This window comes from Saccostrea echinata, unplaced genomic scaffold, assembly GCF_033153115.1.
Source record: "Saccostrea echinata isolate AGI-Se365-2 ecotype Australia unplaced genomic scaffold, CSIRO_AGI_Sech_v1 ptg000033l, whole genome shotgun sequence".
Taxonomy (NCBI): domain Eukaryota; kingdom Metazoa; phylum Mollusca; class Bivalvia; order Ostreida; family Ostreidae; genus Saccostrea; species Saccostrea echinata.
In genome coordinates this window covers 2,082,935-2,227,113 of record NW_026889782.1, presented here as the reverse complement: position 1 = coordinate 2,227,113, position 144,179 = coordinate 2,082,935, and the positions used below count along the sequence as shown (strand labels likewise).

The 144,179-nt window shown below is 33.6% G+C and overlaps 1 protein-coding gene and 2 pseudogenes across 1 annotated transcript; all 3 read left to right on the top strand.

The window, feature by feature from the left end:
• The first annotated feature begins 9,966 nt into the window (after nt 1–9,966).
• LOC133199261 (uncharacterized) lies at nt 9,967–14,826 on the top strand (annotated as a pseudogene).
• Nucleotides 14,827–64,556: 49,730 nt separating this feature from the next.
• Nucleotides 64,557–114,554, top strand: LOC133199260 (uncharacterized). Its single transcript, XM_061335096.1, is given in 47 exon segments — nt 64,557–64,614; nt 65,939–66,142; nt 72,956–73,221; nt 75,292–75,378; nt 75,706–76,110; nt 76,368–76,453; nt 77,614–77,677; nt 77,770–77,955; nt 78,842–79,086; nt 79,462–79,717; nt 79,786–79,995; nt 80,379–80,547; nt 80,867–81,057; nt 81,178–81,417; nt 82,860–82,974; nt 83,070–83,180; nt 83,290–83,400; nt 83,593–83,703; nt 83,932–84,042; nt 85,173–85,283; nt 86,989–87,099; nt 93,949–94,059; nt 94,190–94,300; nt 94,553–94,663; nt 96,608–96,718; nt 96,838–96,948; nt 97,214–97,324; nt 98,861–98,971; nt 100,495–100,605; nt 102,236–102,346; nt 104,126–104,236; nt 104,492–104,602; nt 105,101–105,664; nt 105,739–106,019; nt 106,651–107,037; nt 107,154–107,239; nt 107,455–107,518; nt 107,677–107,862; nt 110,613–110,839; nt 111,043–111,283; nt 111,380–111,541; nt 111,646–111,814; nt 112,290–112,480; nt 112,659–112,898; nt 113,049–113,163; nt 113,663–113,798; nt 114,066–114,554. Coding segments are annotated over 47 exon segments (7,887 nt in total). The 3' UTR covers nt 114,235–114,554.
• Nucleotides 114,555–131,270: 16,716 nt separating this feature from the next.
• LOC133199259 (uncharacterized) lies at nt 131,271–133,382 on the top strand (annotated as a pseudogene).
• The last annotated feature ends 10,797 nt before the right edge of the window (nt 133,383–144,179 follow it).

Genomic DNA, 144,179 nt, shown 5'->3' with positions numbered 1-144,179 from the left:
GGAGACGCCACCACTTTCCGGTGGAGGGCTGAAAATTTTTACTATACTCGGCACTTAGGGCCATTGAGCAGTGAGGGATCTTTTTCGTGCCAACACCTACTGCGACACGGGACCTCGGTATATACGGTCTCATCTGAAGGACCGTTTTCCACGTCCCATTGTGGGATTCGAACCCGCGACGCAAGGATCTACACTCTAGAGCAAACGTTCTAACCACTGCGCTACTCGGGCAACATCTTCTGGCCGTAAAGAGAGGTAAGTTTTGAAAGTCTCATACTCCTCTCTCGTCGACTAAATTGGGACTATGTACAGGGTATGCTTTAATGATAAATCAGTGTCTGACCCCTTGATCAAATTTCAACTCCGGCCATAATCGTAGGATTTCAACATGAAACTATCAATATTGGTTGACTTTGACACATTTCTTCAAATAACATGTACAGGTTTGAGTGAATACAAGTGTAGTGTGGGACATATCTTTTTCATTACATACTCCAGCAGATTAACTTTTTAATTCTGAGTTGTAGAAATAAAAATGCACTGCAACTGAAATTCGATATCCATTGTCCAGTCGTTGAACACCTAAGAAGGGCCGATCCAAACTGCTTAAAGGCTCCAAGACATTTTGGTTTCATTTCTCTCCTACTTCCAGTGGCATCCCATCGATCTACACTGTCTAAATCAGCGCTTTGTATTGCGGGGACTCCACAATCTGATAGAAAAATATATTCTATCTTTACAGTAACCTGTAAGCAGCTACAATACTAACTGTAAGACGCAGATCAAAACCATCCTACAATATAATCATGAATTACACTAACTTAAACTTGGTACGATTTAGGTCAAGAAAAGTTGGGACACGGACGTTGATGACGAATGAGTTTGGAACAAATAGAAATCCCTGGGTATCAATAAACTTTGCGGAAAAAGGACTATGCATTGCAGTTGTTTTTGTTCTTCTTTATTCATAGATGCTGCATATCATAACTGTTTATAATTAGCTCAACATTGATTAGCTTCTATCATCCTTGTAATATTTATTTTAATTTAAAAATGGGTCGTTGTTGATCAAGGTCCCTCCCCTAGTCTAGGAATAGAGTTTTGAAAGAATTTCAAAGAAATTTTATTTTATAAACCATGGAAAACCCGTTCGTTCAAATCAGATTTTCTTGGTGTAGTTTACAAGTTCTATGGAAGTCGGTACTAAACTTTACAAAATAAAGTGTGAAAAGAACTTCACGGATATTAGTATTTGTAATCATGGCAAATTAAAATCGAAAAAGAGATTTCTGTATCTTATTGTGGTCTGCTTGTGTATTAGGCAGTATTAAAAAAAATATGTATATTGAGACCAGTTTTCATTTTTAAGAATTTCACGCATGTCTTTAATTTACATAACCATGACATATTTGAATAGAAAAATAGAGTTATGTATATTAAAGTGATTTGCATGTGTACAAAGTTTTATTGAAATCAGACCAAAAGTGTACATTGGATAGCACTGCGAATAAATTTCAGGGGCGTAGCTTTCATTGTGGCAATGAGGAAACTGCCTCATTAAATTTTTCATCATCACCATCACTCCCTCCCATTATACTCAATACAGTGCAGAAAATATTTATATTTTATTTAAAACTTATTGCAATTTACTTCATTCTGTAATAAAAATCATCACCTGGTCAGTCTCTTCACGATGACAGACAGTTTCAAATATCCTCCATAGATTAGCTGATTCCAAACATCACCGAATCGGGCAATTAAAGTTAAAAAACAATTAGTTAAATAATATGTTTATTCTCTTTTAAACCTGTTTGAAGTTTCACAGTATGTAGCATCATATGCACACTGAAGTCTTCGATAATGAAACGGTAAAATTGACTAAATTACCGTGCAAGGCAAATATATGATGTTTATATTCTAAAACCCCTCAGGCCTAATCTGTTTTCCGTTGGTGGGCTTCGCCCCCTGACCCCCTCCCTTTCCACCTAAGGTGGCCCGGGGCCCCCTGATGCCATGTTTTTGCCTCACTAGAATTTAAAGGCAAGCTACGCCCCTGAATTTATCAGAAAGTGTTATTTAGTATATTTCAAAATCAAAAACCTAACAAAAGACTTAGGTATCTTAAAGTTCGAACTTTTAATTTTGAAGAACTCACAGATATTTGCATTTTTAATAAAGAAAAAATCTTAAGCATCACCGATTTGAAAGAAAGGAAAACAGGTTTAAAGCTGTAGGAGGATTAGCATTTTGTGCAGTCGGGAGAGCTTAACATCGCATTTGCTCTTATCTTTAATCGATAGAGTATATGAAATTCTTTATGAACATGGAACTTTTTACATCTAAATGGAATGGCGCTTAACTCTAATAAGATACTTTTGAACTTCCGTTTTCAATACTTACTTTGTCTATTAGCATAAATATTTTTAAAAAATCAATTTTGACGTTAAAGGGAAAACTCGTAAAGTTTAATCTTCAGTCAATGACACACCTGAGAGCTGGCATACGTATTTTCCCAAAGGAAGAGAAGTACACTTGTGGCTTATACTGCAGCTAGATTTTGAACAACCTCCTACAAGCTCCTGGCGAAAGAAAAAAAAAGAAATAAACACATACCGGATGTATCAACATTAAATATTGAAAAAGCAATTTTAAAGGCATACTTAATATAACATCAAATGACGAAGGTTGTCGCGTTAAATATCAAATACTGCTTTATTAAAATCCTTTCAATTTTAGTACCAAAATAATTTTGTTTTTGAAGATGGTTTGTTGCAACCACTATTGAAATAACGACCACTATTGGAATGGTTATTTTGATAGCGGTTGAGAATGCATTTCAAATCCAAAATCAGTTTGCAATCATTATTGAAATAATGTTCACTACTGAAATACTTATTTTAAAAGTGGTTGAGAATGCATTTTAAAACCAAACCCAGGTTGTAACAACTATTGAAATAACGTTCAATATTCAGTCATTATGTTATTTCATTAGTCGCTAAAAATGCATTTTGAAGCAAAACACCAGGCGCTGAGGTTATAAAACTTTTACCGTACTCATACTCCAACTCAAACTCCAAACTCCGAATATGAACTCCGCTGAGTACATTTCTAAATTCGAGATTATAAAACACTTGGAGTACGTTCTCCTCTGAGTCAAACTCAACGGATTTGGAGTACGAACTTAAACTCTGAAAATGGAAATCTTCAGCTTTTAGAGGTAAGAAATATGTAAACATGAATATTAAAATGCGGGGCCACGCACGTGCTAGTACCCGGTATATGCCTTATAAGGGCAATTTATGTACGTCTACAAATGTAAATAAACGCCTGCTTCATTCTGTCATTCCAAAAATGGATAACAACGTGCAATCGGCTCCGGAGAATCCAGAAAAACGAAAATGGACAGAAAATGAGGAGACTGTGCTCATCCAGTGCGATGTGGAGAGGGAGGGCGATTTATATGGGGAGATAAAGGGGGTGGGTACGAAGAAAAAATCTGTTGCACGGAGAGAGGGATGGGGAGAGATCAGCGATATCTTGAACTCGTAAGTATTAAGTTGTCTAATTATATTGAAAAAGTACGTTATACTTGTCATTAGTTTTATTTACACCTGCTGGTTTTGAGTGTCACGAGGTAGTTGTTTATTAACAGTTTTCACAGACGTCCGCTTTTGAGTAAATATTCGATGTGTATGTTTTAAAGGGCATTCACTGTTCTTGTAATATCTAAATTGATTTTCAACATTGAAATTTATTGTTTTTGCACGTTTGGATATATTATTATATGTTAAATCAAACCACAGCTAGACAATATATAAAAAGGGGGGGGGGTACGTCTAACAGTAATGATTGATCAGAAAATTAAAAAGTTTATAATATCTGTGGTGTTTTGTTTAATATTAGGCAATTTAGCACAACCAAAAGAGAAGCTGATGAGGTCAAGAAAAAATATTTCAATTTGAAGCAGAGAGGTATTAAATCAACAACTCATCTTTATTTTCTACATGTATACCTTCATGGCTTATTAATACTAATAATTTATCATTATAGTATAAAGAACTTAGAAAGATTCAATTAAAGCTGCCATAAATTTTATTATATTTCCACTAAAAAAATATATACCTAATCAAAATGATGTCCACTGCTTTTTTAATCCTCACAAGTAACAATAAAATTATTGAAAATAAAAAAAACCCCACATATTAAATGCTCGGTTTTTTGTTCTATACCCAAAGAGAAGATTAACTTTATTAAACGATCTGCTAGAAAGACAGGTGGTGGGACAGCACCTCCCTCCTTGACCTCTGCAGAAGAAGCACTGGCCAATTCACTTGATGGGAGGCCAGTAGTTGAAGGCATTGAAGGAGGGATAGATACAGGTGGTACTTAAATGCATGAATCTATAACATTATCAAATACAAACTTGTCAGAATATCAGTTTAGTATAACTGGTAGTTTCATGATATCATTAACACTTTTCAGCCAATGAAGATAGCAGTATTGCTCCATGCAGCTCATTAGCGGATGCACCTACATGTAGTTCAATACATGTACCAGAAGTCTCTGAAAAAACCATTAAGAAGAGTAAGTGCCTCCAATCTTGGTGCACTAAAGTAAATTATATATATATATATATATATATATATATATATATATATATATATATAATATACCATGTGCAGATCTAGAAGGGTACCGCCCCCCCCCCCCCCCCCCCCAGAATTTGCAGAGTTATAAAAATGTATATATATATGATATATATATATATATATATATATATATATATATATATATATATATATATATATATATATACTACAGCAACTTAAAGTGACCATGGACCCCCCTAGAAAACGCAGACCCCTGTTAAATTGTAATGAAAGGTCATATATGTATGAAGCGTAAGAAATGAGCGATAACCCCTCACCCAACCCCCATGAAATAGGTTTTTCACCTTTGGGAAAGGGGTTTAGGTTCTTATTTATTTATTTTTTGGGGGGCTTGTCAAGAAATTTCTAGGTTGGTTGTTTTTTTGTTTGTTTTGTTTTTTTGTTTTTTTTTGTTATTTTTTTCGGGGGGGGGGGGGGAGGGCTGGAGTGGACCCCCCTTGGGAAAAATTCCTGGATCCACGTCTGATCTACCTGTACTTTTTGGTAAACTAGTTCACATTGTTTCATCTTCATATTTATATTTATCATCATGCATATTCATAAAAGTTATAACAGAAATGGTTGTTGTGCATGTACATTCGGGGCAACTTATCTAAATATGCTATAAGCACCTTTATATTATGTATTCTGCAAAAATACTGATGTTTTTGTAATTGCAGGAACAAGGCCAGCATCTTCAGAAAGGGACAAATTAATGACTGAAAACCTGAAATTAGACAATCAAAGACTGGAGGTAGAGGTTATGAAGCTGAGAAAAGAAACTGAAAAAAATTTCAGAGGAGATTGCCTACTTTAATATCAAGAAAATATATTATCAGTTAAAACTGCAAGCACAGTTTCAGATTCCTATTACTGAGCCTGAAATGCAGAATATTGACAGATCTTTTGCCCTCTCTCCTTCTCCCTCTTGCTCTCCCCCTCTCTAGTCTTTAAAGGAATTACAACATAAAGGCATAAATTAAATTATGCAACAAGAATTCATTATACATGTACTAAGAATATTGATATAGATGACTCTGAAGAGTCTATAGAAGTATTAAAGCAGTAGTTGTTTAATGTTTATATTGTACAAATAATTTTATTGGCACACACACAATAACAATAATTGAATAGCATTAAATATTATCTATGATCTTTGTCTACAATGTATAGGAGATTTTACAATGAAAATTAGCATGTCATAATTCACTTTGATTTGATAATCACCTAAAGTAATGAATTTCTGCATTTACAAAAAGTCTATAATGAATTTTACATTTAAGTGATTTTCTACAGGTATAAATCATTTATATTCAGCAAACACTAAGGGGTGAAATTTTACCTACTCGTTTTGCAAGTTTATTTGAAACTTAATGTTATTCTACTAAGATAGGATCTCAGATTGTAATGTAAATTTTAAACATTAAGTATCATAAGTCAACTACAAGCCAGCTGTGAGACTTTTCTGTTTTTGGATAATAACTGTAATTTTATCAAAAGTCTGTCTGATAGATACAGATGGTTTACCAAGTGCAAAAAGATATTGCAGTGTATATGTATACATGTATATGTATTTGATTAGTATTACAATGATTTTTATAAACTGACTTATTTCCAGAAAAAGCAACAGTGGTGATAACATAAATGAGATCCTTAATATATTTAATTCTTTATTGATCACCAATTTATAGTTTTCTTGTTTTTTTTTTCTAAATGAAATGGATATGTTTACAAGTATACTAATTTTCTTAAAGTTATGATTTGTATGCTTGTAGATATAAAAAATAACCTGAAACATAGTTTATTATAACATTTGTTCAATTTTAGCTATTGGTGATCCAGAGAGAGATTATAAATGTATAACATCATACATATCATATTTTCCTAAAAATATATGGTGAAAAAATTATGACACTTAGGATATTAAATGCAACTCAAAGTTAACAGAACATGAGAAATGGATTCATAAATAATTAAAAACAGGTTTAAAGAAGAGAGGTATTCATGTCTGCGATAAAAGAAGATAGGTGAACAAGGCGGTCGAAATGCCTATAGTGCGACAAACTTGAAGTGAAAAATGAAATCTCAATTATATCAAAATTTTCTTTGATATTTCATCTAACATTAAAGTATACTTTATGTAAAATCTACACAATTTACAAAAATCTCACTAAGTCTAAAATTATTTGCCTATTAATAGCATACACACACTAAAAAGGACAAAAAGGATTATTTTCTCATACTTTAACAAAGTTTTTCCATATGAGTGGGTCTTCGCTCTATTTTTTTAAAAGTTAACCCTAAAAGTTTGTATAAAAATATACAATTTTTGGCTTACAAAAACATGAATCAAAAACCCACTATACCTTGAAAGTATACTTTTTATGAAAAAAAAATTTGAATCTTCTTGAGAAATACTTGAAGTCCATTAAGTCAAGGGTCATATCACAAACATGATTTAAATGCCACCATTCATCAGGAGGTGTGTAGCATAGTGGTAAGCGTGTTGGTCTCAAAGCAATATGATACTCTGATTTTTCTTGCTAGGGTTCGAATCCCATGAATACCATATTATTTTTTAATAAGAGATTAAATTTTTTCCATATTTTTTTCTCTAAGAAAAGTTTTGTTTATATCATAATTTCATAAATTCCAACAGTGAGAACTTTACTTTAAATACTTAATGCACAAATTGAATCTGATTTTTTAAATATCTGAAGCTATAGGCATTCTGCACGCCTTATTCTCCCATCTCCTTATAATCTTTATTCAACTCAAGTTCTCTAGCTCACCTGGGTCAATCAATTGATTTTTTCTGATCATATTTTAATTTCCATTTACTTGTTATGATATCATTTTTGTAAATTGTTCACATTTTTGTCTTCTTCTCCAATTAAACCACAGAGCCAATATCAACCAAACTTGCCACAAAGTATCTATGAGTATATAAAGGGAATTCTAGTTTGTTTACTTAAAGTTCTGAAAATTTGATGGCATAATTTAAAAATCTTGGCCAGAAAAGTCAAAACACAGGCAAATATTTTCTTATATAAATTACATTAAATTTATATTTGTTGAAATGAAGGCTTTTCAAGGGAAGCATGGAACTGCAGTAAAAATCTTTGTTTTACATAGATACATGTAAATAGAGGAAACACACAGTGAATGGAAATTAAAGGGATAAAAGCTAGCTATGATGAAGTTAACTCATGTGAGCACTGTGGACCAGGCGAGGGCCTCTTGTCTATCAAATTGCCAATTTAAGGCTTAGAATTAAATTAGGAAACATGCATTGCCAAGCATTGACTAAATATCATATCCAATTACATGTCATGAAAGATGCTAACTAACCCTCCCTCCCCCCTTAGATGCAGTTGGCAAAATATACTACTATACATGGTGTATCAAATGTACAAATCAGTAAGAAGAATAAAAAAAAATATTTACAATATGCTGTCTCATGACCATCCCATCGTTTCGTCCTTGGAAGCGAAGACCATCGTCATTGACTGAATTAAGATTTCCATCTTCATTTGGCATCACATCACCTCTCTGGATCCCAATGTTGTGCAGGACAACGCAGGCTAAAATATACATGGCTGCCTGTGGGGGCTCTGTTGCCATTTCATGGTGTAAACACTGAAAACGATGCTTAAAAACTCCAAAGGTCTGTTCAATCAATACTCTGGTTCTGCACAACCATGAAAAATGAAGTGAAAAATGCTGCTCTGAATTTGTTAATTGATTCAGAATTGGGGTCATTAAGAAACTCCTGCATGGGTATCCTGATTCTCCCAAGAGTAACCCATCATGCTGTCTGAAAAAGAATAAATCAATTAAGTATTAAAAAAAAATAAATTATTTACTTGGATTTGAAAATTTTTGGTTATTTTCTTAAACAAAATGAAGATCTTAAAAATTTGGAGACCTGGAAACAGATTGGGCTGATAAGCAATGGTGCTTTTGATCCCTTTTCACACTTGATATGGTTCTCCTAATATTTCTTAATGAGAAAGTACTGTTAGGGGTAGATGTCTAGATCTTGAGAAAAAGGCACATTAATTTATATATATTAAAAAGTAAAAAAAGAAGCTTACCATTTTCAAACTGTGCACACAGCACAGGCTGTCGGAACACCCTACTGCCATGAACAGATCCAGGCCAACTTGCAACACAACTTGTTACTTTAAAAGTAGGGTCACAGCACATCTGTATACATATCAAAAAGTGTAAGGAAATTTCACAAATGACACAAACTTTATTGATTAGTAATTAGTTTCTGAAATGTGTATAAAAACAATATATCCAAGTCAAAAATGAGATGATTTCAGATGTACCAAGATGTTATTTTGGTCACTATGTATGCATTCTATTTTTTTTTTATATATACCATTCTTTTAACATGTTTCTAAAGAATAATAATATATAATTCTCATATTTTTCAATTTTACACTCATTAACTAAGGTTATCATTCTTCTGTTTACTCATATAAAATCTTGCTTATAATCTTACAAGATAATGATTTTCCAATGGAATAATCACATCAGATGATAAAACTATTCATACTTTTACCTGAACATTCAAAGAATGATAGTCCTTTCTGTTGACATAATCTGCTTTATTTAGTTTCGGCCTCCTAATTCTGATTTGAGTCCCATCCAAACATCCAAGAACATTTGGAAAACCTAAATTTCATTAGAATAAAGAATACATGTGTGACAGGTCTCTCTAAATAAATATTAATGCAATTATTTTATCAAAATAATAAGTATATAATTGTATAAAATATTAATCATACATTTCAATGATAGTTGAAGTTTGATAAATTATTTTCTTTCTCTCATATTTTTATTGAATATCATTAAAGTATTGAAAAATATGACTGTTTTTTCATTCAAAAGTGAGTACACAGTCCAGGATTGTTTTTTCTACAATAGACAAATATAACTTTCATTTAAGTATTTATATATTTATCTTTTTTTTTTTATTTATAAACATAGTAATGAATTAAAAAAGAATAAAGTGGTATTGAAGGTCTAATTTAGGGTTTCATTCACTTAGGACTAAAAATAACACTAAGACTCAAACTAATGAGAGTCAAAACGACAAGGTACAAAATTCCTGACGTCATTTTCAACAACTTTCGTTTTCTTACCTGCAATGGGAGAGAAAGCACGCTTTACAGATATGGCATCATTTCCAGTAGGGAATCTTACAAATCTCCGACACAGATTTGAAAGATGGGCAGCAATGTGGCGAATACATCTACCGGCCGTACTTCAAGATTTATTCAAAGAGTCCCCGATGAGCTGATGAATGGTACCAGTGGCCAAAAACCGCAGACATAGCAGCAGCTGCAACAGAGGTGGTAAGGGGTTGTTGCGTACTGTGGGTCTAGCAAGATCCGGCAGAAGTCCAAGAATAAACATGATGGTCTGAGGACGAAAACGATATCTCTCAAATACTTCGTCTTCTTCTAAATCTTCCAAAGGATTGGAACGGTCCCTGAATAACCTCGAACGCCTGTGTTGTTGTGCATTACGGTAATGCCAAACTAATCTCCTGTGAGCTGCCATTTTTGTTTACTACAGACGACACTTGCGATTGACTCTGAGAACGGTTTGGAGCATACTTGAAAAATCTTGAGTTTGTACTCCGTTGGAGTTTGAGTATGAGTGTAATAAATTTTTATAACCTCAACTTTGGAGTACGAGTATGAATTTGGAGTACGGAGTTTGAGTACGAATTTGAACTCCAAAAAGTTTTATAACCTCGGGGCCAGGTTGCAACCACTATAAGATACCGTTCACAATTGAAATGATTATTTTAATTGCGAATGTTATTTCAGTAGTAGTTGCAATGTAGTATTGCTTCTGAAATGCATTCACACCCACGATTGAGACAATTCTCCTTTTAATAATGGTTGTTATTTTCAAACTGGATGCAATGTAGAATTGTCTAGATACTTTCCCAACCACTTTTGAATAGTAATTTCAATAGTATTCCCTGTTTCAATAGTGTTTGCAATGAGGTGTAGTTTTTGAAATGAATTCTCAACCACTATTGAATAGCTATTTCAATAGTACTCAATATTGCAATGGGGATTAAAATGTGATATTGTTTTTGAAATGTTATCTCTACCACTATTGAAAAATTACATTTTATTTCAATAGTGGTCATCATTTTAATTGTGGTTATAATGTGCTGTTGATTTTGAAGTGCACTTTCAACCACTGTTTAAAAAATTATTATTATAATAGTGGTTGTTGTTTCAATAGTGGTTGGAAGAATGGTTACAGAACAGGAAAATAGTTTAAAACCTTTTTTTTAGAGTGCAAAACATACCATTAACAAACATAGGACGTCTAAACACAAAGTAAAAAATGTATAAAACATGATTTAGCCAAGACGTGGTATGGGAAGGGGGTGGTGGGTGGTACTAGTAACTTAAATTATTCCCTCTCGGTTACGTTTTAGGAGACGCATCATGACGTCTTTGTTGTGAGGAATAACAGATTTAAACGTAATATTTCACACTTCTTCGAAAGTATCATTCTATGAAGACGACTCCTATTAATGTTGGGGTTATTTATTTTGTCTGTCTGTATGTTTGTGTGTTAAACTGAAACAGTAGTGCAAATTTTCATCCAAATTTTATAGAGAAAGAAATTGGCAATAAGAGGGAGACATCTGTAATTTTTTTTGTTGTCTGCCTGTCCCTATATACTTTTTTGGAACACTTTAAGCCAGATTGCTGGTTTCAACATAACGCTTACAATTTCTGTCTAAATACTTTACACAGAGAGAAATGCGTTATATGCTATTCTTTCACTCCCGAGGTGAGCTGTAACTCAGAAAATGATGGATGAGCTTAACTTGGTTACAGATAATAAAATGAAGTGAGCCATTATAATGTAATTTAAGAGAATATAAATTTATATACGGAAAAATTTGTACAGACGTAAAAATATTGCAAACGTGTAAAGTTGACATTACCTTGTCCCAGTTGTTTATGTCGCTATAAATCCACCCTGGACTCTGAAGAAATTTATTCTCTGTCGTTGTTCTGTTTTCGTAATTGATTTCACAATAATTGGCACCTTTGAAATAACTAACCATAAAGCTGTATCTATCAAACGAATTAATCATTTTTCTGTCCATTCTGTAGCAATAGTGTAAGCCGATGTATCCGTTTTGTAAAATTTGAACAACATGACGCACGCAAAAATTGAACAGAAAGAGTCTTCCCACATTTCTTCTTAACATATTTTTTTCCGAATAAAAAATTCCATCGTGCGTTTTCTTAGAAAATATCAACGTTGCAAGTATACTGTGCGTGGCTTTATAGTTAATTTTTAGTAAATTTCACACCGTCGTATATTTTTTGCAAAGATATGACATCAATTAGCACATTAATATTTTAATCGTTTTATAATGATAAAAAACATTTAAAATATAATTTGTTGAAATACTGTGTTGGTCTCCGGAGATCAATTAAAATTGATCAGTAGTTGTAATGAAGAACTGTCAATTGTTCAATGCACATTAGCTGTTTACCATTTCCCAATTGTATAATCAAACAGTACAATTCATTTATAGAGCAAAGATTATTTTTTCCTAAATTTCTGTGTTTAAAGAGGTTGAAGATATCAAACATGTATAAATCTCTAAAACCATCAGAAACAATGCAGATTTGGAGCAGAGCAAACACGGTCCACAAGCACTTGGGAGCTGGACCCCTCTTTCCAATTTTTTTTTATTTTGGATCGACACGCCTTCAAATGATACATACATCTACAAAAACAAAGGAGTTGATAGAGATGGGATAAGAAAACTTCCGAATTATCATATGGTGGACTCCCCTTTCAAAAATTCCTTGATCTGCCTATGTGTATATATATGTGTAATATATATAACATATTAACTTTTATCATCTTTAAAATACACGGTGTTAATACCCGGTACATTTTATAAAACAACTTTGATATGAAATTGTGAAAAAAAATCTATCAATGCTTTACATTTTGCAGAGAAGCCAGAGACAAATACAAGGGATGTCCCTACAAAAGGAGAGGCTGAACTAATTGCATGAACCCTTAATGTCAGTTTAAGACAAATTCTACAGAAGTGTTAAAATTAGGTGTTCATCCTAGGAGTGAAGGATATCGATTTTATGATGTTCACCCCTCATCCACGTTGAGGTACATCTAGATTGGAAAGGGAATATTATTATTTTGAACTCTTTCTCACTTTCTCTACTGAAATAAGGGTCACTTTTATCCATATGCTGAAAATATTTCACGAAATGCCAGGAATGAAGACCAACAAAGCAAAAACGAGGCCATGGCAGCACAGACATCTGCTGAAAATACAAGAGATGAGGTGGAATGCATCAGTCTCATGGTAATCTTAGTTATATTAAGTGTCCAAACGTTTACTATCTAGTTCAATTTTACGTTTAAGATACAGTTAATATGTCCACATATGAAATGAGAACAAGGCAAAAGAGAGCAATCACAGCTTGTCCAGAAATTATGTGATCTTTTTTATGGAACAGCAACATGGTACTGGAGAAGCTTCAGGTAGTTTCAATTCAAGTGTGACATGGTGTTCATGTGGGTGGGAGATAAGATTTATGAGGACATGAACATCTGCTGCAGGCAATCTCATGCATTACCTCAAAGCCTGAATTTCGCAATCTGTGCTTGAGGCAAGGTGTGCTGGAAAAGCTATTGGAGCTTCCAAACCAACCAGGACCCTAGTTTTTAGCTCTACTGGTCAGAGACCAGAAGAGCTTATGCGATAGCTCTACTGGTCAGAGACCAGAAGAGCTTATGCGATAGTAAGGTGTCCGTCGTCCATCTGTCTGTCCGTCTGTCTGTAAACAATTTTTCAAAACGCTACTCCTCCTACAGTTTTGGTCCGATTTCAATATAACTTGGCACAGAAGTAGACTACACTAAGATACATAATTTAGTGCATCGGTTTTTGATTCCGATGGACGGTGTTGCCATGGTTACTAAAAATAGAAATTTCTGTGAAATTCCTTTAAAACGCTTCTCCTCCTACAGTTTTGGTCCAATTTCAATATAACTTGGCACACAAGTAGACTACACTAAGATACATAATTTAGTGCATCGGTTTTTGATTTCGATGGACGGTATTGCCATGGTTACTAAAAATAGAAATTTCTGTGAAATTCCTTTAAAATGCTACTCCTCCTACAGTTTTGGTCTGATTTCAATATAACTTGGCACACATGTAGACTACACTAAGATACATAATTTAGTGCATCGGTTTTTGATTTCGATGGACGATGTTGCCATGGTTACTAAAAATAGAAATTTCTGTGAAATTCATTTAAAACGCTACTCCTCCTACAGTTTTGGTCTGATTTCAATATAACTTGGTACACATGTAGACTACACTAAAATACATAATTTAGTGCATTGGTTTTTGATTTCGATGGACGGTGTTGCCATGGTTTTTAAAAATAGAAATTTCTGTGAAATTCCTTTAAAACGCTACTCATCCTACAGTTTTGATCTGATTTCAATATAACTGCACACAAGTAGACTGCACTATCATACATAATTTAGTGCATTGGTTTTGGATTTTGATGAACAGTGTTGCCATTGTTACTATAAATAGAAATTTCTGTGAAATTACTTTAAAACACTACTCCTGCTACAGTTTTAGTCTGATGGTTACTTAAAATAGAAATTTTTGTGAAATTCCCATAAAACGTTACTCCTCCTACAATTTTGGTCTGATTTCAATCTAATTTGGCACACAGTTAGAATACACTACGATACATAATATGCATTTCTGTTTTTTTATTTTGGTGAATGGTGTTGTCATGGTTACTAAAAATAGAAATTTCCGTGAAATACTTTCAAAACGCTACTCCTCCTACAGTTTTCGTTTGATTTCAATTTAACTTGGCACAGAAGTAGACTACATTAAGATACATAATTCTATTTATTGTTGCATGTTGCAAAGTTTCAAATCCAAGTGCTACTTTTCTTTTGTTATACGTACAGACCAGTAGAGCTACAGTCTCATCAGAGACTTCTGGTTCCAAGTTCATATTTAGAAATCAAGCATACAGAAATTTCATATTGTGGCAACATGCTTGGTGATGGAAGACGCATTCCAGTACCAGTTTGTGGTTAGCATATAGTGCGCCTTAGGTTCCTACAGACAAAGGACAGTACACTGGGTAAAATTCTGCGTGACTGAGAAAGAACTACGTATTTGCAATTGTTTAAGCATGGTATTGGTTTTACTCATATGATAAATCGTTGAAACGATTAATTTTTGCTGAATTATGTTATTTCTCATGTGTCATTGATATCCAAGGTGTCATTTCAGAAATCAAGCTACAAGAGTTTTTTTTCATATAAATTACCAACCAAAATTCAGCATGTATTACCTTACTTTTTCCTGCTTTTCATACATGCTAAGAGAGTCTTAGGCCGAGAAGACCTTAAACTTGTGCCTTTGTCAATGTTTGTATAGGTGTACAAAGGTTTACCGTATATCTCTCTTAAGCACACAGACATCAGTTCTAAATATAAGAAAAGGAAATAGACTGTATATATGTTGAAGTGATGTATAGAAACATAATAGCTGGACTGCTATAGGAAGAAAAATAATATACTAAAACAACTGATGTGGAAAAAATAGCATTTAAAATCTATGTCAGCATTTAATCCTAATTTATTTTGTTACTCCATAAAAAATTTAATAATGAAAAGATCCTTCCTGGAATATTTTTGAAATCTTTTGGACACTTCTTCTCGTAGGTGTGTCTTGACACCTGTGCTTGAGCATAAGGTTCACCATTCTCTCCGACACGCACTGCCCTTCGTACCTGGTTGTTGTAGTCTTTGCTGATGAATCTTTCTGCAGCCACTTTGCACCTTCTGGATGTTGAAATCCTTATGGATTATGTTATATTAAGTATATTACAGTACTTCTTCTTTGGTTGAAATTCCAAATTTTTCACCAAAAAAATGCATCAAAAACTGTTTTTATGTCAGTGCCATTGAAATTAAAATGGAATTCAACATAAATCAATCAAGTGACTTTGACTTTTACCTGTATCAATTAAACTTGACAGATGATCGAAATATGATAACGGTTAAGGTACAAGCAATACCTGTACTGAGTCAAAAAGCAGATAAATATTGATTTATCTTCCTAACAAACCTTGTTTCAAAGGTGCATAAATTATTTTTTTGACTTTCTGTTGAAATATTATTGATTCCTTTTAAAACGAAATATCCTCAAATTCTATAATCAATCTTCTTTATAATTATCGCCCGCGTGGCGCTGTTGTTAGAGCGTCTGCTCTAGAGTCGCGAAGTAAGGAGTTGATCCTTACGTCGCGGGTTCGAATCCCACTGTGGGACGTGGAGACCGGTCCTTCGGATGAGACCGTATAAACCGAGGTCCCGTGTCGCCGTAGGTGCTGGTACGAAAGATCTCTCACTGCTCAATGGCCGTAAGTGCTGAGTATAGGACAAAATTTGCAGCTCTCCACCGCCAAGTGGTGGCGTCTCCATATCAGTGAAAAATTCTCGAGAGGGACGTTAAACAACAAACAATCAATCTTTATAATTATATTTTCAAGAGATAATTAATAGGGCTAACATATTTTACATTACTTTCCTCCGGGCCAAATATTTTTGTTGTTGACATCGAACAATATTGCCATCTATCTCTTCAAATGTTCATTTGTGTTCCCTTGTGAAGTACTGCAACACCACCAAAAATGATTCATCATAGGTCTGGTTCAAGGAAGGGGTGCTTTGAAAGTTGAACGCATTGCGAGATCCCCTAAGGTAGATGCCAGTCTTTTGGATTTGTGCCATACATCTAAACTATGTTGCAGATGTTGACAGGGCTAAGATATGGAAAATAAATGGTTGTTTTCAATAAAAATAATTCAATTGAAATGTTAACTGTGGTAACAAATGTAATACGGTATAACAAAACTCGTTTGAAAAAACAAAACAAAACATATTAACATGACCTGAGCAAGCTGAAAATGGTTGAGAATAATACAATTATATTTGGGAATTTACCAGTAAGAAAGAAATAACAAGTGCATGAATTTATTACGGTAAATTGAATACTTATTAAAAACAGAAATAACTGTTTTACTGGCATCAGATATGACTTCCCATACCACAATTGGTGAGTGCAAAATAAGGAAATTGAGGCATCCTTCTCTGAAAAGTTTTTTTCCAGTCTTTGGCTTCTCTTCTCAACCACCCTTGAGTCTCTTACCTCTATATTAATGATAATTTTCTTATCAACATCCTTAAAGACAGCAGAAGACCCGTTTGCACAGAAACCTAGGGGGAAAAAAGAAATCAATATGAATCTCTCTCTTCCCTCTCCTTTAACAGAACACAATATCTTTTTAAGGATGAATTCTTCTCATATTTCTTATAATGGCAGAATCTTGATTTTCTGAATACTCAATATTCAGACTGTTAACACTATTTTAACATCCAAAAACTTTGGTGTCATCGGCCTTGATTTTCAGTCAAGGTCATTTGAAACTCAGTCCTAAAAACAGTACTTTTACACAGAGAACTTTTGAAATTTATGCATATGAATAAATTTTGCTGACTGAAAAAATATCTTTCACCACAAAATTAAAGTTGTTACTTATTTTTGATGACTAATTCATATGAAATGAGCTGGTGAAAAGATAACATGAAATCCTTTATATTCAATAAATACATTTAATCCGAATTTCCTCGATATATTTTCAAAATTCTCAGTTTTCATGAATTCACATGAAATTTCATCTCAATTTTTACAATTGACCATATAATGTCAAATATTTAGATTTTTGTTTGATGAATATTCAAAGGTTAAAGATTAATTTACAAGTTAAAAAAGATATAGTAATCAGGCAAATTATCGAAAAAAAATTAGCCCGAATTTGCTCTATACTTTCTGAAATCTTCAATTTACAGAGTGTTTTTAATGTCTATAAGAAAGATTTTTAATCATCAGAAATATATCAATTTGGTGTAATTGTGACATAAATACATTCATTTCTACCAGTTATACATTCTATTTTTATGGTATTTTACACTAATGATATACAAAATATTCATTTCGAATTTTCTCCGTCATTTTATTCTTATGAATGTTATGTTTGACAACTTTATAAAATACATCAATTTTCTAGTGGCAATTACAGAATAATTATCACATACATTTTTCACATGCACAGGACTAGTTCAAAGCAACTTAACCTTCAATATAACCAGGAATAAATAATAAACCTTCCAAAAAGTTATGAGAAAAATCATATATAAAATTTTCATAGACTAGAAAAGATTTCAATACATTATTTATGACATAAACATGAAATCAATATACATGTATAGTGAACATGCCATTCAATGCTTAATATATGAATATCAGAGGGACTAATATACATGCCTATACATGTATATGTAGTTATATACATATAGGTCCCTGGTATTATGTTATTATTGGATATTTTACATTTGTAAACTGAGTTTAGAAAACAAGCAAATTCAAAGAATTGTGGTCCCCCGCTTTCGATGTCTTAGTGGATGAGATGCAATTATTTATGGCATATTGTAACTGTCTTGTTTGTTTGTTCTGTCTTATCTGTGCATCATACAAAAAGACATAAATTATTGAATTAATAACAGTTATGGCAAAGACTATAGCTTCTCAAAACTACATCAAACTTCAAGATCAAGGTCACGAGGTCAAATATCATAATAAAATCCAAAAGATCTTCTCACAAGCGATGCACATGTAAAAAAAAAATATATATCAGAAACCAGAGTATACAATCAGAAAGGTCTTGAAACAGGTAATGAACATGTCAAATGTAAATACCATATCTTCTCTCAATCAAATGTTATTAGCAATGATAAACTTTTTAAAAATTAGGTCAAACTTTAAGGTCAAGGTCATGGGATTAAAAATCATAGTACATTTGGAAATGCTTGTCACAGGTAATGCACTTGTCAAATATGAATGCCCTATCTTTGCTCCTTCAAAAGTCAGCAAACCGATGAAATGTTTGAAAATTAGATCAAACTGGAAGGTCAAGGTCACGGGGTCAAATATCATAGCATATTCAGAAACATTTTGACACAGGTAATGCACTTGTCAAATATGAACACCCTATCATATGTCATTCAAAAGTAATCATCAAATATAAAATTTTTGAAATTTAGGTCAAACATGAAGGTCAAGGTAAAGGGGTCAAAAATTATAGCATGCTCGTAAACACTTTGTCACTACTAATGCACATGTCAAATATGAAAGCCCTAACCATTCTAAATCAAAAGTTATAAGCAAAGATAAAAATTTTGAAAAGTAGGTCAAACTTCAAGGTAATGGTCATGGGGTCAAAAGTCATAGTACATTTGGAAAGGTATTCTTACAGGTAATGTTCATATTTAATATGAAAGCCCCATCTTTTCTCATTTAAATTTAATGACCAGTTTAAAGAAATGTTAATTTTTTTTAAAGTAGGTTAAACTTCAAGGTCAAGGTCACGGGGTCAAAAATCATAGTATAATTTCGAAAGGTCTTGTCACAGGTAATGAACAGGCATAATATGAAAGTCCTATCTTTTCTCATTCAAAAGTTATGACCAATTTAAGGTAATGTTAATTTTTTTGAAAAGTAGGTCAAACTTCAAGGCCAAGGCCATGGGGTCTAAATTCACAGTATATTTGGAAAGATCTTGTTACAGGTAATGTACATGTGAAATACAAAAACCCAATCTCTTCTCACTCAAAAGTTATGGCCAAGGTTAAAGTTTTTGTGACAGACAGACCGACAGATGAATGAGATTTAATGTCCCCTCCCTTTCCCTAAAGCGAGGGACAATAAATACCTACACACATTTATAAGTATATAGTTTGTTCAGCACCAATAAATATAACTCCTCAATGTGATTATATATTGCGTAAAATTTGCTGGAGTTTTAAGATAACAAAAAAGCCATCTATGACAATCATCTTTGCCTGAAAATGACATCCTTGAACTTTGAAACATTAATATGCATGCAGCTATCAAACTTAATTCCACATTTAGATGCAAAATACTTATTCAAGGATAAAATTTCTTTTTGAGCATTTGTAGCACAAACATTTAAGACCGCGGAACATTAACTGGCAAAATTGGAAATATGCAGCTTACGTCATTTCTATCTGTTACAATCAAAACATTTAATGATAGACAATGGAATAGGTGGGTACAATTTGGCACGGACGTCCGAGAAAACATTGGATTGAAATTCTAGTTTGAAAATCATTTTCAATCCACCTCAGCTACGCTAGAAGGCAATGCGTTACTGATTGACCCAGAATACAAATAATTTCAATTTCGGACTATTTTGAAGCTTGAATATATAAATCAGATTTTCTGACCAGTGCTTTTAAAGAAATATAAAGGAACATATATTTGATTTCTGTTAGGTATGTGCATACATGTGTTGGGGGGGGGGGGGTGTATGGAGGGGGCTGAACGATTTTGGAAATAAAAAAGTTTTTTTTTTCTAAGTTTGGACAACCCCTCCCAAGTTTTTGATTGTCAAACATTTTTCAGTGAAGACAAAACTAAAAAAAAAATACCTCTTGTCACCCTAGAGAAAAACATATTTTGTCATGTGAAGGCATGATCTGACTGGACAATTTTTTACCCCCCTCCCCCCCCCCTTCTAGAATCGAATCTGAAAAAATAATCTCTGTCTTCTATGACTTACGTGTCCTTAAAATTATAGGCTAAAACTCATATAAACAATGATAAATATGAATTTCAAACAACATGTATTTGGGAATTAAAATTATTTGTCTTTTGGATCATACAATCACACTCTGCGCTTGAAAACAGCTCAGGTGGATTGAAAATGAATTTCAAACTAGAATTTCAATCCAATGTTTTCTCGGACGTCCGTGCCGAATTGTACCCGCCCATTTCATTGTCTATCATTACATGTTTTGACTGTAACAAATGGAAAAGACGTACGCTGTGTTAAGGCTGTCCGAAGGCTTAATATGTATTAGATATATACTATTTTAAGTTGAGCTATGTTTTGATTTCAATTTGTAATCTATGTATACATACACAGTTAAGTTGTAAAGAGAGTTGAATAAGGTATTATAAAAAAGCATTTTTGTGATGTCACATGACTGTGTTGATCACGTAACGGACACTTATAAATTTTCTTAAATGTAGCACAAAAATCGCATTGGCACAAGTGAAAAATAAAATTATTGTGAACGGCTTGTTACATAAATTAATTAAACATATTCTTGGGTATATAAAAAGTGCTGGGGGCAAGTATGAATTTTATTTATTTAGAAAATATTTCACGAGAAATTCAACTTACCCATATACAAGGGGTCATTTTCCACTCTTCATCGCAATTTATACAAAATGGGATAAATTGCATACAATCCCCCAGCAAAATTCAGTTACAGGACATATTTCTCTAGTAGATTCACCCAGAATATCTTTAATTAATCCTTATTATTCACTTGTGCCAGTCTTATATATATAAGATTTATGAATTCTAAGTCTGTCTACGGGCGTGTATGGGGGAGCATTTCACATTCTTTTTTTGGAATTATTTGAATACGTACATGTTAGGCAAGAAAAAGTAATAACGATATTATACTGCAAATATTCACCATCATAACAGCCTTAAAACAATGATCTAGAAACATGAATTAAACATCAACGTAGAAAATTCTACATGTGATGTGAAAGGAATGTAAAAGTTATGACACTGTCCCCGTCATTTTTGCAGTGACATGACGTCATACGCCATTATGACGTCATATGTAGATAGTTCAGAGAAGTTACCACGGCTGGTACACTGTGACATTCTTCGGAAAGCCTTATCCTAGCTGCGTAAGCTGTACATTTCCAATTTTGCCAGTTAATGTTCCGCGGTCTTATTGATCAGTGTCAATAACTTGTATTGAAATTGAATTAAAAATTACCTCTTGAGGGTTTCTACTGCAAGTACATGTATATGTAGTTCATTTGTAAAAATCTAAATTTTAACCCAGCCACTACCAGCAATTTTGTTCGGCATGCTCTTGCTTAAAATCACCCTTTAACTAAATGTTCTAAAGCAGGCACATTTTTATGCATTCCAGAACTGTATTTTAAGATTTTAACTGTATTTGAAAATGTAAAGCAACTCAATACATAGAGCTAGGTATATATCATTTACAAGTTGTTGTAATTCCAGTACATGTAAATCTTCACATTGTAATCTAATGAAAGATAATGCTTGAAAAATTCACTCTGGGAGTAAGATTTCAAATCTGAATCAAAGATTTTGTAAAGTAATCACATTCTACAAATCGTGCACTGTATCGAGTATTTGGGAATCAAATATTTAAACATTATATTATTATAAATAAAACTATTTTTGACTGAAAGTTTCTGAAAAAAATCAAGAATGGAATCATGCAACAAGCAGCAGTGACTTTGATAACATGCATTGACTTCCACATTTCTACAAAAACATTTCTTTGATCAGATAAATATTTACTTCCTGCTTCTGACATGATATATTCTGAGAAAATCTCTTTTCCACAGACAGCCATCATTCATTTGATGTGAGAATTTCTTGCTGAACATGTGTCCACCTGGTGAAAATCCAAATTTTTTGTTGACCTTTAATTTAAAGAAAAGTAATATATTTTACATAGCAGCACAGATGCTGCATTACATGATAGTTAGATAAAGTTGTGTCCATATTTCTTATACATGTACATGTACCTCAATAGTCCATCTGCCAGCACTCCTTGCTCAATCATCCTGCATTCTGACCTCCAGTCTTTTTTCTAGTCTAGGGTAAAGTAGGGTTGTTTTTCTGCTAAGAATTAAACATGAACATCCTTTAGACTATTTTTTTAAATTAATGGAAATTGATTATAAGATTAAACAACTTATCTCATCTGTATTTCATTTACTGATTTATTTTAATAGATTCTACCACATGTATAATCTCTTATATTATAGTGTATTGGATATAAATAAATAGACATTTTTTATCCTAACAGTACAGAAAAGTAAAAAAAAAACAATAATATAAATAGTTTTTTAACAATAATGTTTCATTTTGCTCTATTTATTAGACAACTGTGTGTTTCAATATTATTGATATTTCCACATACAATATCAAGTTATTTTTCCGTTTGATTTGTACCCAAGCGGATCACCTTACTTTTATAATAACTTGATGATTGTTGTCTCTTGAACAAAGTAGGCTTGTTACAAATATAAAATTTGTTGTAATTATATACAAAAAATGCTATTTTTGTGAATTATTATTCATAAACCTGACGAACACACGAAATGTATCCTCTTCAAATGTTGACAAGTCGCGGGAATAAGCAGACGAAATATTGATAACAGATCTATAATTTCCGTGCGAATTCCCATAAATCAATACAAACCAGCATGTAATTGAATTCAATTCCAAAATTATAAAAATCTTCAGACATATATAACTAACTTACATGCTCACTGCACACGACATGACATCAGACGAGGCAACGTGGATCTGCAATCTTGCACGTTTGTGACCTTCAAGTTCAAGCTTCCCTTTTGGCTGATCGGAATGCCCCGGGCATAAATAACTATGATTTAATTTGTCATAACTGTCCCTGGGCTTTTGCAATGCTTCGATACTGTTCACAGTTTGTAGAATTTACAAAACAACCCTCTCGGGGTTTTGTACGGAAAATGATCTGTACATGTTGACATTCCGTCATTCGCTACCGAACTGCGAATATTAACTGCGATTGTCGCAAATCAAAGAAAATATTACGAAAAATTTATTAATTTCAAAAGAAATAGATTCAACATTACTTAAACTGACAAATTAACTAATAGTTTTTCCTTCAGTATAACTAAATATGAATTTAGCATTTTACGACTTGCATAATTTATGGAGACCCATTGACGACGTAAAATGCTGACAAGAATCCATCCTTAATAATTCTACTTGCACAAAGTGCGAGTTGAATATATTGTTGCATGATGTTTGAACAATTATAATATATTGCAATCGTTTTTGAAAGTAAATGTTTTCATCTCATTTTAAGATGAATCTAGTGCACAAACAGAAAAATTATAAACTTGTAACAAACAAGATCACAAGAGAGCCATTATAAGTATGTTATATTATTCATCTTTTCAAACAGGGTAATTTTTTTTTATCTTGGAATAATAATATGTCTCCGAATTTATCTAACTGTTGGTTTTTGATGTAGAACACACGGTAGAAGCAGATTTGCTGTTGAAATTTGCCGTAAACTCTTATCTATTGGAGATTGTAATATCAGGTTGGACTCTGTCTTTTCTTGTATATAAAATGTGTTTGTGTACGTGTTTTATATTATTCATAACTTTATTCTTCTTTGATCTTATTTTGTACTGGGAAATATGTGTCTACTTTTATGTGTTTGTTGAAATTGTTCTACGTTTTGTAGTCATGCCAGGCGCATGCGTCCGATCCGAGTCTTCCGTTGCATGACTAGCAATTTTTTCTACTACAGATTTCATAAAGAAATAACTTACGGAGAACGAAAATGTATACAAATACATATTCACTAGGACCACTGAAAACACTTACTAATATTTTTACAGCTGGAACATCGTTTAAATCCAACGAATAGCTTGAAAAACCCGACCATGTTAACACCTCCATGTTCTTAGTGCAGCAGTTTCAAAATACGACGTCACGCATACTCTGTTTTCCCGAACTTTTTAAAGCAAAATGGCGATTAGCATTGTAAGTAATATTACTACAGCCCGGAGGACCGGGCTGCTCTATACATAAAAGTTAAAGTTTTGGTGTGTGGGAGAAATTATTCAGAATTAAAGGTAAACTAAACATTAAAGAGATTATACATCAGAATGTTCTTTCCCATTATACAGTCCCTGAAACGTTCTACTTTCCAATTTTTCCATTCGCTCACCGTTCGTTCAGCGTGCGTTCACCGTTCGTTCAGCGTGCGTTCACCGTTCGCTCTCCGTTCACAGTTTTGCGTTCAGCGTTCACCGTGCGCTCGCGTTCACCGTTCGCTCTTCGTTCGTTCATTTTGCGTTCACCTTGCGTTCAGCGTTCACTCATCGTTCAGTCTTCAGTGTCAATCGGAACTCCGAAGTGAAAGGACTTATTTTTTTTAAGTAAGGATTTACAGGTTCTGAATTTAATAAATAACATAGTGTGTTTAAAGAATCATTATTTCATGAAAAAAATATATTTATTTTTATTATTTTAACTTCGCTGTTAGGTTACTTATAAAATTTATCTGGAAAATAAATGTTGTTATAAGTACATGTATGTACCTATGTAGAACGATGCTGAAAAATTAAATTTAAATACGGGGCAAAATACTCATACTTCAAGCACTGGAACATTTTGTTGTTATGTTAAAGACGACAAATCGTTAATGGATAGATAATAATCGAAGTCAATTTACCAACTGCAGCAAAAATACGAAAATATTTATTTCTATCACATTTTTTTTCAAATAATACAGAAATACATGTTAGAACTTGTTCTGAGAATGATAAACAGTACTGCGGATATCCAGTTAATTAAATATCTTTAGAACGAATTAAATTGACAGTGTGGTATAAAAAAAATATTTGTTTAAAATGTAATACATAAAAGAATTTTTTTCTACTTTACATATATAGAGTCTTTAATTAGAGATAGAGAAATGCCTTATTAACATGATTATCATTTATATAATCAAGGTGATTCTCCAGTAACGATATTTTTCACCGTAACTTTATATGTTTGTCATTCGATATTATTAAGAGCCCCCCCCCCCCCCTCTTTCCCCTAAATCGGTTACTTAGTTAATATTTCCAGTATATTTTAATTAACATTTAAAAAGAAGTTATTGTGTTTTGCAGCACAAAAATTTCAGTCTCAAAACAAACATGCATCTAAACAAAGTCATTAAACAATAGTAGTTCAAAATATACATGTGTGATATTTTAAATTGGCATGGAGTGTGTTACAAATTCAAGCGGCTTAATTATTCCAAGTATTTATTCCCAATGTATTTTATTTATTTTTTTTATTTATTTTTAGAAGTGTTGGAATCAGATCTAGAAATGATAAGAAAAAATGTTGAAACTTCTTGGAAATACTAACACTTTGCCTTCGGTGTGACGAGACTTTCACACCTGCACAGTGTCGAATGATTTTGATTGACAGGTCAAGCACGTGGACTTCGTGTGAACTTGAAGCAGGAAAATAGAAACCGATTATGACTGTAAAACAAATGGATTTGTTGATTAAAAAAATGGTAACTTTCACTGCCTGATATATTTAAAAAAATAAAAAAAAAAATAGAATTTTTGTTTGATATAGGTACAAACATTTGAGGAAGGGAGGGGGGCTAAAACCGAATCTCTCTCTCTCTCTCTCATTTGTTTAATAAAAACTATGACAGCATATTAATTAAATATCAAGTTGTGAAAATTTAATATATAAAAAATAATAGGATTGCCTCTTTGTATCATCTTGTCCGACTATAATCACGGCCGGGAAATGTCTACAGATACATGTAGAAGTCTGCTCAATAAATCATCATAAGAAATAAAACTGACACATATAAATATATCACTGCATTAAAATCTTAAAATACGAATGTATTTCTGCAACACGTCAACATACCTTTGTAAAATATTTTTTTTTCTCATTATTTTACACAGAATCGCCTTGTATGGTTGTTACAACCGTTGTAATTCATTCTATAAGTCCGTAGTTTTCTCTTCTAAAATCCACATTATTTGTAATGGTTTTATATATCAAATAAGAATAAACATATTTATTTTTACAACTAAATTTATTTCATCTGTTATACTACAGCGTTCGGCAACAATTATAATGTTTTACAGCGATAAAAACCGTGTTATTAAAAAGTTGAATTTAAACATCGAACATATGTGCAGAAAATATTGTAAGAAACTTAAATTAATAATTTTACTTAATGTGCATGTATCGTCTTTCTTAAGACAATTTTCATTGATTTGTTTATTTATTTATTATTTTTTTAGCACCAGGCATTAGAATACAATAGAATAGTTTCAATGCAATGAAAAGATCAGAAGCATTCCGAATAAATCGTTCATCTTGCGTTCACCGTTCGTTCACCGTTCACTTTGCGCTCGCGTTTGCGGTCCGTTCGCGTTCTGCGTTCGCTCACCGTTCACCGTTCACACATCGTTCACCAAGTTGCGTTCAGCATTCACACATCGTTCTCTCACCGTTCGCTCTGCGTTCGTTCAGCGTTCGTTCACCGTTCGCTCACCGTTCAAGTGGGAATGTAGAACGTTTCAGGGACTGTATATTACGAGATACACAATATATATACTTTTATGAAGAATATCTTTTAAAAATATATATGTTTTTCAAATGTAATATACAAAGTTGCTTATCATTTACTATCGACAAAACGACAGGTCCCCTTTTTTAGAACATTATATTTTACTTATCGCAAAAAATCGTACCTTACAGTTTGTGTTCTATATAAATTGAGTCAAATATATTTTTTGATGATAGGTGATGCATGTGTCTGAATCTAATTTATATTTTATGCAGCCAATGGTTATTTGAGGAAATGATAAAGTCAAAAACGGTATCGTTTTTGTTCGATTTTCATCCGAATAGAAGCTTTCCATAAATTAATCTTCTCGACTATAGTCTCGATCATTCGCACGCATGCCTTTATCACACAGATCGAAGCGGTTTGATGATCAAGACTTATTTCCATTGTTATCGGAAGAATTTGGCGGCAAATTACACAGTTAACTCATGAATGATTTTGAGGTCTAAAGGTCAAGAGTCTGTCTATACATGTATAAAGTACTAATAGTAATGTCTGAGTTATAAATACAGGACTTTGAAAGCAATTGCATTCGGTCTGGGAGATCAATTTACTTTTTTAAGGGGTGTTGCCAGATTAAACTCTAGGACTATAAATAGAAAAAGACCATTCATTTGTTTTATTTTCACAAAAAATGATGCCGTTGGTACCTTGCCTCAAGGCTTAATTTAAGAATATAGGAATTACAGACACGTCTTAATAAAACAAAATCAAGATATGTGACTTCATTTATTTCCCGGGCGACAATTGATGGCAACATCAACGTTTTCTTGTTGTTTTTGAAAGATATAGTCTCATAACTGCAACGGTGTGTGCAAACAAATTAAGTAACGCGCGTAATGATAATTTGTTTGCACACACCGTTGCGGTTATGAGACTATATCTTTCCAAAAAAAATCCCCAATGATTCAATGCTTATATTTATATTTTTGATACCTTGGCTTGACTGCAAATGTGATTCAAATTTCAAAATCCAGTGTATTATCCTTCGGGTAAGTTACAATTAATAGAAGAGCCATTGCAACAGCTTCTGATCAATGTGAGCGTGGGTTTTGATTTTCGCTTCCACGCCGTTCAACGTTTGTGACGTCAAAGTAAAACTCACAAGTTAATCTTTTGACCCCCCGTTCGTGTTATGGTGTTTGAATGCCACAGCTTTTCTCTCAATTTATATATGCAAAATATATACATGTGGAATGTAAATATAAGGTATTATAGTCGTCTTAGTAATATTTACATTTGTAATTGTTTTCTTTTTTGTATGTTGTTTAACGTCCGAGAATTTTTCACTCATATGGACACGCCACCACTTGCCGGTGGAGAGCTGCAAATTTTGTCCTATACTCGGCACTTACGGCCATTGAGCAGTGAGGGATCTTTTTCGTGCCAGCACGTACTGCGACACGGGACCTCGGTTTATACGGTCTCATCCGAAGGACCGGTCTCCACGTCCCACAGTGGGATTCGAACCCGCTACGTAAGGATCAACTCCTTACTTCGCGACTCTAGAGCAGACGCTCTAACCACTGCGCCACGCAATTGTTTTCTTTTATACAACACTATTAAAAGCAACGCGTATCTATATCCGTTTAGACACGGGTTTCTCGCGTCATAAACATTCGACGTAATTTCTCAGTGACGTCATAAAGAGTCTACGCGCAATCAATAGATCAAACTCGTACCGTTGAGTTTGAAAAAATAAAACATTTCACGCGTTAAAGGTTATAATCAGACTAATATATAATATGAATAAGTCACAAATGTAAATATAAGTAATAAGGTATCATTTTAAAACAAATACGGGTTGGTACGAGATCAAATTTACCATAAAGCCCTTCGGGCTTTATGGATTTTGATCTCGTGACCAACCCGTATTTATATCCCGATAGATGTTTAAAAATGATACCTTATTTCTTAAAAAGACACGTGCATCACGTTTTTTGCAAAATGTTCTCCTTTTTTTCTCGGTAAGCAAATATATAAGGAACTGAAAGTGAAAAGTGTTTTGTACAGAAAACAGGCTATGAAAATTGAAAATTCTTGATCCGCACACTTGTTCACCCTCAGCTACGAGGTACATATTGATTGTACAAATTTCCTGTTTTCAATCTATTGTGACGTATCACTCGGAGCCAGCTATGTATCAGTATGGTGATTAATGGCGGGTGGAATGTCGATGTTCTTTGTACAAGAACTGAAAAATTAGATTATTAAATCGGTCATTGAAATCATGTACGTTTTTGTGTTTCTGCCGATATCCCAGCATGTTTAAATAGTAATTTAATTTCTTTTTAATTCAGACAACCTCTACCTCTGGAAGATTTAAGAGCAACCTATTTTCAAGAGAGGGTTCACAAAAAAAGAGGATGTTAGCTTTGTACTGAAATTTTCAATATAACATATTATTGTCTGCCTTTTTTGCAATATTTTTATCCTTCATGATAGAGTATACAATAATAAAAATCCAAGAATGTTTTCATTCTTTTTCTGTAAATGTGTATTTGTTCGCTGTTTCCTCCCGATTTCATATGCACGCTTATTGATTACTCGCTCAATCACTGATCGTTAGTATATTATGGTATGTGCAGACGTGATGAATAAATAAATAAATAAATGAATAATCATCTTAGTTGTTTTAGTACTTATTTGTTTAAATATGAATAAGTAAATAAATGAATAATCATCTTAGTTGTTTTAGTACTTATTCGTTTAAATATGTATATTTTTTCAACTTGTATATTCCGTATATGTAGAAATACCGGTGCCAAAGTGATGTTTGATTGTGTGTTGTTTTACGTGCCGTTCGAGAGTTTTTCACTCATAGAGAGACGTCACCATATACAGATGAAGGGCTTCAACGAAGAAGGTACGGTTTTACCTTTATTGTGCCCTAAAAATTTGATGTTTTCAAAAAGTATTGAAACTGGCCTATATATTAGTTGAGTATATGACTGTGCTAAATCAGGAAAGAAAATGGCATGAAAGAGTACCATTCTGGAAATATGACGTCATTAATTTGATGCATTTCTCTATTTTAAACAGAAAAAAGCCTCAAAATGACCAATTTAAAGCGTAATTTTCCTTAAGAAAATAGTGTCCACAGCCGTCGCCCACTTTAATTTTTGGATATGTTGTGTAAAATTCTTTGAAAAATCACATATTTCAAAATCTTTGTGGGCGATGCCTGTGGACAATATTATCTGAAAGAAAATTCCATTGAAAATTGGTGTCTTCTGCAACTTTTTAAGAAAATACGGGAAAATGCACAAGTTTATGATGTCACAATTAGCATTTAAAAGGTCATGTGAGAATAATGATTTGAATGATCTTTCTGCATGGAATTTCAATGTTTCAGAAAGCATGTGTTTTAATTTTTTACATCACTTTCATTTTTAAGAAAAACACAGGGCAAGATTTGTATTGAAACTGTACCTTGTTCTTTAGACCTTTACTCTGCATCAGGTCCATTGAGCAGTGAGGGTTCTTTACAGTGCCAACGCCTACCGTGACACGGGGCCTCGGTTTTTAAGGTCTCATCCGAATGACCCGCAACTTTCACCCCCCCCCCCCCCCAAAGTGCCGAGCGCTTGGCGAAGGAACAGTTGTTAATTATTTTTTATCGACTCAGGTCAGTCGCAGCCGTGATTCGAACACACGACCTTCCGATTACGGAGCTAGTGCTCTACCGACTGATCTACCGTGACACTGTAAACTGATGTTTGAAGAAACCTGAGAAACACTTAAATTTTGTTAGCAACACAAGGGACCTTCAAAACCACCAAGGAACGAGTGTTACCCCATGAAGCTCCAGAGAGAGAGAGAATTTATTGTGAACAAAACTGCGTGTCTCATGTATACGCAATATATTTATGCATTATCTGACACTCCTTTTTTTAAAGCAATTATGATTATTTAGGTATTCGGCATGATGTGTTAAAAAAAATCTGTTGTTGTCTTTATAAATTACTGTTGCATGAACCCCGTACACGGGGACTTGTTTGCATGATTGTTTTCAGAGATCGAACCATTCAGCAAATACAATTTATCATTGAGTCAAATGCTGACTGACGTTTTTCATACTAATTGTTAGGCCATTATTTACACACTGAATTGTCGACGGATTTTTCTGTTATTGCCCGATCATGACAAGGAGCACGCGGCGGGTGTGACCGGTCGGCAGGGGATGTTCACTCCTCCATGGCACCTGATCCCACCTCTGGTGTTTTGGAGGTCCGTGTTTGCTCTGCTCCTATCTTATAATGTTTAATGGACTTTTGAGCTTGAGTACTGTTTGTTATCTCCATATATTTCATTGTATTCATTAAATGTATTGTAAAAAAAATGAAGACTTTTAAAACCCATTATACAATGTATATTAAAAAACAAAATTTGAAACAAGCATCTGTGCGTGTCTTTTGCTTACATTATAATTTCCCACATAGGAGGGTTGTTCGGAAAAGTCGTGGACTACCGTCACAACTTTTTTACTTAACGCCATATTATATCCAAATTTGCAAGAAATATTTCAACACTAAATTCAAATGATATGTTTTAAAAAAAATTTAAAATATCGTGGTTTGTTTCAAACTTATTTAGACTTAAAAATGCGAAAACCGGATCACGGAGCAGGTTAAAATTTTGTAATTTACAAACAAAACACAAATTAATGTCTGAAGGCGTTTTGTCTGTAAATGTCAGGAAAACGGAAAAATTCTACACGTTCAAATTAAAAATTCTTTCATCGTTTCCGATTCCAACTTATGACTTAATATTTTGCTTCGATGAAAAGAAGATAGGTAGTCCTCATTGAAAAAAGATTACGTCGTAGAACGTCACGGCAGCAATTAACCATACAATTTTGTGTTCTCCAGACAAAAAAACCTCTGAAAATGCCCGAGGAAGTAGGAAATATGTCAAAAGCGAGCCATGCATGATAAGTTACGAATTCGGCATTCTCCACTATGGTTATGAACAAGTAAACAAATGACAAGATAATTCTTGTGGAATGAGTCATTAAAATAATGAGTGGATGAATGATAGTAAGAATAATGTGTAATGGAATTTATATTTATTTGTGGAATCGTTATTATAAATAAATGACAGGCTCTTGAAAAAAAAATGTCGTATAGTTTACACCTCGTTTCGAATTTTCTCCATGTGACAAGGGAAATTCATCACATAATGTAAATACACCATTTATGGTTCAATAACTACGTTATTATACAGCTAAATGTGCTTACCTCTGGTAATTTGGATAAATAATGAGTGATAAATTGGGTAAAACCATAGCAATAATACTTCGGTTTTCATATTAAGCGGTAAAAGCTGTAAAGTACTTTCGGAACACCTCGGATGAGTACAGTAAACTAACTGCACCCGAAGTGTTCTGGTGATTTGAAGTTATGGCGCCAAATCGTCATACATGGGACGTCAAATTGTGTTTACGTGGTATAAATACGAGCTCCGCGGACTCTGATAGACAGACGTCTGCAGTCTCACTTACAGAAAGGTTCTGCCTGAGGCTATTAAACTGAACAATAACGCTTGCAGAGCACGGTTCTGAAGAATTTAGATGGGTAATTATCATTAACCTAATCTAATACTAGATTTGTTAGCAACCTTTGATTGCTTTATTATTGTATTGATACCCCTCTTAATGCTGCCTATAGGTCCTCAGTCCATGAGTCTACAGGTGTGAGTCCTTGCGAAATGGTGTTTGGTCGCTTCATAACCTTGCCTGTTGATTTAGTGTTGGGCAGACCCGAACCTGAAACAAATCAGAACATCACTGAAATTGCTTTTAATTTAAATAAAAAAAAATAGACAAGATTCACAATTTTGTAAGAAATAACATCAACTTAAGTTCTAGTAAAATGCTAAGAGAATATAATACAAAACTACATCAAAACATTTATTCTGAAGGGGATCCAGTATGGGTGTTTTACCCCAACCCTAAACCAGGCCTATCAAGAAAACTTTTTAAGAACTGGGCTGCCCATATGTAGTCACGAAAAGAATAAATGATGTTTTATACAAAGTTAAAAAATCTCCTAAGCACAAGGGAGATATCTTGCACCACAATAGGTTGAAATTGTATGTTGGTGAGAATAAACCAACATGGTTTCAAAATTAGCTGCTGAATTTTATGAATATTTGACAATATTATTTTTGCTTGATATTTTTGTTTTCTTTGATGAATATTCCTGCGAAAATAGATAGATTATTTATGTTGTGTTTTTATACGAAGTTGATGATCTGTAAATATTTGATCTATACATATATATATATATATATATATATATTTATTTACTCTGTGCATTCTATGCAAGAAACAGTCATATTGTAAATTTTATACATTGTAGGTGCAAAGGTTCAAATGCACACTTTGCGACGGTAGGGAGTTTACCCACCAGCAGCAGTCAGAGCAGCACCTAACGGCAACCCATTCTGGTTTCAGCTTTCAGTGTTCCGTCTGTAAATACATGCTTTCCAACCGGAACCAAAAGCATAACTGTGAGGGATATGTGGTGTTGTCCGTGAAAAAGTCAACAATGACTAATAACGAGGACGACAAGAGAGAATTTGCAGAATTTCAGAAAAATAGGTTTAGGTTCATTGAACCTTTTATGAAAAAAAATAAACAACTCCCAACATGTACAAAGGATACGCAGGAAAAAGGACAATCAGGGTAAGTCATCAGGAACCCTTTCAAAAACAGAAACAACAAAAACTAATGATGGAGGTTTAAAGGAATCAAATCATGTGATTAACAAACCTGTGTTGACGAAGGCCACGGAAACACCAGTTCCATCAGCCAAATCGCCAGTTTCACCAGCCGAAACAACATTTCCATCAGCTGAAACACCAGCTCCACCAATAGAAAGGCCCGCTAATCGGAGGCTGTTCGACGATTCTTCATCGTCCTCTAGTGGCACTACGTCCAAGAAATCTTCGGCAGACTCCTTACAGAGTCCTGATATCTCCGTGCGTGCCGTGAAACCCAAAGTCACTAGTAGGAAGACCGATACAGCCGTTGAATACCAGGTGGCCAATGTCACAGCGCCAGTGTATCATCCTACAGACAAGAAGGAGATAATGTTAAAAGGACTCGAAATACAACAAAAAGAACGTATAATTTTAAACGTGAGGGGCAGAAGATTCGAAAGTAGCAGACAAACGTTGCAGGCTGACCCCAGTTCTCTCTTGTCAGCCATGGTGGTCAAAGACATGTGTTCTCAAAGCAATAAAATCAAAACTTATTTCTTGGACAGAAACCCTCGGTATTTCGATTTCGTATTGGACTACTTGAGATCATCAAATTACAATCCACTGACAAGGGCATCCCAAGACAAATTCATGTTAAGGCAACTTATTATGGGCTCACCGGACTTGTTCATGCGGTTGAGGAAAGGGCAAAGATGTTCCCCTTCAGCCTGGCTTATGGGACGACTGACAGTAATTCTCTTATTCTGCAATGAACACATGCTTCTCGAGTATAATTACGTGTGCATACATTGTTGTTATGATGCTTATTACTGTTAATATGTTCATTTAAATGTACATACGTTCAATATTTATAACATTGGCTATTTTTAATAGCCGTGTGAATTGTTTGCATAAATTCACAAAAGATGAGGAAATTTTTGATGGCTTGAAAATGTTTGTATGTAACTAAAGTTATACATTTTAATAGTATGGGATCCTTGCATCTTATTGAATTGATATTCATGTCATTGTAAAAACTGTACATATTGATTTTATTACAATGATTGATTGATATTTATTCATAAATGTAATTGTTGAACTTACCTACTTCTTTTTGTACTTTTGAAAGTTCTCCAAAATAGAAGGATCCTATAAAGTATACGGATAAGCAATCAAAACGATTGAGTTATTATTACGTGTTGTTCGTTTATAGAACGTTTGACCGACGCAAATTTGAATTGAAGTTGTTGATTTCATAAAAATACTGCGAAACAATTCAGAAATAGCTCTACTTATAGTCATATTAAATGGAAAATAAACTGATTATTCAATTTTTTTCTAACTGAAGGTTGCATTTCGTCCAGTTTTTGCAAATATTTTGGATGAACAGAACTTTGTGAGAACTCAGTGGCGCTTCTTTTCTCAGCACGAGGATTAGACGTCACACCATTTGATAAGTCGTACGAAGAAATTTCACGAATTCTACTTTCGTTTTAAAAATACGACAAATATGTCGTGTTTATTGAATTTTGAGCATTGAACTAAATTGAATGTTATGTGTTTTTACGTATTTGTTTTTGTTTAATACAGTTTGAAATTTACTTTTGATCAAGAGAACTTACAGTTGAACTTTGATATCCCGAAGGTGGTATTTCGAGATAACCAGACAATCGAGATATCGAGGTTTTGGTTTATTAAACATTTTATTTGATAGTTAAGTGGTATATGTGTATAGACATTCGAATGTTAAATAGAGAAGGGGGGGGGGTGTTACGAATTCGGCATTCTCCTCTATTGTTATGAACAAGTAAACAAATGACAAGTTATTTCTTGTGGAACGAGTCATTAAAATAATGAGTGGATGAATGATAGTAAGAATAATGTGTAATGAAATTTATATTTATTTGTGTAATCGTTATTATAAATAAATGACAGGATCTTGATAAAAAAAAAAATGTCGTATAGTGTACACCTCGTTTTGAATTTCCTCCATGTAACAAGGGAAATTCATCACACAATGGAAATACACCATTTATGGTTCAATAACTACGTTATTATACAGCTAAATGTGCTTACCTCTGGTAATTTGGATAAATAACGAAACCAGTGACAGATAATTTGGGTAAAACCTTACAATAATACTTCAGTTTTCATATTAAGCGGTAAAAGCTGTAAAGTACTTTCGGAACACCGCGGAAGAGTACAGTAAACTAACTGCACCCAAAGTGTTTCAGCGATTTGAAGTCATGGGCCAAATCGTCATACCTGGGACGTCATAGAGGGTTTAAGTGGTATAAATACGACCTCTGCGGGCTCTGACAGACAGAAGTCTGCAGTCTCACTTACAGAAAGGTTCTGCCTGAGGCTATTAAACTGAATAATGACGCTTGCAGAGCACGGCTCTGAAGAACTTCGATGGGTAATTATCATGAACCTAATCTTATACTAAATTTGTTAGCAACTTTTGATTGCTTTATTTATTATTGTTTCTGCATTTTATAAGTTTCTCTCAGACACAAGTAGTGATCTGAGCTCACCGTTGTTGGTAATTATTTACTCAGGCACAAGAAGTGACCTGAGATTGATATTATAACTCCTGACATTATAATTAACAAATGCATGATGCATTGTATTGAATTTTACTGAGAAATTAGCATAACCTTTTGTCCCTATACAAATAGTCGTTTGCTATAACCTCTGGTATTTCATATTTATACTCACTAGTGAAGAAATCACTGATTCAATCTTTTAACTAAGACCTGAAGGTATTAGGTCTATTTGTGTGTACTAAAGGGTTTGTTTAAGGGTGGTTTAAATTAACATTTGGTAGAAAGGGTGGTTGGTTTAATTTTATATCAGGTGCAGACTGCAGACCCAAAGAAGAGTTTTGCGTATATTTATTTGAATAAAATCTAATAAAATAATAAAAACAATTTATATCCTGTTGTCTTTCGTTCAACATTCAGATTAAGGAGCCCCACAATGTTACGCCGCTAAACATAGACAGCTGTAAGTCGTAACACCTGTGTGTACATGGTAAAAGCGGTATTTGAATGATAGACTACTCAACTTAGACGATGGTGATCTGTGAGAAAACGGATTATCTTTAAGAAAATCTTATCAAAAACATTGAAAAGATAGTTACGTCATGATAAGAGTTTGGCGCTTCACAGATGCTGATCTTGTGAAAGCACACTTATGCAGTAAAAAAAAACATTGACAAAGAAAATGATGCTACTGGAACAATTGTTAGCAAAATAAATTTCAAGTGATAGAGAAACGTTTTTAATGAGTGCACTGGTATTGGGCAATACTGTGTGAAATGCATAGGGATAGTATTTTTGAGAACCTCATGTCGGTATGTTTTTAACGTTACAGTGTTGTTGAGTTTGCTCAGTGGGTACAAGACGTGTTAATTTTAAAATTAAATAACATGAATTCTATTAAATCACATGGAATGAAACTTCACACCTAAACGAAATTAATATTTTTACATATGATATTGTGCTCATTTTAAATTTCTTGAAGATAGTATAACGAAGATTGGCATAGTCCACGAACTTTCCGAACAACACTCGTATAACTACAGACACTTATCGTAATATATTTTCTCATACAAGTATATGTATATAGCATTTTAAATAAGGATTTCGTAATTTTATGACTCATTTAAAGGATAGAGGGTTCAAAGTACACAAGAAAATATTCAACCTAATGTTTTCCCAGACGTCTGCACTGAATGGTGCACGCCCATTTCATTGTCGAAAAATTTAATATGTCCACTCTTACCAGTTACCGTGATCTTTATAATAATATTGTAAGCTCCCCACGGATGGCCATCATGGAATGGGGGCTATATATTATACTTGTACTATATTTTTCAAGGACACTCCTTAATTCTTGATTCATGTTTCTCAGTAAGGACAAGGCTTGGTATCAGTTTAAGTACTGATTTATTAATTGATCTTACAACAGGAAATGACATGGTAAACAAAAATATATATTGGATACATATAGATATTAAATAATATTTGTTTTGGTCATCGGCGTCAACCGTACCGTCAAGGGTAAAAGGGTAGAAAAGTTGATTTGGAATTTAAAAGCTCAAAATATCAAATATCAGGTGTCCAGTGTGTTGGGAGATAATTGGCAGTCTTTCCTCACTAAGAATTTAGTATTTGGCGAGGCGCTTATATTATGAAGTAGTCATGTGACACAAATTGACGAATGAAAAAGCTGTACGGTGAGACTCGACAAATCACAACATTGTACGGCTCCGTACAAACAGATCTGTCAAACAAGGCTGCCGCACAATGTGGAATATAGCTACAAAACGGATTTAACATGCACAATAACGATAATATGGTATGAATCTGAAGGATGTTTTCATCAACTGTAAGTAAGCATTTCGTGATTGATTGATGGTGTGTTGTTTTAAGTCCCATTCGAAAATGTTTCACTCATAGAGAGACGTCACCATATACCGGTGAAGGGCTTCAAATTTGGACCTTTACTCGGCAATTAGGGTCATTGTGCAGTGAGGGTTCTTTATCGTGCCAACGCCTGCCGTGACACGGGGCCTCGGTTTTTAAGGTCTCATCCGAAGGACCTGCAACTTTTACTTCAAAGTGCCGAGCGCCTGGCGAAGGAACAGTTGCTTCTTATTTTTTGTCGACTTATGTCAGTCGCGGCCGAGATACGAACTCACAGCCTTCCGATCACGGAGCGAGCGCTCTACCGACTGAGCTACCGTGCTAAAATAAATACAAATAAGATGGCGGCGGGATGTAAACACCTTCCATGACTCCTGCAATCGTGTGCAATCATGGCAAATGTTTGATTCAAATATATATACTTATAAATTAATAAATTTTGCAAATAAACTCCCAAACGGGTGCACCAGAGTTCTTTATTACTCCTCTAAGAATACATTAGATACAATATGATGTCCGTAAACTATATTTAGATTTCACCCGCATAGTAGGTATCGTACATTAAATTAAAAGTCTACTTTCATTTTCGATAAACAGCCATGAAATAGCAAAAAAGTGAGTAGGGTGGCGGTTCCGGTTGGCGGATCTAAGTTACTGGCACTTTTTTATGAAACTTGACAACAAGCAATCTTTTATTTATTCATAAAACGTAATCACTGAATTATTCAATCAAAACTTGATTTCAATGATATGAAAGAGATGAGTTATGATAACCGATTAAAAAGGTAAATGTGCAAATTATATTTGTAATTCACCGATCTTAATATTGACGGAAGCTTCTAGAACATCATATAGCATCGAGCCCGATGTTAAAAAGAAAAACGAGGCGATTATAGCAGCCTGAATATTAAAAAAAGCTTTTGTGTGAATGGCCATTGAAATAATGATAAATTATTGGTAACACTATAAGTTGTGAATATATTTATATATCGAAAGACTTTAGGTTTTCCTGATAAATTTATCGATAAAATTTGTATATTCCTCACTGAGAGCATCGTGGCAGCGAACCCGAAGTACAATTTGTACTTGGTAATAAACTTGCTTACATGAAAAGAGGAAATTAATAAGGTATTGTTCAAATACAATTAAAGCTGTAAAATTTTGTGCTTTAATCAATACATTTCAGGTTTTTTTTTTTATTAATACAGTCTTTTGTATCAAATACTCGGGCCTATTCATAGGGCATTAAAAGCTAAGTTTTACAAAAAAAAAGTATCAGTAAAATGTGCAAAATCCTTGAGGAAATGAAATAGAGCATCTGAAGTACAATATCCATAACGTCTCACAATAAACGTCAATTAATGAAATACTTATTTTTTCAAGTATTTACAAGGGGTGGGGGGGGGGGGGAGACGTACGTCTACTTCATCCGGGATTTTGAACAAAGTATTTCTTCCTGCTCTAAGCCTGTAGGCTGTCAGTAGAAACTACAATACATATTGTTGGAATTTTTCTGTCGGTTGTGTATAAATTAGTAATTAAGAAAAATACAGTAACATGGAAAGATTTTAAAGGTATGTACTTCAATTCATACAATGGAGGATTTCCTGTATAAATGAATGCAACAAGTATGTCAAATAGACGATACCACGTTCATTAAATATTCAAATGAATTAAAGATAGTAGTGTAATTTATGCGTAAGAAAGTCCACCCTGATGATAATCCTAATAAATGATAACACATTTTAATCATATAAAAAATATATTAATTAATTAAAATCTACTCCATGGTCATTAGTATTATATAGCATATTTTTCTTAATTAAAGATATAAACTTTTATTGATAAGAGACATTTAAGCAAATGTTACTCGGAACTACTCTGAGAATTTGTGTAATAAAAATTATTCATACTTTAAAAAGCAGTTAAAGATTCAGGATTGAATTGATTTTGGTCAACGCTAAAGGGATTATTCTGATCCTTTTTTTTATTTTACATCTGTTGCGGTCTAATTGTGTCTCGCACTTTACAAAACATAGATTTTTCAGATTTCCCCCTTTAAATTTTAGATTCACTTTGGAGGCTGCAAAAAGAAAGACGTGTTTTATGCTCAAATTTTCATTTCACTGATCAAATCTTCAAGAGTCTAGAGAGAACATCCTCAATTTGGGGTTTTTTAAGGCACTAAAACCATTTTCAGTAACACACAGAAAAAAAAAAAGTGGAAAACAACAAGACAAGAATCAACTGACCATGCCCACTACCAGCAGTATAGATATGCCTGCTGATACAATCACTGACCTATGAAGTAGATTTAATTATAGAAAAAAAAACAGGTAAAGCATAAATTATAGCAGACTTTAAACAAGAGGTCCATGGACCACAACGCTTACCTGAATTACGCTGTTCATCTTGTTCTTTAGAAGAAGACTTTTAAATATGTCTTTCTTTATTCCCTTTATATACTTTGATCTCCATATTACAGCCGATACAGGCTACTCGGTTATGATTTAACTGGAACAATATTGTCTTTCTTTATTATGACTATAACTAGAATTACCTCCCTATTGATTTTAAACAATCCTGTTAAGATGCATTTTGTGCAATTTATTCACAATTTGAACCCAACCCCATCCTCACCTCAGGGTCCAATTTCCAATATATACAATGTTTTTAGATGACTTTAAAACTCCGATCCCATGCTATAACGCTATCCTGATCAGAGAGTCCATGACTTGAAGAAACTTCGGTGGGTAGTCTGACAGATGGATGAAGACAGGATTTTATTATAAATGCTCACTTGAGTTTCAGCACAGGCAAGCTAAAGTGATCAATCACTCATGTTAATGTGTATTGCTTTCTTCTAGGGGATTTGAAAGTGAGCATAGAGAGGTAAATTTTGATAAATCGTGAATACCATGATATCTGCATGTTTAAGATGTATTTTTAAGAAATTAAAATGATTCAAAAACCCTTTGTTTGATTCACAATCAAATGCCATGAAAAACAGTGTAAGAGGCCCCTGGATGAATTACCACCAAAATAACTGTGCTCCTAGACCCGGATATGATAATAATTTTAGGATGATGGAGAAAATGAAGACGTTAATAACACTGTAATCGAATGTAAAATGACCAATCGGATAACCGCAACAAGTTGCGACCAGTTAATTGTATATAAATAGACACTGATACATGATACGATCTTGATTTCATTTTCTCGGGCAAGAGGTAATAAGTACGGTGATTTTATATATTTTTTATATAAAATAAAGAAAACCATGAAATTTGACCGAGATATCAGGAAAAAATGTCAGAAGCACACTCTGTTTTGTGATTACGCACGCTTTGATCACATATTCACTAAAATGTTTACTTCATTGAATAATTTATTATTTAACCATATTAATGAAATATTACAACGCAGTGCCATTCATGGGATGAATTTGTGTCCAGTCTTGTTGACATATTACCAATATAATGTGTTCAAAACTCATTTTATTTATTTGAATCTCCTTCTTCGATACTAGAGGAGATTATCCCTTCTCCACACAGCTCACACATTATTCTCTTGAACAAATCTACAGTGTATGAGGGTTTTCTCTCCAACTATAAAATACATATTATATCTGGAATTTGACAGCCCATTTGGCGATGGTTTTACATGTGGTGCCAATACAATTCAAAAGGAAAACCAGTGTAATTTTAGTAAGTATTTTCATTCAAAATGGTATTTCAATTTTTAAATTTGATTCTAAAAAATCACTATCCTGTATAAAATAATCATTAAGTCACAAACATTAAACAGTATAAAAGACAAACCAATGAAATGCAGATGCACAAGAACAAAATATCAGCAAATCCTCACCTGCAACTGGCACAACTACAAATTACATGTAGACATCTCAAAGAAAGGTAAACTGTATGAAAAAAGCATTCCTACTTTCTTGACCCAAACAATTCATTAAAAATAATTCAAATGAAAAAGTGTCAGGAAATCATGAAAAATGACAAAATTAGATACACTGTAACTAGTTTTACATATATAAAGCTGTTGCACGCAGAAGAAATTTGGCAGAACTCGAAGAGGAAAATAACGAGAGGTTTCGTCTTGAAATTGACCAGCTAAAATCAAATAAATAAATCATGGCACGTCGAAAGGAAATTTTAATTCTCAGGATATGAAAAGTTCTGTTGTGAGCGGACCATTCGCATGACACAAGCGAAACTCTTCAGATAAATACTTGACGAATTTTCCAGTAAATATCAGACCTGTTTACTCTTAGGATTTCGCTGTATTTTGTACGCATTTTGAGTCCTAAATATGTCTCACGTTTTACGTTAATGAAAATACGGAAATCCGAAATCCGTTCGTTTGGATTTTAGCAGATAGTTTTCGTTATGATCTGTCTCAGTTTGAAGCTTTTTAATCAATAAAAAAGAAAGATTTCAAACACTTAAGTGATGTCGGGTTGCCAAAACGCGGTGGTTTCTCTAGTAATATATGAAAAATCGATGGAAAGTAAAATCTTACTGGTACATGCCAAATCACTGAAAAATCTAATAAAAAATACTGAGAGACAACAATATGGGAAAACAGGTCTGAAATATGCAAAGATTTATTGTTTTTCAATGCATGATATAAAATATACAGCTTAATTATAAGATATGCTTCACGGAGCATGTCGATTTTTTGATTTTTTTGTTAATTTTGTACTCACTTTTTTTTCTAATTGAGTACATTATAAGAGCATAAAAATGGACGATATTTCATATGACGTCACAATAACATATACATGTAAAAGACATTGTGTGAAAATTTCAATTCGGAGAATTTTTGACCCTTTTATCACTGAATATGGATGACCAACGCTTGAAAATTAAGTCAATACGTTACTACACCTCTTGGAGCACCCAGCCGCTATTAAATTTTGTGGGCAGACGAGAAAATCTTCGATGGAGACCATGCTGCTGGAGATGGTCCACATGTGGACAATGGTATACAAATCGCATCTGAGGTTTAAAGATGGAAGGACTGGTATTTTGTTGAATGAGCAGGAAGACCACAAGAAGTGGATAATAATATAAAAGTTAGGGAAATAAATAATGATAGGAGAATCACGGTGTGTGTCATTGCTGAGGAATTCGACTTTAGTGTTCCAAAAAAAGATCATATAATTTCAAAAAATCTTAACTTTCAAAAATTTTGTGCAGGTTGGGTGCCCAGATTGCTCTTTCAGGATGAAAAACAATGGCGGGTTTTTACGACGATGGAAAAGGGAAGGTGACAGGTTTCTGAATAAGATAAGCATCACAGATGAGACTTTGTTATATCATTTCGATCCGGAAACAAAAATCTGGAAGAAAAATGTGGAAGAGGAAAAGGTCACCAGCACCTAAGAGAGCAGAGGTGACAAGATCAGCCGGAAAACACGTGTTCATCATGTTTATAAAATATGAGATAACAAACAGTATTCCAGCTCAAAGTCCATTAAAACAATACAAATCGGGAGCAGAGCAAACATGGACCTCCGAAAACATCAGAAGTAAGACAAGGTGCCATAAAGGAGTAAGCATCCCCTGCCAATCGGTCATACCCGCCGTGTGGTCCTTGTCATGATCGGTAAATAACGGAAAAATCCAACAATTCAGTGTGTAAATAATGGCCTAACATAAGTATGAAAAACGTCAGTCAGCATATGTCATACTGATAGATTGAGTCTGATGACAAGGTCATTGTATCGACCATAGGACTTAAGAAATTATGATTTTAAACGAGACTGTTGGTATGCTTTTCTCATCAATTTGTTTGTCAATAATTTCCCGTTCGAATCCCACTGTGGGACGTGGAGACGGGTCCTTCGGATGAGACCGTATAAACCGAGGTCCCCTGTCGCAGTAGGTGCTGGCACGAAAAAGATCCCTCACTGCTCAATGGCCATAAGTGCCGAGTACAGGACAAAATTTGCAGCTCTCCACCGGCAAGTGGTGGCGTCTCCATATGAGTGAAAAATTCTCGAGAGGGACGTTACACAACATACAAACAATAACTTCCCTCGTTTTAGAAATTCTAATGACATTAACCCATGCCATATCCAGCTGACAGACTGTCAATGTTGACAATTACTCAATGGTAAATAGGTAGATAAATTTACAGTGAAAAAAATAAATATAATATTGTGCGAAGTTTATGAAATACTACTAAAACTTAATTTACAAATTAATTTTTTGAAATGCTTGACTGTGAGCAATTTTAAATTCTTATGAGGGATTTCATGAAATTGGTTTTAAATTACATAACACAATTTCATTGAAGGTTGTTCGCCGTGCCTTGGTCCAGACGTTAAGAAGAAGCGTCCAGAGGTTGCTGCTAATTTAATTTCAGTAAAATTTCACCAGGACAATAACCCCGCACATACGTCACAGTCAACCATGCTGGACATCGATTTACTAGACTTTGAGCCCAGGGACAGCCCGGATCTTGGCTTCATGGAGTTCGCTTTATAAGTCTTCCTTCAAAATGCACTGTAATTTCCCATAAGTCACCGAGTCCATTAACTTTTCTAACAACCCTCGTCATTCTGAGTGTTAATGGTAATGACATTTACAAACTTACAATGTTCTTATCGTTATTATAATTCATGAATAGCGGAAGGTTTCATCCACTCAGATCATTTCATGTTGTAGGGGATCAAGGGAAATAAAAACATTTCCTACAGGTAATGTACATATTTTATAGGTAAATTTAATGAACTTGTATTATACGAGATGAAAGTGAGAAGAATATAATTGAGGGTTTATATCACTCGAATACGAAATGGTAATAAAGCTTTTGACATAATAGGCCTCTGACCAATAGTTTTCATTTCTACTTAGATTTGGCAAATATTATTATAAATATATTTTTTCCCTGTATAGACTGATTGGGTAAATTCTGCATCAATTGTATTCATTTAACATAATATATAGTAATTGTGAATTATATAACAAAATAACTAAAGAGAAATATGATTCTGCAATTCCATCTCTCTTCCTACAACCATCATTGTTTCCAGGTGGGATCTGAACTATGGGTACATGTAACAATTATCATTTACCGTGACGTCAGATCTGTTAATATCAATATTATGCAATATAACGCATGCAGTTTTATTTTGTGTTCTGGAGTTCAATTCACACTGAAACCTTTTTTTAAGTATCCCGTATGTCTGCTCAATTAAAAGTTTACTGTGGCACAATGATCTATTAAAATTTTCTTGTTCAAGTTGCACGAGAACATTGTATGGATCCGGAGTCATCAAGTAGCGCGTACATGGGTATCCCGAGAATCAATCCGACGTGTACATCTTTTTATTACATTTTCAACAGTGAAATACTGTAATTTATTTATTGAATAAAAGTGGTATTCTGACACAGTGTGAAATGATATAAAAATGGTATTCTCACAGTGTGAGAGAATATCAGATGTGCTGCAAAACTCTCGATTTTCCTTCCCATCACAGAGAGTAAAAAAACCAGAAGTCTCTGACGAGACTGTAGCTCTACTGGTTTGTACTTATAACAATGGAATATAAAAGTAGCACTTGGACTTGAAACTTTGGAAAAGCAATACATAGAACAATTATCCTTGGTGTAGTCTCTTTTTGTTTTATTGAGATTTTTGTATTATTAAGATTTATTGCAATCAGACTAAAACTGTAGGAGGAGTAGCCTTTTAACAGAATTTTTACAAAAATTTCGATTTTAGTCACCATGGCAACATCAATCAACAAAATCAAAAAATAATAGACAATGTTGTATCTTAGTGTAGTGTACGTATGTGCCAAGTTATACTGAATTCGGATCAAAACTGTAGGAGGGGTAGCATTTTGAAAGTATTTCAAGGAAATTTCTATTTTTAGTAACAATGACAACACCGTTCATCGTTCAAACCGATATATAGAATTATGTATCTTAGTGTAGTCTACTTGTGTGCCAAGTTGTACTGATATCAAATCAAAACTGTAGAAGGAGTAGGGTTTTGAAAGTATTTCAAGAAAACCGATATACAGAATTATGTATCTTAGTGAAGTCTACTTGTGTGCTCTACTTGTGTGCTAAGTTATACTGAAATCAGACCAAAACTGTAGGAAGAGTAGCGTTTTGAAAGTACTTCACAGAAATCTCTATTTTTAGTAACCATGGCAACACCGTTCATCAAAAACCGATACACAGAATTATGTATCTTAGCATAGTCTACTTGTGTGCCAAGTTATATTGAAATCAGATTAAAACTGTAGGAGGAGTAGCGTTTTGAAAAATTGTTTACAGACGGACAGACAGACAGAGAGACAGACGGACGGACACCTTACTATCGCATAAGCTCAACTGGACTCTGACCAGTAGAGCTGAAAACTCCCTGGCATGTTATAAAATAGAAAGTAAATGAGCCATCCTGATGGAGACCAAATATGTTGTTAAAAAGTCCATGTCAACAACGGTTTTCAATCTCGCAATCACTTAGATATGACGTCTCAACTGCTCAAAGATGACGTCACTGCCTATGACACTGTGTTACGAAAAGACAGAGCCAAAGGGAAAATCAAGGAAAATGTAATAAACAGAAAATTCAATGTTTTGAAGACTATAACTCACCTGAAGGCACGGATAATTAGGAAATTCAAGGCCCGAATTTCCCTGCCGGCTGCAGTCCTGGAGATGTGTAGGCTGTCTCCAATCTGCAAACGGGCGTATGAAAAGGATTTTTGAATCTTTATTCTCAGTACTTAAGCCTTCATATTCTTGATGAAACTAGCTAAGTATGATGAAGTAGCTAAGTACTTCGGTACTATCTTGAAAATACGGATATATATTTAATTGTTGTGGTAAAATTCAGGAATTTATTTCAAAATTAAGGATTATCGCCCTCATGCATAGCTCTGATCCTTCGACATATTTGGCTCCAGTCTTTGACACCCCCTTTCGTAACCTTTCTTAAGACATGAGCATCACTGAAGAGACATAATTTGTCGAAATGCGCATCTGGTGCAGCAAAATTGGTACCGTATATGATTTACACTAACGGGTATTATGTAACATTTATTGTACTGCGAACGTTGAGTAGAGATGTATCAAATTAGAGAAACATATGAAATCATTAATGTGTCAGTGACTGTACCTACATTATTAGGTCACCTGAGTCACTCAGGTGACCTATTGCTATCTGTTTTCGTCCGTCATCGTCCGTCGGTCGTAAACTTTTGAACATTTTCAGCTTCTTCTCTTGAACCACTGATCCAATTTCAACCAATTTTGGCATATAGCACCAATGGGTGAAGGGGTACAAAAATTGTGAATTTCATGGTCCCTGCCCCCCAGGGGCCTGAGGGATGGGGCTAAAACAATCAAAATTAGTGCTATCTTTAAAAATCTTCTTCTTTACTCCTGGATATCAAGCAGTCAAACTGTTGGTATGATTGTAATAAGCATTGAGCCCTCTACCAAAATTGTGAAATTCATGGCCCCAGGGTCAGGGGTTCTGGTGCTAGGGCGGGGCTATATAGATCATATAGTGAAAGTGCATTATTTCTTTGAAAATCTTCTCTACTCCTGGGTATTATTGAAACAAATTAAATACATAGTTATGATAAGCAAGAGTGACTCTACCAAAATTGTGAAATTCATAGCCCCAGGGTCAGGGGTTCTGATGCTAGGATGGGGCTATATAGATCCTATAGTGAAGGTGAATTATTTCTTTGAAAATCTTCTTCTCTGCCCCTGGGTATTATTTAAACCAGTTAAATACATAGTTATGATAAGCAAGAGTTACATTACCAAAATTGTGAAATTCATAGCCCCAGGGTCAGGGGTTCTGGTGCTAGGGCGGGGCTATATGGATCATATAGTGAAAGTGCATTATTTCTTTGAAAATCTTCTTCTCTACTCCTGGGTATTATTGAACCAAATCAAATACATAGTTATGATAAGCAAGAGTGACTCTACCAAAATTGTGAAATTCATAGCCCCAGGGTCAAGGGTTCTGGTGCTAGGGTGGAACTATAAAGATCATATAGTGAAAGTGCATTATTTCTTTGAAAATCTTCTTCTCTACTCCTGGGTATTATTTAACCAAATTAAATACATAGTTATGATAAGCAAGGATGCCTCTTTCCAAAATTGTGAAATTCATGGCCCAAGGATCAGGGGTTAGGGTGGGGCTATATAGATCCTATAGTGAAGGTGAATTATTTCTTTGAAAATCTTCTTCTCTGCCCCTGGGTATTATTTAAACAAATTAAGTACATTGTTATGATAAGCAAGGCTGCCTCTTCCAAAATTGTGAATTTCATGGCCCCAGGGTCAAGGGTTCTGGTGAAAAGGGGGGGGGGGGCTCTCTTGTTTATATAGTGAAAAAACAAAATTTCTTTGAAAATATTCTTTTCTGCTCCTGGTTAAAAAGCAAAGAAGCTAAGTGCATAGTTATAATGAGCAAGAGTGCTTCTTCCAGAGTAGTGAATTGCATGACCCCTGGGTCAAATGTGCTGGTGTAAGGGTGGGGCTCTTGATAATATAGTGAAAATGCATTAATTCTATTAAATAATCCTGTCTACTCTTAGTGTTAAGCAGAGAAACAAAGTGATTACTTATGATGAGCAAACTTCTGGTCCCAGGATGAGAGGATCTGGTGTTTCTCGCTGGGGAGGGGGGGGGCTCTATTGATAATATAGTGAATCTGCAATGAAAATGCCTTATTTCTTTAAAAATCTTCTCTGCACCTGGGCATATCAGAGGCAAAAAGAGTAAAAGTTTTAATAAGGAAGGGTATTTTCACCAGATTTTTGAACATCTGGACCATTTGGTCAAGTGTTCTGGTCCTGGCCAGTGTTCTATTAATTTGTATTCTACTGAGTTATTCCCGTTTGCCATTTACTTTTGATAATTAATCACAGTAAATAATGTACTTGAAAGGTTTATAGAATAAGAGAATTATGCAAGAATTTTTATTGTATAATACAAAAAGTACTTTCTTAGTTTTAATGATTAGGTATACTTGTAAGTAAAAGATAAATAAAAATGAGACAAAAATAACTTGCCTTTTTAATTGTTCATCAAAGACAAAGAGAATCCAATGTAAGAGATTTCAACAAGGAATTAAAATAGTACAGAAGCACTGATAGTTTGCTAATATACTGTCTGGTGATAGTGATAAATGGGGAACAGATTAGAATCTAATTTATGAACTGTTAATGAATACTACACTAATTATTTTGTTGATCCTGATCACCCTATTTTTCTTGCTTTTGGGCAACATATCTTCACCTTTCAGTTCATTTTATACTCTATGGATCCTCTAAATTGTTGTATTATACTCAGGTGACCGTTAAGGCGCTTGGGCCTCTTGTATAAATGAAATTTCAGTTTTGTTTTAAAAATATGTAACATTGGAATGCACTGAGTATAGAAAGAGTTATCGCACTTGCATTATCCTTGGAAATTTTTGGCGTTGTCAAATTAGGAGAGACAGATACGAGTGATTCTCGAAAATGAAAACATTCTGTAAATGCCCTATAGAAATCTTGCGCGGGAAAAATCTTGTCTCGATTGTTCAGATAGCGTCGCTTTTCAGAATTTTTCAGAACGCCGTAAAAAATACATGTGTATTGGATAGCTTCAAATTATTTTAAGCTGCCTCCACCCCTGCACCTTTGCCTTTTTCGAAGTAGTTTAATTTTATCTGTATTTTCTTTTCTTTTGAATTTATTTCGGTAATTTTTCAGTCTCAGACCACAAGAAGAATGTGTTTATATATTATGTAATCATTTACGCCACATATATTGTAATCAGTGTTTACTTATCAATCATATTCATAATTCGGCTTCATTTTGTTGTAATTTTTTGCGGCAGATAATAGTAGCAAAATGATAATTTTTATTGATTTTATTACCAATTATTATATAATTACAATTATTTTCAATAATTAAAGTCACATTAGTGGCAAAGTGCAACATACCTCTTTGTTTTGTTGTTTATTAAAATGGAGAGTAAATGTGTTTTCTTGAAGTGCTGTGATATTTCAATAACAGCGATTTGGGTTCGTAACTGTAAACAAAATGTTAGGGAATGTGAACCTCAATAAATTATTTTATTAAACACAGAATGAATCTACACCATTCAGTCAACTGAATGGTCTGGAAACGTCACTGAATGGCAGAGCTCTGCCATTCAGTGACCTTTCAGGAGACTTTCAGTCATCTTTCAGTTAACTGAACTGAGTTCAATCCTGTGAATTGATTGGTTGTGTGTTGTTTTACGTTCCATTCGAGAATTTTTCAGTCATATATAGACGTCACCATAAACTGGTGAAGGGCTTCAAATTTAGACCTTTACTCGGCACTCAAGGCCATCGAGTAGTGAGGGCGATCTTTATCGTGCCAATGCCTGACGGGACACGGGCCTCGGTTTTTGATCAGGAATTTGCATTGGCAATTGTTCATACATGTAAATACTTTGAATATATACCTGGTAATCTGAGATTCCGTGTCGCTCCTTCATGTTATTTTAAATTCTGAATTGATGTTACACAATGAAGGTGAATATTATCTAATCTCACAAAGAACAACTTTTAATCCCTCCTTAGGAGGTTTAAATGGAAACAATGTAATATGATAAAGAAAGCTAAAAAGAAAATTATTACCATCGAGATAAGGCGAAAGAAATAAATCCATCCTTTTGACAGTGCATTATCAAAACCGAAGTAAATGTATGTTATTCTAACAATATTGCTTCCTAATACAAATATATCTTATTCATTGTGAAATTAGTTTCTCGTTTAAAAAGAGTTTCACGATAATTTTTGTTTTAATAATATTTGTATTTACTTCTGTTGTGACTGAACTAGACAAAATATTTTTCAAGAAATAAATTTATTGTAATCAAATCTTCTTATTCATTAAAAAAAGTTATGATTACATTATATTCTTAAAGCTAAATGAATATCTATGGTTATTTTGACATTATTAAAATATATAGTGATATTTTCGTTAAAGCGATATTGATGAGAACTCGAAGCATTGTGCTATTGAAAAGTTGTGAGTTTGACTTTTGGAAATATCGAAAATCGAGTTCAGTATTTCAACTTTTCATAATGGTACCGGTTCTGATGTCTTCCTTGCATGTCAGTTATCAAAAGTGTGGGGAAAAAACGCCTGGAAAACTTCAGATATTTCTATACCTGAACATAATAAGGTACCCAAGATGCCGGCTGTAAAAACAAACAAGTAAACATGCATTTTCTTTCTCGATTCCTCGGTCATTTAAAAGTAACAAATTTTGAGTCATAAATACCCATACTTGTCGTCAAATCGGGGAACAAAAAATAAAAATTTCATGGTCAAAGCCCCCCCCCCCCCCCCCGGGGACCGGTCTCCACGTCCCGCAGTGGGAGTCGAACCCATGACGTTTCGATCAACTGCTTACTCCGCGACTCGAGTGCTAACACTATAACAGCTGCGCCACACGGCGATTTCATTCCTCGTAAAGTAAAATGATGTATCTAAGATCAGGCATCCAAGACTATCTTCTCGATTTTGCTCTCTGTGTAACTTGTGAGAGAAGTAACTGGTAAAACTCTAATTAATTAAATTAATAAAAAAAAATAACAAAATTATTGCGTACACGCCACCTTAAGATAGTAACGTTGTATAATATTTTTTTTAATGCCTCAGTGCTTGGCAGTGTGATAATTATAATATTGTCTGAAATTTAGGAATGAAATATATGGAGATAACGAACAGTATTCAAGCTCAAAAGTCCACTAAACAATACAAAATAGGAGCAGAGCAAACACGGACCTCCAAAACATCAGAGGTGGGATCAGGTGCCATGGAGGAGTGAGCACCCCCTGTTGACCGGTCATACCCGCCGTGTGCTCGGTGTCATGATCGGGAAATATCGGAAAAATCCGTCGACAATTTAGTGTGTAAATAACGGAAGTAACCCTTGTAAGAAAGAAGCACGTATCCACTATTAAATAATAATGATGACTTTATTGATTTTCATATTCATATATTTTTTATACAGGATAAATAAGCCATTGTTAGGTAATACAATGTCATACTCGTTTGCTTACCTCGATAGCTTGATTGTGTTTACGTTCAATTATGGAAAACAGCTAAAATATGTAACATCGATTCAAAAAACATACAGAAAAATTTAAGACCGGTGTAAAGACGCTTGTTTTTAGAGATGAACAAAAATGTAATGTGAAAAAATTAAATTCCCATATCAGGGAGCTCAAAAACAATCGTTCCTAAAGGACATTTCGAAAACCTTTATTGCTCAATTTATACATTCCCCCGAGTCTTCAGTAGAGGTTGTATTAAATTACTGAAGCAGGTAACAATAGATAAATGCATGAATGAATCTTTATGCTAATTCATTTAAATTAAAACTCATCTTGAATTCGGTGTGGGGTCCTAAATGTTTAACAAATTGTGGATTAATGTTGCGTAATAAAATGTAGCAAAATCTGATATCATACTCAATATAACCTCACCCCTGTGGAATGTAAACTGTTGCAACGTAGTATGTTAAGGAAAAAAAATTAAAAATACAGATAACTGAGGAGCAAAAACAAACTTTTTACAGTATTAACGGTAAGAGTTCAGGTCAAAACTGATTTATATGATACATACCTCATTCTGTAAATATTTTTTGTCGAAGTTCGCTGCATTTATTAAGTGGTAGGGGTCCCGCACATATAGTAATCGTCAAATTGCACCTGACCATTGAAGTGAAAGAAAAATGTGAAAGTCGAGAATTAGTTGTAAACCACATATTTGACTTCTTACTCTTTTCTTGGGGGGGGGGGGGTCGGAATAAAATTCCTTGATTTAAACGTTTACCTTTCTTACTTTTCCCTGTTACTTTGAAGGAAAAACAATGCAGGGATATAATTCTGTAAATTCAAACTTTTCCTGTACTATTAATATTACCTGCGTGAGTCAAGTCCACAAAACACACATGTATTTTTTCAATGTAAAAAGTTTAAGAAATCATAACTTTAACTGACTAACAAATTTAAAACTGACGTAATTTGATATTGTTAACTTTGGAGACAAGTAAACGTAATTTAAACAAGGAAGTTAGTTTGTTTTCGAAGAAAGAACTTCAACGTGTACAGTGTTATTACGTATAAAATCCTAGGCAAACTTTTTACCGGTAGCAGTTATGATTCATTACTTCGGTAAGACATTTCTACATTTTATTACGCTATGAACTCTAGTTCAGTGGGCATTTTTAAATCTGTGTATCTTACTGAGTATTTTAACAGAGTCAATAATTAAATAAACTAGATTTCCTTTTCAATTCATTGAATGTGCCAATTTATGAGTGTATTGTTACAAATGATTCCATATGTATATATCTGTCATGTGATTGTATTCTTGTATCTTATTTTTTTTTATTTAGATGTTAATTTTATATGCCCATATATGATTGTAAATATGTGTTGATGCAGGACCACAATGAAAACTAGCTTTATGCTAATTGTGTAATCCTGGATAAATAAAGGTTATTATTATTATTATTCATTGTTATTAAGAATTAGAAAATATTATTGGCTTCCATTTCCGTTAAGGATTTTTTTAATCTCTTTTTATCATTATATAATGTTAGATTTTATGAAGTTGAATTAAAAAAATCATTTACAATATCTAGTGTAGAGAGAGTGTCATCCTGATCTGCTTTTGGTTAATATACTCAAAGATCCGAAGATGTATCAACTGACAACTTCTAATGATTGTATGCCATTTATTAATTGAAATATTTAGATATTGTCCTAAAACTCAAAAGTAGGTCACCAACTGACAAAGTTTGATAATTCTAAGCCAACTAGTATTTGAAAATATACAACTATTGCCAAGAAACTCTAAGAGTACATGTACGTCACGGTGGCCTCCTTATAAAATGACACACTCCGAGGACTCACGTTGCATCAAATGAGAAGGTTTGGTGATTATAAGCCAATTAGTATCTGAAATATTTAAATAAAGCCATAAAATTTCAAAAGTAGGTCACTTTGACCTATGCTTTGTATCAAATACTGCGAGTACTTAGAAGCATCAAATGACCAGGTTTGATGATCCTAGGCTTCACAGTTTCCAGATATGCGTCTAAAACAAGTTGCAAATGATATATACCTTCAAAATTCAAAAGAGTAGGTCACTGTGCCCTAATTTTTGATAAATATGTTTCAAGGCCTCAATACTCATCAACGTACAAGGTTTGATGATTCTAAACCTCTCAGTATCGGAAATAATGACCTTAAATATTTTGAAAGTGATTAGACATAAAATTCAGAAAGTAAGTCACGATGACCTACTTTTTGGTTGATACACTTCAAGGCTTCATGGTGCATTAATTGACAAGTTTCAAGGCTTCATGCTGCATCAATTGACAAGTTTTGTTAAACAAAGGCTTCAAAGCGTCCAAGATATGCATCGAAATCATCAATACCTGCAAAATTTTTTGAGAGAGCATAACATGGGGTCCTTCATGTATGATGCATCAACTGACAAGATTTGATGATTCTAGTCCTTATCGTGGGCAAAATATCAAAGTTAAAAAAAACAAAACATAATTTTAGGTAAACTTTGAAGTGACATTGAAAAAAACAACTGCCTTGTATTGTTTTTGATTTCAATATCTCCTTTAATGTATCATATTCTGTCCATGTGTCAAGGCTTTATTTAGATTTTTTCTACATGTATAAAGGCAAGAGTAATAGGTTTAAAAATTCTTTAATTTAACAGACTGTATTTATTCCAGAACTGTCGTAACACGATAAACTGTAGAGAGAGGAATGTGTTTGAAACAAGGAAGTAAAGCACGAACATCTGCTGCGTGAACAGTGTTTATTCTTTAACCTTGTCCTGTGTAGTCATTAGGATTCATCATTTATTTGGGTATTTCTATTATTTCTATTTATTAATTAAGGATTAAACATTGCACTAACATTTAGTTTTTATTATTTTTAATACAATTTTTTTCTTCATTTTTAGAGTCTGTATTATAACTTTATGATTGTTTTTTTTTTTTTTTTTTTTTTTTTTTTGCACAAAAGTCTATACGGATGATTAAGTAAATAAAAATACGCAGTCTTAGAGAGGAATAATCATAACCCTATTGACATTGATTTATTTTAGCGAATTTTTAAGAAATTGAACAGTTTTTTATATAGTCATATAGAACTGATGCTCTCATGGATAATCACAACAAAAACAATCCGTTGGAAGTACTTCCAATGTAAACTGGAAGTACCCAAAAAACGAAGCCTTTTTAGCGTCTATATCTTTCCAACTTAAGAAGGCGCGGAAGCTCGACAGGTCTAGAAAATAGGCTCACAAGCATCTCGCAAAATCTGACAAGTTTATTTTCATATCTTTACACCTTTAAATTTTTTGTTAGAACATATATCTGCATTGCAGAATGATAAGAGCTTTCATTCGATGTCAAGAAAAAGGGGCTGACTTTTCAAATAGGGGCTCAGAGGGACCAAAAGTCTTTCGTCTTTAACGATCGATGTTTTGTTATAAATTACTTAAGCAAAAATGTTCATCTTAACTATTTGCAACTATATATATTTTGAAATTTTGATCATATATTACGTAAAAGGGGACTAAATGCTAAATCTCTGACGTTTTATATCTCAAATAGGGGGAAACAATATTGAACAAAAGATGTTGAGAAAAATGCAACACAATATGCAACATTTCAGTTTGTCCAAAACGGTCCCATTAAGAACTTAAAAGGCTGGCCCCTGAATAATTCTATTCAGTATATCTCGAAAACGAAAAGAAATATCTGAATCTTTGTTGAACAAAAAGTCTTCAAATTACAAGACCTTTCATTTTATATCACGAAAAAGGGACTGACCCCTCAAAAAAGGCCTCAGAGGGGCCAAAAGTCTTTCATCTTTCACTCTTTAACGATCAATATTTTGTTATAAAGTCAACTGAAGTCTACTTGTTTATCTTTACGATTTGCAACTATATATTTTAAAATTCGGGTTCGATTCTCTTTCGCCGCGCCGCGTCAAGCCTAAGACGTAAACATAAGTATTACTGTTCCTTAGCCAAGCACACGGCATTAGAAGTGAAAGTCACGGTCTTTCTGATGAGACCTTAACAACACATGCTCTTGAGTATCGAATCAACTAGGAGGCAAAAACCCAGATGCAGGTGATAAGGATATATTGCTACATAAGTAAGGGAAAGTTGATTATTGAAGAATTGAAATCACCACGTTTATCATAAAGCTTTATTATTAGGTTACCATTATTAAAGTCTTTTTCTAGTAAAATATCCAGTAGATGTGTCAGAATCTGTGGTATCTTTTATTTCAATCCAAACAATTCTGATTACGAATCTGAATCTTTTGTTTTCCACTCTGCTGTTTGAGTCCAATGTCATAAGAGATAAAATTCTTCTGAAGGCATTGTAAACGACTTAAACAGAAATTTGATATCAAGCATAACTGTAACAATTTGTTTATATCAGACAATAGAGAAGAGGTTCTTTTGGGGAAAAAATGTGACTTCCCTTGCAAACGCTGAAAGAGGAGAGTCTTATTGAGCAATAAAAGTTTAAAAATAATATCTACCCTCTCCAAACAGCAGTTAGATGAAATCGAGCATTCTTTAGAAGCAATTTTCCTCCCCTGAAGGAAATGATGTTTTTTTTTAAAATGTAAAAAATGTAAATGAGACACTTGGTATTTAAAGTTATAAAGAAAATCCATTGATTAATTTTTATCAAAATCTCTACTTTATTGTATATAAGGTTGTTTTCATCATGCTTCCATACAAAGAATAACCATTACCTCGATGTCTCTCAATATGTTGAACACTATGATGATTAAAGCGTAAAAAAGAAACCTGACTTGTTAAATATATAAAATCTTTTGAATTATTTTTATCCGTAATATTTTAGATTCATGTTCTTATTGAATAAAGAAGCCATTGTTACTTTAACATTATTTAAAATCACCATTTCAGTAATTTTTTTTTAAATTAAAAACAGCTTTTAAGGTAGGAACACAATGACATACCAATGTAGACTATCATTGGTGGAAAAAAAATGTTAGGGTTTTAAATAGACAAGGAAGAGAACAGAGGTCATTTGCATTAAGTCGAGATTATTAGAAGGTTCTGAACGATAAACATTACGATTGATTGTTACTGAAAATATTATGTTTCTAAACAATAAAGAACGGTCTCATTTTTGACTACCCCTCCCCTTTTTTCTTCCTGACTACAGTCATCTGATACAAAAGTCTTAAAAGGGAAAACAAATAAATGTTTTCGATGAAGCTGAAAATTTGATTGTACTTCTATTCTACAGTAATAAACTGCTGAAATATTGATAACCGCGCTCTTAAACAAATCAACAAAATGTAATAACCAGTTATTCAAATTTGTTCAGAAAATCACAGGTTTCAATTTGCTACGAATTGATATTTATTTCATTAAGGGACCAAATAATAATCTTGACAATGTGTATGAACTTAATGCTTGTTAGCATGTTTAAACAGTGATTAAAGAAACTGAATAAGGAAATCTGATTTGTCGTATACAACAAAACCTCTGAAGCAGCATTTATTATTAACACTTAAAAGATATTACTTTGTTTATTTTTCTTTTTTAAATAAGAAAAATGAGTACGAACGTAAATCACATTCTACCGTCAAGAATTTTAACGTTCCACATATTTTGGATAATCACTTCAAAATCATGTTATATCTTTCTGTCGTCTTTTTCAGCCTTATTGTAAAAGACCTTTTTTTTCTCTTCTTTTTTATTTTGCTAGTCATACAGGGTAACGCTACTGTGACGAATCTTACTGCAAAAATATGTCGACTTTTTAAATGAACCAGGAAGTGAAAATGTATTCAAATTTATTTATTGCGTTGGATTTATATTTTCTTAACAAATGTTTGTCATGTAGATAATGCACTATATATTTTTCCGAATGCACTATTACCAGATATGTTCCCTTATTGACTGTCTTCGTAATAGTCCTATTTTTTCAATTTAAAATCATTGACATGGTTGTCCTGCTTCATGTCTGTATTGTCCTTTAACCATTTACACCAGTGCAGGAATGTCAGTTTTATTTGCTTTAAGTGGAAACACGATATTTTTTATAGTGTTACGGTATTTAGTTTCAATTTTCAACATTGATGTAATCTTTAATATAGAAATAATTAATTACATTTAAATTGCCTGGCAGTTTCATAATAATTGGTGAGTTGATATAGTATGATACTGATATGAAGGGAAAGAGTACAGATCGAAAAATAGTAAATATTTATGGACTCTTTGGGTGGTTAATATGGTTTAATATTCAACAGGACATTATTTATATTTACCGAGGCGAAACCAGGTCAATAATTCTATATGAACTATATGAAAAGTACAAAATTGTTTTATTAAATATAGTCACAAATTAGACATTAAAGGCTTCCTTCGTCATGCAACGACAAAATTTTCATCAGCTAACTTCAGATGTCGGAAGTTTCAAATGACCAGATTACAAGCTATATAACTTGAAGCTGTGTTTTTCTTTTCTAGTATACAAGACAACTTTCTTGTCAGTGTGTCTAGATAGTAATTCCCCGAAAAGTTTGTGAATTTTTTTTTTTGCTCAATTTCACCATTCTCTCCAACAATTGCAGCCATTGCTTACAACTTTATTTGAGGTGTCGTTTGTGATGTCAAGTTGCCACTGCACGCGCACTCAATCCGGTGAATACGTTAATCCTTTATGAATCAGATGTGTTTGGGACTATAAATAGACTATATGGTAATTCATTTTATATAAAGTTATTGTCACTTGAAACAAAATATATTTAGAAAGTTATAAGAAGAAGACTTTATTCTTCAATGTTGATACTACAAAGGGGGAGGGATTCCAGATTTTCTTCTTTCTTAGCAGATAAGTCATCTAATTCAGATAAGGTATCTGAATGCTTTGTCTCTTTTGTTGTTTAAACCTTCTGTGCTGATGAAAGATAAAGTTGCTTTTTCAGTTTAGTGCTACTTTTAATACATAAGATTTGAATGCTAGTAGCAAAGGTTGACTCCAGCTTGAAAATCATTACGCTAGCACCTTGTTTATATCAGATTATAATAAAAATGGACTTTTGGAATAAATTAAAGACTATTTAGATTAAAGTTTCTCCTATTCCGAAAAAGATTACGATGTTAATGTCACTGATGAAATGATGGTTAAGAAAATTTAAATAAAACACTAGATGAAATCCCGCGGGGAATTGAATTTATACCACTACCGACAGAAAATATATTGTAGTTTCTACTGACAGCCTACAGGGTTATAGCAGGAAGAAATACTTTGTTCAAAATCCCGCATGTGCGTTTCCACCCCCCCCCACCCCTTTTGTAAAAACTTGAAAAAATAACAATTTCATTAATTGATCTTTATTGTGAAACCTGTTATTCTATGTTATGGATATATTGTATGCTCTTATTTCATTTCCGTTAAGGATAAATTAAAAGCGGCGAATATGCACATTTTACTGATAAATTGATTTGGGGGGGGGGGGTTTAAAAATTCACAGGTACTCGTGTCTTGGTTTATAAATATGTATGTACCTTATTGATATGTAAAAAATGTACTTTACCTTTTATTTTTACGTATCAATAAGGTTCATACATATATATAAACCAAGACGCAAGTATCTGTGTAAAAATTAGCTTTTAACGCCCTATGAATAGGCCGAGTATATGATACAAAAGACTGTATTACAAAAAAAAAACAAACAAAAACAAAAACAAAAAAACCCTGAAATGTATTGATTAAAGCACAAAATTTTACACCTTTAATTGTATTTGAACAATGTCTTATTCATTAATTTTCTCTTTTCATGTAAGCAGTGAGGAATATATACACATTTTAACGATAAAGTTATTAGGAAAACCTACTACATATATGTAAAAGTTTTCGATATATAAATATATTCAAAACTTATAGTGTTATCAATGATTTACCATTATTTCAATGACCATTCACACATTAGGTTTTCTTGTGTTCCAACAGCTATAATTGTCTCGTTTTCCTTTTTAACATCGGGCTCGATGCTATATGATGTTCTAGAAGCTTCCGTCAATATCAAGATCGGTGAATGACAAAAATAATTTGCACATTTCCCTTTTAATCGTTTATCATAACTTATTTCTTTTATGTCATTTAAATCAAGTTTTGATTGAATAATTCAGTGATGACGTTTTATGAAATAAATAAACGATTGATTGTTGTCAGTTTCATAAAAAAATGCCAGAAACTTAGATCCGCCAACCGGAAACGCCACCATACTCACGTTTTTGCTATTTCATGGCTGTTTATAGAAAATAAAAGTAGACTTTTAATTCAACGTACGATACTTACAATGCGAGTGAAATCTAAATATAGTTTACGGACATCATATTAGATCTAGTGTATTCTTAGAGGAGTAAGTAAAAACTCCGGTGCATCCGTTTCGGAGTTTATTTGCAAAATTTATTAATTTATAAGTATAGATTGTAAGGGGGACGTCGGAATTTTTTCCTTAAAAATTTTAAGCCATATTAAATACAATCTGAACTTTTGTATTCTTTTCTGTTTTACAGTTGATTCATTTCTATCTCCTACTGGCAGATGAAACTTCTCTATAAAAAAAGTGCATATCAAATCAGAAAGACGTGGCTTTCTAAGTAAAATGTAATATATAATAGCAAGCACTGTGAGGAAAGTTAATAATTAAATATTCACTCCAACAAAAAGGCGGTGGTAAAAAAATCTATTTAAGAAGTACCAACTCCTCCCCCAACACACACACACAAACACACACATATACATTCACGTTGGTCATCTGATAAGAAACGTTACAACATAATGGAGAGCAAAATTAATGGATACATTCGTTGACGTTAAACATTTCGACTGTATTTCCATTTTACAGTGATGAACTTCTGAACTGCTAAATTGACTGATGAGCTCTTTAAAAATCCTAACAAATTAAAACAGTTCAAATTCTTTAAAAAATCATTAGTTTTATTTAACTAAAAACTATTATTTATTTCATGAAAGAACCAACAACTTATTTATTCAATTTTAGTAATTATGTGTATAACCTTCATGCTTGCTAGTAAGTTTATACAGTGTTTAGTAAAAAAAATTAAAAAGGAAATCTGATTTGTCAAATACAACAAAACATCTAAAGCATCATTAATCATTTACATTGGAGAGAGAAAAAATACTTAGATATACATCAATTTAAGATAAATGAGCATTAATACGTTACACAAATTCCATCTTCAACTATATAACTTCCCCTGGTACATTTCTGAAATTCACTTCATTATCATTAAATATCACATATTTCTATCGTTCTTTTGAGTTTTATTTCAAAAAGACTTTTTGCCTAGTCATACAGATCTAAGCTATTGTGAACTGTCAGCTTTTTGAAAAGACCAGGAAGCACAAAAGTATAATTCATGCCATTGGTTTAAATATTTTGGCAACTAAGGACAGATGTTGCATACAAAAAAGGATGCCTGGTTTGGTGTATATATTTTTGGACCAATTTTGCTTGTTAATGATGGAAATAACAAATTTCAAAAATATCAGGAAATTGTAAACTTTTTATGATGTTAAAGGCTATTATTGTGAAATTTTGAATGAAAAATTAAACTAATTCATTTTACTTATATAAACATGACTACAGTTGTTCTTTTCATGGTTTTTGAAAAAAAGTTTGTATCATCCATCCTTAAATGTTATGAAAATATTGTTTGAAATTTTCTGAATGTACTTTTATATGTAGATATATTTCTATGTAGTGTGCTTTCTTCATAATCCTATTGTTCCAATTGAACATGTAATTGACGCATGGCTTTATTGTTCTTTAGTCATTCACGAAGTCCAGAAATGTCCGTGTATGTGTTCTTAAGTCGAGACCTGGACATTTGTTTTAGCTTATGATCATCAATTTCAATTATCAAAATTTATTATACCTCCGCTTGAAAATTTGGGGGTATATATAGTGATAGAGGGGTTTGTCCGTCTGTAAAACGCCCGTCTCTTGCATGTCAGGGTAGCTAATGGAACTGTATCTTATTTACATACTACTGGACGAAAAAAGTGCTGATAATCCTAAAATTTACTGATTAAGGCAGATAATAAATGATAAATTTCTTTTGTTGCTGATAAATACTCATATTTACTGAAATTTTTTTTTTTACTGTAGTAGCTGGTCTTTTTGTTGTTGCGAATAAATGCTGATAATTACTATTCCTTTTACTGTTTGTTCTGATTTGTACTGTGGAGAAAGCTGTTAATGTTGAGCATTTCTTAGATTTATTGCTATTGTTTTTAGGACAATAAGGGTGAAATAATGATCGAAGGAAAAGTTAATCTTTTGAAATGCAATGTTTTCAGATTTTTTTTTAAATTTCAATGACAAAAAAGTTACCAAACTGAACACAATTTTTATTTTAAGAAAATTCCATGACCTACATATTGTATCATTTATCATCGGTTGATTAGTGACTAATATATAAATGAAAACGTTTTGTCGATCTATCAAAATTTCAATCGTATTTAAACACATATCTCCCTTTTTTTATCTCTGAAATTCTTATTTTTAGTTCAGTCATAGGAAACTTACATACTTTACGTAAAATTTGAAAATAGAAGTACATATTTTTATTATTTGCATTAATTTTGCTACTTGGAACTTGTGCCTATCTGGAACAAAAATATTTTACATGTAGTTCTTAAATCTTAAGAACAATAGAGCTGTCCCTCCCCCAACCCACTTTTTCATACTTGAAATCAAATATTCGAATAATTTGAATTAACATGGTTTAAATATTTAAAAAAAAAAAAGCAACCAACAAAAACAGCAGAAAAAAAAGACTTGTATCAACTATGAAGCATTTTTTATAGTATACATAGGCAGGTATTTTTCCGTTTTTGACGTTGGCCTGAACATGCACAGGTTCATGAGGTTAAGTAAGACAAGAAGACATTTGTAACTTGAGCACGTGAAATATGGAGATAACGAACAGTATTCGAGCTCAAAAGTCCATTCAAACAAGACAGAATCAGGGAGAGAGCAAACACGGACCTCCAAAGCATCAGAGGTGCATGGAATCAGGTGCCATCGAGGAGTGAGCATCCCCTGCCGATCGGTCAAACCTGCCGTGTGCTCCTTGTAATGAGTGGGAAAAATGAAAATATCCGTAGACAATTCATTTTGTAAAAAATGGCCTAATAATTAGTATGAAATGCGTCAGTCAGCATTTGACTTAAGGATAGATTATATTTGCTGACAAGGTCATTGTATCGACCATGGAACTTGCGAAATGATGACTTTAAACGAGATTGCTGATATTCTTGTTTCATCAACTTGTTTGTCAATATCATTTCTTATTTCAAAAATTGTTGAAATACTTCAGTTTTGGTAGTTTTATAATGTTTAAATGAAAATATAGTTGTAGTTGACCAGATCTCATTCCCCTCCCCGCCCCAGTCAAAGAAAGTCGACTTTTGTCGAAGGGCACACCTGCCGTCTTGCATAACTGCCATCTCGCTCATTTGAAATGTGTGCAATATGAAGGTGAACATCGTTTGTTTCCTTTACCACCTGTAGAAGCTGCTACTTTCGTTTTTGTGCACTGATGAGTCAGTGTACCTGTACTTCTTACAACATGCATTTCAGCAATGACTTCAGACAGATAGTATTTGCTCACAATATCTATAGTGCCATTATAAACATTATACCTATATTGGTCTATCACAAAACCTTTGTCTAAATGTTAAATGACAACAGTTTTTGAAATCTTGGTGTATTAATTGCGCATGTGGGTTCACCGATGAAAACTGTTATTATTATAGCGATTTAAACTACTCAATATGTAAATAAATCAACATCTTTTTTTGCAACATTTAATTGGAAGGGTTTAATGTAAGTGCATTATGTGTAAATATATTTTTATTCACTTATGTATATAAAACTTTTTTCTTCTATAACAGAAAAAGGTTAATTTTTAACGATCAGAAATATCGTCCATACCCCTATTATTGTTTTCGGACATTCATTTGATCAAAAAGACAGAAATAAGTATGCGTATTTTCTTTTCATATGTATTTACTGAATACAGATATAATGCTCCCTACTCTAAAAAAAAAATACACATTCTATTACATTTATGCAAAAGAGTTCTTGAAATACTTTTATAATTAAATATCAACATCTTTCACTTTTTTATAGCAATGAATCTGAGAATTCTTCAATTTACTCTAGTGCTGGTAAATGGAATCCTTACAAAAGGTACGTTTATGAAATTCTGTATGTGTATAAATGAAGAAAAAATGAATGTAGAACCTAATATAGTTAAAGATATCAAACGTTAAATTATTTCTTAATGGAACATTAAATATATTTTCTATTAATCAAATAAAAAAAACAGATTAGGTCTTTTACAGCCGCTTTGTCGATCCTGAATAAAAGTAGATAAAATGTCATTTCTAAAATACATCATCAGCGCTAGTAACTGGCGTTCAATTCTCAATGTGATAACGACTGAGAACTGCATAATCATGTTAATATACAATTAATTAATTATATTATGAGGTTAACATGCTGAAATAAGGACCCGAGACCTGGCCCACGAGGTGACCTGACCTGATCGAGGCCGCGTAGCGGCCGAGGTCAGGTCAGGTCAGCGAGTGGGCCAGGTCGAGGGTCCTTATTTCACCATGTTGAACTCATAAGGGGTAATCAATTGTTTTATTATACCAATATAAGTTAAGACAATTTTTGTAGGCTTAATTACTAAAATAATCAATTGTGTATTAGACCTACGAACTGTTATTATCAGTGATCCATCGAGATCGGGATTCGCTAGTGAAGTTGTTTACTTTTCGCCTGGTCTTGTAAGTTTTTGCACCGCCGATTTATTAAAACACACTGTGATTGTCAGTAACATGTATTTCTATAAATTCACAAATACCATTTCCGAGTACAATGACAATCTGATGCAGATTTTTACTGTACAAAAGAGCCAAGTCTGCATTCGTTGATTTTGACATTGTAATGAAAGTTTCAATGAAAACGATAAATTTTATGACGCATCTAAAGGACAATCGTATTCCGTATCATAAAAAGACTATACATAGTTTTATAACGGCATTTTTTGTAATGAACAGTTATTACTGTATGCTTTAATTTTTGAATTTGAAAGGAATTTAGATTCACAGGTGATTTTTAGCGGTCATTTTTTATAATGACCGGGTCATTATACCCCAAGGTCATTATTGCTGTAAATGGTACTTTTTGGAGTCATTATTGAATTTAAAAGCTTTCTAACAAGCCAATCAAATTTGAGTATTCTTCATAGAGGTATAATAATAGTTTATATTAAACTTAGATATTTAGAAAACGTGCTATTTATTAGGTTTCTTTACGTATTGAATAGCTATTAAGACAACAAAATAAAAAAAATAATGCTGTTTTTCATTTATTAAAAATCCAATTTTCTTTAATTAAGACGCACACGAAGTATTTTCTGAATACAAATGGCTGTTATATTACCAATTGATCCGAAGATACATATATTGTAATTAACGTATATTTTCTTCTTCTTTTATAATAGTTATTGCTCAAGACCCTTGCTCTGCATCAGTGTATACAGAACTGGGAGATTTAGCGAAAAGAAACCCAACTTACGTCCAGGATTCTGTCCCAGTATGTGACAGATACATTGATCGGAAGTGGTATAGGGCACGCTTCCACCAGATGCCAACATCCGCGCCTTCATTAGGGATGTGTGGGACAACGTATCCCTACTGGATGGATGGTAAATATACTAGTGAAAGATCTACACTTTCAACGTTTTTTTTATTAATTGATCAAAAATTGTTATTTTAGATATCCACTCCCCTGAATGTGGATACTGTATAAATATAGATAGACGCGATTTTAGCAAGAGTTATTTCCCGTTGGTCGCCATTTGGAGGTCAGCAAGCCCAGTTTCCTTTTCCTTTTTTTCTTTTGTTACCAATTATAACTTTTCCTACTGGGACATGAGGTATAGATAACAGTTTTTCTTACGAATATTTGTTAACAAAAGCTAAGCTTCCTTTAATTCATAATTTTAGTATTATAAAGATGTTTGCTAATGTATTTCTGTCATACATGTTGATTGCTCAAAGAGGAAAATTCAATAGTCTGACCTCCAAGATGCCGGCCAAGGGAAATAACTCAAAGGCAAAATACGTCATACGAAAATTATCTATTTCATAAAGAATATCTCCTTGCAGTGCTAGATAATGTTTTAAGTAAAAAGATTACTCTTCTACTTGTCACACAACTCTCTGGTGAAATTTTATACGTTTTTAGACACCCAGACCCGCTAAGATGGCCAACTAACCATTACATTAAAAGTTTAATATCTTGACCTTAGCCTGTCTTTTAACACTTTTGTATAAGTTCAAATTAAATTTCAAAAATTTTAATGAAACACATTTTTTGACTTCTTTTCTGGAATGCCTGAAAAAATGCTAGTAATTTTGGTTCACAGCATCTATGGTCTTTGTGAAAAGAAATTTCAGCAAATCAAATATAATTGTTCAGAAGGAGCTTTGCTTAGGCTTCCCTATGTCTTTTGAACCATCACATTTTCCCCGGCCTTATTCTGAAAACGTGAATGATATGTTGTCGATGTAAATGGAAGCTCTCATATCGATTTTATCCTTTATTTCATTTTATTGTATGTTAAAAAATAGAAATATTTGAAATGACTTTTTATACCCCCGCTCCGAAGGAGAGGGGGTATACTGTTTTACCCTTGTGTGTATGTCTGCCTGTGTGTCCGTGTGTCTGTCCGTAACAAATTTTCGTAGCAGTTTTCTCAGCAACTACTCATCACAGATGATTGAAATTTTAGCACACTCTGATTAGTTATGCCATATGGTGGGGTTCACTTTTGTTCAAATCCGATGTCAGCTTCCTGTTTTTCCGTGCATCTGTCCGTACCAAATTTTCGTCACAGTTTTCCTAGCAACTACTCAGCGCAGAGGCTTGAAATTTCAGCACAATCTTTGCTTAGGCATGCCAAATGATTTATTTCTGTATGAATTTGATGTCAACATGAGAGTGTATATTCACATCAGAGCGGGGGTATTTACTTGTTATTATTCTTTTCAAATATATTCTTTTGAAAGACATTTTCTTCCTTTTGAACGATTTAAAATCTTTCAAATGCCGAAAAAGTTGAACCTTTATACTGGTGAGAAAAATAAAGTTATTGTGATTTGAAGACGTTAAAATAAATGTTGACATTCAACTAACGATGGAAAGTCCGAGTTCAAGCTTGGCAGTACTATATCATCTTTCCTTTATAAATCCTCACTCTTTTTTCTTGCATTGTGGAGTTGCACATAGCATTTGTCGGGCTAACTCTTCGTATTTTTTGCTTCATCATACGCCTAGAATATATAAGCAAAATATATGAAATATGAAGATAAGGAATAGTAATCAGCATCAAAAGTCCATTGCAACAATACAAATTGGGAGCAGAGCAAGACCAAACCTCTAAAATCATCAGAGGTTAGATTATAATTAGGTGCCATAAAGAAGTAGTAAAAAAGGTAGTAAGCATCATTTCAACTGCATATAGCATGATATCACGGCTGTCAAAAAAATATAATAAAATAATACTCCATCGTTCTACAAATTGTTAATAAGAATAACTGATATTTGAAAAGATCAGATCGGCACCCTTTAGAGAGAGATTACAGTTTTTCAGGTAGTGTAACCTGGGTAAAAATGAAATATACATCGATCTATGTTTTCTAATAATAACAAGCCTTTAGACATCTCTAGTACTTGGCAGCTACCAGACAAATATTTTATGATTGTGATAAGCGCTGAACGCTACAGCAATGCCTATCTCTAAGGTAGAGGTACAGTGGCACCCTTTACAGTAGAGATTAAGGGGAGGGACCCAGTTTAAAAAGCAGATTTTGTATTTTTTTTACCACTTTATTTAACCCTCCTGGAATTGGGTTTTCTATGCCACAACGGACGAATTTGAAATTGCATTGAATTTCTTTTCACACGAACTTCTAATAGACAAACTGGATGATAATTTGGAGCCTTGAAAATTTCCTAAAAAGAAAGAAGCATTTGTGTAAATTGTATAATTTAATTTAAAGATATCCTTTATTTTATCTTTTAATCAGGTTTTTAGCTCACCTGAGCCGAAGGCTCAAGTGAGCTTTTCTGATCACTTTTTGTCCGGCGTTCGTCTGTCCGTCTGTCTGTCTGTCTGTCTGTAAACTTTTAACATTTTCGACTTCTTCTCAAGAACCACTGGGCCAATTTCAACCAAACTTGCCACAAAGTATCCTTGGGTGAAGGGGATTCAAGTTTGTTAAAATGAGGGGCCACGCCCTTTCGCAAGGGGAGATAATAGAGAACTAGTAAAAAATTAATAGCATCTTTTAAAAATCTTCTTCTCAAGAACCACAGGGCCAGGAAAGATGAAACTCATGTGGAAGCATCCTCAGGCAGTGTAGATTCAAGTTTGATCAAATCATGACCCCCGGGGGTAGGGCGGGGCCACAATGGAGGATCAAAGTTTTACATAGAAATATATAGGAAAAACCTTTAAAAATCTTCTTCCCAAGGACAGCAAAGCCATAATGAGTCATATTTATATGGAAGCATCCTCAGGTAGTGTAGATTCAAATTTGTTCAAATGATGATCCCCAGGGTTAGGGCAGGGCCACAATGGAGGATCAAAGTTTTACATAGAAATATATAGAAAAAACCTTCAAAAATCTTCTTCTCAAGAACAGCAAAGCCATGATGAGTCATATTTATATGGAAGCATCCTCAGGTAGTGTAGATTCAAATTTGTTCAAATCATGACCCCCGGGGGTAGGGCGGGGCCACAATGGAGGATCAAAGTTTTACATAGAAATATATAGGAAAAACCTTCAAAAATCTTCTTCTCGAGAACAGCAAAGCCATGATGAGTCATATTTATATGGAAGCATCCTCAGGTAGTGTAGATTCAAATTTGTTCAAATCATGACCCCCGGGGGTAGGGCAGGGCCACAATGGAGGATCAAAGTTTTACATAGAAATATATTGGAAAAATCTAAAAGAATCTTCTTCTCAACAACAGCAAAGCCATGATGAGTCATATTTATATGGAAGCATCCTCAGGTAGTGTAGATTCAAGTTTGTTCAAATCATGACCCCTGGGGGTAGGGCGAGGCCATGATTGACTATCAAAGTTTTACATAGAAATATTTAGGAAAAATTTTAAAAATCTTCTTCTCAGGAACAGCAAAGCCCTGATTGATCATATTTATGTGGAAGCATCCTCAAGTATGTAGATTTTATTTTGTTCAAATCATGACCCCTGGGGGTAGGGTGGGGCCACAATGGAGGATCAAAGTCTTAAATAGAAATATATAGGATATTATCTTCTACTGAAGAATTGCAAAGCCATGATTAGTCATTTTGATATGGAAGCATCGTCAGGTAGTGTAGATTCAATTTTGTTAAAATGGTGACCCTTGGGGATAGGGTCAGACCACAATGGGGGATAGACAATTTTAGATAGGAAAATATCTTCTTCTCAAGAACTGAAAATCATGTTTAGTCATTTTGATATGCAAGCATCCTCAGGTAGTGTAAATTCAATTTTGATCAAATGATGACCCCCTGGGGTAGGATGGGGCCCAATGGGGGATCGAAAGTTTTACTTAAGAAGAATTAGAAAAATATTTCTTCTCAAGAACAGAAAAGCTATGTTTAGTCATATTGATATGGAAGCATCCTCAGGTGGTGTACATGTAGATTCAAATTTGTTCAAATGATGACCCCTGGGATAGGGAGGAGCCACAATGGGGGATCAAATTTTTACAAAGGAATATATGGGAAATTTTTTTGAGCATCTCCTCAAGTACAACAAAGCCATTTGTTATATTGACATGGAAGCAACATCAGGAAGTTTAAAATTCAAGCCCCCCCCCCCCCGGTTGGTAATCTTTTCAATACTGAACTCATTTGTGCTTTTGCCTAGCCAATGTGCTCAGGTGAGCGATGTGGCCCATGGGCCTCTTGTTCTTTATTCAAATGATGAAAATGGCGGGTGGGCAGGTGGCTGCCGAAAGGATACATCATTTGTCCTGAAATTTCAACCTACAGCTTTCAATATAAGAACATTTTCATATTGCAGATCTCTTGCACATATATCAGAGATGTACATACTGCTTGGATTTTGAGTTTTGATAATTTGTGAGAAAAATACCAGTTGGTAAACTTGTTCTTTTTTTGGGAGAATATTTCATATAGGTTACCCTATATTTCCGGATAACTCGTCATATAGTTTTCAAGATAGGGAGTTCTTGTTTTGCAGATCAGTTGTTCATGTTTTAAAAATTTGCATATTGCATAAAATTTGATTTTTAATTATTTTTTGAGAAAAATACCAGCTGTGGAACTTTTTTTTTCAAAATATTGCATATAGGGTACCCCATTTCTCAAGATGAGTCCTCTTACAGTTTTCAAGATAGGAAGTTCTTATTTTGCAGTTTAATTGGACATACATGTATTTTAGAGATGTCCACTTTAATTGAATTTTGATTTTTGTTTATGTAGGAGAAAAAGCCAGCTGTTGAATTTAGTCTCTTTTTTGTGGCAAAATATACCATACAGGGTACCTAATTTGTCCGGATAACTCCTCCTTCAGTTTTCAAGATAGGATATTTTGTCTAATTTTTCAGATCAATTGTACATATATCAAAGATGTTCATTTTTGATAAATTATGAGAAAAATATCTGCTGTTAAACTTAGTCTTTTTTTTTTTTTGCAAATTAGTGCAAAATATTCCCGATAGCCCCAGCTACAGTTTTCAATATAAGAAGATTATATTTTGCAGATATCAGTTTTACATGTATCAGAGGTGTGCATACATGTACTTCTAGGATGTTGATTTTTGATCATTTATGGGGGAATGCCATTTGTTGAACTAAGTCGTTTCTTTGCAAAATTTCCTAATAGGATATATTGATTTTGCTGGAATGTCACCTCCTACAGTTTTTGGAATAGACAGTTTTTATAAGAATAGACAAAGTTCACATATACAAACGTTATTTCTTTTCTAGAGACATTTTAGGGTCAACTGACATAAGGTGCTGTTTTCCCTCTATAACATTACCAACTTTACGGTGAAGTAATCTTTATGTGTATGTTCAGTATGTTTCTTTGGTAACCCATACTTTGCCTATAAATGTTTGGAATAAAATTGTAACGTTTAAATATTTCAATTTTTTTGCACGTAAGTTACAAAGGACAGGATGAGAAAAATGGGTTTTTCACGACAAAGGAAAATAACTCTTGCAAATAGAAAATCTGTCTTCTGATATGAGAATTACCAGTTCTGTTCATACAAAGAAAACCTGGTTTGCTGTCACATCGACAGCTTTCCACTTGTTTTAATTGTATTTTAAAGGAGCTTGTCAGATATTGTGATAATGTTTTGATAGATTCGCCACCAGACTCAGGAGAAACGAAGACTGCCAAAGTCTGCCAGGTTGGTTTTAGTAGTACCTGTTCAAAGGAACACACCATTAGTGTAAAGAATTGTGGGAATTTTTTCGTTTATGAATTGACACCATTGGATCTGTGCAGCTCTGCATATTGTTTTGGTGAGCTAACTTATTTATTTCAGTTTTACTTTTTATGTATCTCGAGCTCTTTCAATAATAAAGTGAGCGCTGCTGCCAGCCTAGAAATCGATCTGTCCCTGCAGAATTATTTGTCCGGAATAACTTTACTCTATTTCCAAATTTAATAAGAAAGGTTAAGCTTAAATTAGTTAAATAGAGTATTAACCATTTTCTCTTTGAATATTCGATATCAACTTTTTTTAAATTGAATAATATACAATGATATATTTGAGAAAAATACTCGTTGACGCTACATATTTGAACCTACCAGAATGAAAAATTACATTAAGTTTATTCTAGCAATTTCACACTTTCTTTAACCAAGCATAAAGGGTAATCTCATCTGTGTATTCTTTTAAGTCGTAAAAATTCAGGATATGAATCTATTAAAATACCTACTGAGAATATCTCCTTTTTTGTTTTCAGAACCAGGCTCTTCATGTAAGTATTTTTTTATATTGATAAGAAGACCAAATGTCGATGTTCAAATTGCTCTCTAATTTCAACATTGAAACATAATGCTTCCCTATAATTATGCACTGTACGCTCTCTTCGGAAAAGCTTCATGATTTTCAACCCTATTTTGGAATAAATGCTTCGAAATTTGCAGGAAATGTTGAGACATTTAAGAGATACCCCAAAAATTAACTATTTTAGATAATTTACTCTCCCTTTGTAAAATATTTTAAGAAATCTTTTCAAAACTATTCCCGTCTTCATTTTTATGAATATATCCTTAATACGTTATTGATTATTCATCCTTTTCATTTTGAGACTTTATTGTCCATATGACAAATTAAGATAACCGTGCCTTGCCAGTGACCTTAAAGTCATCTAGTATCTCATAAATACACCTTTGCTCAGAATAATCGCAGAATGACTTAAGGACCAGAATGAATTTCTTATTCATTTATTTTTATAGGTGTTACTGAAGTTCCATCAAGTATAACAGTAGCTTACCACAGCGTTTCCTGGACAACAGTAATAGTAGGAATAAAGACGATACATGAACCCGATGTTCATTTTGTCTGTCAGTTTCAAAGATTGGCTGACCAGAATCTTTATTACGAAATCACGTGGTATGTTGACAATACAGAAGTTTTCCGCAATCAAACAATATCTGCATCCGATGCAGCTTTGTTATCAGGGACGCAGATGCTGGCTAAAGGCAAGAAGGCTAACTCGATGGTGAGTGATGGATTGAACATGTTTTAGTAATCTTGGTTTCAGGTAGGGATCGATTTCCGTTGCATTTTAATTCAACTGATCAACATCACCACCCTTACCTTTATACATGTATATCGTAGTCTTGTTTGCTTTGCTCACTTGCATGTACTTTTTGAGTTACTAAGGCCAGAGTTTTTTTATTTTCTGTTTAACGGGAATTTTTAAGAAAAAGTCGGGTCGAGGGGACGAAATAAAATAAAAATAAAAAGTTCAAAATTTGTCGAGTCGAGACCATAAAAAAAATAAAACCCAAAAATGGTATGAATTTTTTTTTATAGAATGTTGAAAAATGAAAGAAAACACAATAAAATTTTGTTTATCATTTATTTGGATTTCAAATATGGATAAAAAGATACACCTCCTAACTATATGCATGTGTCATCCTACTGTGGTTAATTACACTTGTAAATTCTAGTATGAAAGCAAAACAATAAAATTTACAGTTTAAATTATTATATAGCAACAATAATGTTGGATACACGGATAACAGAAAAATCCACACTGCTTAAAAATTTATAGATGTCTTCTTTTGGTCATCTCCTACTGTATAAAATTTATAAAAGTAATGATAAGAAATGTTTTAAGCTACATATATTTTGATTAAACAGAAGTTTGGAGAAAAATATGGGGTTGATAGCTAACTTGACAATGCATTCCTAGTATAGGACTAACACATTCTTGAGGTTCAGAATGGAAATTTGTCAGCTGAAATTATTTGACGAACAACAGCAGTCATCTTGGAAGTCTTCTGAACTCTTCACAAATGGTTGGGTCTCCACCAAGAAATCAAACTGCACAAAAAATGCATTGTTCCTTTAAGATACTTTATTAATATAACCAAATACAAGTAGTAGTTAGAAAGTAGAAGATAAAAAACAGTATTTATATGAGATTATTTTCTTTTCTTAATGAAGATAAAAAACATTTTTTAAGAGTTTTTGATAATAACACATTTCTTATATTATAAATATAATAATTTTGTTCTTTGTTCAATTTGCATTTAAAATATTAAATTGGACATTTAGTTGACTTAATTCTTTCTATCTCTACCTTTCCACAGGGTAATGTGTGCAACTCCAATTAACTGTCACTTGTCAGTGTTAGTTTTAAATATTCTTTTCCAATCGTAATTTTGTTGGAATCCTGATCTCATTTAATTCAACCTAGCAGACATGGACTTGTATCTAAAATATTTTAATCGTAATTTTATGTCCCTGATAGAGTTAAACATAATTCATTGTAAAATTAAATTTTACCGCGAATTTTACCTCAATTTGTTATGTGATCAAATTAAATATACAATGTAAACATCTTTAAAAGAAACAAAAAAAGTATCAAAAAATGTTAACCATCGAACAATTGTAACAGAAAGTTTATTAAGACGTCAAAAAACTTACCCCCAACTCTTTAGACACAAGTTCAACAGTTCACATGGTTCAGTGTGCATCTAGTGTATTTAGGTTGTTGATGCCTTCATTCCGATTTCAGGATCTTTTTTCTCTTTATCGTCAATGGATTTAATATTACTATCTCGTCATTTTTATCTATAAATGTCTCGAAATGGCATTTTTGCTTGTTGATCTGTTGATAGAACCCGCGAAAAGTGCGTTAAACTAGTTCTTTAAACTGGTTATGATATCATAATCAGCAAGACGCTAGTACAAGAATTTATTAACACAAGCTATGTCAAACGTTTACATGATCTATTAAAATATGGTGTACAACAAACCCGATTTTATTTCAAACCATCAATAAATGACACAGTCGGCGGGTATTTTAAAAATAAAAGTGAGATTGACCTCTTTTATTTTTTTTTCGGTATTTTGAAAAAATTGGGTCGGCGCTTCCCGTTAAACAGAAAATAAAAAAACTCGGGCCTAATTGTAGTACATGTATTTATAAAATTCATCAATACTTGCAATAGAGATGTAAAATAGACACTTAAGAAATGATTGACATGTTTGACTATTAATATGCAAATATTAAGTTATATATAAGTATATTTGGAATATATTTATTTAATATTAACAGATCCACTGTGTGGTTGGGGCAAAATTTAAGATAGGTGACAGTCCTTGCGAAACCAATCCAAGTTCTCTATTCTTTGCAGGAATAAAGGTGTGTAGAGAAATGCAAGGAAATTTTTTGAAAATGATATTCTGTTTATATAACTGATTTAAGTACACATAAGAATACGATTATCTTTGTAAGTTATTTGTAAAAAAAAAAAAAAATTGAGTCAACCATAATTTAGGATGTAAGATTTTTTAATTCTAATATCTGGATTCATTATCCTCCATTTCGATGTCTGATTTCGACGAGGATGAAAAACACTTGGGTAAATAAATTCATATGTTGAATAAAATAAATATAATAATTTGCATGGATTAATTTTGATTTGCATAATGAACATAACTTAAGATAAGTTTCAATTATTACATGTAGGTTTTGACCCCAATACTTCGCATCAATAGGGGTCAAAGTGCAGAAGTGGAACTACAGCTTACAATACCATTTATAAATCAAAATGGAATTCTAAACCTTCCGGGGAACACAATAAACGATCAGACTCCACTGTATATACAAATGGCTGTACATAACAGCTCCTCGAGCGTCTGTGACGATCCAAATAGAAGATCTTGTGATACTGAAATCAAGGCTTTCAAATACCACGAAAGGGATAAATACAACACAAATGATTGGAAAGTTGTACACAAAATAAAAGTTCAAAATAAACACGATGGTGACTTCAGACTAATCGACAAACACATCACTCTGCGTTTTGATACTGGATTAACAAATGGTCCAGGTAGCAAAATCTGGGAATATATCACGCTTCCAGATATACAGGTTACTATATTTCTTAATAATGCACAATTGTCTCTATTTTCCAACAGGAAGATATGTATATTTTTATTTGTCGCAAATAATCTCGTGTAAGTTTCAGATGTATAATTTCCTTATTGTGTGGTAACATTATAGGCGAACGGTACGATTTTTTTTTTCATCACTTTATTTTACATTATTGAGAAACCAGGTAAACCACTGTTCAAAATCTATTAAGAACAAGATTTAATACTAAAACATTTCTATATTTATTTTTGAAGGTTTATATAGAAGACAGCAGTTCAGCGTGGAAGGGGAAAAATTGTGAATCTCACACAGATCCACATATGAAGACATTTGATGGAAAGTAAGGATATCGAACTGGGAATTTTATGAGCAGTCTTGCATGCCATGTTACAGTTTGCACAGTTTTATATGCTAAAGGCAAAATGTTTATTTCTTCTTATAAGTGTATTGTATGTTGATCTCTCTTCTGTTCTTGTCTTGTTTGAGGTATTAAAAGCATGTTATCATTTGAAATTGCCAGTAAATTTTTCCGATCTTAGTGTGATCGTGATCTGTTTCCTTTCACTGTATACTTTTTTCTACATACTGAGCCAATATCAGCAAATTTTAGCGCAAGCCAACTATAGATAAAGTCAATTAAAATGAATTTGAGTTTGTTTAAAATTTACATCATATCTTTTTTTATGTGGGATAATTAAAAAAATATGGGAAGAGGTCGTCAAAATTCTATGAAGAACTACTAGGCCAGAAAAGAATATTTCATTTTTTTTTAATGAATGGCAATTCATTTTATTAAGTCATTGCTCTGGTCTGTGCTGGTTGAAGTAAAGGTAAAATTATTACAAGAAAAAAAAATTAAATGCACGCGTTTTCCTGTAGCCTAGATCCAAGGTTTTATTTAGTCGATAATGAAATGTGGATCCACAATTACGAGTAAGGGTCAAAGAATATAGTAAAGAAAAGATGAAAAAAAAATAGATAGAACGCTTCTCAAATATAACTGGGCTACTGGGAACAAGACGTTAATGGTAACCTAACAACAAAGCTTTATGACAAACGTGATGACTTCAACTTTTCAATTGTCAATTTCCCTTACTTATGTAGCAATATACCCTTATCACCTGCAATATGGGGTTTATGTCTCTCAGTTGATTCGATACGCAAGAACATGCATGAACAATTTCTAAAACGAGGCAAGCTATTGACAAACAAGTTGATAAAACAAGGATATCAACAGTCTCGTTTGAAGTCTTCTTTTCGGAGGTTTTTCGGTCGATACAACGAATTTTAGATGTGCAGAAAATGATTCAACCCTTGATAAAAATTAATTTGGTAATTTTCTTTATAACAAACTCCGTTTATTCCAGAATGTAGATCATAAGATAATGTACATGTTTCTTTTTGTTTCAATGTATTTACAGTTTAGGAAACCGAGACTGAATTTTATGAATTTATATTTAACTTTCTTTGTTAATATGCAAAAAATGTGAATCTTTGTAGATATTATGAATGTCAGTTGGATGGGACTTTTATATTGTACCGAAACCAAATCTTCCAACAAGAGGTTTGACCATAAATTCAAAATTGAGAATCTCTGTACCTATGTTATTAAGTGTGAAGTAATATACATATATTCTTAATGATATTTTATTTCAGGTACAAGAAAAACACCATATGTGCCATCCTGCCTATTCCTACCCAAGATGCACGTGCGCTGTTGCTGTAAGATCAGGAAAAGACGTTTTCATCGTAGATATATGCAATACGCAAACGGTCATCAACTTCCCTTCTTGTGAGGATAAAGTTTTAAAAGTCATCAAAGCATCTGACAAATTCTACAAGGTGAAACATTAACAACCTCTGAAAAAGTATAACTTTATTATCAAAACTACATGTATTAGGTACCACACTATTCTTTAAAATTCAATAAATATAGAATACGTCATGAGGATAAAAGTGCACTAAACGACAAATTGTGACAATCAATATGATTGGTCATTGCATCAGGAAAACACAGAAATATGGATTTACCTTACAAGGCGCCTTCGAATAAGAGACAGGTATAAGGGAAATAAATTTTGTGTAGAAAATGGGAAATAAGTAGAATAACAAAGAACTCTAAAACAGTCGATTATGTATATCTCTATGATGTACGTCCGTAGATATTCTGGTGGAAATATTAAGGACACTTGCTAAAAGCAAACTAAATTAAAATATCATGAAAATCAGGAAAAACTCTATGTTAATAAGTAAATGATTAACTTTTGACCTATTAAGGTTATTTTGCATTCGAAAATTTTCGAATCTCGAATTACGTCTTCTTGATCAGAGCATGCAGTTGATCGAGGAATAAAAAACATACAATAGGTAGATTGAAGGTCTGCATTTCTAGGTTTTTGTCTGTAAGCAACATGGTTTATTTGTTTACTAAAAACTGCAATTATCGTCTATATACGCACAATTGGAATAAAAAAATTGTGATTTTTTAAAACCTTTTTTTAGAACTGGGAAAACTGCACCAATATTCTAACCCAATGTTTCTCCATCCGTTAAAATTAGACCAATCATGAACATTTGCACTTAATATCAGCAAATATTCAAGTATTGGGATACAGTTTTATATTTACTATTTTTTAAGTTGTTATTTTTTTCTTTTGCTATAGGTGAAATCTATTACAGATGAATTTTCATAAAGTATTCCCATTAACAAACTTTCATATATTGTCAGGTCATTTTACCAACAGGAACGTTAGTGGAAATTAAATTTGTATCCTGGCCGAATTGGAATGACTGGCAGTTAAACATTGACATTTTCCCCTCACCTTCTGATGTAGGGAATTCTAGCGGACTGTGTGGAATCCTTGATGATAATTACAGAAATGACTTCACTTGGAATAATCCTGATAAGACAGTGGACAACCCTGATCTCTACCACTATTATAATCATCCAAACGGATTTTCTGATTCCTGGAGGTAATGTATATTTCATTGATAAAGTCTGCTGCAGATACAAAACCGACCGGACATTTTTTTTATTATTAAGCAAAATATTTTTGAACTAACAACTTAATGTGAACACAAACTTCTAAAATACATATTAGCATTGATAATTTAAATTAAAATCAGTATGCATTCTTATTGATATTATTTCAGGTCGATATGAGTAATTGACCTCGATATTTTTGAATTTAACATCGAAATAGATAATTAACATCGAAAATTATAATAAACATCGATGATAATAATTAACATATTTTTATTGTATCAATAGAAAAAGAAACAATGTTTTAGAATACGATAACGATTCCTCAATTCAGCCATTTCAATTTTAAAAGAAATCTTTTTAAGGGTTAAAAATGGTGAAATAGACCTCTTTGACAACAATGTCTATGGTAGTCTGAATTCCATAACCACAGTTTTCGATCGTATTTGTACCTGTAAAAAGAAAGCCAACAATCCCCAGGACGGAGACATTGTCTGTAGTTACGGTAATTACAAGAACTGCAAGTTTGCGGTGGGAAAAAGATACTTCTGTATCTTAAATCCTGAAGGGCAGTTGAGAAGAAAAAGAGATTTACGCCATTTACAGTCGTTAGCAGCCAGTGTCCCTCGCAGTAACGAAGTCCAGCAAATGGTACACCACTGGTTTCTGTTTTGAGCATTACTTTCAAGCATTTACCTAAACTTGTACTTACTTAATTCCGTTGTCTCTTGAATCAGAATCGAGTAAAACGGCAGACTAATACTGATGTGATGTCAAACGAGAATGCAACGGCCATATGCAATGAAGCATTTCAAGCATCGGATTCGTATTTGATGTGTCAGGAGCACGTCAGTGATCTTGCAAACACGTCATTGTTTAATTGTATTTCTGATGTCATGGTATGTTAACATACAGTTGCCTTTTTTATGAATCTTGTAATTAAGCTTTCCTAAATATGTACATGTATAATGTTATTGCAAAGACCATTGTCACACTTGTAGTAAAAGATTAACATATACATATTACCTCCTTATTCAACTGTTTTGTTTAAACTCCTATTATGAACTTTCAACATTCTGAAATTTAAAAAAATAATGGGAAGTTACTGAGTCCTATGTCCTCTTTTTTTAAAAAATCTACTTGAAACATTTTTTCAGCAATCCGTAAAAAAGTTCCTTTAATATGATCCATCAAAAAAGTTTATAGATTTCAGAAGATATGCTTATAAGGATACTTATTTTTTTTCTTATTGTCAATGCTTCTCTGTTTTTATTTGTAACAGATGACTGGAGACGTGAACATCACTAAAATTCACATAGAAGCAGCTCTAGAGCAATGTTCAACTTTTGTTGTTTTAAATAGTACTTTCCAGGAAACAGAACCAGATATAACATACAGAATTGAGAGTCTTTGTGAAAACAACTGTAGCGGAAATGGTATATGCAATTCTGGTAAGTTTTAGCTATTTTAGTCTCTTTAAGGTCGCCTTCCTAAATACAGTAGTGTTAAGCTGTTCGTTTCATAATATAGATGGCATGGATTAGCTAAATAATTGAAACAAAATTTCCATTTTTTTTTTATTTTGGTGAAATTATTTTTACTTAAATTCCTTAAGCGCAAAAATAAGTCATGATTAATAATATTATGAATACTTTTGATTTGGTTTTGCCTAATGACAAATCCAATTTTTCTTTCGTGTGATAAAAGACAATAATAATATCCGATATATTTGACAATGGTTTAAAGGGTAGTACCCGTTCGTCCATGTAGGTAACTGTACTTGCAATAGTGGGTATGCAGGAAGCGATTGTTCCTTTGATCTGTCTGGTCCTCCGTCAATAACACACATCTCTGACTTCGGATTATGTGACAGGTCTTCCGAAGCGTGTGATGACATTACTCTATATGGCAAATACTTTCTGGAAAATATGAACACAACTTGTTACTTGAGGAGAAAAACGGTAACGTATCTTAATATTCATTGATAATCGCATGATAAAAAGTTTTATATTTTTATATAAATCTTTGCAAGGTTATTGGGACAAGGATGTTTAATCTTAACTTTGTTCTGTATATTTCAGCTGGCTGAGGATGGTACAATTTTGTCCGAACAAAACTATGAAGCCAGTCTTCAAGAAAGGACATTGTTTGAGGGGTACTGTCCCCTTGATTACAACACAGATGACCACTGGATCACAAAATTTAGTTTCAATGTCTCAAATGACGGCAGTAGATATACTGACAACTATAATGTCTACACCTATCAGGCTCTCTGTCAGGAACTCAGGAATGATACCGGGAACATAACATTTATATTTAAGGTATTTGTTTGAAGGAGTATACTTTCTATTGAAGATACAGTGCTATTAATATTCACAATTTTTCTCTTTCCAAAATCTGATACACACCATTACAGTGATCACGCGAAAAGGTGGTCACTGACTTTGATGCAAGTTTCCAAATACATGCAAAAGATTAGAATATGTTAGTGTAAAATTCTGGTTTTGAAACTTATTTTCCCCTTATTCCAATATGGCTTGAAATTTGACGAGGGATTTAAAAGATCGATTGAAATTGTAATACTTCAAATTGTTTCTTTGGGTATCAAACTTTCCTGCATGTCTAGGGAATATTTTGTTCTCTCCAGGCCCATTCATGCTCACATATCATCCACAGGGTGGGGAGATAATAGAAATTTATTTCAAAGAAGTCAAGATCGAAAACAGGTTTCTGTGAAAATCCTTTTTCAAAGAAAATGTCCCCTTTCCTTTTTTTGGAACCGGTCACGGTAGCCTAGTGGAAGAACGTTCGCTTCTTGATCAAGTGGCCCAGGTTCGATTTTCGTTTGCTGTGCGCGTCAAACCTAAGACAGAAAAATAGGTAGTGACTGTTCATTCGCGAAGCGCCCGGCAGTAGAAGTGAAAGTCAAGAATCTTTCGGGTGAAACCTTAAAAATCGAGTTCCCGTTTCACGGCAGGCGTTGGCACGATGAAAAGCCTTCAATGCTCAATGGACCTGAGTGCCGAGTAAAATTAAATTTGAAACCCTTCACTGGTATATGATGACGTCTCTATATGAGTGAAAAATTCTTGAATGAAATATGTTGAGATAACGAACAGTACTCGAGTTCAGAAGTCACAAAACAGGAGCAGAGCAAAAAAGGACCTCTGACGTAAAGCAAATACAATCAATCAATAAATCGTTTTCTTTTGACCAGTCTGGTAAATACTGGACCATAAAGAAGGATTCACTGAACCAAATTTCAAGTTATGATACCAAGACTGACAGTTTTCTATATTAAAAACCTTTTCGTCAGGAGTATACCTTTATCTTTTTCTGCTCCTGGATCAGACACCAATTGACTCTCACCTAGATTTAAAGTTAAATAGGTAAATTTACAACAAGTCAATCTGGCTTATACTTTACCATAGGGATAGCTATGGATAAAGGGTTTGCGGTATCTGTTATACCAAGTTTGGACCATCAAAAGATGTCACCAGTGTTTAAAACAAGTCAAATGTCAACGATAACAATTGTGTGAATTCTGCGTGGAGGGTGGCATTATTTTTAGCCCCATAAAGTCACTAATCCTCCTTTCAAAACCGAAATTAAACAATAAATATATGATATGCTCATTCTTTTTAATACAAGATGAAGCTTCTAAAAAGGTTCTCAATGTCTTAATGAAAATTAGTTTTCATTTCCACTAAAGTCTATCTCTCAAAAAGAAAATATATATATTTGATAATGTATATTTTTGTAGGATGGTTATTGCTACATTAACAATACTTGTGTGGCTGCTGGAGATACAAATAAAGACAATCTCTGTGATATCTGCAATACTGCAAATAATAAATATCAGTGGTCATTCAACACAGGTATTTGTTCTTTATATTTTGATTATTGGAATTCATGTCATGATTCCTTTGCTAAAAACATTTTTGAATACCAAATTTTCTTTTTATTTAACAAGGACACTGTTTTATTGATGGGCAGTGTTTCAAAGCTGGAGCAATAAATGGAACAAATCCTTGCAGTGTGTGTAACCCATCTCTCAACATAACAGCCTGGTCTCCTAATCCAGGTAAACCTCCAGTCACAAATATGGGAGGAATCTAAATACATTCAAATAACAATATTCATTACTTTTGAAATTCAGCATAGTTTTATTTCAACTTTTCTTCTCTATCCAGGGTTCTGTTTTATTAGTGACATCTGTTATTTTGATGGTCAAATTAATCCAAACAACAACTGTGACGTTTGTCAGTCAAATATATCACAGAATGACTGGATATTCAATGAAGGTAACTAATTTATTTCAAGTGAAACAAACTCAGCGTTTTAATCAATAAAAACACCATAAACGTTTGGAATAAATGCAAAAAAATTTTAATGTGTCTAAAAAATTCCCTACAAATGACCGATTATGCATGAAGTGTTGTAGCTTCTTTGCAGTTTCTTTCATGTTATCAGTAAGGATTATATATTCGCTTTAGGTTACTGTCTCATCGATGGATTGTGTGTCAAGAACGGAGACGCACATGTCAGTATGGACTGTAAAATGTGTAACACCAGTGTAAATAAAAACATATGGCAATTAAAGAATGGTAAATTGTAGAACTAATAGTGGTTTTGATAACTTTATGCTTAGCTATACATTTCACGTGTACTGGCTGTTGGAAAGTTCGAATGTCACTTGATTTATATGTTTTGTTCGAAAGAAGATTATTAAAAAAGCTTGAAATTTAAAAAAAAAATGAAGTAATTGGTTGCATCCAGAAATTTACACACAATACTAAAGCCAATTTCGTGTCATATACAAACGAATTTTACAGGTTATTGTCTCATAGAAGATTCTTGTGTTGTGGATGGAGGCACAAACTCCACGTACCCCTGTCTGTATTGTAATGTCTCGGAAAATCAGCTCTCTTGGAGCAAAAACCCAGGTACAATGAGTTTTTTCTTTAGATAAATTACTCCAAATTATCAACAGTCAATAATAATCGAGACATAGAAATGACTAAATGAACATTGTTTTTTAACAGATATTTAATTTTCTACATACTTTATGTGTTAAACTTGTAAAAACTCTAGTACTTGTTTTCATTTTGTTTCCTAGCTTACTGCGAAATCAATAACCAGTGTATATCGAATGGCCAGAAAAATGTTTCCAACGACTGCTACTACTGTAATACTTCTTTGGGACAAAGTTTATGGTCTTTTAGTCCAGGTATCAATAAAATTTACTGAAGTCACAATTCTTCTTTCGGGGATAAGTAAATTGTGATAAATAAATATTATAATTTTTCTTTCATTTAGGCCATTGTATAATTGATGGACAGTGCTATAAGCAAGGCGAAAATCAGACTTCAAATGGCTGTAAACTTTGTGACCCAATTGGAAACAAGAACAACTGGACAATAACCACTGGTTAAGTATCGAAATTGTTTTTTTGGTTTAATTCAATTAATTCAACTAATTAACATTAATATAGGGATAACAGTTTCATATAATATGTCTAGGTTACTTTAAAATTATTCATTTTTCTGAAGGGAAAAATTATTGGAGAATATATTGGGTTATGGGGACTTAATTTCGTGGTTAAAAATTAGCAAATGTTACATGTATATATATGTGAAATTAATATTTCTTAGAGGACATATATTCATGAGTCTCTTTGTACCACGAAAACAACAAAAATGAAACCATAAGGAATATAAGTGATTTCATCGAAGATGATTTTATCCTTTTAAACATTTTACTCTATATTTTGTAAATTATATCGAACATCATGGATAATAGATGCACATATGTACTTCACAGGATATTGCTTCATAGACAACATGTGTATAAGTAATGGACAGAGAAACACGACCGATAGTTGCTTCTACTGCAATACATCTATAGAGCTGAATAATTGGTCCATTCACTCACGTACGTTTAACTCTGACAAAGGGTATAGCGTTCATGATAATGATTGTGACAAAAATTTATTGCCCATAACTTGAAAATGTATTTCATATGAAAATTTAAAAAGTAAATATATTGATTCTTTGAGTGTTTTTTTTTTCTTTAGATTATTGCCTGATTGACGGTTTCTGTATTAAAGAAGGTGAAAATCTTACATCTCACAATTGTAAAATTTGTGATCCAAGTGAGAACAAGACAGGTTGGACACTCTCACAAGGTATAGATATATCATTCTATGTTTGTATAATATACTTAGCAGCTTTTTACGTAGTTTGTATAAGGTTTATAAAGCTACATTGCAATTTTTTACGGTCATGTTTGGGTGAGGAAAGAAATGGTTGTGTTTCTTTTATATTACATGATCTGGAAATCGTTGATTGCAATGTTAAGAGTCTAAATCAATGTTAATCATATTGACTACATATGGTTACATGTGATTACATACACGGTAGGGGCATATCTACTCATGAAGAAATCCCATTCCCTATAGCCAGTTGTAGAAAAACGTTTGAAGAATTAGATTTGTCCTCTCTCACAATGACAATTCATCTTAGTTTTACATATATAAAAGATTACTTTTAACCTAATGACGATTAACCACATAAGGTATGTCGAAATATAAAGACACAAAACATTGATCATTTTCAATGGTCTATTTAAACAATGCCATAAAATGGCATGAGCATATAATGTAACCCTGTTTCGTCATTCTGTCATTCCATCATCATCACTTTCCATTTATTATTTAAGCAACAGTTGCACACATTCATCTCAAATTTGACACATGGATACGTCATAGGAATACGCAGGTAAATTTAAAATTTGGTTATGGTCCGATGATTAATTTGACAGAGTTATCCCTCTTGAACTTAGAAAAAAATAATAAATTTCATTTTCAGCTCTATACCTTTGTAGGGATGAACGTGTACTACTGAAATTGCATGTGCAGGTATTTTACCAGATAATACAGGTCAAGGTCGAATTTAGACATGGTTCGATGATTTTTGACAGAGTTATCCCTCTTGAACTTAGAAAAAATAAGAAATTTTCAGTTTCTGCTCTCTAACTTATGTAGGGATGTATGTATAAGGTTGAAATTGCATATGCAGGTATTTTACCTCAAATACAGGTCAAGTTCGAATACAAATTTAAAATTAATTTTAAAATTATGGCTGCCTGCGGGGACATTTGTGGCATTATGACGCATCTAGTTTCTGCATTGAGTTCAAATTTGACGTAGTGTTATTTTAATTCAATGTATTTATCAGTATATAATTTTCATTTTTCTAAGATTTTGTCATTGAATTATTGCTACTTTAACATGTTTTCTCGCAAAAAAAAAATGAGGTACCTTACCAGGCATTTGTGCAAGATACCAGAGGATAATGTTTCCTATAAAATTATGGCTGCCTGCGGGGGCATTTGTGGCATTACGACACATCTAGTTTCTGCATTGAGTTCAAATTTGACGTAGTGTTATTTTATTTCAATGTATTTATCAGTATATAATATTTTTTTCTAAGATTTTGTCATTGAATTGTTGCTACTTTAACATATTTACTCGCAAAAAAATGAGGTACCTTACCAGGCATTTGTGCAAGATACCAGAGGATGATGTTTCCTACAGAATCCTTTTTGGAAAAAAACTTAATTTGCCAATATCACATTTTTTAATGTTTAAATTTTTTAAAGACAATTACAAACCAGTTTAGAAATCCAAAGGTGATTAAAAATTTTGAATATTTTCCGTACAATACGAAGATATACAAAACAGATATTAGAGGAACGTATCGTCTGACCTTAAAACTTAAAACAAATATTCTTTACTCAGAAGGTCCATTTACTTGCATCAATTTTTATAAGTAGTCTCTACATCGTACATCTTAATAACTTTTAATCATTTAAAACAATATCGAACACAGATTACTGCCTCATTAGTGATGCTTGTGTCATCAATGGAGGAGCAAACACAACACACCCATGTGAAATCTGTAACATCTCGGTCAGCAACTACATGTGGACACAAGACACAGGTTTGATTTTTTTATATAGATTTACGAGGGTTGTCCCTAAACTCTGAGATAGACTGTCATAGACTGAACTATTTTTTTTTTTTACAGAAATTAAAGTATCTTTACAAGAAGTTTTTGGGTGAATAGGGTTGTACTGTTAGTCGTTAAATTACACCCGAAGCATTCTCATAAACGCTACTGGTTCGAATGAAAAGGAAAACAAATTGACTCATTTGATACTAGAATCTATTTCTTGAATTTATCATCAAGATGAGAAAAATAAAAAAATATTAATTACATTATCATGTATCCAAATATATCTCAAAACCTTTTTATAAGTTTGAGGATTTTTTTTCTGCCTTCCCAGAAGATGTTGGCGAGTTTTACTTTGCCAACGATTACGTTTTGAATTCTTTCGGTAGTTCTCTCTCTCTCAGTTTCTTCACATACTGAGACATTTTAATACTTAGGAGCAGGAATCATTACTTTATGTACAAACATTTTTGGCTTCTTTTTTCTTTGCTTTTTTGTAAAAGTTACTTCAATTTCAGAATATTTTTTTTAAAAAGTGCGCCGCCTTTTTTTCAGCAACTTAGGTGTTAAGACTGGTGCATTAAAATGATTATAATGATTTATATTGATTTATTATTATTAAAGCACCGAAGTGAACATTGGAGGATAGATAATGTACAAAATCATATAAGAAGTTTTTAGTTTCGAAATTTTGAGTATTTTTTTTCCCGAACAATTTAAATATTTTTTAATGTAGATTGCAAATGGTTGATGCACCGCCTTTCTACACAAGAAACTGTATTGTTCATGTAATTAGGGTTCACTCAGTATAATAACTGATCAGTATTTGTCAACAATTTTTACTAAATGGTTTAATCTATTGCATTTCATTAATTTGTGACACTGGGTTCCAACAAAACTACGCTTGTCTTGGAATTTTAGAACAACCCTGGTGTGTAGTATTTGATTTGTTTCACGTATGAAGTCATTCGATTTTTGTCTCCTCTCCATTCCATCAATAAAGTGGTGTCTAACTTTAAACCTTCTTTTCTACATGTACTTATACAATGACTTATACTGAGTAATGTTATTCTTTTCAAGATGCTGAATTAAATGTGATGTCAGATATAGTGTAAGTTCAATTTTGTTCAAATGATGACCCCCGGGGGTAGAGTGGGGCCCAGTGGGGGATCGAAAGTTTTACATAAGAACATATAGAAAAAATATGATTATAAATCAGATTGGGCTATCTTTAAACAAGAGGCCCATGGGCCACATCGCTCACCTGAGCACATTGGCTAGACAAAAGCACAAATCAGTTCAGTATTGAAAAGATTACTGGGGTCATCATTTTAACAAACTTGAATCTACAGTACCTGAGGATGTTTTCACATAAATATGACTCATCATGGCTTTGCTGTTCTTGAGAAGAAGATTTTTAAAGATTTTTCCTACGTATTTCTATGTAAAACTTTGATCTTCCATTGTGGCCCTGCCCTACCCCCGGGGGTCATGATTTGAAACAATCATGAATCTACACTACCTGAGGATGCTTCCATATAAATATGACTCATCATGGCTTTGCTGTTTTTGAGAAGAAGATTTTTAAAGATTTTTCCTACGTATTTCTACCTAAAACTGTTATCCTCCATTGTGGCCCCGCCCTACCCTCGGGAGTCATGATTTGAACAAACTTGAATCTACACTACCTGAGGATGCTTCCATATGAGTTTCATCTTTCCTGGCCCTGTGGTTCTTGAGAAGAAGATTTTTAAAAGATGCTATTAATTTTTCACTAATTCTTTATTATCTCCCTTTGAAAGAGGGGTGGCCCTTCATTTGAACAAACTTGAATCCCCTTTACCCAAGGATACTTTGTGGCAAGTTTGGTTGAAATTGGCCCAGTGGTTCTTGAGAAGAAGTCGAAAATGTTAACAGTTTGAAGACATACAGACAAACTCCGGACAAAAAGTGATCAGAAAAGCTCACTTGAGCCTTCGGCTCAGGTGAGCTAAAAACTCTTTGGTTGCTCTCTCCCAACTGACTGGCTTAAAATGGCCCGACACAAAACTTTTTAACCACCAGGAAGCATTTTTTTATGCATTTCGGAAAATAAATTCTGAAAATTCTGCATTGATGTTGAAATTTTATGGAGAAAAAAAATTTCTCACCTAACTACAGACCCAATCCTTAGTCGGGAGAGGGCAAACAAACATTATTTTATAGTTGACCTTGGTTATCTATTTTCTGTTAGGGTATTGTAACATTAATGGGTTGTGTGTCCGTGATGGAGAAAGAAATGTGCCCAACGAATGCTACTACTGTAACACGTCTAAGGGACGGAATGTTTGGTCATTCAATCCAGGTATTTTCTAAATGTGAACACTGTACATGTGTTTAGTTAATGTAAGAATTACAACTGATTGTAAGTCAGAGTTAAATTATTACAGCATAATTATTTCTTAAACTCATTCCGTCTCATGCATGGTCTCAAATATCATTCTTTCATGTGTTTTGGCTCAGATTACTGTTTTATCGATGGATCCTGTATCAAAGAGGGCGGAAATCACACAAAATTTGGTTGTAAAATATGTGACCCTGCAGTGGACACAAACAACTGGATCTTAACCCGAGGTAATTACTTTCAGTATTCCTCAGGGTTCCTTCCATGATACTCTCATAAATTTAAACAGATATTTTAAAAAAATATATTCAATATTGTATTTTGGTTAAAATAAACAAAGAATATGTGTCATTGCTTCAGAAATAGGTTATGTTTGTTTCCATGTCATAACCTTTAAAGCATATTGAGGTTTCCATGTCATTAACATGTTAAAGATTTCTTTGAATTCCTTGCTCTTTGCTTTTGTACCTATACAATAATTACTATTATATACAAATTTATATATCTCCATTGACTTTTACAAAGTTTTTGTCGAGATTTTCCTTCATATACTAAGTAAAATTCAGTGACTAGGGTGATTATTTTTTTAAGATTACTGCTTCATTGCTGATATGTGTATATTGAATGGCGATGAAAACATAACATATCCATGCGAATTCTGTAATGTCTCAAACAGCAAGTACTCTTGGTCACAAAACACAGGTGAGATTTTAACTTTTACGATGTTGTTATAATAAAACAGAATAAAAATGATATTAATTATGACTATAAATTTATGGATTGTAAGAATCCGTTTTAATGTTGACTTAATACAATACAAATATCAAATAAATTTGCTTTGAGTATCATAATGTAAATTATAAGGTCACCACAGTTTATTTATTTTTAAATGATGTTGCATAAATGTGTGTATTGATATTATCTTTAATAATGAGAAGTTTTTGTATATTCTATTAAATTTGACACTGAAGTGTGCTCTGAATTGTTTGTAAATCATTTCAGTATTGAGAGGTTATATACTGTAAAAAGAATTCTGAAACTTTATTTGGCTTTTTTTCCCTTTTACTGAAAAGACTATTGTAACATTGAGAACATGTGTATTGCTGATGGGCAGAAGAATGTGTCCAATGAATGTTTCTATTGCAATACATCTCAAAGACGAGAGAGTTGGTCATTAAGCGAAGGTAATAAGCGTTTTACATAGTTATTATACCTGAATTACAACAGAAAGCTTCACTAAGTTTCATCTTCTCTGGTCCACTGGTTCTTAGGAGACTTTTTCTATACATTCCCATTATAAATTTTGATCTCATATTGTAGCCCCACCCTTCCCTGGGTGACAATCATCTGTATTTTAGGAATATCTATACTACCCCAGAAAGGCCTTTAACAAGCTTTGTGCTAATTTGGTTAAAATTGACGAAGTTGTTCTTGAGAATGAGTCGAAAATGTGGAAATTTTATAGACAGATTGACAAAGAGTCAGACTAATTCCGGACAGTTAAGATCAAAGAAGCTTATTTGAGCTTTTGGCTTAGGTGAACTAAGAAAAAGCATATTTTTCTTTTTGTTTGTTTGCTTGTTTGTTTTTTGCATTTATCCTTCTCATTTACTTTTATTCCTTAAATGATGTGAAAAAAATAGCAGAAAACATCAGTATAATTGCACTACTGATGCAATGTTATACGCTACTTTAAAATCTACCTAAGTAAGAACCATTGACTGGAGAACATATTTTCTAATATATGTGTAAATTCTAAAAATCACGAGTCTTTTCTACCACTATCTTGCCAAAAAGTAATACATAATCTTTTATGCAAATAAAATATAATACACTTACGATTGAAAAGCCATAGAGATATTATGCAGTATGCCCATTATTCAGTTGCCAAAGGGGATTGTAGTCCCATCAGGATTGTTCTTATGAGTTTTGTTATGTGTAGAAAATTATCATTCAAAAGCTAAGGATCATTACCAGCCACTTTCCCTAATGCATTTCTTAACCGAACTTGTAATTAACACTTTGAAAATTTGTTCTGATAATTAAAAAAAACCATTTTGATATTCCAAATAAATAAATAAATAAAAAAAAACATTGTTTCACCTGTACTTTTATTCCATATAATAGCTTAATTGAACGTATATTTTTCTTCCATTTATAAATTAAGGATACTGTTTGATACACAACGTGTGTGTAATGGACGGAGAATCTAACAACACATATCCTTGTAACATCTGTAACACCTCAAAGAGTGTTCACACGTGGTCACGAAATCCTGGTAAGATACCATTATCTTATATCATAGAGCACGAAATGATTGTAGAATATAAACTGTTTATTTTTCTTTTTTATATCATATTCAGTTGCCATTAGTTTTTTTTTACATGGAGATAGGGAATTTGATTCTTTCATCTCAATCAAAGATCTCAATGTAAAGTAAAATGTAATATACAATATTATAATAGATTATTCTTTCGATACTTCAGTTTTCCCTCACAAATTATCAATTTAAAATAAAATACAATAATTGTAGTGTTCGGCATTTCTGATTATTACGCTTTGAACAGAAAAAATTGAAATAGTGACTGAATTGTATTGAATAATAAATACTGAATGAGTCAAATATTTAAACCAACGTTAACTCCCACTTTGTATTATAATAAATGGAATAATGAATCCTTGTGCAAAACTCGATAGTTTATTTTTTTTCAGGTTATTGTAATATAAATGACACGTGCATCCCCGATGGACAGAAAAATGCTTCCAATGAATGTTTTTACTGTAATACATCCCTTGGCTGGAATATTTGGTCATATAATAAAGGTACTGATATAAAGACGGAGAAAAGCACTTATGTCGAGCTGTAGACAAGGTACTGATATAGAGCTGTAGACAAGGTACTGATAAAGAGCTGTAGATAAGGTACTGATAAAGAGCTGTAGACAAAGTACTGATATAGAGCTGAAGACAAGGTACAGATATAGAGCTGTAGACAAGGTACTGATATAGAGCTGTAGACAAGGTACCCATATACAGCTGTAGACAAGGTACTGATATAGAGCTGTAGACAAGGTACCCATATAGAGCTGTAGACAAGGTACTGATAAAGAGCTGTAGACAAGGTACTGATATAGAGCTATAGACAAGGTACCGATAAAGAGCTATAGACAAGGTACTGATAAAGAGCTATAGACAAGGTACTAATATAGAGCTGTAGACAAGGTACTGATAAAGAGCTGTAGACAAGGTACCGATATAGAGCTGTAGACAAGGTACCGATTTAGAGCTGTAGACAAGGTACTGGTATAGATCTGTAGACAAGGTACTGATATAGAGCTGTAGACAAGGTACTGATAAAGACCTCTAGATAAGGTACCGATATAGAGCTGTAGAAAAAGTACTGATAAAGAGCTGTAGACAAGATACTGATAAAGAGCTGTAGACAAGGTACTGATATAGAGCTGTAGGCAAGGTACCGATATAGAGCAGTAGAAAAGGTACCGATATAGAGCTGTAGACAAGGTACCGATTTAGAGCTGTAGACAAGGTACTGATATAGAGCTGTAGACAAGGTACTGAAAAAGACCTTTAGATAAGGTACCGATATAGAGCTGTAGACAAAGTACTGATAAAGAGCTGTAAGCAAGGTACCGATATAGAGCTGTAGAAAAGGTACCGATATAGAGCTGTAGACAAAGCACTGTTATAGAGCTGTAGAGAGGGCACTGATATAGATCTGTAGACAGGGCACTTATATAGAGCTGTAGACAGATACCGAAATTAAACTTTGAACTGTAGACAGGGCAATGATATAGAGCTATAGTCAAGGCCTTGAGCGCTTTGAGACCATTGGCTAAATTATCATCCTTGGAAGAAATAAAGTTCCATGTTTACTATATTTTGTTAACTACTCCTTTATTAATTTAAATTGTCACTTTTCGATTAACTTGTCTATGTTGCACTTCTTTTAATTAGGAATCATGCTATTTTTCCCGTCATTTCTATTTTCTGATTGCATATATGTTACGCATTTTTCGATTTTCAAAAGACACCAATCCATCTTTATTTTTAAGATTATTATTTGATCAATGGACAATGTATAAAAGATGGCGAAAATCATACGACAATTGACTGTAAAATATGTGATCCTGTCGTAGACAAGTCCAACTGGTCCTTAGAAAAAGGTATAGTCTATATTTTGATTAGCAGACAATCGACAATTACGCTGCCGGCTTTTAACTTAATCTATTTGATTCAAATACTGTTTATTGAAGCAAATAATCCTTTCCAAAATGTTGAAAGTATACTGTACGTATATGTCATGAAAGAGGAATTAAATGATAATGTGTTTTCTCCTTGACAAACATTATTTGATATTGATAAATTGGAAAACGTATGAACATATTATATTTCAAAGATAACTTTTCAAATATGTAATTTACCTGTCCTTTTAGGCCATTGCTTCATTGATGGTATTTGTGTTCAAAACGGAGAAGCAGAGAAAGATTATCCCTGTAAATCGTGCAATTCTAGTACTAACATTACTCACTGGCAGTATAATAATGGTGAGTTGTTTAAAATGTTCTTGAATTTAAGTTTCTTTTTTATTCTTTGTGTGTAAAACTCAACTCAATTATATTGTTATATTGACTTGATGCTTCATTATAAAACTTTTAAAATTGCCGTTTGCTAAAGGATATTGCATCATAGCTGATAAGTGCATTTCAAATGGAGAGAAAAACATTTCTAATCCATGTGATGTTTGTGACATCTCTATCAACAAACATTCCTGGTCACAAAATCCAGGTTAGTAAAGTATTTTGAGAATTTCCTTGATTGTTCTTAACGAATCTTAGCGCTACTTGTTTAAAATGTGCTCGTCAACAGATGATTAAAAAATAAAATTTTCCATTCATATCACATATATATATGGCAAATAGCTGATAGTTAAATATTTTAATTTAAAAACCATGAAAAGTGCACCTACAGTCCTATGTCAATATCAGCTATCTGTAAAGTTGCCCGCATTGATTATTTTATACACAATTCATGTTCTAGATTTTTGCAAAATTGGTGAGTTGTGTGTTACCAATGGAGAAAGAAATGCAACTAATGAATGTTTTTACTGCAACACTACTCTTGGACGTAATACGTGGTCATTTCTTGAAGGTATGATCTACTGAGTGTAAAGTGAAAATCTTATGTTTAAATACTTTATAGGTTTTCAATCATACCGTATAACGGGTATTTTCTGCGGTTGTCCAATTTTTGCGGATAGGGCAAATCCGCAAAAATTACAATCGCAAAATATTTTTTAATATTTCTTCAGATATATATTTTATACATGCAAGTATGATAAGTGGTGCATATGTCCTCGTTAGCGAGAAAATTCGGGTGTCATCGAAATTCGAAAGATTTTAGATATCAGGATTTTTCCAAGACATATTGAATTAAAACGATGCTGTAAATAATATCAATTTAATAATTTTATACAAAAACATCTTTTCTTGTACCTACTTCTTTATTTTGTACGGATATACATGTACATGTAAATGACTAGAAGAGATTTCGCAATTAATAGTCCAAACTCCGATAGCTGCAAACAACACATAGTAGCTTTTCTTTCTTTCTTAAACACTTTTTTCTCTGGAGACCATAATTACTGCTTGTATACACAAAGTGGCTTGATTGTCTCGTGAATTTCACACAATGCAGAGGACTGACAGGATTAGTTACGCCTCAATGCACATGGCACCTGTGATTGTATACGGTCAACTTTAGGTTACTTGATTATGCAACTGTTTGTTTGAGCTTAAAATATAAACACCAGATTAATTTTGATGGCAATTAACTATAAGTGTATTTTTTTAGAATATGGCTTGGATGCATTAATTATCTATATATTAAAATATTTTAATAGATCGCATAAAACGTTTGTTACAATGTAGAATAAAGATTTTTTATTGTTGTTTGGGTGGACCGATACTGCAATAATTCATTTCAATTGGGACTCAACATAATTTTACAAAGACTAACTGAAAGATGCGTAGTAGTTTAGTTAAGCTTAATAGCTTAATACCAGTTCTCATGCAACTTTGATCAATACGTCTCAATGAATTTATAAAACGTAAACATGGTAGCTATCTGATAATTCTTGGAGATTGGTGATCATACCCAGTAAATAATTTTTTGCGGTATAATGCAACCGCAGAAATTGAAAACGCAGAAATTAATTTTCTCTCTTTTAGGGGTTAAATCGCAAAAATTTCCAACCGCAGAAAATACCCGTTATACGGTATTATATTTCTGTTTCTTAGAATGATTATGAACCGTCACGGTAACTCAGTCATTAGAGGGCTCGCTCCGTGATCGGAATGTCGTGTGCACTTATGTAGATCTGTAGACAAGGTACTGATATAGATCTGTAGACAGGGCACTTATATAGAGCTGTAAACAGATACTGAAATTAAACTTTGAACTGTAGACAGGGCACTGGTATAGACCTATAGTCAAGGCCTTGAGCGCTTTGAGACCATTGGCTAAATTATCATCCTTGGAAGAAATAAAGTTCCATGTTTACTATATTTTGTTAACTATTCCTTTATTAATTTAAATTGTCACTTTTCGATTAACTTGTCTATGTTGCACTTCTTTTAATTTCTATTTTCTGATTGCATATATGTTACGCATTTTTCGATTTTCAAAAGACACCAATCCATCTTTATTTTTAAGATTATTGTTTGATCAATGGACAATGTATAAAAGATGGCGAAAACCATACGACAATTGACTGTAAAATATGTGATTCTGTCGTAGACAAGTCCAACTGGTCCTTAGAAAAAGGTATAGTCTATAATTTGATTAGCAGACAATCGACAATTACGCTGCCGGCTTTTAACTTAATCTATTTGATTCAAATACTGTTTATTGAAGCAAATAATCCTTTCCAAAATGTTGAAAGTATACTGTACGTATATGTCATGAAAGAGGAATTAAATGATAATGTGTTTTCTCCTTGACAAACATTATTTGATATTGATAAATTGGAAAACGTATGAACATATTATATTTCAAAGATAACTTTTCAAATATGTAATTTACCTGTCCTTTTAGGCCATTGCTTCATTGATGGTATTTGTGTTCAAAACGGAGAAACAGAGAAAGATTATCCCTGTAAATCGTGCAATTCTAGTACTAACATTACTCACTGGCAGTATAATAATGGTGAGTTGTTTAAATTTAAGTTTCTTTTTTATTCTTTGTGTGTAAAACTCAACTCAATTATATTGTTATATTGACTTGATGCTTCATTATAAAACTTTTAAAATTGCCGTTTGCTAAAGGATATTGCATCATAGCTGATAAGTGCATTTCAAATGGAGAGAAAAACATTTCTAACCCATGTGATGTTTGTGACATCTCTATCAACAAACATTCCTGGTCACAAAATCCAGGTTAGTAAAGTATTTTGAGAATTTCCTTGATTGTTCTTAACGAATCTTAGCGCTACTTGTTTAAAATGTGCTCGTCAACAGATGATTAAAAAATAAAATTTTCCATTCATATCACATATATATATGGCAAATAGCTGATAGTTAAATATTTTAATTTAAAAACCATGAAAAGTGCACCTACAGTCCTATGTCAATATCAGCTATCTGTAAAGTTGCCCGCATTGATTATTTTATACACAATTCATGATCTGCTTTATTGTCCTAGATTTTTGCAAAATTGGTGAGTTGTGTGTTGCCAATGGAGAAAGAAATGCAACTAATGAATGTTTTTACTGCAACACTACTCTTGGACGTAATACGTGGTCATTTCTTGAAGGTATGATCTACTGAGTGTAAAGTGAAAACCTTATGTTTAAATACTTTATAGGTTTTTAATCATATTATATTTCTGTTTCTTACACTGATTATGAACCGTCACGGTAACTCAGTCATTAGAGGGCTCGCTCCGTGATCGGAATGTCGTGTGCACTTATGTAGATCTGTAGACAAGGTACTGATATAGATCTGTAGACAGGGCACTTATATAGAGCTGTAAACAGATACTGAAATTAAACTTTGAACTGTAGACAGGGCACTGGTATAGACCTATAGTCAAGGCCTTGAGCGCTTTGAGATCATTGGCTAAATTATCATCCTTGGAAGAAATAAAGTTCCATGTTTACTATATTTTGTTAACTATTCCTTTATTAATTTAAATTGTCACTTTTCGATTAACTTGTCTATGTTGCACTTCTTTTAATTAGGAATCATGCTATTTTTCCCGTCATTTCTATTTTCTGATTGCATATATGTTACGCATTTTTCGATTTTCAAAAGACACCAATCCATCTTTATTTTTAAGATTATTGTTTGATCAATGGACAATGTATAAAAGATGGCGAAAATCATACGACAATTGACTGTAAAATATGTGATCCTGTCGTAGACAAGTCCAACTGGTCCTTAGAAAAAGGTATAGTCTATATTTTGATTAGCAGACAATCGACAATTACGCTGCCGGCTTTAAACTTAATCTATTTGATTCAAATACTGTTTATTGAAGCAAATAATCCTTTCCAAAGTGTTGAAAGTATACTGTACGTATATATCATGAAAGAGGAATTAAATGATAATGTGTTTTCTCCTTGAAAAACATTATTTGATATTGATAAATTGGAAAACGTATGAACATATTATATTTCAAAGATAACTTTTCAAATATGTAATTTACCTGTCCTTTTAGGCCATTGCTTCATTGATGGTATTTGTGTTCAAAACGGAGAAACAGAGAAGGAATAAAGATCCATGTTTACTATATTTTGTTAACTATTCCTTTATTAATTCAAATTGTCACTTTTCGATTAACTTGTCTATGTTGCACTTCTTTTAATTAGGAATCATGCTATTTTTCCCGTCATTTCTATTTTCTGATTGCATATATGTTACGCATTTTTCGATTTTCAAAAGACACCAATCCATCTTTATTTTTAAGATTATTGTTTGATCAATGGACAATGTATAAAAGATGGCAAAAACCATACGACAATTGACTGTAAAATATGTGATCCTGTCGTAGACAAGTCCAACTGGTCCTTAGAAAAAGGTATAGTCTATATTTTGATTAGCACACAATCGACAATTACGCTGCCGGCTTTAAACTTAATCTATTTGATTCAAATACTGTTTATTGAAGCAAATAATCCTTTCCAAAATGTTGAAAGTATACTGTACGTATATGTCATGAAAGAGGAATTAAATGATAATGTGTTTTCTCCTTGAAAAACATTATTTGATATTGATAAATTGGAAAACGTATGAACATATTATATTTCAAAGATAACTTTTCAAATATGTAATTTACCTGTCCTTTTAGGCCATTGCTTCATTGATGGTATTTGTGTTCAAGACGGAGAAACAGAGAAAGATTATCCCTGTAAATCGTGCAATTCTAGTACTAACATTACTCACTGGCAGTATAATGATGGTGAGTTGTTTAAAATGTTCTTGAATTTAAGTTTCTTTTTTATTCTTTGTGTGTAAAACTCAACTCAATTATATTGTTATATTGACTTGATGCTTCATTATAAAACTTTTAAAATTGCCGATTGCTAAAGGATATTGCATCATAGCTGATAAGTGCATTTCAAATGGAGAGAAAAACATTTCTAACCCATGTGATGTTTGTGACATCTCTATCAACAAACATTCCTGGTCACAAAATCCAGGTTAGTAAAGTATTTTGAGAATTTCCTTGATTGTTCTTAACGAATCTTAGCGCTACTTGTTTAAAATGTGCTCGTCATCAGATGATTAAAAAATAAAATTTTCCATTCATATCACATATATATATGGCAAATAGCTGATAGTTAAATATTTTAATTTAAAAAACATGAAAAGTGCACCTACAGTCCTATGTCAATATCAGCTATCTGTAAAGTTGCCCGCATTGATTATTTTATACACAATTCATGTTCTGCTCTATTGTCCTAGATTTTTGCAAAATCGGTGAGTTGTGTGTTGCCAATGGAGAAAGAAATGCAACTAATGAATGTTTTTACTGCAACACTACTCTTGGACGTATTACGTGGTCATTTCTTGAAGGTATGATCTACTGAGTGTAAAGTGAAAACCTTATGTTTAAATACTTTATAGGTTTTTAATCATATTATATTTCTGTTTCTTACACTGATTATGAACCGTCACGGTAACTCAGTCATTAGAGGGCTCGCTCCGTGATCGGAATGTCGTGTGCACTTATGTAGATCTGTAGACAAGGTACTGATATAGATCTGTAGACAGGGCACTTATATAGAGCTGTAAACAGATACTGAAATTAAACTTTGAACTGTAGACAGGGCACTGGTATGGACCTATAGTCAAGGCCTTGAGCGCTTTGAGACCATTGGCTAAATTATCATCCTTGGAAGAAATAAAGTTCCATGTTTACTATATTTTGTTAACTATTCCTTTATTAATTTAAATTGTCACTTTTCGATTAACTTGTCTATGTTGCACTTCTTTTAATTAGGAATCATGCTATTTTTCCCGTCATTTCTATTTTCTGATTGCATATATGTTACGCATTTTTCGATTTTCAAAAGACACCAATCCATCTTTATTTTTAAGATTATTGTTTGATCAATGGACAATGTATAAAAGATGGCAAAAACCATACGACAATTGACTGTAAAATATGTGATCCTGTCGTAGACAAGTCCAACTGGTCCTTAGAAAAAGGTATAGTCTATATTTTGATTAGCACACAATCGACAATTACGCTGCCGGCTTTAAACTTAATCTATTTGATTCAAATACTGTTTATTGAAGCAAATAATCCTTTCCAAAATGTTGAAAGTATACTGTACGTATATGTCATGAAAGAGGAATTAAATGATAATGTGTTTTCTCCTTGACAAACATTATTTGATATTGATAAATTGGAAAACGTATGAACATATTATATTTCAAAGATAACTTTTCAAATATGTAATTTACCTGTCCTTTTAGGCCATTGCTTCATTGATGGTATTTGTGTTCAAGACGGAGAAACAGAGAAAGATTATCCCTGTAAATCGTGCAATTCTAGTACTAACATTACTCACTGGCAGTATAATGATGGTGAGTTGTTTAAAATGTTCTTGAATTTAAGTTTCTTTTTTATTCTTTGTGTGTAAAACTCAACTCAATTATATTGTTATATTGACTTGATGCTTCATTATAAAACTTTTAAAATTGCCGTTTGCTAAAGGATATTGCATCATAGCTGATAAGTGCATTTCAAATGGAGAGAAAAACATTTCTAACCCATGTGATGTTTGTGACATCTCTATCAACAAACATTCCTGGTCACAAAATCCAGGTTAGTAAAGTATTTTGAGAATTTCCTTGATTGTTCTTAACGAATCTTAGCGCTACTTGTTTAAAATGTGCTCGTCAACAGATGATTAAAAAATAAAATTTTCCATTCATATCACATATATATATGGCAAATAGCTGATAGTTAAATATTTTAATTTAAAAAACATGAAAAGTGCACCTACAGTCCTATGTCAATATCAGCTATCTGTAAAGTTGCCCGCATTGATTATTTTATACACAATTCATGTTCTGCTCTATTGTCCTAGATTTTTGCAAAATTGGTGAGTTGTGTGTTGCCAATGGAGAAAGAAATGCAACTAATGAATGTTTTTACTGCAACACTACTCTTGGACGTAATACGTGGTCATTTCTTGAAGGTATGATCTACTGAGTGTAAAGTGAAAACCTTATGTTTAAATACTTCATAGGTTTTTAATCATATTATATTTCTGTTTCTTACACTGATTATGAACCGTCACGGTAGCTCAGTCGGTAGAGCGCTCGCTCCCCGATCGGAATGTCGTGTGTTCGAATCACTACCGCCACAGACCTAAGTCGATAAAAATAGGTAGCAACTGTTCCTTCGCCAAGCGCTTGGCACTTTGGAGTGAAAGTTGCGGGTCTTTCGGAAGAGACCCCTAAAAACCGAGGCCCAATGTCACGTGTCCAGCAGGACTATAGTTGTAGATGGAAGAAGAACAAATTACACAATGGAGGATTATGTTTCAGATCTCAATATCCAGGCTCTGTAAAGTTTTCTTGTAGTTAGAAAGTTTGGAAGCAATAGCAGATATATTTTTGTAGGAAATACAAGGGGTTGTCTTGATTTTGAAATATGGTGGAATACAAGATTGGACCCTTTTGTGATTGAGAACATTACCTATATGAACCGCGTATTGAAGTTTAAGGATTAAAAAGGCCTATGATTTCCAATACCCATCACCCCAGATCCGGGCCTGTATTCTGGTGTCGAGGAATACAAAGTTGGACTTTCCTTGACTTTTCAAGTACACTATTCAAAAGTCTCAAAGGGACAGAGTAAAGTTTAGATGAATGGGATGAAGTTCTAACTGTTGATTTACGTAATGTAGTAATGAATCAAAAGATACATCGTGTATTAAAGGCTTATTGTAAGACCGATGCCCATGACTACGCTTACGTCTCTGAGTGTGGTTGAAAAGTCCCACATTTACATTGTTACATTGTGAACTGGAGAGATTCCCAAACAATACATCAAACACCTACATCGAAATTAAATGAACATGGACCTGAATATGCGTGCTGTAAATCATATGCCATTCTGTGTGTGCATTCCATTTATTTATTTTTTTTTTATGTAAAGATTTTATGTCTATGTTCCGTATCATTTATACCCTCTCCAATATTTTAGGTTACTGTAACATTGATGACAAGTGCTTAAAAGAAGGAGAAAACCACACCCTTTATAGCTGCAAAATTTGTGATACTACTCAGGACAAAAGCAGCTGGACAATAGCAGCAGGTATTCTGCACAATTGGTTTCGTCTTCAGTTTCAAATTTTAACAAAGAAGCTCTTCTTTCACAATTATACGGTTGGAGAAATTACTGATTTTTGGCAACATAAATATTAACTACCAAGTTTAGATTTGCATGCAGCATTATGAATTTTCGAAATGGCCCTATTGCAATGGAAACATGGGAGATAAGATAAATAATAAATGAAATTTTTCTCAGTACATTACAGCTAATTCTCTCTCATCAAATCAAAGAGGTAGGTTCACTAATTCCATAAAATGGCCTTGACCATATACCAATTAACTGACCAAATCCCAATGTCCCATTGAGAACATTTATATAAAGTAAAGACTTAGTGCTTTCATTTCCAATAAAAAAAAATTTCCCACTACAGTGCAAGTATTGAAGAACAGACTTTGTGAAACTGCAATATTCTTGAATTTTGAAGGAAATCAGTGAATTTGAGCATCTTCAACTAATAATTAAAATATGAGCCCACCCTGTGATCCAAAAACCTTTTCATGGATTAGAATCTTCTGAAACAGTTCTTTCATTATATAATTTAACATTTTAGGTCTGAGGCTGGGGCTATGTAAAATATTCGAAACAGCTTACATTTTTAGCCATTTTTAGAAAAAATTTCAAGATTTGAGGAAAATGACGCAATTCATGACGTCATAATACATGGACAAGATAGAAAATTACGTTATTTTTCATTGATATGCAGTCACCAAGGGTTCAAGTGAAATTTAACATATTTTCAACTAAGAATGAGCAGTTCTGATCTTTCAGAAATTCACAGGCCCCAAAAAAGACCCTAAGTTAACCTTGTTCTTTATTTCCGCCAAAAAAAAAATTGGAATCGGTTAGGCAGACTTCTCCACCTTTGCCACAGAAATTGAAGGGGTTTTTCTTTTTTATTTATTTTGTCCTCTAAAGGTATTTCAAACTGCATAGTAAAGATACGTAAGTGTCTCCAAAAGTCTCCTTTAAAAATCACCAAAATGACTGTATTGCTGTGGAATCAAAAATACTTTACTTGAAATTTAAGGGAAAAGTATGCTGCTTTAAATTAAATCATAACCTCTCTTTTATTAGAAAAAGCCCAATATTAGATGAACTTCTGTATCTTTTGTAGGATTTTTTAAAGTTATATAATGAGTCAAATCATGTGTTTCTTTTAAGATAATTGTATCACAAAACAAAAGATTTATGTGAAATACGAATATAGCAAAGTTTTGAAATCTCAACTGCACTGTAAAAAAGAAAAGAACTGCAAAAAGTGCCGGATAAACAAGTGTTGTATCTATCGGGTATTTTTTATCGTCAATGTCAACAATGTCAAGGTCATGCGTCCTTTATTTTTAGCGTGGAACTTGTAAACAACATTAAATTGGAGCAATCAAAATTGAGGAATAAGTTCTGATCATCTTTTTTGAAGATTGTATCAAAATTCTCGGTCATCCGACATTTATATCTATGGAATTGACACCATGGTAAATTCTTCAACTTTTCAGCGCATGCGTACAATAAAGAGGAAATACTGAAGCAATATTTTTGTGTTGGTTATACAAAGATTTTTTACTTTTATTTTTCTCCATAAAAGTAGATTTTTTAGGTTCTGAAACCTGTAATTTTCTGAAACCTAATAACTTCAAGAACTGAACAAAATTTGCGTGTGTCATGCAAAAATTCTACTTTTGTCAATTTTCCCGTTTTTCCGTCACGGTGTCACTTTAAATTTAAATTCAATATATTAATGGTTTGGTTACTTTTTTTTCCCAGATTACTGCCTTATCAATAATATGTGTGTTCATGATGGAGAATCGAACAAAACTTACCCATGTGAGGTCTGCAACATCTCACAGAGTAGATACACGTGGTCACCTAACAATGGTGAGAAATAAAATGTTATACTTTTGTATACGGTTTGGTTAATTCAGAGCAAATCGACTTTATTGTATCACAACTTCTCTATGTTTTCTGAAAAAAAGAACATGTATACTTTAAAATTCGTTAGAATAATTTCTGTATAAAAATTGTATTTATATTGAAAAAGGTTTAGCAAAAGAAAGTTATTCGTCAATTTTTGAGAATCTTTCAGTTGACAAATCACTTATGTTCAGTTTTCATTATTTGTTGTATTCATAGAATACTGCGAGGTAGATAACATGCGTATTCCCAATGGACAGAAGAATTCATCAAGTGAATGTTTCTATTGTAACACATCCTTAGATCGAAGTGCATGGTCGCTTATTCAAGGTATAAATTTACTAACAGATAGTTTTATATTGAAATTTGAAACAATATGTACATGTAGCAGGTTACTCATCAATTTAGGTTAAAGAATTTTTTTCTAAGTTTTTAGAAGCTTTTTTATGCTTTGCTTTCCACTGTACGTCACAAATAACTGTAATCTGTAATTCCAATATTCTGTAATATTTCTCAATATATTAATATGGAAAGTGGTAAATAGTATGTTAAGCAAGCATAAAATATCGTTCCAAAGGGAAATGGTAATATTTTTTGATACAAAAAGGAGGCTACTGTTGCTTATTTATAGTAAATTTTACTTTATACAAATTTAATTACTCTTTCATGTTATATACTTTGATTACAGAAACGGATAGATAATTGTTTACAACATTTAACGCAATGTTGCTCTAAATAAAATGTTAAAATACTGCCAGGATTTGAAACAAAATCTAACGGTTATTGTTAGAGTTCTGTTGAAAAAATGCCCTATTCCACTCAATTTAGATTGCCCCCTAACAACTAAGGTACAAACGACAAGCACAGCTGAACCAACAACAACAGTACAAACAACAAGTACAACTAAACCCACAACAACAGTACAAACAACAAGTACAACTGAACCCACAACAACGTTACAAGCAACAAGTTTAACTGAACCCATAACAACCATACAAACAACAAGTACTACTAAACCCACAACAACCACACAAACAACAAGTACTACTGAGCCCACAACAACCATACAAACAACAGGTACAACTGAATCCACAACAACAGTACGATCAACAAGTACAGCTGAACCCACAACAACAGCACAAACAACAAGTACAACTGAACCCACAACAACAGTACAAACAAGTACAACTAAACCCACAACAACAGTACAAACAACAAGTACAACTGAACCCACAACAACAGTTCAAACAACAAGTAAAGCTGAACCCACAACAACAGTTCAAACAACAAGTACAACTGAACCTTCAACAACAAGTACAACTAAGGGAACTTCAACGACAACAACTTACGACAGAATGACCACATCATCTTGTAAAAAGACAATGTTTTTTTGTTTTTTTAACTTTTTTTTATTTCATTGTTTATACATGTAACAGTATCCTTATTGTTTATTTGATAATTTTTAGGTGTTGAAATGAACACTGAAAATATTACCGTAACCTATTATAACGTCTCTTGGAACACATCAATCAAAATAGAAGGAGCAACAAAGCGGACCATACACAATCCTTCTGTCAATTTAAAATGTAATTTTGCCTCCTTCTCTAACAATCTGTTCTACAAAGTGGAGTGGTATGTTGACAAACACATACTCGTCAAATCAGAAGTGCTAGGAGGATCGTCTGACAAAAATGCTATATTATCGTTATATGATTTGATTTCCATGAACAAGAGGTCTGGAATTCAGGTAACATTTATTTTCTTGAGTCCTATTCTTAAAATAAATCCTTAAAAGTTGTTTTTTCAAGTTTGAAATCTGCAATCGAAGTTACTTTTAAATAATTAAATGATACAGTATACTTGTGTGATTTCTAAATTTTCTTTACTCCCTCATCCATCATTTAGGTACTATGCAAGGTTGGTGCCACGAAAGATAAGCTTATGGCACCTTGCGAAATGTTTGAAAGTCATCCATTCTTAGCGGGGATAATGGTAATTTTTTAATTCACTTGCGCAGACTTTTCCATGCAAATCAATGATGCGCTTATTATAAAAAAAAAATCAATATTTAGCTTATTAAAGGTCATTTAATAATTTTTCAACGATAATCAAGATCACAATATATTCACACATTGTATCAAATTGTTTATTAAAAAAGAAAGTGAATCATACGAACATTCCAATAACAATGACCAAGAGCTTTTTGTATATAAACTTATTGTATCAATATTTACTAACCTTTGGCTCATTGCGAAATGGCACGAGGGTGCTTATCAGTGCATAAAATTGCGCATATACCGTTATAAACCCTGTCCATGACCGTAAGTAGAGTTTGTCCTCAAACTTACGTTGATTTAAAGTCATTTTATTATTTACAGATGAATGACACTAAACTCAGTCTTCCAAGAAAAGGCAAAGCTCAGATTGGATTTTACTTAACTGTTCCATTCGTTACACAAACAGTCATCTTAAATGATACTGTACAGGCACTCCGCCCCCTGACGGTTCACAGTAATATTATCCCTATGTCAGAGAACGGTTGTAAAGGATCTATAGGAGTGAATCAATGTTCTGTAGAAATCAGTGCGTATTCCTATGATGAAAAGAACAGGTATGAATCAGATGAATGGAGAAAAGTGCACTACATCACGGTGTATCACATTGACACAGATGGTTATAGCATCGACGCAACAGCCACTCTTTATTTGAGGACAAGTGAAAATGAAGATGGATTTTTCCATAATGTTTCTTTAGACAATACATTGGTAAGCCCTCGTACATGAAAAGTTTCGTTAAATATCGAGAGGACAAGAATCAATGGGAGTGATTAAGTGTTTAAATAATTTGTTATGCGACAAATTATTTTATTTGTTTATTACAGATTGAAATTTTTGAAGTGCATGATACTTGGAAAGGAAAATCCTGTGGGTCAAAAACTGATCCCCATTTGTACACATTTGATGGAGTGTAAGACATTTTCAAAACGTATTCTAAATTTATCTTTACAAATATAAATTATCATGTGATTAAAATCTTTAATATTTTTAATTTTTTCTTCCGAAAATATCTTCCTACATAAATATAATTCAACAAGAAACATCATTGTTCCATTTTGTATATCCGAGTTGGTCATTTATAGATAAGATTAATGTCAATTTAAGAAAATTAACATCATATTTCAGGGCATTCGAAAGCCACATTGAAGGAGAATTCATTTTGTATCGTAATTCGTTATTCAATCAAGAGGTAAGAGTAATAGAGTGAACATATGTACATGTAATTGTCTGTTACTGTGTTTTCAATAGGTATATTTTTTCATTGAATTTGTTGAATGGTAAATAAGTTCTGCCCACTTCAAGACTGATTTTGAAGCACCTCTATACATATTCTTTTCTTTCTACAAGATTCAAACTCGTCACGAGAAATGCCACACGAACTACCCTTTCCCGCAATGTACGTGTGCTGTTTCTGTGCAGTCAGGAAGTGACGTGTTTATGATTGACATTTGTGGAAACAACAATTTTATGGATTTTCTTAGATGTCAAGATAACGTCATTGAAGTATATAAAATCACAGACAAACTCTATAAGGTTTGCTATCAATTAAAAATAATAATTATTATTTCTCGCCAGTTTGACATTTGTTAGGTCACCTGAGTCACTCAGGTGACCTATTGCTATCTCTTTTCGTCCGTCGTCGTGCGTCGTCCGTCGGTCGTAAACTTTTGAACATTTTCAGCTTCTTCTCTGGAACCAGTGAACCAATTTCAACCAATTTTGGCATATAGCATCTATGGGTGAAGGGGAACAAAAATTGTGAAATTCGTGGCCCCTGCCCCCCTGGGGCCTGAGGGGTGGGGCCAAAACCATCAAAACTAATGCAATCTTTAAAAATCTTCTTCTTTACTCCTGGACATCAAGCAGTCAAACTGTTGGCATCATTGTAATAAGCATTGAGCCCTCTACCAAAATTGTGAAATTCATGGCCCCAGGGTCAGGGGTTCTGGTGCTAGGGCGGGGCTATATAGATCATATAGTGAAAGTGCATTATTTCTTTGAAAATCTTCTTCTATACTCCTGGGTATTATTGAAACAAATTGAATACATAGTTATGATGAGGAAGGGTGACTCTACCAAAATTGTGAAATTCATGGCCCCAGGGTCAGGGGTTCTGGTGTTAGGGCGGGGCTATATAGAACATATAGTGAAAGTGCATTATTTCTTTGAAAATCTTCTTCTCTACTCCTGGGTATTATTGAAACAAATTGAATACATAGTTATGATAAGCAAGAGTGACTCTACCAAAATTGTGAAATTCATGGCCCCAGGGTCATGGGTTCTGGTGTTAGGATGGGGCTATATAGATCATATAGTGAAAGTGCATTATTTCTTTGAAAATCTTCTTCTCTACTCCTGGGTATTATTGAAAAAAATTGAATACATAGTTATGATGAGCAAGAGTGACTCTACCAAAATTGTGAAATTCATGGCCCCTGGGTCAGGGGTTCTGGTGCTAGGGCGGGGCTCTTTTGATTATATAATGAAAATGCATTAATTCTTTGAAAATCTTCTTCTCTACTCCTGGGTATTATTGAAACAAATTGAATACATAGTTATGATAAGCAAGAGTAACTCTACCAAAATTGTGAAATTCATAGCCCCAGGGTCAGGGGATCTTTTGCTAGGGGGGGGACTATATAGATCATATAGTAAAAGTGCATTATTTCTTTGAAAATCTTCTTCTCTACTCCTTGGTATTATTGAAACAAATCGAATACATAGTTATGATGAGCAAGAGTGACTCTACCAAAATTGTGAAATTCATGGCCCCTGGGTCAGGGGTTCTGGTGCTAGGGTGGGGCTATATAGATCATATAGTGAAAGTGCATTATTTCTTTGAAAAGCTTCTTCTCTTCTCCTGGGTATTATTTAAACAAATACATGGTTATGATAAGCAAGGATGCCTTTTCCAAATTTGTGAATTTCATGACCCCTGGATCAGAGGTTCTGATGTTAGGGCGGGACTCTATTTATTGTATAGTGAAAATGCATTAATGCTTTAAAAATCTTCTCTGCACCTGGGCATATCAGAGGCAAAAAGGGTAAAAGTTTTAATAAGGAGAGTATTTTTACCAGATTTTTGAACATCAAGACCATTTGGTCAAGTGTTCTAGTCCAGACCAGGGCTCTATTAATTTGTATTCTACTGAGAGGAGTTATTCCCCTTTGCCATTTACTTGTGATAATTAATCACTGTAAATAATGTACTTGAAAGGTTAATAGAATAAGAGAATTATGCAAGAATTTTTATTGTATAATACAAAAAGTACTTTCATAGTTTTAATGATCAGGTAGACTTTTCTTATTAAGGTTTGTCATCCCTAATAGGAACTAATTCTCTATCCTTAAATATCAATCACGTATATAATACTCTGATATTAATTCAAAGAACTTTACAGTAGAAAAGGATTTACCAAGTGAAAGTTTCAAAAATGTAATTAACTAAGCAGTATTTAATTAATAGAAATTGCATTGAAGTCTATGGAGACAAGCGATTTTTTTAAAATAAAAATTCAGATAATAAGAATATCAATAACTACTGTGGTGGAAAGATCCATTAAATTATTAGAAATAGAATGACAATTGAAAATTTTTTTACCGTATATTTTTTTGAAATTGATTTTTATTACTTAAAAAAAGAGGGAGATAACTCTTCAACAAAGGTCAAGTCATAAATTAGGACACTTCCATGTTACATGCTAATAGTAATAAATATAGATTATGTCTAAATATACTGAGTATTCCACCCATACACATCTGTTATGTATTCAAATTCATTGAATCTGAGGCTATTAGGGATGGAATACCAGTACCTTAAATGTTCATCAAAGACCAAGAGTCTTACTCAGGCCAATGTAAGAGATTTCCACAAGGAATTAAAAGAGTACAGTAGCACTGATAGTTTCTTAATATACTGTCTGGTGAGAGTGATAAATGGGGAACAGATAAGAACCTAATTTATGAACTGTTAATGAATACTAGACTAATTATTTTGTTAATCCTGATCACCCTATTTTTCTTGCTTTTGGGCAACAAAGCTTCACCTTTCAGTTCATTTTATACTCTATGGATCCTCTAAATTGTTGTATTATACTCAGGTGACCGTTAAGGCCCTTGGGCCTCTTGTTTAATGAGCGATAGTTCAAATTGTAATGCAAGTATAAAAAAAAATGGAGTCTCTAATATTAGTTAATTTTAATGTAATAATTATTAAAGACAATAACTCTTAATTTGTAGATAATTAAATTCATTCTTTAAAAGAAAAAAATATTCACTTGCAGGTTCTTCTTCCGACTGGCACCACTGTGGTTGTATCTTTAGTTGAGTGGCCTGTTGAAGGATCCTGGCAGATAGATATAGATATCTACCCATCACTTGCTGACGTAAACAACACCGCAGGTCTCTGTGGAACATTAGATGGCGATAGAAGAAACGAGTTTATCCATCAGAATGGAAGCAGCGATAGCTCGGTGTTGGAATATCCTGATGATTTTTCTAGATCTTGGATGTAATGTTTTTTTCCAAGCATATATCTCATATTATGGAAATACATACCTTGGTATTTTACTAGCAACAAGGCATATAATGTAGTTTATTCAAATAATGCTGTTTGACACAAATAAATGAAATTCATCTGACTAGAATTTTGTCAAAAGCAGAATAATTTCAAAAATGTAAATAATTTGCTTTTACACACTCAATTTTTTACAGGGTCAAGAGCGATGAAAATCTGTTAAACAGCGCACCGTCAGATCGACCATCAATATCCTCCAATCTCGATAAGATCTGTACTTGTTCTCCAAGTGGAAATCAATGTACTTATCAGACATTTTCACAATGTTCAAAAGCAACAGGGAAGCGGTACTATTGCACTCAAACAGCAAACCAGATACAGTCACTACGTAAAAAGAGGGATGTTCATCTGAATAGTTATCTACCGTCTTCTTTACACGTACGTACTAATAAGGCTAAATTTAAGTCTTCTTCATGAAAAATATGTCTTTTTTTAATTGTGAACTTATTGTGCAATAATATTTTCACTTCACAGGAGCGACATAAACGGTCTCAGTCAATTTATGTCACAACAGAGGCTGAAGCAGGGAATGTCTGTAAATCTGCCTTTAACAGTTCAGAGCCATTCCAGATATGTAAACAATATGTCAGTGATATGACCGATGCCTCTTTATTGAACTGCATAATGGATGTCAGAGTAACTATTCTTTAATGACATTTTTACACAAAGATGTGCATTAGTGTACTGATGTACGTGTGAAGTATTAAAAGACCAATCTGAATTTGACATTTATTTTTTAGTTGACTGGGGATGAAAACATAACAGCTATCCATATCGAAGCTGCTCTTAAGCAGTGTGTCAACTTCCTAGATCTGAATACCACACTGAAAACAGAGCAACCGGATGTCACGTATCAACTTCAGTCGCTATGCTCAAATAACTGTAGTAGTCATGGCATTTGCAAGGAGGGTTAGTTCATATATGTTATAAGATTTCATTTTGTAAATATTATATGCCAATTATATCTAAAGAAGATTCATAGTATGAACTGACAATCATAAAATTTATGTGACGTTTATTTATTATAAACTTTCATTTGAATTTGGCAAAGTATTGACACTATCTATTATATTTTTAAACCATAAATTATGAAAATAATTAAAACATTTTGAAAATTTGATTAGCTGCCATTTAAAGTGGTGAACAAAATCATATTTTGAACGACTCACACTATTTTCACATGTGCAATACAAATGCTTAGTTTTATTTATTCAATGATTATTATGTTTCTTGTTAGCATTACAAGTTTTTTGTTTGATTTTGTAAAAAAAAAAATCATTAACATACACACTATAGGGTTGAACTCTCTGAAGACCCTAGGTCATCTTTTAATGCTTTTGAGAAAAAATGACAAAATATTTAAAACATAAATCATACTTAACAGGTAACTGCACATGTGACTTTGGGTTCGGAGGAAGTGACTGCTCCTTCAATGTCCAAGCACCACCAACGATTCTAAGCATATCTCCAAACGGATCCTGTGACATGTCTTTGCGCACTTGTTCCGAAGTTCTTCTAGACGGCAGATACTTCCTAGAGAACATTAACAAAACATGTTTCATAACCATACAACTGGTACATAGAAACACAATTTTTCAATTTTTATATCTGAAAATTACTCCAGTCGTAATTTTATTTCCTAAGAGGAAAAAAAGAAGGAAGCGGATTTTTAGCTGTGCTAAAAGACCATCTTTTACCTTTGAATTTCTTCCTTTGTCTTGTGTAGCTTTTATTCTCTCCATTTATATTAAAGATTCACTATGACAACACTGTCTTGGATACCAAAGACATTGAACAACCTCTGGATGACAGAACCCTATTTCAGGGGGCGTGTCCTTTGCCTGATGACAGAAGGACCAAATGGATCACCAAATTCACATTTAACATATCTTACGATGGAAAACAGTTCACGCAAACATATTCAGTGTATAAATATCAGTCGGAATGCCAGGAGATCTCTTATGATAAGGGTGTTGAGCAGTTTTCACTTAAGGTAATCTAAAAACATTTACATTTGGTATAATTGTTCAAGGCTTCAGTTTTAAAAAAATCAACAAAAACGAAATACAAAGTATGACATAGAATTTCTGCAAATGTGCATCTCAAAAATAAGCAGTAGATTATTTCAAAACCTTCCTTCTAGGCAGGGTACTGTTTCATTGATAACAAATGCGTAAGAAGGGAAACTTCAAATCCGGTCAACAGCTGTGAGGTTTGCAGTCCTTCAAGTCAAAAGTTTAACTGGTCATTGTATAAAGGTAAATGCATTTATTTGTCACATAATCTGATAGGAATTCTTTTTTCTCTTTTTCTCGTTCTAATTGGCCAAAGCTGCCTATAAATGAGATATTATTAACTCAACGACTACGTATTGCATAAACTTTATGAAAATGACGTTTTGTTTGAACAAGTTTTTAATGACAAAAATGTGACTTGGGTAAAGACTTTCGTCCTTCGGCCCTTTGGTAATGTATTTAATCATTCCATGAATTTATTAAGTTATTGTTCTTATATCATTTGTGAATGTGATGTGAGAAAAGAATATGTTCCTTAATGTGTCTCTTTTTTATGGAGTTTCCTTTTTGTTATTGTAAAAGGACCATTTACTTCAGCTTTTTTATTTAATTCATTGTAGTTTTCCAAGTAAATTCTTTTATGTGTTTTTAAAATAATTATTAAACAAAAAGTTGGTCAAGGATTAGGTTAAAATTTCAACGGCATAAACAGTTACAGAAAACTTAAAACATTTTTTTTAAGATTGTGTTTCAACCACGTTTTCACCAACAACCAAATCTCCAATATCCAGTCCAGCTTTCATCATAAGTGTCTCTGCTGTTTCCTTTGTTTTTGTTGTGACTTTAATAGTTGCCATTCTTGTCTGGCGATATCGATCGTAAGTATATAAATCTAATTAAACTTCAAACAGAAAATCTACGAAAACTACAAAACCTCTTTTAGTACCAGTGAAATGACAAAACTTTTTCCGATTTTCTAGAAAATTTCTAAAGAATTGAAAGTTTAAAAATCGTATTGCTCAGTTTCCTTAGAATATATTATGAATATCCTTTAGACAAATATTAATATCTTCACAAAAGACAAAGACATGGCAGAAATGTGAATATTTATCTTGCTCATAAGGTATTTTATCAATAAAAAATAGGTCTGCTGGACGTCACTTAAATGATGATGACTCAACAAAGGACTTAAAGCTTCCAAACTGGAGGACTTACTTTGACGAGGGGGGAAAATTCAATGAGTTTTACATACCTAGAGGTCGACGGCACTCTGGTCAGCATTACACGAACGGTGAAAATAACTATCAGTGCTGAATTGACTTAAATCCTCAGAATAATTCGAATTTATTGTCTTTCAACATTTAACATATCAGCCGATATGTCTTTAGTTTAAATACATTTGAAGCTTTACCTATAAAAGTGAAGATTCGTTGTAATCATTGTTCTAATAGAAATATCGTGTCAGCTGTAAATGGCTTCGTATTCTAGGTTCATTCAGAATCCATTATTACTTAAGAAGTAAACGAGAACCTTATATCTTCTAAAAAAAACATACAGGAAAGAAAGACTACTAATAAAGTAGTATATTCTTCCCTTACATTTGCATGTTGTGTGAGTTTATTGTTTCTTTTCACTTTTTGTCAAGACAGATTTCTTGTATGTTTACATGTTTTTTTTTTATTAGTTCTTACCTGTATACAAAAAGTTTAATCAAATACAGAATTTCTTCTTTTTTTATTTTATAAACACATTTGCAGAGATGTATGCTAATATGTCAGTGATATATAGTAAATAATTTAATTCTGGTTATAACGCTGTATTTGATTGGATAAAAAATTACTTTATATTATACAAGAGGCCCAAGGGCCTTAACGGTCACCTGAGTACAACAATTTAGGGGCTCCATAAACTGATAAATGAAGCTTTGTTGCCCAATAGCAAGAAAAATAGTACAATTAAGATCAACAAAATAATTGATCTTGTATCTTTCTATCTGTCCCCCATTTATCACTATTACCATGCAGACTTTTAACAAAATGTCTACATATATATTATTACCTCTTACATTGGCCTCACTTGGCCTTTAAGAACATTTAAGAAGATAAGTTATTTTTGTTTCATTTTTATTCATATATTATTTCCAAGTCTACCTGATAATTAAAACGATGAAAGTACTTTTTGTATTATACAATAAATGTTCTTGCATAATTCTCTTATTCTATTAACCTTTCAAATACATTATCTACAGTGATTAATTATCAAAAGTGAATGGCAAAGAGGAATAACTTCACTCAATAGAATACAAATTGCCAGGACCAGAACACTTGACTAAATGGTCCAGATGTTCAAAATTCTAGTAAAAATACCCTTGCTTCTTAAAACTTTTACTCTGTTTGCTTCCAATACGCCCAGGTGCAGAGGAGATTTTTGAAGAAATAATGCATTTTCACTATTTAACACAGCCCTACCCTAACACCAGAACCCATGACCTTGGGTCATGAAAATTTACAAATTTGGAAGAGGTACCCTCATCATCATAACTATGCAATTAGTTGAAAATTTTCAAAGAATTCATACATTTTCACTATATAATCAAATAGAGCCCACCAACCCCCACCCCACCTCAGAGAAACAACAGAACCTCTGGGACCACAAGTTTTCAAAATTCTGCAAAAGCATCCTTGCTTATCATAACTATACACTTGTTTATTTGCTTTATAGCCAGGAGTAGAAAAAATATTTTGAAAGAAATTATGAATTTTCACTATATAATCAATACAGTCCCCCCCCCCTTCACCAGAACCCCTGACCAAGGGGCCATGAAATTCACGATTTTGAAAGAGGCAGCCATGCTCATCATAATAATATACTTAGTTTATTTCATACCCAGGAGCAGAGAAGATTTTCTCAGATTTAATGCATTTTCACTATATAAACGATAGAGCTCCGCCCTTACGCCAGAACCCCTGACCCAAGGGGCCATGAAATTCACAACTTTGGAAGAGGCAGCCATGCTCATCATAACTATGTACTTAGTTAGTCTATTTAATACCCAGGAGCAGAGAAGATTTTCAAAGAATTACTGCATTTTCACTATATAATCAATAGGACCCCGCCCTAACACCAGAACCCCTGACCCAGGGGCTATGAAATCCACAATTTTGGAAGAGGCAGTCTTTCTCAACATAACTATGTACTTAGTTAGTTTATCTAATACCCAGGAGCAGACAAGATTTTCAAAGAAATAGTGCACTTTCACTATATGAGCTATATAGCCCCGCCCTAGCACCAGAACCCCTGACCCTGGGGCCATGAATTTCACAATTTTGGTAGAGGGCTCAATGCTTATTACAATCATGCCAACAGTTTGACTGCTTAATGTCCAGGAGTAAAGAAGAAGATTTTTAAAGATTGCATCAATTTTGGTGGTTTTAGCCCCACCTCTCAGGCCCCAGGGGGGCAGGGACCATGAAATTCACAATTTTTGTCCCCCTTCACCCGTAGATGTTATATGCCATAATTGGTTGAAATTGGTTGAGCGGTTTCAGAGAAGAAGCTGAAAATGTTTAAATGTTAACGCACGACGGACGACGACGGACAAAAACAGATAGCAATAGGTCACCTGAGTGACTCAGGTGACCTAATAAATTGTTTGCCTACGTTACGATGACTTGCGTCAAAAACGTATCGATCCGCCTGACGTTACATTTAAATTTGGTACAATTTGAAGTCATTTTTTAAGGGAAAATAATCTTTTTTTCTTACACTTAATGAATGAAAATTAAACATGAGCACCGCTAAGCGGAGCATCCCCTCGCGGCAGGAACTTCACCGGTAATGGCAATGTCTCCATTCAAGAGAAAAGAGGGACGTTAAACAAGATACAATCATCTCGGCCTAGTAATCAAGGGTACCCAGTATTACTATATAAAGTTTAAAATAAGGTAAAGAAATTAAAATGTATTGCAACACTAATTAATTTTAACAAAAGTCAAGGTGGATATCATCGGGGGGGGGGGGGGGTCATAACAAGCATACGTGATTGGGCAGTTTCCCTTATTCCTAGCAGAAACATATCACGTATGCTCTAAATTTCATTAATTTACCTACCTGAGTAAACCACAGTAGCATGCAATATGCACCAAATCTGAAAATACGCACGGAAGTAATATTTTTTGTAGTGAAAAATGACAATATACCGGTATTGAGATGTCAATGAAACTTGAGAACCTTTATAGCTTTCAAGAATTACGCGCGCCTTAAGATTAAATTCCACGGGCCCTTGTTGTAAAAACACACGTGTGGTCATTTGCTGTTGAAACCGCGACGTTCATCAAATTATTTCAGTTACTCAGTGACAGAGATGACACTTTTAATTCATACAAACTTTCTTGAGATACGCACAATAATATGACAATACGCAAATACAAAGTCGAACTTACCGAAGCGGCTCTATCGAAACGACCCGAATTTTAACCTGTTAAATTTACCGGAAGTGAGTATAGTCCACTCGTACATAAAGTTGCAGGGTTTGAAGGTAGTAAAAACGCGATATTTTAAGAATTACTTCACGGGATTAACTTGAAAATGAAACGGGTTCTTCCTTTTACAATGCCACATAAGTATGTGAAGGCTGAGAAAATGACAATATACCGGTATTGAGATGTCAATGAAACTTGTGACACTTTATATTTATAGCTTTCAAGAATTACGCGCGCCTCAAGATTAAATTCCACAGGCCTTTATTGTAAACACACACGTGTGATCGTTTGCTATTGAAACCACGACGTTCATCAAATTATTTCAGTTATTCAGTGACAGAGATGACACTTTTAATTCATACAAACATTATAAAGATACGCACAATAATATGACAATACGCAAATACAAAGTCGAACTTACCGAAGCGGCTTTATCGAAAAGACCCGAATTTTAACCTGTTAAATTAACCGGAAGTGAGTATTGTCAACTCGTACATAAAAATGAAGGTCGTAAAAACGCCATAATTTAAGAACTATTTCACTTATTAACTTGAAAATGACTAGGGTTCGTTCTTTTACAATGCCACATAAGTATGTGAAGGCTGAGAAATGATAGTGCAAGGGTTCTCTTTAAATCTTTTCCACAAGCTGTAACTAACACACACACAAACGCACAGTAGCGATGCTATCTCCCTTCCGCAACTAGTTGCGCGAGGGGATAATTATAAGGAGTGAATTTAATAGCTACAAAATTTATACGGTATAAAGTGGGTTGGAACAGTTTACGCTTATTTATGAACCGCTTCGCGGTTTATAAAGCGTAAACTGCCCCAGCCCAGTTTATACAGTATAAATTGGGTAGCTATTGAATTCTGTCCTTAATTAAAAATATTATTTTTGTGAAATGCTTGAGCTTTAATATATTGATTCTTTTTCAAACTTCTTTATATTTTAACTGTTTGACTGTATATGCTTTGTGCATATTCCGAAAATTAGCCTTAATTCCAATCAGTGCATATTTAAAAAGATAATCAAACGGCTTTGTAATGATATACTGATGATTGTTAGGTCACCTGAGTCACGCAGGTGACCTATTGCTATCCGTCCTCGTCCGTCGGCGTGCGTCGTGTGTTAACATTTGAACATTTTTAGCTTCTTCTCTGAAACCGCTTAACCAATTTCAACCAAATTTGGCATATAGCATCTATGGGTAAAGGGGAACAAAATTGTGAATTTCATTGGTCCCTGCCCCCCTTGGGTCTGAGAGGTGGGGCTAAAACCACCAAAAATAATGCAATCTTTAAAAATCTTCTTCTTTACTCCTGGACATCAAGCAGTCAAACTGTTGGCATCATTGTAATAAGCATTTGGAAAATTTGAAATCACAAGATTTTACCAAAATCAACAGCTTAAAAACTTACGACTTTTCAACTTTATACACAACCATTCCCCACGATAAATTAAAGTCCAGGCTTTTTGATATCATTGACAGCTGCTTTTTTACTAAAAATGGAACTCGTAAATATACTTACCTTGTCATTGGTCATTTGCAAAATTATTTTGTTAAAAAACATTCTGATTGTACACACAAGTACTCTGAAGTTGACATTAAAAAGATGCTTGAGTTTCTGATTGACAATATCTATGTGGTTTTTGGAGACCAGGTTTTCCAACAATCTATTGGAATTTCTATGGGTACCAATTGCGCCCCGTTCTTAGCAGACCTTTTTTTGTATTCATATGAAGCAGAATTTGTCTAAAATCTCGTACGTGAAAAGAAGAAAACACTTGCTGTGGCGTTCAACTCGACATTTAGATACATCGACGACGTATTGTCAATTAACAATGGCTATTTTCATTCTTATGTCGATACGATATATCCTGGTGAACTTGAGATAAAAGATACCACAGAGTCTGACACATCTGTTTTATATTTGGATATTTTACTTGAAAAAGACGTTAATGGTAATCTAACAACCAAGCTTTATGATAAACGTGATGACTTTAACTTTTCAATCGTCAACTTCCCTTACTTATGCAGCAATATACCTTCATCACCTGCATACGGGGTATATATCTCTCAGTTAATTCGATACGCAAGAGCATGCTCTACGTATGTACAATTTCTAAAACGAGGTAAATTGTTGACAAATAAGTTGATGAAACAATATCAGCTGTCTCGTTTAAAGTCATCATTTCGTAAGTTCTATGGTCGATACAATGACCTTGTCAGCAAATACGATTTATCATTGAGTCAAATGCTGACCGACGTTTTTCATACTAATTGTTAGGCCATTATTTACACACTGAATTGTCGACGGATTTTCCCGTTATTTCCCGATCATGACAAGGAGCACACGGCGAGTGTGACCGGTCGGCAGGGGATGCTCACTCCTCCATGGCACCTGATCCCACCTCTGATGTTTGGAGGTCCGTGTTTGCTCTGCTCCTATTTTGTATTGTATAATGTACTTTTGAGCTTGAATACTGTTCGTTATCTCCATATATTTCATTGAGCACTCTACCAAAATTGTGAAATTCATGGCCCCAGGGTTAGGGGTTATGGCCCCAGGGTGGGGCTATATAGATCATATAGTGAAAGTGCATTATTTCTTTGAAAACTTCTTCTCTGCTCCTGGGTATTAAATAAAGTAACTAAGTACATAGTTATGAAGAGCAAGAGTGCCTCTTAAAAAATTGTGAATTTCATGGCCCCAGGGTCAGGGGTTCTGGTGTTAGGGCTGGGCTCTATTGATTATATAGTGAAAATGCATTAATTTTTTGAAAATCTTCTTCTCTGCTACTGGAGATTATTTAAACAAACTAAGTGCATGATTATGATAGGCAAGGATGCCTCTTCCAAAATTTTTAAATATATGGTCTCAGTTTTTGGGGTTCTTTTGGAGGGGGGGGGGGGGCTCTATTGATTATATATTGAAAAAGCATTAATTCTATTAATTAATCGTGAATTAATCCCGTCTGCTCTTTAGTGTTGAGCTGATGAATAAATTGCTTAGTTATGACGAAAATGGGAGCTTCGAACAGAATTGTTAAATCTTGTGGTCCTAGGGTCAGGGTTCTGGCATAACGAAGGGGAGGGGGGGGGGTTAATATAGTGGAAAGTGTTAATTCTTTGAAGTCCATAGTTATGATGATGAGGGTTACTCTTCCAAATTTGTAAATTTCTTGACACTTGGTCTTGGATTCTGGTGTTAGGGTAAGGCTTTGTTGAATCTATAGTGAAAATGCATTGTACCTGTGAAATTCTTCTCTGCTTCTGGGCATATCGGAAGCGAACTGAGTAAAAGTTTTAATGATATAAGTAAGCGTATTTCTGCCAGATATTTGAACATCTGGACCATTTTGTCTAAGCATTCTGGTCCTGGGCAGGGTTGTACGTTGTAAATTTTTTTTTTTTTTACACGTATTTTATACGTCTTCTTTTGAACCACTGGGCCATATTCAACCGAACTTGCCATTAAGCATCCATAGGTGGAACGCAAATATTATTTGTAGCTAATCAGTTATAAGCATATATTTGGAAAAGTATTTATTTCATATGCGGTTGGAATTCAGCATCTCGAACACCGGCATCTGGAATACCATGGATATGTCAAAGCGATTTGGAAGTCCAAACCACATATTTCTTTACTATTTTATCCTTGATATCTCCAATCCCTAGAAATCTCGAAAGTCTTTTCCCGGTGCCATGTCGTTCGAGAAAATGAGTTTTGACTTTATTTCAATGATGATCAACACTTATTGGTCTCTTGCTCTAACCATCACTTTTCTTTCATATTAAAAAAAAAATGAATCAAGAAAGAAAAAGCGCACTGCAAAGCGGAGTTTTCTCTCGAAAGAGAGACAGCAAATGACATCGATCCCGATGTAAATTTTTACTTCCGTTACGCACGCACTCACTACACAAAGCAGGTTGCTATATATCACCTACCCCTTTCTCAAACTTACAAGAGAATAAAAATCAAAGATGATCAAATTCTACTTTGAAATGTTTTAACTGGATCAACCTGTTATGCAGATTATTCCATGTTGCCCTGGAATATCCAACAACCTAGACAGTGGCGTTTCTGTTTCCATCATTCAACATCTGTGAAGGTTTTATGTTTAAAAAAAGTCTTCATCCATGTACTTGCTTGCCTACTTTTTAAATTCATATGATGAAATTACTCTATTCAGTGGACGGGTCTGTCAGTGATTTTTCCATGACCTCTCAGTTACCATTCCGTCGAACAATTGGCAGATACATTTTCACTGGCCTTTCAGTTATCTTTAAGCGCTCGCTCCGTGATCGGGAGGTCGTGAGTTCGAATCTCGGCCGCGACTGACCTAAGTCGATAAAAAATGGGTAGCAACTGTTCCTTCGCCATGGGCTCGGCACTTTGAAGTGAAAGTTGCAGATCCTTCGGATGAGACCTTAAAAACTGAGGCCCCGTGTCAAGGCAGGCGTTGGCACGATAAAGATCCCTCACTGCTCAATGGCCCTGAGTGCCGAGTAAAGGTCAAACTTTGAAGCCCTTCATCGGTATATGGTGAACTCTCTCTATGAGTGAAAAATTCTCGAATGGGACATTAAACAACATACAATCAATCAATAAATCAATTATCTTTCTTTTGTATCTTTTTTCTTCAAAATCTGTTTATTTTTTAACTCTTTACTTCCATTTTTCTTTATATAATGTTATTAAATTCATTTATTTTCGAATGAAAAAATGAATAAAAGGTGAACCGTGAAAAAAGTGTTTTCTAATAACCGGAGTCCAACGTAGTTCCTCGAAATTAAAAAAAACAACAACAGAGTCTGTCACATCTGTTTCATATTTGGAAGTTTTACTGTCAAATAACTTATATGACAAATGAGAGGACTTTTGCTTTTCCATCGTCAACTTTCCTTATTTATGTGGTAATATTCCGGTAATCACCTGTATATGGTGTTTACGTCTCCAACTTTATTCAATTCTCACGAGCATGCTCCGAGTACTATCAGTTTTAAGTCAAGACAGGCTTTTGACAGATAAGTTGATATTCCAGGGATTTCAACAATCTAGTTAAAAAACAGCATTTCGTAAATTCTATTGTCGTTATAATGTCCTTGTTAACAAATATAACCTATCATTTTGGCCGACATGTTTCATATCAATTGTTAGGCCTTTGTTTTATACCAAATTTGACTACGAAATGTTCCTTCTACCTGATCAATACATAAAGCTGTCGGGTGCGTGTGACCGGGATGCTTACTCCTCCTAAGCACCTGATCCCACCTCTGGAATTTCCGGGGGTCCGGGTTTTATGCCCTGTTCACAAATTTGTATTATTTTTAGATTTTTAGAGATGATCACTATTCGTTATCTTCTCCCTTTTTTGTTCTTTCCAATTCTTGATGGCCCAATTACCTTATCCGTTTCGCCACGGCGACTAACATCTAAAATATTGGGATTATACCGAATTTTTGTACAAAAGGAATTGGGGCACCTAACATTTTAGCTGCAGAACTGTAGCTCTATGCTTGAGAAAATTCGGACAGATAAAGCAGAGAGCTACAGATCCAAGCGTTGTAAAAACCTTCGATTTACGCCGCCGCTTTTTGTCGCTCTCTTCGGTTATTATTTCCTTTTATTTTATGCTTTCCCCCGCTTTAAGAATGGTATCAGATAATTTGCAATATATGTTACTCCTAATCTTAATACTTTATTTACCTTTCAACGGTCCCAAACAGCCCTTTATGGTTTTGGAAAGTCGATTTAAAAAAATCCCAATCCGTCGACGTCCATGTTGGGGGTCGTGAGAAAAAAAAGAAGACTTTCAAAGAACATACACTTGCCGAGAAAATGTAGATAAAAATTTCAGATATCATATATATTGACTATTAAGAAGACAATATATGTATTTTTAAAAAAAAAAAAAAGTAGATAAATAAAACTCGGGCGTGATATTTTAGGATGACACCAACATGGACGTCGACGAAATGGGAATATTTTAAATCGACATTCCAAAACCATAAAGGGCTGTTTGGGACCGTTGAAAGGTAAATAAGGTATTAAGAATAGGAATAAAATATATTGCAAATTATCTGATACCATTCTTAAAGCGGGGGAAAGCATAAAATACAAGAAATAATAGCCGAAGAGAGCGACAAAAAAGCGGCGGCGTAAATCGAAGGTTTTTACAACGCTTGGATCTGTAGCTCTCTGCTTTATCTGTCCAAATTTTCTCGAGCAGAGAGCTACAGTTCTGCAGCTACTAACATTTATGTTCTGTCGAGGATTTACCTTGTATAATCTATGTTACTTGCGAGAATTACCTTGACTGACTGTTTATTCATTTAACAACTTATAAGATTAAATGCGCTTGTAATAAGACACCGAATATGCTCTCATTTTCACTACTCAAACATTTAAGTAACATTGATTACCAGCTGTTTTTGCATGGAAACGTGAATTTGAAACGAAATCGGGAATTCTTACTCTTGAACACTTACTAAATATGTCGCAGATGCCGCAAGGCCACACATACATGTTTGATAAATAAGGTTGGTATGTTTTTCTTTAAAAAAACTTTAAATACACAGTATTTTGACACTAGGGCTTGCTTTTGTGCAAGGAAAATTTATTTCAAAGAAATTTAAAAAAACAAACTTGAACAACCCTTTCAGTGGCTAGTATATGATTTTTTTAAATAAGTATTTTAACATTGTAAAAGCAAGTCACTTTGGACTTCATAAGTTCATTTGTCAAACTATATAAAAATGAATGAATGATTGTGTCTTACGTCCCATTCGAGAATATTTCACTGATATAGAGACGTCACCATATTCCTGTGAAGGGCTTCAAGTTAAGAACTATATTCGGCACGCAGGGCCATTTGGCAGAGAGGGCTTTTTATGGTGCCAACGCCTACCGTGACACGGGACCTCGATTTTAAAGTCTCATCCGAAAGATCCGTGATCTTTCATTGCTAATACCGGGCGCTTAGCGGAGCAACAGTCAAAACCTATGTTTACGTCTAAGATTTGATGTGACGCAGTGAACAAGAATCAAAACCAGGCCTCACGATCACGAAGCGAACGCCCTACCACTAGGCTACCGCGACTGGGAATATATGAATTAAATAAAAAATATTTCAAAATATTTTGCACATTGGGGGGGGGGGGTGTCATGGAAGTATGATTGGCATGAATACAGGGAAAATCCTGGCTTATTCAAATATGGACAAGACGTGTAGATTTTGTCAAAGTGCTAATGATGAACCTGCTAAAGGACATGAATGCAGCAATATTGGGACAAGTCATCCAAAGCAATTAAAGCCGATATGGCAATAGAGGTAAAGCTTCTTTTAAGACTTTTTTCATAAGATTGAAGATGAATGCTAGTGAATTGCATATTTAATGTACGTAATGCTGAAAATGCACCAACTATGAAACAGAACAATAACAACTACTTTTAGTTAGAAGCAGTAATTAAGAAGGAAGTTTTATTATCGATAATATTAAGATCTAATACACAGGAAGGACTCCATGTAAAGAAGTGACTATCGATAATTATTCAACATTTTCCAGTAACTTTGCAAAGATAAATTATCGTAATGTAACCTTCTGAAAACCACTTGCATTCAGATTATGCTCATGTTTTCTGTTTATAATCATTAATTTATGTGTGTGTGTGTGTGGGGGGGGGGGGGGTCAGAGCAAAAGCATGATTTGATGAAGAAAATTAAAAAATTTTGCGATTTAAATCACACAATAAAGAAATTTACGAATAGACTCCTTAAATTAAGGGAAAAAGGATTCTCTGCCTTAGGTCTAAAAGCTATTCAATATCTGACTTAATGCTTCTCATATGCTGGAAAGGTAACATAACGAGGGAATCAATCCTTTTAGAGTAGTTTAAGGGGATGAAGGACACATGGTCACATGACTCTGTTTAACTACGTCATAGTCTCCGTTTATATAAGTGCAAAACGTGTAAGGCATCAGTTCTTGTATAATTTTTTGACAATTTTTTAACTTTAATTACCATCTTATATAAAAGAAATAAAAAGTTTTAACATTCTTGTAAACATTAACAAATTATGAAAAAGATTGATCCACTCCTCTGTTTCCCTAAACTGCGCGTCCAACAAGTCGGTGACGTCATCCACGATCTGTTAGTACAGCAAGATCATACTCGGTGAACACAAGGGCGGTTTTATTATGTAAAAACAGGTCATAATCAGTGTATGATGAAATATTTTAGAAACGGGAAACACAAAAATTATTTTTGCATGGCTGATGACGGAAATCATATGTAAGTATATCTTATTTCGCTTATTCAGCTCACGTGTGACGTCATAGTTCGTTTTTCCCGTACTCGAAAAATGTAACATGACACGTTTTTGTCATGCTTATGTCCTCTTTAACGATGTCCTGTGAAATAATGAGGTCAGCTTCATCAATCGAAATTTTTAAGTTAATCAATAATTTGAAGGATTTGCATTTCAACGTAAATTAAAAAATATTGAATGAAAGAATTTTTAGTAAATTACGTTTTTTTATTGTTTAAGTTGTCTTAAAAAGTGCGTAATTTTCCCTATCCAGATGCAGTGTGATAGGCAAAACTTGCTTTTTCGAATTTTAAATCCTAGTTATACTCTGAAATATTTTAAAAGATACATGTCCACTTTGATATTTTTTATGTATGCTTAAAAAATCCTATTATGGACAGAGTAATGAGCCCGGAAACATGGAGAATTAAAACTTAGATAGGGTAGGGCATAGTATTTGTCAATCAATATCTCCAAAATAAGGTAAGAAACCTAATGATATAACTGCTTTAGGATATGTGGGACATACTTAATTAGAAATATACAAAATATGAAAACAATTGAATGACAAGTATTTTTTCAGCTGAAGGTCCTTCTCCTCCTTAAGGGCTATCCCATTACGTGTATAAGGGGACCATTCTCGATATGGAGACTGATGTGCATACTTGGCTTCTATAGTACACAAAGGAAATACCAGGTGCAGCTGAGCCACCAAAACCGAAAGTAGTGGAAAATGGACAAAAGACCATAATAAGACTTGTTTGGGGAGATTATATTTATTATCTTTGTTCTTATCAAAATCAAAGTTATGCTATGTATAATAAGAGCAATTTTCAAGAGATTGCAAAAATTCATATCAGATTATGTGTACATCACATCATATATTTGTAAAATAAAAATACATATTCTTGTGATATCACTCAGTTCGTATGTGTGGTCGAAAAGAACCTTTTAACAGGTATGTCATTCTTCAATCAGTGGGCCAATCTTTCATCAGGAGAAAAAGGTTGAAAGTTTCCCTATTGAAATATGTATAGTAGAGTTTATTGAGTGGTCGAAATAATCTAACAAACTCTTACTGGTTAGACTCAATTGGACTGGCATTCGATTCAAGCCTTTTGCTGAAAGTTTATTCAAATTGTTGATGTAATTCATAACCTAAAGTACGTTTTGCCAATTAGGAAGTGCTTCAAGACTTGACACTTTAGTTAAAAACTGTATGTCTTTGTCCTGTAAGGCCCATTGACTTCTTGGAGATGAAGAGGCATTGCAATTATTGGTTGTAAATTTAAACATAAGCTGAAACATTTTGTTAAAAATCAGTTTTTGTGTACAGATATGGTACCTTCAACACAATACAAAGAACTGCGAACGATAGCATTGTTCTCCCGCCTGCCTCCAAGTCAGTTTTCAAAAGTGAACACATTTGAATGATTTTTCATATTTATGTAGATATTTATATGAATTTTCATAAAACTTTACTTCTTTAGGAAAAGAAAGAGAGATAACTCTGTAATTTGGGTAAAACTTGTGTTTTTAACTGTAGAAATCGAACGGAAAACGGAAAATATTTTTAAAACATCTTTCCCCCCCGAGACCGTTCACGGTAGCTCAGTCGGTAGAGCGCTCGCTCCGTGATAGGGAGGTCGTGAGTTCGAATCTCGGCCGCGACAGACCTAAGTCGCTGAAGAATAGGTAGCAACTGTTCCTTCGCCATGCGCTCGGCACTTTGAAGTGAAAGTTGCGGGTCCTTCGGATGAAACCTTAAAAACCGAGGCCACGTGTCACGGCAGGCGTTGGCACGATAAAGATCCCTCACTGCTCAATGGCCCTGAATGCAAAGTAAAGGTCAAAATTTGAAGCCTTTCACCGGTATATGGTGACGTCTCTATATGAGTGAAAAATTCTCGAATGGGACGTAAAACAATATACAATCAATCAATCTCCCTCCCCCCCCCCCCCCCCCCGTGAAACAAATATTCATTTTTACAGGTAATATGGACTGTCATTTCACAAATTCATACCAAAGGTTTTTGTGTTTCACGGGGGGGACATATATTTACAGACAAGAAACTACAAAAATGTTAACTTTTTTCACCAATTTCAAATGGTTTTACAACTAAAACATTGCATTTTATTAATAATATATGTTTAATTTTATATGTGTAAAACATACGAAAAGATATAAGGAACATTTATTCATATCCAAGAATATTTTAAAATGTGTTGATGCCTTAAAGCACGATTTCAATCGAAAATATCGTCTACCCCTCTTATTTAAAGAGCTGGAATTAGGGGTAATTAACTATTTAACACTAACACTGGCATTAAAATTATCAGTCAATTACCATTGAACTGTTCTTGCATTCAACAAAGATTTTACGGTAAAATTGATATTAGTATTGAATTAAATGGGTGTAAAATGTAGGCGGGAATCGAGAGTTACGCGGGCGACCAGTACAAATTTAAGACAAATGGATGTCTTAGTATCTTTGCATCAACTGATAAACATTTGTTTCAAACTGCTTTTTTAATATGCCAACATCTGAAGATACATATTTACTTCAGTTTTAGTATGTCTTTTTTCTTCGTCTTCTCTATGTTCAAATATGTGTTTTTAAACTATACAAAAACTGTTAAGGAATTGTCATTTTATGGTATAAAAGTGCATGACTAACATTATTTGAGAGGGATACAAATTGCGCACAAACTATGTTATCATCAACTTTTCTTTTTGTGACTACTGTGTTATGTTGGCCATTGACAAAAGTAGCTGTTGAAAGTTGCGATTTTGCTACAGTTAGGAATAAATGCATTATTAATGTTCGCGTTCCTGGTGGAGGAAGGTCGAACACTCTTTACCGGATCCTTGAAAATATACAGTTGAAATTGCTGGTCTTCAAAAACATCAGTCAGACAATTCAGGAAATGGTTAGGTCACTGGACCGGAGATGAAGGACACAGATTTCTGACCTCCTTGAATGTAAAACAATTAAAAGGTGAAATTGAGAGGACTGTTCTGCGCAAGATTGATTTGAGGAAAGGGTGATTCGTCCACCTAAGTGACCGAAAAAAGCGTATTTGATAGAAACTCACTTTCAGGTTGCCTACTTACAGCCGCAGCCATTGATGAAAGAATTGACCGACTCTTTTTTCCACTACTAAAAGAAACAGGATTATAAGACGTGGTTGATAGGAATACAAACATATATAAAAACATGTAAAAGGTTGTCTGTACACTTTAACCTGGGGGGCAAAATTTATATATTTTCTGTTATAACTAAAGCAAAGTCACCATGCGTCTCTGTGAGAAACTACCGTATATGGTAGGTCAGTCGGTATAGCGCTCGCTCCGTGATCGGGAGATCGTGAGTTCTAATCTCGGCCGCGAGAGACCCAAGTCGATAAAAATGGGTAGCAACTGTTCCTTCGCCATGCGCTCGGCACTTTGAAGTGAAAGTTGCGGGTCATACGGATGAGACCTTAAAAACCGAGGCCCTGCGTCACGGCAGGCGTTTGCACGATAAAGATCTCTCACTGCACAATGGCCCTAAGTGCCAAGTACAGACCAAAATTTGAAGCCCTTCACCGGTATATGGTGACGTCTCTATATGAGTGAAAAATTCTCGAATGAGAGGCAAAACAACATACAATCAATCAATCTGTGAGAAACTTGCAAAATCATCTAAAAGATTCATCTGCCAAGAAAGTCAAAAGTATGTAATTAATTGATGCGCGATTTATTTTAAAAGCTGCAACCTTCTTGCATAGATGGAGATAGTTGGAGATCATCAGAAAATGCTGAGATCCTTTTCCGTTAGTTTGGAAAGCTACGCTACTGCCTTTGAAGATATGAGCATTTGAAGAACAAAAACTGTTAAGAATTGATCACCATCCACATGCCAAACTTTCTGAATCTCTGTGGTGAATAATCATATGTTGTTTACCTGGGGTAAGCTGTAATCCATATTTATCTAATAGAACACTGAAAATATGTTTTGTTTGAATCCGTCTCCATAATTGAATACTAGTGCAATACTCTGACAACCTTTGAATGTTTTTGCATTGTTACCTTTTTATTCATTTGCATATAAAACTGTGATTTTAATGAAGATGCAAATACATTTTTAATATTTAATTATATATTGATCATTTTAAATCATCGAATAATATTTCAAGTAAACGAAATATGTTATATATTTTTTTGTTTTACTTAAAATATTTTACATCTGTGGATTTTTTTTAACCTCGGTGTCAACAGATGGAATTATCAATTCATTGATTTTCTTTTGAAGTGTACATTTTCTTTGTGGTCAAGAAAGCCGATTACTTATTTATAAAAACACAAGTGTCGTGTTTAAGATGAGCCCCTATAGAAAAAAAAATAGTTTCAACTACCTTCGAATCCTAATCTCAGAGAAATAAAAAAGTTTCAGCTACAGCCACCAAAGCTACCCATCATCGAGTCTGATGCCTCTAATATGGTGCCACCGTTGTCGGCTGACCAAGTGTACAATTATAACTCCTAGAAATGTCCAATAAATGATATGTAGGTCCCTAACAGAATAACTGAATGATACAAATTTAGTTAAAAGCAAATATACAGTAAATGTGACAGCCACTGAGCACCTCCAACAGTACAACCAATGATGGCTCAACCCACGCTGCACCAGCTGCATATCAGACACGAGTTATCGATACAGTTCATATTCCGGGCAAATATTACTTTGAAAAAATATGATGGAAAACATATGCCATCCAGTTTTGGACACAGCTCATTTGTTTCTCTGATGAATGTTTCATTACAGAATATTGCCAGCTACCTATCGTTCCACCTAAAAGATGCCGCCAGGGATTGCTATTTCACCTCACCTCCAGACATTACACCTTCATTAGAAAACCTGAAGAATGCATTTTCAATCGTTTTCGGCCACATATTCATTTTAGCCTTGGCCTAGTGGACATTATTCAGAACGAAATCGAAAGTGTTTAAAAGTACAAAACCAGGATAATAAAACTTTCTGTAGATTCAACTCTGCTTGAGGACGTTTGACAACTATGATTATGAAAGGTCTGAAACTAGCCGTGCGGCATACTGTGATGCCTCAATTTCCACAAACAATTGATGACCTGCGTACAAAATGATCAACAGCTGAAATGTTCATTCAAATGAATGACTAGATTCTTTCAAATGGTGCTTGTAAATGCATGGTAGTTGTGTGCGATGTTATGAATTAACTTCAACAAACTATGGAGCTAAAAATACATAAAATACATCACCAGCCTCATCCAAGCAATCCAAACCAGGATGCCCTCAAAGTCCAACACAACAATTCAAACAAGCTTCTGTCCAACCCTCTGCCACAACAGATGTAAGACTCTGTGTCAAGTTTTACTAATGGCCGTAAGTCAAAACGTAAATGTAGACGTAACCATAACTTATGTCGATTTTGCGTTTTACTAAAGGTCGTACCTTACGATCTGGCTTAGATTTATGTCAAAATCTACGTGTGCCCTCTAGCAGCCGTCGAAAAGCACGTAGCATTATCAAAAATGACGACATTGCAGCGTTCTTTAAAACGACAGCGTGTTTTTCGAGAGAGGAGTCAGCCACTGGACTCGCTAAATGACACAAACCAAAATTCCAGATACCGTTTTCCGCGGAGGATCATTTTTAGTTTGATTGATGGTGTGGACGAACAAATACGATCCTCTACGAAAATGTCCCATGTCATCCCTACTCAGCTGCAGGTAATATTTATCAACATTGAAAATGAAAGCATCCATTGCATGTTTGGATGCCACATCCTGTGACAACGGGAGTTTCTAAAGGAAAAATCGTTCGGTCAAGAAAACAAAATTCCGGCAAAAGTACAGCATAGATATAGTACGATCACATACATGCATCAACATCAAGGAATAAATGTAAAGCAAATCAAAAAAAAAAAAAAAAAAAAAAACAACAACCTTATGTCGATTAACATTTAGGAATATATAAATCCCATCATTTTCTAGTAGATACATTTATAGCTATTAGTGCGTCTTCTTATATATACATGTACTTATACGTACGTTATTTAGTGTAGGTGTTTTTTTTTAAACAAGGTTTAATGACAAGTGGTATTTTTTCAAAAACTAAAATATCCTAAAAATGACTTTAATGTTGATTCAATACTTGTATTTTTATCTTTTATCATCCGGAAGAAGGCAGCATCTTAAGGGGGGGGTGTCAGTAAAAGCATTTAATAAGTATCATACGAGTAGTGGTTTTGTGGAGACTCACAATAGGGAAGGACCGATAAATTAGAGGTTTCAGACAATTTTTTGTCACAACCTCATCTGACCAACTTAAATCTGTACTACCTGACAATTTCTTAGTTTTTTTTTTCCCGAGTCCAGTGGTTCTGGATATGATTTTTATAGAAAAGAGCATTTATTTATTTCTAATTTAGAGCCCAGAACAGAAAATTATGAAATTATAACAATGATAAGGAAAAGATATACCAATGAAAAGTATGACAATAAGTAAATAACACTGCTCATTTCAACAATACTTTTGTGCTATTTCAGTTAAAAGGAATATAAAATATTAAAGTCTATGACTACTATAACATGTTATCATTTATAAATTTGCCAAAAAAAAATTAAGAGTTGCCATGTTTTCAGTATTGAGTAACCAAAAAAGTTTTTGTTCATTATCTAAAGCTGAGAAATTTGGAAATTTACTATTAATTAACGGAAATATTTCTTTTGTTTTATGGTCATATTTTTTATATGTTATCCAAAAATGAGTTTCATCATCTATACTTCTATAGCATATCGATCTTTTCTAGGGATGTTGGTAAATCTTCCCACTTTGATTTGCACCCCGTGACAGGAAATTCTTAATTTACATAGAGATTTTCTCTGCTCCAAATTTTTAACTACTGATAAATAATTCTCATAACCCTAATTTTGTTCCGAGTTACACATATGTACTTAATTTGTCATCAGTATAGCTTTACTGACTTGTATACCAATTCTTTACCTAATAATCTAATAAGGTTTTATGACAGACTGACTTAAATTTATGCTTCCCATAACAAATTACTTCATCTATTACCCCACAAGAATGTTACTATTTTTAAAAATTATCTCCCCTTCATCCAAGTTTGTTCTGTGGCAAGTTTGATCGAAATTGACATAATTTTTCTTTCAAACCTCACGTATTAAGTACTTTATTGTCTCCTGCAAAAGCTGACTTCTTCTCCATAGTAGGAGGCATCCATGGTATTTCGAAGTCATCAGTCTCCGTCCTATTACCAACGGTGTGCCGAGTACTTTCTGATCACCTAGACAACGTAAAGTTCCCAAAGTCTACAAACTAAGACAGATTAAGAAAAAGTTTTACAGCATCGCCCGATTGCCCAACATTGTGGAGGTCATTGACGAAACTCTAATTCATATTAAGGGTATGACTAGTGATGAAGAGCATATGTATGTTTCTAGAAAGAACTTTCATGCACTGAACATACAGGGAGTGGTGGACGCAGACATGAGGTATACCTCATATGTACACAAATTTTATTGTTTTGCCATTTTTTAAGATTATATCATTTTTGAAACTCTATCCATTTATATTATAAATTTTGGATTGACAGATTCCGCAAACCAGAAATGTGGTGAAAAGTACCTTTGGATTGCTCAAGTCCAGATTTAGGTAGTGTACATTATTATGTCACTGATGTGATTGTAAATGCTATTACGAAACACTGTTTGATAATGTCCCTCAACATCAAATGTTGCAATGTGATATTCAGCATTGTAGATGCCTTCACATTAGCGGGGGATGACTTCCCTTTAATCCTACTAAATGCTGAATTGTCTTTGTGATTTCAAAAACCGTCACGGTAGCTCAGTCGGTAGACGCTTGCTAGTGAGTTCGAATCTCGGCCGCGACTGACCTAAGTCAATAAAGAATAGGTAGCAAATGTTCCTTCGCTAAGCGCTCGGCACTTTGAAGTGAAAGTTGCGGATCATTCGGATGAGACCTTAAAAACCGAGGCCCCGTGTCACTGTAAGCGTTGACACGATAAAGAACCCTCACTGCTTAATGGCCCTGAGTGCCGAGTAAAGGTCTAAATTTGAAGCCCTTCACCGGTATATGATGACGTCTCTATATAAGTGAAAAAATCTTGAACGGGGCGTACAACAATCAATCAATCAATCTAAGTTGTCGATACCTTCACGGTAGCTCATCGGTAAAGCGCTGTCTCTGTGATCGGAAGATCGTGTGTTCGAATCACGGCCTCGACTGACTTAAGTCGATAAAAACAGGTAGCAAAATATAAAAAAATAGGTATCAATAACAACATTCAAATTGAATCTCTGATTCTCTTCAGAATTGACTATCCCCTTCAGAAAGTTTTCAAATGAAATGAAGTTATCATTTATCTTCCAAGTAACCATAACCTGCTTTGTTACCAAATCCCGCTATACTGTTACGAAATCCCGCACAAGTTACCATTTTACGCTTTACGTTACAAAATAACGTTCTTGGTTACAATTTCACAATTTAGCTTTGTTTTCCTAAACTACGAAAGCAAAGAGGATAATCTTATTTTATTTTATAAACGTTAATGTTCTGGACCCAATGAGAATGTTATTCTTCTTAAAAAATCTAAAGAAAGGTTTTTAATTAACCCCCGTTACCATGTCTCGATCTTTGAGTTTCCAAATACCGTTGGAAAGTTTAGGGTTGACAGATCTTACATTTGCTTTGAATTTGCCTTATGAATTATGTTTGTGCATTTGTGTTTTCTAGAAATCAACAGCGAAATCTCTAGCGCAAGCCTCTCTTTAATTAAATGGAGGGACAATCGCCTAAACGAATGGTTGGAAAACCAGTCCCAAACAGTTGTAAACCTTAAAGCGACTAAGGCACGTAAGAGGGAACCAAAAGTTGTGTCACTGCCTAAAGGGAGAAAAATTGACTCTGTATGTTCGAACATTTCCTCCATGGAGGGGGAACTTAACAGGAATTAAATGCAGCCATTTGTAGCACAGAATCGGAGAGTCTTTTCTCTGTGGAAGAGCCCCCCTTAAGAAAAAGAGAAAAAAAGAAGACACCGTCAGCCTCCAATTCCTCCAATACAAAAAGGGTAAAAAGACTAAGAAGCAAACATGCTCGTCTCGTATGTAACAAAAGGGTAGTCCATATGCGGCGCCACATGAGACAAGTTCACAATCAGGAGGTTTTTGAGACACCTGTGAAGCAAGGGGATACATCGTGCGAACCTGTATATTATGTGACAAAAGAATTGCAAGAATTGGGGATCAACTACGGAGCATGCACCAAATTAGAGACAAATAGCGTATCGTGGACCTCTGCTTTAAGAGCCCTCAGGTTGTTGACCCTTGCACCAAGTATATATATATATATATATATATATATATATATATATATATATATATATATATAGCTTGATGCATGCTTCATTGTAGTGAGGAGTCTTTATCTCCTCTGCGGCTTGAGATCTTACCCGACCCAACTGAAGAGGAAGGTTTGTAATCACTTTCATATTTTTGAGACGTTATAGTAGAAATGTTATTCGTGCTGGAGCCAAATAATAATCTTTTTAAGGAGATCCAACGTTGACGAAACAGAGGAAATATGTCCACCCTCGCCCTTTGAATCTTTAAGGGGTGATTTAGAGGTGGATCAGAGTTCATATGAACCTACTTCTATTAAATATCTAATAATGATATGAACTAATTTCAACGAATCTCGATCTACTTAGGACTCCTTGGATATTGTGATTTGCTTCTTTCTTTCTTTTTTAGGAACAAGCAGTCACCAGAGAGGGAAGCTAATGTTTATGGGTTGGTATCTTTAATATCTCAATGTTTTTCAAAACTTCTTGCTTAACATTTTATCAATAAAATTAATTATGACCAGATGATTTATGTAATTTGTAGGAAAAAATTGGAAACAGTAGAAAATCACCTAGCAGTAGGTTGATGTCCTTTAAAAAAAAAAACAAAACAAACTTTCAAAAATATGGTAGTGCTAATTTATAATTGCTACACTATATTAATATTAAGAGACTTAAATTTAATTACCCCTTATTTCAATTCTTTCTTTTTTCTAAATTACATTTTCATTTCTTTCATTGCGTTTTGTAAGAAATCTCTCATTGCATTAAGTGGCTCTGAAGACACCGTCCTGTACTAGAAAAATTCAAGTGAGAAATATGCAACATGCGTGGATGGTAAGCCATGCTTAAGAATTTTACTTCTTAGCTAGTTTGTTGATCTCATAAAAACAAAATCATCCTTTGTATGTTTTGGAGTCCATCGAGTAGCGATAATGAAATTATTGTTTCGTAAATTTGATTTTGCCATCAGATAATCGGAACCCCATTTTCTTTACATTTAAGTTCCTTTCCTAGCCATATTCAAAGCTTGGCTTCAGGGGCCAATGTCAAATAGAGACGAGAAGACGGCTCATCAAACAATAACGCACGTATTTTTGATCTCGAAAGCCATGAGTAAAACGCCAACCTTCTTCATGAGGGACTTGCTAAATGAAGTACGGTAAATATTTTTGAGGAATGGTTCAACTATTCCATGCGTATACGACAGGCTAGTAAAGTGAAATCATATTTGACCAGTCTTGGAAACTTCGTAGCCTTTTGTATAAATTCCTACTTTCCTACAGGGAAAAAGACAGAGCATCTCTTAAAGATGATTCAAATGCTCAAGGATGCCAAGAAAGGTCTTCGGAAAAAGATTTCACAAAGCAAAGAAAAACGCAAGTGGAAGCTGATACGCTTCGTGAGTGTTTCTTAAAAATTAAATGAAAATGTATGCATATAAAATAAGTTCCTTTGTGACATTGAAAGATTTATGTTTTCATTAAATTTCTTTTTACACATAATCTCATAAGCCCTGAAGATGCAAGTAATTTTCTGAAACCCGACTTTGTTGCAAAAAAGAAGATGCCATTCGGAAAGCCTTACACCTAACCCTGACAATGGATTCCTTCATCACAATAAGAGACTATTTCATATTTTGAATTCTCATATCAAATGGCCAGAGAGCAGGGGCAGTCCTTTGCAGTTAGGTTAAAGACTCCCTTACTTACATCAGCCTATGCCGAGATTCGGGAAAACGATTATGACGTCACGTTAAAACTACACAAATGAATCTCGTCGAATAATTACGAATGTTCTTTTTCATACACATTCAAATACAGTTTTTTTTTCTCATAAATTATAGGAACATAATTCGATGTGTATCTTCTCTCGCAATAATAACACTATCTGAATGCAGAATTAAAGCCACCTTGATATCGCTGTAGTGAGATGACGTCACTGACTAGTTTGACACGCAGTTTCTATGTACTTGAGGCGTGGATCAAACTATTATTGTAGCTTGTTTTGTTTGCTTGTTTGTATGTTGTTTAACGTCCCTCTCGAGAATTTTTCACTCATATGGAGACGCCACCACTTGCCGGTGGAGAGCTGCAAATTTTGACCTATACTCGGCACTTAAGGCCATTGAGCAATGAGGGATCTTTTTCGTGCCAGCACCTACTGCGACACGGGACCTCGGTTTATACGGACTCATCAGAAGGACTGGTCTCCAGAGTGGGATTCGAACCCGCGATGTAAGGATCAACTCCTTACTCCGCGTTTGTAGAGCAGACTCTCTAACCACTGCGCCAAGCGGGCGATTATAGTAGCTTGTAATTACGATGGTGATCAAAAAGTTCGCGAACTATCTCTATATTTACAAAACCACAATTCATATCAAAATGAAATTTGACACACATATAGTCATACACATGTTCTATAGATAGCAGGTGTTAGGTGATTTTTGCTCCATGTTTGTGACGTCACAATGTAAAAATAACGTCAATATGTAGGTGACTTGTGACAAAAAATGGTTGACTTAGTCGTATTCGTGCAACGAACGGCTTTAAAGTTTAACGTATATCTTGGAAATTCCTTGGCAGTAGCATATGATAATTTGTACAAGGTTTATGAAGACAAAAGACTTGCCAGAATTTTAATCATTAATTGGTTTGATTGTTTTAGTGAAGAAAGCTAGATGGTTAAAAATAACGTTTGTTCTCTTACCCAGTGAAAGCAAACTGGGAAAGAGATGTGTCCTTAGTTGAGCAATTTGTTATGAAAGATCGCCAAGTTACAGTTAGAAACATAGTTGAATATCTTAACAATGAAATAATTATTAAATCTCTAAAATACCGTTTACTTTTGACTTGAAGAGGCAGTCAACCAGAAAACCAGGCAGTATTGTATTAATAGGCGGCACGTCGAATGTGACGAATATTTGATATTTTATTGAAAACGATATTAATGTAGTCCATATGGAATAATGTAAGTAAAGATTTCTTTGAAAATAGCTTATTAAATAAAGTATCGTTTTGTTTTGTGTTTTTGAATTCCCCTATATAACCCATTGAATGTAGGTCAGAAGTAAGGAACTGTAAATTCTAATACATTTTCAACAGATCTATAATTCACTCCAAACTAAATCAAGAAACATTTCATCTTTCAATTTAAAAAATAAATTCAGTGGGGAAAATATTTTCAATAGTAGGTTTCTTGCAAAATAGACAATCATTTTTATGAAATTCTGTGATGCAAGAGTTATCTCCCGTATCATTGGGAAATCGGCTAAACATCTTACTATCAGAACCCCGTTCAACCCCTGTGAGATATTTAGAACTGATACGCTAAAGAATATCATTCAACCAAAAATAATTGGTTTATTTTCAAAAACGTAATTAATTTTCACCTCCAAACATAATATTTAGTTTAAAATTTGCTTTATTATTCAGGTTGAATCCACGTTTCCATTGATGTATCAGTGACGTCAAATACCTATCTAATATTGCGTCACAATAGTTGCCAATATTCCGCGGAAGTTGGTAAATTTATGTAAACGTGCAAAGAAAAAGTTTTTTTTTAAAAAGTTAAGTTAAATAATTTCTCTTTTCTGTCCAATTACTTTTCCGAGTGCATTAAATAATATTGTGATCCAGAATGTATTTTATTCAGGGGCGGTGCCTCAGGTATATAATGTTTTCAAAAATTGTTATATTTTTTTTTAAATGAGTTAATAGCACATGCATATACTTATATCTTATAATTCCTAAAAATAATATTTCTAGTGTAATTTATTATAAACATCTCTGATAAAACTGGGATGTGAAAAGATTAAAAATTATTTCTTATTATTCAGTACTGATGAATATTCCAGATTTTCGCAACATTAAATTTAGCAAAGTCGAGATGTCCACTTCAAGAAGTGTTGTTAATACTTGAATATGTATAATATGAATAACTTATATGCAGTAATATCAAATATGCAGTCAGCATTATACGACTGCTCACGATCGACTGTCCGAATAAGTTTTAACAGTTGTAAGAACGGAAGTACGCGTCACATCCCACTTCACTAATTAGCAATGTTTGTTTACTATTAGTGTCGGTGGTTCAGATTCTGGTAAGACTTTATTTTTTTAAAAATGTAAAACTGAAATAGAAAAAAAGTTATAGAAATCTATAAATTTACTGCTTAATGAGGAAACTTACTTAACTACTTAATAACTTTACTACTTAATGGAGAACTTGTGAAAATGGATTAACAATACTTAAAGGTCAGTTATCTTGACAATTGTGTGTATTTATGTTAAAATTGTTAATATAACACGTCTATTACGCACATTCAGACGTATTTTAGACGAAATGTCAGTTGAAGTGTAGACCGTCACCGGTTCGAGATTTACACGTTTTCCGGAATCAAAACATGAAGCTTGCGAAGTGAATGTAGGCGAAAGCCTGTCCACTTCTCTAAAGAGAATAGTTCAAACGATACAAATGAATCTCGATGAATAAAAACCATATGCTCTTTTTTAAACACTTTCAAATACTTTCGTTTCTCATAAATATTGTAAAGATTGATGGATATGCAACTTTATCTTGCCATAATAGCACTTAGCGTATTTAGAATGAAAGCCAGCTTGATCTCGCTGTACTTACTTAGATGACTTCATTTCTTAATTTGACACGCAGTTTCTCTGTACTTGAGGCGTGGATCAAGCTTTTATCGGTGTATGCAAATATAAAACTTAATACGAACCAAGCGTAATCGAACCAAAAGAGACATATTCTGAAATATATTAATCCACATTTTTTTGTCAAACTTAATTGACAATGTTCACACTTTATATACAGCACATAAAGGGGGCACATTTGTACAGAAACGTGCTAAAATGACAGGTCCAGCCCCTAGAAAATGTCAAAATTTCAATGATATCCTCTTCACTATAAATTCTGAATTTTTAAACACGTGTAGCTATTATTCCTACTATTGTGAAAAGTGTTGGGAGCTGGTTGTGCATTGTTTATTTATTCCGTAATGTTACATTATTCCAATGCGTATTACATCTATGTCAGGAGTTTATAAAGAGACGGTTAAATTTTACACAATTCCCAATCATGTTTGTTTGTTTGTTGTGTAACGTCCCTCTCTAGAATTTTTCACTCATATATACGAAAAGTAGGCTCTTGCTGTGGCCTTCAATTCAAGCTTAAGATATATCGAAGACATTTTATTGTTATTATTATTTTTAACAATATTCATTTTCATGGGCCGTCACGGTAGCTCAGTCGGTAGAGCGCTCGCTCCGTGTTCGGAAGGCGGTGAGTTCGAATCTCGGCCGCGCCTGACCTAAGTCGATAAAAATAGGTACATGTAGCAACTGTTCCTTCGCCAGGCGCTGGCACGATAAAGATTCCTCACTGCTCAATGGCCTTGAGTGCCGAGTAAAGGTCAAAATTTAAAGCCCTTCACCGGTATATGGTGAAGTCTTTATACGAGTGAAAAAAATTCTCGAATGGGACGTAAATCAACCTACAATCATTCAATCAATCAATTTTCATGTAGAAGTTTTTGACTCTAATAATTGAGGCTTAAACGTCGAGTTGGGATATTCAAGGACAATGACATTCGTTTGATTACCAGCCTTATGAAGCTACTGTTAATAAATATAGATAAACAACACCCCTAATCATTCATTTCTTACATGAACTCAAGCGATCTTCATTTACGTCATGTGCACTGCCTATTTTACTCCAAATTATGATAGCATTGATTTTTTTTCTACTGAAAGTTTCCATTGCACCTGGAGATGTCTTAAATATTTTTTAAAAAGAATGTGTACTCTCACGGTAGCTTATTTGGTAGAGCGCTCGCTCCGTGATCGGAAGGTCGTGTGTTCGAATCACGGCCGCGACTGACCTAAGTCAATAAACCAGAAGTCTCTGATGAGACTGTAGCTCTACTGGTCTGTACATATTACAAAGGAAATGTAGCACTTGGATTTGAAACTTTGCAACACGCAGCAATAAATAGAATAATGTATCTTAATGTAGTCTACTTGTGCGCCAAGTTATATTGAAATCAGACTAAAACTGAAGGAGGAGTAGCCTTTTAAAGAAATATCAGAAATTTCTATTTTTAGTAACCATGGCAACACCATTCATCGAAATCAAAAACCAATACACTAAATTATGTATCTTAGTGTAGTCTACTTGTGTGCCAAGTTATATTGAAATCAGACCAAAACTGTAGGAGGAGTAGTGTTTTAAAAGAATTTCACAGAAATTTTTATTTTTAGTAACCATGGCAACATCGTTCATCGAAATCAAAAACTGATGCACTAAATTATGTATCTTAGTGTAGTCTACTTGTGTGCCAAGTTATATTGAAATCAGACCAAAACTGTAGGAGGAGTAGTGTTTTAAAGGAATTTCACAGAAATGTCTATTTTTAGTAAACATGGCAACGCCGTTCATCGAAATCCAAAACCAATGCACTAAATTATGTATCTTAGTGTAGTCTACTTGTGTGCCAAGTTATATATTGAAATCAGACCAAAACTATAGGAGGAGTAGCATTTTAAAAGAATTTCACAGAAATTTCTATTTTTAGTAACCATGGCGACATCGTTCATCGAAATCAAAAACTGATGCACTAAATTATGTATCTTAGTGTAGTCTACTTGTGTGCCAAGTTATGTTGAAATCAGACCAAAACTGTAGGAGCAGTAGCATCTTAAAGGTACTTAACAGAAATTTCTATTTTTAGTAACCATGGCAACACCGTTCATAGAAATCCAAAACCAATGCACTAAATTATGTATCTTAGTGTAGTCTACTTGTATGCCAAGCTATATTGAAATCAGACCAAAACTGTAGGAGGAGTAGCGTTTTAAAGGAACTTCACAGAAATTTCTATTTTTAGTAACCATGGCAACACCGTTCAAAGAAATCAAAAACCGATGCACTAAATTATGTATCTCTGTGTAGTCTACTTGTGTGCCAAGTTATATTGAAATCAGACCAAAACTGTAGGAGGAGTAGCGTTTTAAAGGAACTTCACAGAAATTTCTATTTTTAGTAACCATGGCAACACCGTTCATCGAAATCAAAAACCGAAGCATAAATTATGTATTTTAGTGTAGTCTACTTGTGTGCCAAGTTATATTGAAATCAGACAAAAACTGTAGGAGAAGTAGCGTTTTGAAAAATTGTTTACAGACAGACGGACAGACAGACGGACGGACGACAGACACCTTACTATCGCATAAGCTCTTCTGGTCTCTAACCAGTAGAGCTAAAAATAGGTAGCAACAGAGGTCCCGTGTGACGGTAGGCGTTGGCACGATGAAGAACCCTTACATCTCAATGGCCCCGATTGCCGAGTAAAGGTCTAAATTTGAAGCCCTTCACCGGTATATGGTGAAGTCTATATATGAGTGAAAAATTCTCGAACGGGACGTAAAACAACACATAATCAATCAATCAATCTAAACATTGTTTTCGGGAGATTAAAATATTGCCAAACAAAGTAGGTGCAAAAGATGGAATACAAATTAGAATAAAAGTCAAATGATTTGAATACTGATGAAAATTTATACGTCAATAGGAAAGATTAAGAGCATTTATGATACTCGGTTAAAAAAATTAACATTTTTAACTCACTTATGTTGACCAATTCATCCTGTAAGTTTTTTTTTTTCTATTTGGAAATGGCAAGATTTCAGATGGATGACCATTTGGTGACTATGCTTACCCATAGTGCTTGTAATCCATTTCTTCCTAGGCTCTTGATACCTGCATCAGAGGACGGGTACAATAGAAGAAATACTTGAGAGAGTATTTGGAGCCTTGAGGCTATGATGTGATGAATCAAAGGGGTACTCTTCTTTACACATGTACGAAGGCATAAAGAATTGCATTTGCTGTTTTACATGTGTGTGTGAACAATCATGCGTCTTTACCAGAAGGGTGTAACCCACTTGAACATGGACACTAGGAGGGGAAAAATATGTTAAAAGCTCTCGCATTGCATTAGCAACAAGAGGCCCAAGGGCCTTAACGGTCACCTGAGTATAATACAACACTAAAGGATCTATGGAAGTATAAAACAAAATTAACTGATAGACGAAGCAATGTTGCTAAAGAATTTCAAACATAGGTAATCAAAGATTACGAAGCTCACCTCGACAAATGTTATCTATAAGTAAGGCAAATCTCACATCATATTTTTTTCTAGTTAGTATACATCCCAAGATCAATATCCATGCAAGTTTGGTTTAAGTAAGACTTATAGTTACTTGGAAAAAGACCTGTTCCAAAAACTTTAACTTGGTCACTCATCTGGAAAATCTAGGTCAGATCAAGCATCCGAAGCAAGTGTGGTAGTGTCCATCCCTAGATGCATCATCCATGCAAGTTTGGTTCAGGTAGGGCTTATAGTTACTTGGGAGTGGACTTGCTCCTAAAACTTTAACCGGGACGCCAAGGTTGGAGGTATAGCATGAGCTCATCTCGACTTCGTCGAAGTGAGCTAAAAATCTGGTAAAAATACCCTTGCTTATTGTAATGTGCTAGACCCGATTGATCTCCTTTGGATCATGCTTGGTTTTCCCAAGTCTTACAGGGATGATAATGAATGCAAAATATACAAATACAAAGAACACTTGCCTATTGTGTAAGGTATTCAATATATACAGATATTTTTTTGTCACTTGCCTAGTGCTACAATTCAGTACACACAGACTTGGGTATATACAACGTGGTTATTTGCCACTTGTCACTAATTACAATAAGTCACTCTGGCTCTCTGCGATTCTTTGTTCACTTTGAAAAAGTATAAAACAACATCCAGTCTCCTGTCATCCACAACTCCTCTACAAGTGACACTAACTTAGATCACCACATAGTATACATACTGTGTACAATTACAACTTTTGCTAAATATATAAATAATCTTTATGTCAATCTTTTATACTGCTTTCCAGGCAAGAATCTTACTTTGAGCATACTTTGCTCATTTAAACCAAACATTCATTTTAGTTTGTTTCTATATATATTTAACATTCTT